Source organism: Gastrolobium bilobum, unplaced genomic scaffold (assembly GCF_033153095.1).
Source record: "Gastrolobium bilobum isolate Gb01-03AN ecotype WA unplaced genomic scaffold, APGP_CSIRO_Gbil_v1 utg11974, whole genome shotgun sequence".
In the NCBI taxonomy this organism is placed as follows: Eukaryota; Viridiplantae; Streptophyta; class Magnoliopsida; order Fabales; family Fabaceae; genus Gastrolobium; species Gastrolobium bilobum.
This window is the reverse complement of record NW_026897182.1, coordinates 135,687-279,865: the sequence shown is the minus strand read 5'-3', so window position 1 is coordinate 279,865 and position 144,179 is coordinate 135,687. Positions and strand designations below refer to the sequence as shown.

The 144,179-nt window shown below is 31.8% G+C and overlaps 12 protein-coding genes, 1 long non-coding RNA gene and 4 other non-coding genes across 19 annotated transcripts in view; 12 read left to right on the top strand and 5 right to left on the bottom strand.

The window, feature by feature from the left end:
- Window positions 1-15,496: 15,496 nt before the first annotated feature.
- Window positions 15,497-18,044, bottom strand: LOC133304728 (cytochrome P450 78A5-like). Its single transcript, XM_061504776.1, has 2 exons — window positions 16,967-18,044; window positions 15,497-16,458 (listed from the first exon to the last, which is right to left on the bottom strand). Exons 1-2 carry the CDS (start codon window positions 17,942-17,944, stop codon window positions 15,865-15,867), a joined length of 1,572 nt encoding a protein of 523 aa, XP_061360760.1. The 5' UTR covers window positions 17,945-18,044; the 3' UTR covers window positions 15,497-15,864.
- Window positions 18,045-36,643: 18,599 nt separating this feature from the next.
- Window positions 36,644-44,706, bottom strand: LOC133304721 (flavonoid 3',5'-methyltransferase-like). The gene is made up of 6 exons (XM_061504770.1): window positions 44,600-44,706; window positions 39,641-39,705; window positions 39,315-39,403; window positions 39,020-39,167; window positions 38,662-38,790; window positions 36,644-37,078 (listed from the first exon to the last, which is right to left on the bottom strand). Exons 1-6 carry the CDS (start codon window positions 44,604-44,606, stop codon window positions 36,788-36,790), a joined length of 729 nt encoding a protein of 242 aa, XP_061360754.1. The 5' UTR covers window positions 44,607-44,706; the 3' UTR covers window positions 36,644-36,787.
- Window positions 44,707-45,459: 753 nt separating this feature from the next.
- On the bottom strand, window positions 45,460-47,949 carry LOC133304720 (probable arabinosyltransferase ARAD1). The gene is made up of 4 exons (XM_061504769.1): window positions 47,305-47,949; window positions 46,725-47,021; window positions 46,536-46,631; window positions 45,460-45,887 (listed from the first exon to the last, which is right to left on the bottom strand). Exons 1-4 carry the CDS (start codon window positions 47,773-47,775, stop codon window positions 45,465-45,467), a joined length of 1,287 nt encoding a protein of 428 aa, XP_061360753.1. The 5' UTR covers window positions 47,776-47,949; the 3' UTR covers window positions 45,460-45,464.
- Window positions 47,950-58,559: 10,610 nt separating this feature from the next.
- Window positions 58,560-68,383, top strand: LOC133304724 (uncharacterized). The gene is made up of 21 exons (XM_061504772.1): window positions 58,560-58,826; window positions 59,040-59,125; window positions 59,319-59,420; window positions 61,090-61,196; window positions 61,309-61,409; window positions 61,994-62,081; window positions 62,214-62,302; window positions 62,421-62,560; window positions 62,658-62,823; window positions 62,947-63,067; window positions 63,226-63,322; window positions 63,832-63,961; window positions 64,990-65,049; window positions 65,151-65,269; window positions 65,516-65,640; window positions 65,963-66,187; window positions 66,407-66,567; window positions 67,077-67,240; window positions 67,743-67,825; window positions 67,911-67,996; window positions 68,077-68,383. The coding sequence occupies exons 1-21, from the start codon at window positions 58,611-58,613 to the stop codon at window positions 68,218-68,220; spliced, it is 2,610 nt and encodes an 869-aa protein (XP_061360756.1). The 5' UTR covers window positions 58,560-58,610; the 3' UTR covers window positions 68,221-68,383.
- Window positions 68,384-73,985: 5,602 nt separating this feature from the next.
- LOC133304727 (large ribosomal subunit protein uL22y) lies at window positions 73,986-76,912 on the top strand. The gene is made up of 7 exons (XM_061504775.1): window positions 73,986-74,065; window positions 74,163-74,199; window positions 74,363-74,403; window positions 75,993-76,223; window positions 76,310-76,412; window positions 76,504-76,571; window positions 76,655-76,912. Exons 1-7 carry the CDS (start codon window positions 74,063-74,065, stop codon window positions 76,718-76,720), a joined length of 549 nt encoding a protein of 182 aa, XP_061360759.1. The 5' UTR covers window positions 73,986-74,062; the 3' UTR covers window positions 76,721-76,912.
- LOC133304752 (small nucleolar RNA snoR74) lies at window positions 74,624-74,753 on the top strand. The gene has a single exon (XR_009750658.1). It is a non-coding gene; the product is annotated as a small nucleolar RNA snoR74 (small nucleolar RNA).
- Window positions 75,030-75,158, top strand: LOC133304751 (small nucleolar RNA snoR74). The gene has a single exon (XR_009750657.1). It is a non-coding gene; the product is annotated as a small nucleolar RNA snoR74 (small nucleolar RNA).
- Window positions 75,453-75,580, top strand: LOC133304753 (small nucleolar RNA snoR74). The gene has a single exon (XR_009750659.1). It is a non-coding gene; the product is annotated as a small nucleolar RNA snoR74 (small nucleolar RNA).
- A 2,876-nt stretch (window positions 76,913-79,788) lies between the features above and the next one.
- LOC133304750 (U4 spliceosomal RNA) lies at window positions 79,789-79,939 on the top strand. Its single transcript, XR_009750656.1, has one exon. It is a non-coding gene; the product is annotated as a U4 spliceosomal RNA (small nuclear RNA).
- LOC133304741 (signal peptidase complex subunit 1-like) lies at window positions 79,807-82,122 on the top strand. 2 transcript variants are annotated; one of them, XM_061504797.1, is made up of 2 exons: window positions 79,807-79,818; window positions 81,708-82,122. In XM_061504797.1, the coding sequence occupies exons 1-2, from the start codon at window positions 79,807-79,809 to the stop codon at window positions 81,987-81,989; spliced, it is 294 nt and encodes a 97-aa protein (XP_061360781.1). In that variant the 3' UTR covers window positions 81,990-82,122. The 2 variants fall into 2 exon arrangements, with proteins under 2 accessions (XP_061360781.1, XP_061360780.1); XM_061504796.1 differs by lacking the exon at window positions 79,807-79,818 and adding an exon at window positions 80,987-81,113.
- A 7,675-nt stretch (window positions 82,123-89,797) lies between these two features.
- LOC133304726 (uncharacterized) lies at window positions 89,798-91,235 on the top strand. The gene is made up of 4 exons (XR_009750655.1): window positions 89,798-89,939; window positions 90,029-90,068; window positions 90,940-91,008; window positions 91,096-91,235. It is a non-coding gene; the product is annotated as an uncharacterized LOC133304726 (long non-coding RNA).
- Window positions 91,236-91,259: 24 nt separating this feature from the next.
- On the top strand, window positions 91,260-93,899 carry LOC133304725 (F-box/kelch-repeat protein At1g67480). The gene is made up of 2 exons (XM_061504773.1): window positions 91,260-91,882; window positions 93,019-93,899. The coding sequence occupies exons 1-2, from the start codon at window positions 91,398-91,400 to the stop codon at window positions 93,644-93,646; spliced, it is 1,113 nt and encodes a 370-aa protein (XP_061360757.1). The 5' UTR covers window positions 91,260-91,397; the 3' UTR covers window positions 93,647-93,899.
- A 2,029-nt stretch (window positions 93,900-95,928) lies between these two features.
- On the top strand, window positions 95,929-100,002 carry LOC133304746 (nuclear pore complex protein NUP54-like). The gene is made up of 9 exons (XM_061504804.1): window positions 95,929-96,297; window positions 96,412-96,465; window positions 96,978-97,037; window positions 97,273-97,383; window positions 98,355-98,420; window positions 98,520-98,606; window positions 99,180-99,281; window positions 99,360-99,509; window positions 99,643-100,002. Exons 1-9 carry the CDS (start codon window positions 95,929-95,931, stop codon window positions 99,766-99,768), a joined length of 1,125 nt encoding a protein of 374 aa, XP_061360788.1. The 3' UTR covers window positions 99,769-100,002.
- A 479-nt stretch (window positions 100,003-100,481) lies between these two features.
- Window positions 100,482-113,641, bottom strand: LOC133304719 (mannosyl-oligosaccharide glucosidase GCS1). 2 transcript variants are annotated; one of them, XM_061504767.1, is made up of 22 exons: window positions 113,246-113,641; window positions 113,071-113,144; window positions 112,426-112,677; window positions 111,431-111,605; window positions 110,950-111,036; window positions 110,746-110,814; window positions 110,505-110,601; window positions 110,017-110,099; window positions 109,726-109,833; window positions 107,037-107,158; window positions 106,736-106,843; window positions 106,567-106,640; window positions 105,201-105,326; window positions 105,035-105,102; window positions 104,254-104,403; window positions 104,072-104,122; window positions 101,781-101,837; window positions 101,520-101,669; window positions 101,307-101,398; window positions 101,099-101,208; window positions 100,953-101,016; window positions 100,482-100,864 (listed from the first exon to the last, which is right to left on the bottom strand). In XM_061504767.1, exons 1-22 carry the CDS (start codon window positions 113,540-113,542, stop codon window positions 100,720-100,722), a joined length of 2,559 nt encoding a protein of 852 aa, XP_061360751.1. In that variant the 5' UTR covers window positions 113,543-113,641; the 3' UTR covers window positions 100,482-100,719. The 2 variants fall into 2 exon arrangements, with proteins under 2 accessions (XP_061360751.1, XP_061360752.1); XM_061504768.1 differs by lacking the exon at window positions 112,426-112,677.
- Window positions 113,642-129,819: 16,178 nt separating this feature from the next.
- Window positions 129,820-134,993, top strand: LOC133304729 (U-box domain-containing protein 45-like). Its single transcript, XM_061504777.1, has 6 exons — window positions 129,820-130,006; window positions 130,874-130,971; window positions 131,329-131,514; window positions 131,683-131,790; window positions 132,052-133,214; window positions 133,913-134,993. The coding sequence occupies exons 2-6, from the start codon at window positions 130,918-130,920 to the stop codon at window positions 134,700-134,702; spliced, it is 2,301 nt and encodes a 766-aa protein (XP_061360761.1). The 5' UTR covers window positions 129,820-130,006; window positions 130,874-130,917; the 3' UTR covers window positions 134,703-134,993.
- Window positions 134,994-139,373: 4,380 nt separating this feature from the next.
- On the bottom strand, window positions 139,374-141,191 carry LOC133304748 (uncharacterized). The gene is made up of 2 exons (XM_061504806.1): window positions 141,166-141,191; window positions 139,374-140,301 (listed from the first exon to the last, which is right to left on the bottom strand). The coding sequence occupies exons 1-2, from the start codon at window positions 141,189-141,191 to the stop codon at window positions 139,374-139,376; spliced, it is 954 nt and encodes a 317-aa protein (XP_061360790.1).
- A 1,138-nt stretch (window positions 141,192-142,329) lies between these two features.
- The window catches only part of LOC133304731 (probable pre-mRNA-splicing factor ATP-dependent RNA helicase DEAH4), an 11,325-nt gene continuing 9,475 nt past the window's right edge, over window positions 142,330-144,179 (top strand). Inside the window, exons 1-4 of the mRNA XM_061504780.1 lie at window positions 142,330-142,543; window positions 142,769-142,861; window positions 142,974-143,078; window positions 143,162-143,379. Coding sequence (XP_061360764.1) covers window positions 142,344-142,543; window positions 142,769-142,861; window positions 142,974-143,078; window positions 143,162-143,379 — 616 coding nt within the window. The 5' untranslated portion in view covers window positions 142,330-142,343. The remainder of the gene's footprint in view (window positions 142,544-142,768; window positions 142,862-142,973; window positions 143,079-143,161; window positions 143,380-144,179) is intronic.

Below are 144,179 nucleotides of genomic sequence, written 5' to 3'. Positions count from 1 at the left end.
TTGCAGATGATCTCATGATTTTCATGGAAGGTAGTGAGGAGCAGTTGGAGGTATTAATGAAGTGCTTATGTTTGTTTGAAGAAATTTTTGGAAAAAAACTTAGTGTAGATAAAACAACTATTTTCTTTTTCAGAAGTACAAGTGATGTGGTGACTGATAGGATATCTCAATGCGGTGGTTTTAGAAGAGTTAAAAATATGGGTCGTTATTTGGGGTCTAGGATGCAACATGGGAGAGCAACTAGAGACTTGTATGAGAGTATTGGGGACAAAGTAAGGTCTAAACTTAATTCTTAGCAGCAACAATGTCTATCACAGGCAGGTCGTATCACTTTGGCTCAATTGGTAATGACAGCAATTCCATTTTTTCAAATGCAAAGCTGTAAAATTCCTCAAGCAATTTGTTTAGAAATTGAAAATATCCATAGAGGCTTCATTTGGGGAGATGGTGAGAATAGTAGGAAGTACCATGGCATCAGTTGGGAATGTATTTTGCGTCCTAATTGTTGTGGTGGGTTGGGGCTGAAGAGACTACAATTATTGAATGATGCTTTTATTGCTAAGAGAGCTTGGAGTTATCACGTTGGATCTAATCAGCTTTGGGTTAAAGTGCTTCATGCTAAATATGAAGCAAGGAGTACCCAGAATGGTCCTCTTGCAGTGAATAATGGTGATTCAAATTTTTGGAAAAACATATGTAGGCTTTGGGAGGAATTGGATTACCGTCTTATCTGGGTTCTTGGAGAAGGAAGGAAAATTAATTTTTGGGATCATAGATGGTTAACGTCTCAATCATCTTTGCAAGAAGTTGCATCTAATTGTGATCAAAATATAGATACAAATAGGAAGGTGGCAGATATGATAACAGTGGAAGGGGAGTGAGACTATGTGGAGTTAAAGCGCTGACTTCTAGAAAATAAAATTAATGTATATAAGAATACTTTGCATCCGAATAGTGTTGATGGCACTGACAGGATGATGTGGGATCTTTTGGGTGAAAGTGTGATATATGTAAAGGCTCTTTATAATACTCTTAGTGAGCTGAGAGGTGTTTGGGGGAGGGGGGAATGAATCAAAAATTTGAAAAAATATCTGGGGATGGAAGGGGCCACATAAAGTTAAATTTTTTATGTGGAAAATGGTTCATCATGGGTTATTAACTATGAATAAAGTTGCTCAATGGTCTGGGGGGAATGATATGTACCCCATTTGTAACTCTGAACGTGAGACAATGTTGCATGCTTTGAGGGACTGATTGCAGACGAAACAACTTCGGTTAAGTCTGGTTTCCATTGATAGAAATTCTGATTTTTATCAGCATTGGATGAGTGGCTTTCAAAAAATATAATTTTGGGAACTGATATTTCTTTGTTTTTCATGACTTGCTGGAAAGTGTGGCAATGGAGAAATGAAAAGATGCATGGCACTGGTATACCTCCTTTCAGGTCGAGAGAGGTTCTAATTCAGAAGCTTGTTCATGATGTTGAGATGGCTGTAGGGAGAGGAAATGAGCATTCAGGTGTACGCAGAAAAATGTATGTTGACATTTCTTGGCAATTTCCTTTTTTGGGATTTGTTAAGGTTAACACAGATGGTGCTGCTCGGGGAGCTCCTAACATAGTTGCTTGTGGTGGGGTTATGAGAGATTCTCAAGGGAGATGGCTGGGTGAATTTCCTTATAGACTTAGGATTTGTAATTCTTTTAGAGCAGAGTTGTGGGATGTGCTTTGGGGGCTGGAATTAGCTTGAAATTTTGGTCACTGTAGTATTATAATTGAAAGTGATTCAACTTCTGTTATCACTGTGCTCACCTCCCAAGGTGCAGCAGCTCGTGAGGGTCAGTTGATTTTTCGGATACGAGCATGGAAGCAAAAAGATTGGTCGGTTAGTTTCAATCACACATTTAGGGAAGGAAATGCTTGTGCGAATTGGATGGCAAATTTTATCTTGGAGCATGATGAGACTGTGCAATATCTTTTTTGTGAAGAACTACCACCTAACATTCACGTTATTTGTCTGACTAATCTTATTGGAGTGGGAAGACCGCGAACTACTGGTGATCCAGTAGCTTATATTTCTGTTTTGGTGTTTTTATCTTTGTTTTGTTTGTTTTTGTTTTTCGGGCTCTGACCCTTTGGCTATCAAAAAACAAATTTCCTGTGCGGTATGCATTTTAACATAGATCGTGTTCAGCATAACATGTGAATACGACTGTTACAATTTACTTTTAAACAATACGATATTTAATCTTAAATTTAATACTATTTATGTAGAAAAAAATGTGTATCATTTTAAAGGATGTAAAGTTGTGTCATTTTAAAAGAGAGAAAGAGATAAATAAAGGTGGATAGAGAGTTGACAAAAAAAAGTAAAGGTGTGGGTCTCACCTCTTTGTGAGAGTGAAATGATATAAGTTGTGTCATTTAAAAGGATAAACATTTTTCCCATATTTGTATATAAGGTAATATGTCTATTCTTTCACACAACAGACAAATTTTCTCCGACAGAGACATCAAAACATGCGTAAGATATTTTTTTATGAACAAATTTAATTTGTCTCTCATGAGAAAGAGCGACATATTACCCATGCATATATTATAGGGTTTTATTAATCTCATATTAAAGGAGATGAGTTATATCTCATGTCATAAAGACAAACTTGTGGGCTCCACCATCTGAAAAAAAAAAAAATGTGGCACAGTTGTCGAAGAGTGTGTAGGAGGAAAAACTTATCTCATGTAGTATGAGAATAGTTTTTTCCTGTATTATATGTAGCTTTTGATTTTGTGATGTCGTGAGACGGATCATACTTATTAAAAATAAAAATTACATGCAAATTAAAATATCATAATATGAGAAAACACTTCTCATGAAATATGAGAATTGTTTTTCTCCTTATATATTGGAGTATTTTTTTTCTAAAGTTATTTTAGCTAAATTATCTACCGCAATCGATTTTTAACTATGTTTTATCGGTAAGATATAATTATAATAATCAAACTTTTTATTTTTTTCTCCTTAAACATTGTCGGCTGACATGATAGGGAAAGAAAAAATAATTTTACTATTATAATTATGTTTTACCGATAAAACATAGTTAAACTTGTGAAATGTAAAAAAATTATCTAAAGTTACTTTGAAAACCTTTTTCTCTTATATATTATGGAAAAAAATATGTCCTTATAAAGAATATAATTTTGTGTTATTTTAAATCATAAATGTTGATTTTCGTCAATTAACGGTTATAATTTATTAGATCAAACTTAATAATTAATTAATAATACGCCATAAATTATAGCCTTTGATGGATGACAATCATCAGTTAAAATATAAAATGACACAAAAATTATATTTTTTAAAGGAATAAATATTTTTTCCATACATTATACATATGAAACTGGAACTCTCATTCATGAAGCGGTGGGGGTGAATACTGAACCTGATTGGTTTTTGTGGTCTCAACTTAACATCTCATCTTACGATCCGAATTTCAAAGAGGCAACTAACACCTTTGGGATCATTTATTTATTTTACCATCTATATAACGTACTTCTTTTTAATTTCTCAACCATTTCATACCCTTCATTTTTAACCAACTTAATTACCCCACCAGGAAATGTAACTAGTCATCTGTAAACAGAAATCTTATCCCAACCGTAAAATCAAACTCTTATTAAAAAAAGATAAAATAATATTTTTTTTTATCAAGGGTCCACACTTTTTTTTGATACATTGAAATAAAGATATAAAGTAAAGAAAAAAATATATAAAAAATATTAGATAAGAAAGTTCCTAGTGAGTCTGCGCATGTTTAGCAGAAATCACAATTCTACTATGAAATGATACCATAGTCTTGGAGGAGAGGGTTAGAGAAGTGAATCTCATCAGGAAACTTCAGATGCACCGATAGATAGTTTGTCAACCAATTTACGTATTGGTTGTCCTCTCGCAAAACATGCATAAACCAAACATTCCATGCTCGTATTCTAGTCACCATATGAGACTCACAAACTTCATTGCCATCATTAAAAAATAATGCAATCACTATTTGATGATCACTTTCAACCGAAATCAGGAGTCACACTAAATTAACAAAAACAAAAACACACAGCAACCATATTTCATTAATAATTAAAAATTCAATAATTTATTCTCGGTGACCGCAAAACATTTTGGGAAAGTAAAATTGATGGTTCACTAGTCGATGTAAGTACCTTTCATTTTCCTATTCTAGAAGACACATTTAATGTTTTGATGTACCAACTCGCGTAGAGCTTTAATTGTTGGAGGACGTAGTTTTTAACCCTACCATCCAGCAATCATAAGAAATTAAAAGGAACAAGTTTCGGGTAGGATTTTATCCCAAATTGTTTTTTTACATGATCCACATTTAGGGGTGCAAAATTTATAATCAAATCGAACTAAATCCTGTTTTTTCTTCCGAATCAATTTTGACAACCGAATGTATTTTATAAATTGGTTTAAAAAATTAAATCAAACCAAAAAAATCGATTCAAAAATTGGTTTGCAATCAGTTTAGAACATATTTGAAACCAATTCAGAATGAATTTGTAAACTGAAACTTTTTTAAACAAGTTCTGAAACATAAATTAATTTTGAATCGGTTCTGAACCATTTCCAAACTAGTTTTGAACTGATTCTGAGTCTGTTGAAAAAATAAAAATAGTTTGATTCGATACCGAATCGGTTTAAATTAATTCAGTTCAATTGGACCAAAAATTCAGTTCAATGCATGACCACTCTTATCCACATGAAGCACGTAATTTTCAAGGAAAAAGTGAGACTCTTGTGGTTTTTTAACACGTAAGACTAAATGATGCGGTTTTATATATTATTGACCGCAACGGAGGGATTATGAGCCCCCTTCAAATTCATATAAACCTTTAGATAATTTTTAATCTTTATTCATCTCTCAAGTTAACTTCAATCACTCATCTAAGTTTAATCTCTCCACTATTAGTTGCTGCTTTTTAACTATGCATTTCTCTTTTTGTGCTTGTCCTTGATTAACTGCATCTGGTCTACGTTACTGTTTTTTACCACTTACAGCTTATGCATATGCACTTGAATTACACGTGATGTGCTAAGTTGAGTAAACTTGTGCATGTATTGCTTGTTGCTTACACTTATCTGTGTACTGCTTAAGTTCTTTTTAGCCTTAAAGTTTTTATTTAGTCTATTGACTAGGATTCTATTACTTCTAATGACAGCTTATTGGTTTAATTCAAAGGTGATTTTATTTCCTGTTCATTTTCTTCTCATAAAGCCTTATTATAAAAATTTGTGGCTGTCCTTTAAGCCTTCTTGGTTCTTAATTTGGTCTCTGATTTGGGCTTAGCAATCTTAGTTTTAATTTGTTGGTTTAATTGCTTTATGCACTTGGTACATCTGCTCAAACCCTTGTGTTGATTTTCCGTTCCAAGTTCTTAATCTGGACTTTGAGTTATTACTACCTTTTTCTAACTTATTTTTTATACAGTTTAATTTATTGGAAGCAATTGCAAAATTCCAATTTAATTAAGTTTTTGTCAATAATCTCCGTGGAATGATACTAGGACTCATGTCCTATACAACTCTGCTCATTCTTGCATAATACATTAGCAAGGCAACAGGTATAAGTTGATGATACCATACCAGTTACAATTGTTAATTCCTGCTCATTATGGGTGTAAGAAAGTGAGACTCAAACTCAAAGAATGCAAATGAAGCTTCTGGAATGCTCCCAACGTGAAGGTGAGAAGAATGAAAGAATGACTCATCATTTTAAAAGGTAACATACATGTAAACAAAAAACCTGTGACTTGGAGAATGATAGACTTTTTGTTGTATTGTTGTTTCTGAACATTGACAAATACAACACATCGAAAGACACGAAACGGTATACCATGCATAACAGGAAAAGATGGAAAGCAGGAGGCCATATATGAGATAAATAGGACTTTAATTGTGAAGGATCCAAGCAGGGTAAACAGTTGATGAAATACATTGTAGTTAACGCAACTTCTTTCCAATAGGAGTTGAGAACATATTTCTAAAAAGGTAATGCTCTTATTACTTCAAGAAGGTAACGAATTTTCCTTTTATCAACCTCATTTGTTTGGGAGTGTGAATACAAGTGAGATCATGAATCATGACATTGTCCTTAATAAATTATGAGAGGGGGTACTGGATGTACTCAGTAATATTATCCAACCATAATCTTGAAATATTTTTGTCAATCTGTGTGTTGAACCATATGACACAGAATTGGATAAACAATTGAGGAATGTCTGGCTTATGTTTCATAAAAAAATTCCCAGGTTACCCGACTACAGTCAGTAATAAAAGAAACAAACCACTCAACACCAAAGACATTATTTATTTTGGAAGATCCCCAAACATCAAGTAAACAAGATCAAACAGTTCAACATTTTTTATCGAGCTAGAAGGGGAAAAAAAAAAAAACACAATGGTGTTTTACAAACTCAAAAAGTATCACAAGGAAAAAACTCAACAGACACATACATAAATAAGGATGAAAATATAGTTGTAAGAAGGACGATTGTATAAGTTTGAGCAAGAAAGAATGTTACAGTGAATATAAGTTTGTGAGTTAAAATAAGATTAGGGGAGAGGTTCAGAACATGAAGAACATTTTTCTGATATGAGGGTTAAATTTAAATGTTACCAAAATCCGCAGCTAATGTATAGGATCCATTACCGACGACTTTAGTATGGATACAATGTTAAGTTGATAAGAGAGAAAAATATAATATTAGAGATACAAGTAATATGGCCCATGATTTTTTAAAATCAAAGTAAGAAGCAAGAAATGATTGATTATGTGTTCTTAATAGTCATAGCAAGAGAACAAGTATCAGAAGTCTTACTAAGAGTGAGCGTTTGTTTCAGGAAATTTTTTTAGAATAGTAGGGAAATTAGATAGATAGAGAAATGATTGGAAAGATAAATAAAGTGAGATAGGTAAAAAAATGTAAAAAAAAGTTGTTTGGTGGGGAAAAACTTTACTTAAAAAATTAGGTAGCTTTATGAAATCAAAAGTGCATTAAAAGCCAGATAACCGGTTTTCCGAAAAATCCCACCATCAAATTGGGTTTCTAAACAGTGCGGATATCTATGTTTCTCATAAATCCAGACAAATTGGATAGATGGGTTTTTGGTGAAAAACGTTGAAACAAACATGGTATTTCTAAAAGTCATACTTGAAAAAGATAGATATCCGCTGAAAAGCTTCCAACCAAACACCACCTATGGGTCCTAAGTTGTGCTAAGTCCTCCGAGCGAAAGAGCAAGAGTATCATTATTCTCATGAGAGGCCTTTTTGCACGACGTTTCGGGCCTTAATTCAAAGATCAGGAGGCATGTGTATAACTTCAGAGGTTTAAAAATTTAAGTTCAAAGTAATAAGTTTTATTTATTTTTTAAATAAAAAATGTTTTAACCAACTATTTCAGTAAATGCAAGAGGGCATAGTTGATACCAAAAATATCAGTAAGAAAAAAACACTAGATATCAATCGACAACTTGAGGGCATTATAGATTAATCCTAATTTAAATCGATCAAGCATGGTCAAAAGTGAAAAAAATAAAATAAATAATAACAAAATCCAATGTCAAATTCAATTTGTTTCAAAGCAAAGAATTCCATCAGCTATTGCTACATCACCACATAACACAAATTATATGCTGGAATAGCGTTAACATATTGCTACATCACCACATAACACATAACACAAATTATAATAAAAATAAATAAATATTGCCGAAATTCGGCAAGTTCTTATATACATTAAACATACTCGCGAGTCGCGAAAAGCAATAATAGATTGGTTGAATAGGCGTGTGTTGTTGTTGTTTGGAGTGTGTGATCACTGATCACGGCTTATATTCGCTATCCTGTAATAGACCGGAAATACAACAATTTGAAAATTTGATAGAGAAGCGTACAATACAACGAAGAAAGGGATTTAAGATAAAAATTACAATTTTCCTGATTCTTTCAGACATGAAAAAAAAAAATATTTACAGAAATTAAAAATATTCAAATAAACATTGGATACGACATTATATTTATACCATCTACTATATAATTACGTCACATAAAATTCACACGATAAAAGATTTATTGAAATCATTAACTTTTTAAATATTAAAAAAAATTGTTCTTTATTTAAAATTTTGATTGATTAACACTTGATTTGGATATCCTATAAAAAAAATTAATTATCCTGATTCAATTCACGTGCCTTTTGTAGATTACTTAAAAAAACCTTGAGCAGTAGCAAATATTGGCCGGCGTCCCCTACATATATTTGAGAAATATAAATAATTCTGATTATGACAGCATATTGGAAATATTTAAATATGAGAAGTGTTAAAATTTCACACCGGTTAAATATGAACCAAGTGATGAGCATATAAGTGCAAAAAAGTCTCATACAACTTGAGCCTTATAGGTTTTGAGTTGAGATATGATGTCGATTCACTTATTGTGATTTCTCGCTTGATCCATCGATAAAAATACCTTTTTGTAAAGGGTTTTGGGGCTCCCGTACCATTCTCATCACACAAACAATGGACCTAAGCTGGTTCTGTTGGAGTAAAATTCAAAATCTTTTAACTCTAATATCTATGACATCTATATTGACAATCTAATTCATAAATTTAGGTTTTATATAGAAATTGCCTGAAGAGCAATCCATATTTCTAAGAGAGATAACACAGGATGAAGATTGTCAAAATAAGTAGCGAAGCTTAATAAGATATTAAGAATTTAATATATATAGGAGGAGTCGCTCCCATATACTTTTTTAAAATTCTGTTTACAAATAATTATATATGAATTTATAATAAAACAAATAAAAGAACATGATTGTTATATTAACACTGCATTATTAGTTTTAGATATATGATTTGGATGTTTGTTTAATGGGATTTATTGTTCTTACGTTACATAAGATGTAATCCATCTTCTACTCATTTTACTTTTTCTCTCTCCCTGTAAAAGTGAACTCTACCTACACAAATGAGTCTGTATTTTGTAGGAGATAATACTTATCTCTTTGTATGAGAAAACTATTACCCTTGTTTAATATTGATATTGCTACAAACGAGAAAAAACATGTGCCCCAGTGCATTTTGATGTCATGTGAGAAAATCCATTTCCTCGTTTATACTTAAAATCTCACTCACTCGGACAACTATAATACATCTAGGATGAAAGTAAAATTAAGCATGTCTATAGTATTTGCAACGCGGATTAACCTATCATCATAGAAAACTTGTACACAAAATTAACATATCACCACAACTCACGGATAGGTTTAAAAGTTTATCAAAGCTCAACAACAAAAGTAAATACAAATTAACTTAACCAAAATATACTCCATAAGATATAACATTCAATTAATCCTAAATTTTAACAATTTAATGTGTGCCTATGCAACATGCGATTATATAATCCAACGGTTACTATCCGCACTTGGACTTGAAAATTGAAATCATTGTACGTACATGTAGATTTCAAAAAGCAACAAAACAAAATTAATCTCAAACGTATAACATTCCCTGTGAAAGGATAACGTAGAATCTTTTATAGTACTTTCGCATATAAAATGATCAATTAATGGTGGTGCATGGACACGCCTGAGAGAATATGTTAACTTTAAGGTGATGCTACGTGGGGACCCAATTCAATAAGACAATAGATTTGTGGAGCATTAACATGATTATTGGAAGTATGAGTATGTATGTAGTTCAGAAGGAATAAAGGGCTTTGCCTTTTATGCTGTAGGAGACTACGAGAAAAGAACATTGATGTGGATTAGGAAAGCCAAAACTTTGGGGACATGACTTAAATATCTTTTAATTACTTTACTAGTTTAAACAACCCGGTTAAATCCAAGACATCTTTATTTTATTTTTTTGGATAACTAAATCCAAGACATCGTATTCTATATAACGATCATTTTGTCAATAGTAAAATATATTGCACCCCACTTAAAAGAATCTTAGACTTGGAAAATACACTTCACATGGATTCCCAAAATTCCACTAACCCGATCGGAGAAGTGGCATGGTTCAAAATCTATTATCGTTCGTTCCACCGAATTGAGTTAGCTTGGCACGTAAAAAGTATCTTATCAGTCACTTTTAATTTTAAAAAACAACTACAGAAAAATAGCATTCGATAATTATATATTAGATTAAGTATTTTCAAAGGTGGTTTCTATTTAGAGCATTAAGACATAATGAGAATCAAGTAGTTTTAAGTCATTCGATATTCAAGAATGGTTATTGAATTAAATATGTGAAGGAATATAACTATGTACTAGCCGTAATACATAGTTAAAAAAAATATGTGACTAGACAAAATCTTATATTCAGTATATATATCATTTTCACACTTATATTTATATCCCCTTATCAATTATAACAACGTACAATATAACTCTAAACTTCTATATAGATGCACATACCGTTAAAAGGGACGTTTCCTAAAATACTAATTAATTGGAGCAATAAAATTTTTGCGTAAACTTGACGTATTCAAGTATACTAAACTAATAAATTATTAACATGTCATTAAATATAATAATAAAGTTTTAAGTAATTATGTTAGTTAATCAGTAATTAATAATATATTATAAATTTATTATCCTAATAATATACCTATATACCTTTAATTTCCTGAGTTTACACAAAGATTTTTCTTTAGATATATCTAGAATTAAAACATTTCTCTTAGGGGACGTTTGGTTCAAGAAATATTTTTGGAATAGTAAGAAAATGAGATAGATAGAGAAATGATTGGAAAGATAGATAAAGTGAGATAGGTAGAAAAATGTAAAAAAAGTTGTTTGGTGGGGAAAAACTTTACTGGAAAAATTAGGTAACTTTATGAAATCAACAGTGCATTAAATGCCAGATAACCGGTTTTTCAAAAAATTCCACCTTCAAATTGGGTTTCTAAACAGTGCGGATATCTATGTTTCTCATAAATCCAGACAAATTGGATAGATGGGTTTTTGGTGAAAAACGTTGAAACAAACATGGTATTTCTAAAAGCCATACTTGAAAAAGATAGATATCCGCTGAAAAACTCCCAACCAAACACCACCTTATAGGTCGTTTTGCTTGGCTTATCATTACATTTTGATACTGTTTATACACTACGTACATGACTATAATATTAAGCTGGTCTCATATGGAAATTTCTAGAATACTCTTGTCTCACCCACTTTTTCATACATCCCTCTAATAAAAACTAAACCCCTAAGCTAATTGATGATATGGAAGAGAGAAATTTTTTATCTTAAATACAGGTGTTAGACTGTGAATGGCAATAATATGTACTATTGTTATACTAAAAATGAGCTCGTCTCACCTGTGACTTGTTGATTGATATTAAAATGATTTGCTGAATTTTATAGTTAAAACATAAAATAAAAAATAATTGTGGTTCATATAGTTGACATAACATATATTTAATGAGCGTTTAAAAAACATATTTAGTGAACCTGATAAAAAAATGTTATTAAATATATGACATTTATCGCACGTACTTTTGAGTAGGGTTATATTGACAATTTTTTTTTTACAAACTACATTATGTCTGACTGGTAATACTCTATTCAAGAGTATATTACCGGTCAAATATAGTGTAATTTGTAAGAGTTTATAAACAAAAAAATTATAAATATAATCTTCTCCGATATTTTTTACTGGGAAGGGAATTGACCAGAGGAAAGAATTTGATATATGGTTGTAATTAGAGATATATAATGAAAGGGACCTATATGAGGCAAATTAATCAATAACTTATATGGGTGACAACTTGGATTGCTACAATACGATACAAATTTATTATAAATGCAAACACATTCAATATGATTACAATATAAATTTGAAAATGAGTCAAAACCTTAAACATGAATATGACTTGTTTATTTTTTGGATGGATATAACACATTACAAATAATTCACCAACCTCAAAGTGTGTTGTTTATTATGTGGGTTGACAGAACATGACACGACATGACACATAACTTGTCAATCTCAAAAAGTGTCATTTATTATGTGGGATGACATAACACATTACATTGGACAATAAGAATACCATGTAAGAATATAAACATAGGTCAATTTCATATTTGCATGTTGACATGCAACACGATATAAATTTTTCGTGTTAATTTTTGCCAACATTATAACATGACACAAATTTGAAAATGGGTTTTCACCCCTAATTTTAAGTATAAAATAATTTTATAGATACAAAATTTTACATAATTATTTAAATAAAAATGGTATATTATTAATTAGTTAATTGAATTTACTCAACCTATATAAATAATTTTTATTAAATAATTTTATCAGGACACGAGTTATAAATTCTACTGAGCTGCTTGGATAATATCAAAATCGAATAAGCTAAATTCCCCACACACAAGAAAAATAAAAAATAAAAAATCGAATAAGCTCATGAAGGAGAAGATGGTCTCACTTTGCACTGGAACACACCACAACCAGGCCTATTAATTCAGTGCTTCAGTGCTTGTTTGGTTTGTATTTTTTAATTTTTAATTTTAATTTTAATTTTTTTATTTTATGACCTAATCAATTTTCTGGGACAAGTTAAGTTCAGTGGTATACCCACGATTGGATGGGAAAAGGGATCCGTGTTGTAAAAAATCAATTCAATCCAATCCAAATATTTAACTTGTTAGGTGAATTATATTAATAGTTTTATATATTTTTAACATATCTCCTTACATTATAGATTCTGATATCATGTAAAGAACTAATTTAACCGAAAAATTTAAACTGTTAGGTGAGGTTAGATTAATAATTTTATATAACTCTAATATATATGTGATTAATCTTGACTCATGTGGTGTGATAATTATCTAGTTTTGACCTAAAAAATCATCTCCAGAATTCAAACCCTTGCTTTTTTTATAATTCGTCCGTACATGAGTTCATATCGCCACTTAATTATATTCTAACACTTAATTTTACTTTGGGATTAAAAACATATTTTATAACTCTTTGAAATAATATTTAAAAAAAACAGAATTATTTATAAAAAAATTCCAAGCTTTTAACTACGTCGCTCAACGTTCAAGGAAAAAGGCAAAATTTTAATATTTACTTTATATTATTACCCTTTAACTTTAATATTATGATTAAGATATATTTTTATTTTTCAAGCGATTGAATATTCATTTTACATTTAAAAATAATTTTCCCTTATACAATTTAAATTAATTTTAAATATAAATCAATCCTGTACAAGCAGAATCAACAGTTAAAACTGAATGGGAAATTTATTATTTTTATATCATTGTAATTAAGTTGATTCTACCTCTATCTATCTATGAATATATATATATATATATATATATATATATATATATATATATATATTCACAGAGAAATTTTTTGTGTAAATAGGACGTTCCCTTGAAATATTTTTTCTCCAGCCGGCCGTTTACGAAATATTCTACTTAATTAAAAGCTCATCACTTGACTTGCTTCGTTAGTTTATTGAATTAATGAGTTATGCCAAAAAAAACATTTTGTGAACACATGCAATAGACTAATTACTGTCTGTTTTCTTCTAAACCATGGAAAAAAAAATGCCAATCACAATGCCTGTTTTTTAAAAAAAATATTAATTTACCTCACTTTAAAAATTATATACCAATCTACTTTTTTTATCAATTAATCATGTGGGCCCGTCAAAAATTCTAATTTTATATATGATGTGATCTCATTTGTTCTTTGATCAAAGTTGACAGAGTGAATCCTGTCAGGGCAAATGAAATCATGTCACGTATACAGTTAGAGTTTCGGGTAATTAAGGCCCGTATGATCAATTTTAGTCAAAATAAAATGGATTGGTAAATAATTTTCAAAGTGGAGTATATTGATACTTTTTTTAAATTATGGACACTTTCATCAATGAGACGTATTTTAGGATGCAATTATCAATAAGCTTAAGCGAAAAAAAATGCAGCATTTTTTTTTTTTTTTGGATATATCATTTGATTCATCAATTCTTTGATTAGTTCGATTTGAACACTGTTATACCCATTATATGGAGCGGCGCCTGTGGTTATGGAAAATAAATTTCTTATCATTTAAAGCAATATTTGTTGGTTAAAAAAAAGTCATAACCGTAAAAAATAAAATAAAAGATGTACACAAATATTAAGGCTCTGTTTGATTCCTGTTTTTAAAAACAGTTTTCTAGTTTTTAAAAAAACAAAAAAACTCATTTGGTAAACCTGTTTTGTAAAAAAAAGTTTTAAAAACTGTAACTGTTTTTTTATTTTTAAAATCAAATTTAGAGAAGTCTGAGTTGTTTTTGTTTTCTGTTTTGGTTTTTAACTTTCAAAACAAAACAAAAAACATAAAAAACAACTGTTTCCATAATTGTTTTACAAAACAATTTTAAGAACAAAAAAGCCAAAACACAATCAAACAGGCGGAAGACTTGCAGGTTGCAATCAAAGTGCAAAAGGAGAGAAAAGGAAAAGTAGAGAGAGGGGGAGAGCGCGCGCTTTATATTTCAGAGTTTGAATTACTGCCAAGATATCCAAACACATATATAGGGTTTCAGAAAAATATAGAACTGAGGTAACTTAAAAAGAGTATTTTAAGTAGTAATAGCAAATAATATTATTTACATATAAAAGGTTGAAATAGAAAAGAAGGATTATTTTTATTTCTTACAAAGATACGGGTTTAAAGTTTGATGCTTTTAGCAGTTACGTACAAATGCATCATAAAAAAGAAATAGACAACTAAAGTTAGTGAGAACCAGTGGTAGTTGCTTTGATTTGAGAAATGATTATCATGAAGGCTTAAGCTTTGGTTAGTGACTTAGTGGTGGGACATCTGCAGCAAAACTAAGCACTAGATCTTGGCTTCTTCTTTTTCTTAATTAAAATTTATCTTGCCAATCCCCAAAGACCCTTTTTATATCCATATATGCGTGGAAAACGATTTTGATGTCATCCCCTTGTATATCTATATCTATATGTTTTATCCCTATGTATAAGTTGTAGTTTTATACCAATCCGCAATATATCGCATATGCCAATATTCTATCATGGTGCAATTGCCCGCGCGCATGTCAAATTTTGAATAACTCAGAATTATATATTAAGTATAACATTATTTGAAATTTATATTGGTATTATGAAATTGTGCAAGCTGGTAATTAAATTTATTTTTGATATTATTCATCGGTTAATCAATTACTAGTTGGAATAAATCGGATAGAAGCATTAATGCGGCTGATAATTAAATTAAGTCTATGGTTTTCCAACGTGTTTGCTATACAGCCTGCGAGTCGGCGACTGATGGTGTAACGTGTAAGTGTTCAACTAAAAGGCATTTGACAAGACGCGAACCTAAAAAAATAAAAATAAAAAGGCAGCAAAAAAGTTTCTTTAGATGAAAGAAGAAGAAAATGCATATCAAAGCAACTTCATTACATTACAATAATTTACGTTTTACAATTCTAAAGAGACATATTTATATCTTCTTAGTTCACTCTCTTCTTACATTCAGTTCTAGTCAACTTGTACTAGATATTTATTTCAACACTAAAGGTTAATTTGACAACCTTAAAAAAACAGAATGAAATAGATAAGTTTCATAATAGTAGGAAAAACTCATCTCTAAATATTTCACTCGTACTCTTTTAAGGGAATACCAAACTTATAAAAAAGGATATAACCGTCACACTCCATCATAAATATTGAGGCCGTTAGACACATCAATATTCTTAATTGCACGTTTCACATAGTTGACGTCAAGGGCTTATGATGTTTTATCTGTGAACCACTAGACATCGAAGAGGTTTCTTCATTTCGAGAGAAAGCCTAAGACATTCTGAAAGATCAACAGGTTGCGCTGGAAGCCATATGAATTGGTGGAGAAGTTGTGCGAGCCAGAGATGAACTGTGGCTAAGCCCAAGGCCCTACCCGGGCATGCCCTACGTCCTGCGCCAAATGGGGCAAGTCTCAAGTCCGATCCCATGATGGATACGTCCTCTTTAAGGAACCGCTCGGGCTTGAAAGCCCATGGGTCCTCCCATATAGTCGAGTCATGGGATATGGCCCACATGTTAACCATTGCTGTTGTGCCAGCTGGCACAAGAACCTTGTCGACGTGGACATCATGGATTGCTAGGCGGGCCCATGATAGTAATGGGCCCGGTGGGTGCAGTCGGAGAACCTCCTTTACTATGGCCTGCAGGTAAGGAAGATTTGGAATATCTGAATCTCGCACGTGACTGTTTTGGCCTATGCACGTGTCAATCTCTTGACGGGCTTTCATTTGTATGTCTTGGTGTAAAACCATCCTGGCCATGATCCATTCTAGTAGTATAGCAACCGTGTCTGTTCCTCGAAATATCATTTCCTGCGCAAAAATCAATAATATGGCTATATGAAGCATAACTCAAATCCAAATATATGCACAAGAAACTACGGCGAGCATTATTTTATGTTAGAATTTCACGTGATTTAACCTTGTCTTTAGGTGATAATTAAAAAAATTACTTTTTTAGTTTGTAGCTTGGAAGATGATATTTTCTTTTATTAAAAAAAGATAAAATTTAGAACTTAATAAAAAATATTAAAAAAAAAAAACATGGATAAAAGAAGAAGAAAAATTCATTTTTAGTAAAAGAAAATATCAAGTTCAGTACTTCCTAATGCATTGAAATTTTTTTCGTACCATGGCATGGAGGTACATATTTAAATGCAAAACGTATATGAAAAAGGACACTTCTATCGTTTTACTTTATTTATATATCCATCGATCAAAGGTCCATTGAGTGCGGTTGTTTTATGCGCAAGGTGCGTGCGTGTGCGTGCAATTAGGTGAGAGAAAAGAAGAAAAGAAGAAGAAGAGATAGAGTACTTACCCACAAAACAGCAATCATATCTGAATCACCCAACCTTTCCTCTTTGGGCAAGGATAACAAAGTGCTAAGAAAATCATTCTCCCCAACGAAATCTTCTGCTCTATTTCTTCGTTCTTCAACAATTTGACCCACCACACTAGTCACCTTGGCCGCCAACTTATGACACCTTCTCTTCACCCCATGAAAGTCCAAAAACTTCAAAGGAAAATAATCCTCCAAGTTAAACTTTGCAATCAACTCATACCCTTCCTTAACCATATTTCCTAACTCCTCATTTTCATAACTCAAAGACCCATAATTAGTACCAAAAACACACTCCAAAATATTGCTAAGAGACCCTTCCTGAAACACACCTCGAACTTCCACCACCCCTTTCTCCTCCATCTGCTTCCATGTTCTCATCACCATTTCATCAACCACACGTTGCCGTAGACTCTCAAAGCCTAGAATCCTCCTAGGAGAAAACATGTGGAACGCTGCGATCCTACGTAGATGGCGCCAATAGGTTCCAGAAGGAGCGAAACCAATGGCACGCTCAAACATGAGCATGCGTGCTGATTCTTTGATTGGACGATCAGAGAACGATGAACCAAATAGAATTTCTCTAGCAGTCTCAGGGTGACTACTAATAACAACGGGTGTGGCACCTAGACTCAGTGCCATTAACCTTTTTGCCTTTAACGAAGTGGCTATAGTAGCGAGTTTTGCGTGAGCAAGAGAACCCATATGAGGCAAAGTCCCTAGTATGGGCCACCCCATATGACCAGTGAGTTTTGTGTTTTGTTTATAGTTTCTCCATGCAAAGCCTCCAGGGACAAGCCAGTAGTTTAGGGAAATAGCGAGGAGGGTGAGGAACGTGGAGATAAAGAGAGTGAAGAGTGAACAAGAGTAACAAGAGAGGGTGCTTTGGAATGTTGCTCCAAGAAGACCAAGGAGCGTTGGGGTTAGGAACGAGAGGAATGTTGCCGTGGGCTTCATGTTTTGGAGAATTATAGTTAAAATAAATAACAATATATAGAGTGAAGATATGGATGGAGAATTGAAGATGATAGTAGTCACCAATGAACTAGCTAGTGATGGACGTGTGTCATGGGGGGTATATACACCATGTGGGGGATCAATCGTATATATAGTGCTTGGAAAGTGGCTAGGTTAAGGATCCTTGGTTTAGAAAGTGACCATGGTTAAGAACTTGCACGCCCAAGTGCTAATTAAGTTATGACGTGTAAATATTCTTATTAAGAAGTTGCACCGTAAAATATCACTTTTTGTCAGAGTCAGATCGACCTCCCTCAGACCGACACCATGCCTTATTTTTCTATTTTAAAAACTAACACCCATTATATTGATTAATTTCGTATATGAGTAACGAATTGTTAATCATATAATGCATACTGTTAATTAGATATTTTTATATAATTAATTGGTATAAAAAATAATGTTAGCACATTTAAAAAAAGTTACGAAGTAACATTTTTACATAGCTTTAGTTTAGCCTTTATTTGCCTTTCATAACGTCTCGTATTTAATACGTTAATAAGACATTGTGGTCAGACTCATGTTTTATATTTGTTTGGACGTTATTAAAAACATCCTCATAGTTTTTAATGGCTAACACTACACTCAACTTCATAATATTTGGTGATTTATGGTTGGTTTTATTAAAGGAGAAATTCTAGATTCCCTTCCTAATGACCCATTTCCAATATATTAGTTGTTAACTATGTAGCACCGATACTGACATGGGATACGTGACACGATACGACACGACACTCCGACACGTTAATTCTAAAAAATATTAGATTTCGACACGTTAGGACACGTTTTGATATTAAATAATATTTTTAATTTATGTAGTATATAATTTTTAATATTCAATAATTAAACAAAAAAATGAATCTAAACTTATAATATTCATAAATTTTGCAAAAAAATATAAGATATCCCAAATATTTATATTAAACTCAATAAAATGGTAATCGTAATCCAACGATCTAATAGTTGGAACTAAAAACTCAACGCAACATAACCTTTGAACCTTTTTTTGAATTTTTATAACGCGTGTTGGAGTGTCGGGAGTGTCGGAGTGTCCGAGAGTGTCGGGAAGTGTCAGACACGACACGTCAAGATTTTTGAAGTGTCGGTGCTTCATAGGTTGTTAATATTGGATTTTTTAACATTCAATCATCTTAATTATTGGAACATAGCTCAATTATTTTCATGAAAATCTAAGGTTTAGTTAACACTCTGAGCTGTCTTTCGTGATTCTATTAAGTGCTTTAAGATTATAATCTTGCTCCTATTGGTAAGACAACAACTTGATATCTTTCACCCCTTTTATGTCTTGGCCCCATTACTCTTACATATGTTATGAGTGAGAAAACAATTTCATAAAGTCATAACCACAAATAGCTTTTCTGGTGCTACGATTTATACTTGGCCACTGTGCTACTCCGTTCAGTTTAAAGGGGATGAAATAGTAGATTTGGAATGAAGATATTTCGGATGCATGATCCTTGGCTCCTTGTTAATCAACAGATTATGTAGCTTTAGTTTAACCTTTGTTCCAAATGTCTTTTATCTTATCTTGTATTTATTTTTGGCATTTATCTTCTACCATATGATGTAAGTTAATATATATTTTTTTTAGGGAAAATGTAAGTTAATAAATTATTATAGTCTAACTCAAGCTTTTGAGTTAAACCGACCTTTATTCAAAATGTTTTTAATAATTACTTAAGGAATCAAACAATGATTTAACATGTCAATACATCATTAAGTAATAGTGGAAAAAACTTTCAATGTTAGTAATACTCAATAATGCATGAAAGGTGCAAAGTTATTCATAATTATGCCATTGTTTTTTTTCTTTTTTAAATAAATCTAAGGAGCTAGCTATATATGATATATGTTGCTCGTCGTTCTTATCAAGAAAACAAGGAACCAAGAGAGGTATTTAGTTGAAAACAGTCCTTTTATTCAAATCTCGATCCATCGTGTATTTTTTTTTTTTTTGGATATTGATCCATCGTGTATTAAACATGCATATATGCTTGCTGCTTTCACGAAGAAGATCAGACATTCGCTCGCAGTGTAGAAGATTGCTTAGTATTGAAGAATAAAGAATATCCCTGGTATTGCTTGCTATAGAAGAATAAAGAATATCCTTGGTGTAAAAGAAATTTCTTATTATAATTAAGATGGGTTGATTAATCATGTGTAAGTGTATAACAGGATTAGGTCGTGGTGGTTGTAGTTAATTATTATTCGTGCTCGAACATGTGAGGAAACATCGAATTGCTTCTTCTTGTTAAAATTCGAAGTGATAATCTTACCTTCGTCAACTCCACCAACTCTAGCTAATTTATTTTTTTGGGTAGGTTATATTTATAAATTTTTTTTATAAATTCTTATAAACTACACTATGTACTCTGGGGAATATACATTTAAGTGTTTGTACTTTCTGGAGTACATAGTATAATTTGTAAAAGTTTGTAAATATATAACCTTATTCTTCTTTTGTAAGCAAAGAATGTTAATGAATTAATCATTTGATATTTTACAAATTATATATGTAAAGAACCAATTCAATCCAAAAGTCTAAGTTATTGGATGAGACTAAATTAATGATTTTATATATCTCTCGCATGTCCCCTCACACGAGAGTTTGCTAGGCTTAAAGGATGGACAATGCACAAATTCACATATCATGTGCTAAGAAACCTCACAAGACTTAATTAATTAAATAAAGGACGACGAGGATTGAATTTATGAAACTGAAGATCTGATATTATATAAAGAATCAATTTAACCCAAATATTTAGGCAGTTAAATGATATGATATTAATAATTTTATATGTATCTAACAATAAGATAAGGATCTGTTTACAATTTTTTTTTTTCAAATTACAATAAGTATGACTAGTCATACACTCTTAATTAAAGTATGATAGATCATAATCAATATAATTTATAAGAATTTATAAATAAAAAAATTTATAAATATATTTTTCTCACTGACAATATATGCAGAGGTACGAAGAACGTATATAGGTTATAATTTATATAGACCGTGTCATATATGCTTGTCGCTTTAGAGGCAGAATAAGCATATACAATCTACGGACTCTGAGACTAAGATTTGCTCAGCCCCCGACATGCTTGTATAAAGTTTCCACTTCCCCGTGTTACCGACGAAGCTATTAGTCAACGGTCAACTCTCAATATTGGAACTCTATACACGGGTCATAAATAGTACAAATGTCATTCATGTTCCATTTTCATTTTATTTAGTGTAAGCACCTTTTTTGGTCTCCGATAATATCTACGAAATTTTTTTTAGTCCCTGGCAATAAAAAAGGATCAAATTGGTGTCTAAAATTATGAAAAAAGGGCCACGTTAGTCCTTATGTCAATTCTTCTGTCACTAACGTGGCCCTTTTTACATACTGTTAGGGACCAATTTATTCCTTTTTTATTGTCAGGACCAAAAATGGTGTTTACTCTTTTATTTATAATATTAACATATACACATAAAAATATATAGAATACATATAAAAATATGTGAGAAAATAAATAAATAAATATGAATCTCGTATTTTTTTATGTATATATAAGAGATTAAATTTATCTCTTATAATATTAAAAATATCATTCCCTTTATTTTTTCATATTGGCTATTTAGAAAAAAAATTCTTACTTTGTACAGTGTATTTTTTCTATATTAACTTATAAATTATTTTTATATAGTTATTTAATTAAACCTTTTAAGAAATGTTTTTTGTATTTATGTTATGATGTTGTATTTGGTTATAATGTTCAATATATGCCTTATAAAATTATAATTAAGTTGTGTTTTATTTTAAAAAAAAAAAGTAAAATACTTTTTTTCTTTATATGAGATTTTCTAATTGAATGATCGGCTAACCCAATAACTGGCGCGTACCTCTAGCTGAATTGACTTCCTATCCAGATTATAGGACTATGCTATCCACATATTTGATATTCATGGAAATGCGATAACTTTATCTTTAAAAATTATGGATTCTTCTTTTATCGCAATCTTTTTTGGGTTACTTTGCTTTCCTTTTTCTTCTCTTTAGTTTATAAAAGGACAATCCTTTACAATAATATGCCTCAAGCCATATTTCTCATCGACATGTGTTACTGAAAATCTTACTGAATGATATTTCCCTGTTTGCAATAATGCAGAATGCAAGCATATCCACAAAGGCCATCACACTTGGAATGAACAAAGTTAACAAAGTTGCATTTGTATTTCACCGTAGCATGTGCTGTAATTACTTTGAAGTTGAATCCGTCACAATCATGTCAGTGACGTTGGCCACCTATGTTAAGTATCTAGCAATATTATATTAAAGGCAAAAGTGTTTTTGTTTTTGTGGCTGAAAAATTTTATCTACTGTAGATATATTATTATTATTTTCAGGATCTGTGGATGAATTTTAATTTTTTTAAATAAAAAAAATCAAAATTCATCTACAGATCCTAGAAAAGATGTGTCTGCAACAGATATTTTTGTCTACCAGTACCACTACTGCAGACTCGAGCGGTCCTATATTAAATTAGAGTTTACAAAATAATTTTCTTACGACAGTTACTTCAATATAACATTGAACTTATAAAAATTTAAATATTAGATAAATTGCAATTTTTTACGTTTACAAAAAATTTAAATAGAAGAGAGAGCATGTCATGTGTTGGATATTAATATAAAATTATTAATGTAATAATCACTTTTTTAACTTGAAATTGTTGTTGTTTGAGTTGGTTATATTATATGGTACAGATCTTGTGATCAAATGGTCACGATTGTCTTGTATTCTAATCAAAAAAAAATTCGAAAAAAAAAGAAGCTTGTGCATTATAAGGGATTGAAGTGTGAGAAAGTGTGTTAGATATATTAATATAAAATTATTAATGTAATAATCATTTATCAGCTTAAGTTTAAATTGTTTTATTGGGTTGAATTGGATACATTAAATCATGAGTATAATACTTTTTTTAAAAAAATAATTCAATTATGTATGTATTTTATAAAAATATTAAAAATATGATATATAATATTTACATAATTTGAATTATAATTCAAGTTTTAAATTAATTCAAGTTTTAAATTAATTAAATTAAATATAAGTATTTTTCTTCTTCTTCTTTTTTGGAAAACAAATATAAGTATTTCTAGTACCTTCTTACAAAAAAATGTTTTTACCAATGTAAGAGCTAAATTATAATTAATTATTGGGCGAGCATGTCATATCAAATTTTAGAAATCTTAAAAAGGAATATATAGGATATTTATCCAGTATATTTTTGTTGTTATTATCAGTATACTCATACGAAGAACAATTGCAGGAATTACTTGTTCAGAATATAAGAAAAATTCAATTTTAATATATTACCAAATAAAAGTTTGACTTTCAGATAATTGTTTTCATAATTAAAATCTTTTATTGGTATAATAACACATGAATAAATAATAGTATTAAAATATTTTATATTAAAAATCAAAATAAAATATATTTATAAGATCAATATATCGTTGATGTTGATATATCAAAATTAAATTATTTAACTACATTACTAAAAATATAAGAAGCAGAGATGAAATTTAAAGATGGAATCATTTCTATTTCTCAATACGGCGTAAGTGGCAACCAAATTTTAGGCAGAGTTTTTGTCTCCAAAATATTTTGTTTCTAAATTCATTAATTATAAATGATTCTATACAATCTGACAATTCAGTCTCAATGGGTGCCAAATAATTCGAATTCGTGCCTGAAATAAGTAGAGATAAAACTGAAACAACCCACTATCAATAGATTCACGTGGTAGAGACGAAATGCATTTAAGCGGTAGCTTGTGGCGAAATCAAAAAATACATCAGTCGTACAAGTAATAAAGTACATGAGTAAGATATCATTTCCACGATAATTAGATTTTAACCACTGGTTCACTATTTTTGCTTAAGTTGGACAATTGATCATGATAATTTTATAAAAACTAAACTAGATAACAAAACAAAAACGCAAAATTCAAGTTACTTGACAAACAAGATGTTAAATAGCAAGAGACGAAAAGAATTGTAAAATATTCAATAATATTGAATTGATACAAAGAGGTACAATATATAGATATACTAATAAGTTTAGCCCAGACCTAACACAAATCCTAATGAAATAAAGACATAGATATTTACAGATATACAAAAGATATTCTTTCTAACACTCCCCCTCAAGCTGGAGCATATAGATCATAAGCACCAAGCTTGTTAATAAACTTTATTCGAGGACCCCTCAAAGACTTTGTAAATATATCTGTTAATTGATCATTAGAGGGTACAAAACTAGTTGTAATTTCACCGACAAGGATCTTTTCTCGAATAAAGTGATAATCTATTTCGATATGCTTGGTTCTTTCATGCTTATCACAAATGAGAGTTGTTTGTCCAGTGTCTCCAAACTTAAGCTCTCTAAGAAGTTGCTTAAGCCAAATGAGCTCGCAAGTAGTAGTAGCCATGGAGCAGTATTCTGCTTCAGCACTTGATCTGACAACTACATTATGTTTCTTACTTTTTTAGGAAATCAAGTTGCCTCCAATGAAGACACAATACCCAGAAGTAGATCTCCTATCAGTAGGATAATTAGCCTAATCAGCATCAGAGTACCCAACAACTATCAAGGAGACTATGCTCTTGATGCTAAGTGTTATCAAGAACTATCAAGGATCGAGTAATTCCTCTGAAAAATAGCTTAAATAGGTGGATGAATCCTTGTTTTAGGTAAAAACCACATAATGGGCCTTAATTGGGTCGCAATCAGGCGTGAAAACGCGTTATTTTGACAGCAAAAATATGATTTAGTATTTTGCCATAACTTGAGTTATACTAATACAATTGATTTGATTTTGGTCTCGTTAGAAAAATAAAAGAGAGATCTACAACTTCTATGAAGAACATAAGATCCAAATCTATCTTCTTGGACACGAAAAATTGACCAGATGACAGCTTCAGGGAAATTTTCACTAAATCGTTGCTCCTCATTTATCACTTTAAGTTCTTCTAACTTAACCATTGCTCTAATGTTACAATTCAACTCAATTGTCCTACAAAACACACAAAAATCATTCATGTAAGTCAATAATTCAAAGTTTATCCTTTTTAGCCAAATCACCCTAAGTTCTAATGCTTTTGACTAAATATGAAGATGATTTTAGTCTTTAAAACATGATAAACTATGAGTTTATTATAACTATTCAACTACTACAACACTTTGAAATTCATGGTTCTACTGACCATAGCTGGTTTAGAATAAGCAACATCAATTTTAGGTATTTAAGCTTTAATCACGTAGATCTACATCAAGATTAGCAGGATGTTCTTTTTTTTAAAAAAATGTACATATTATCATATACCTATATTAAACCAAAAAGTAATGAATTTGGGCTGAAACTTCATTTCAAGTTGGTTAATAATTAAAGTTTTTTGGCAATACCAACTCTCTAGTATCTCATATGGAATTGAAATTGACAGTTGCTTATTTGAATATAATTTGAGATTATGTTTTGTGCATAGACGGAGACTATATCTTGGAAGCCCAAATCCACATGAGTTTGGTTTTCTCCAAAATCCCATCCTCAATCGGGTTGGTAGCAAAATGGTATAACCTTTCCCAAAGAGTTTATACAGCCATCGAACATATGTTCAATCATCATTATGAGATGCAGCTCACTTCCCCTTCAACACTCGATATACTATATTTTATAAAAAAAATTATATACATTCTTTATATATTTTATAATCTTTATTCTTTTTTTTACATATTTTTTCTCTTATTTATTTATTTATTTATTCGCAATCTCTATTTGCATTTTTGAATTCATCGACCGCAGAGCCGATATTCATGTTGATGTTGATTGATTATTTTAAAATTGACTATCAAATTATTAGTATTATTTTCAATCAATTTGCATGTATTTAGGTGAATGAATGTAATACTTTTACATTGAGCCATTAACAGTAGATTAAAGTGGTCGATGGGAAAAGGAATAGAATAAATAAGAAACAATAGATTGCTTAAGTAATGTTTACTTTCTGGTTCAGATCATTAGGGTTTCTTTGATTGTTTACTCATTATTAATAAGCAGTATCATTCAAATTACATTAAATTATTATTATTTTTAATTTTTAATATTTGGTAGAAGCTAAAATTTTGACAACTTAAGGCTTTCGACACCAATCCACATGAATTGAGAAATGATCTAGACCAACCCACTTTAACGTCCCTTTTAATAATAATTAATAATAATAAGATATCATGGATCGACTAAGGATATATTTGGAAATAAAAATTGAAGAAATCAAAAGAAAAATGAAAGAGAACAAAGTGAAGATGGCAGGTAGTCAATGAATTTATACAGAAAAAAATTAATTAAATTTTAATAAAATAAATATAAATAAGAAAGTTTAGTCTTTTTTTCGGCACATAAAATTTGGTATATTAACTATGCAAACGAGAACATAAATTATCAATTAAATGTAAGATTGAATCTTAAACAACACAATAACACTCCAATCGTAGTAATTAGTCTTTGGCAATACTAGATACCATTAAATAAAGCACATCCTTTACTTCTTTTTAATAAAAAAGCATTAAACAATTAGTATTTCTTTTGTCATGCATTCTTGACAAAATATTAACATGTTTCTTTATCTTTAATAAGTAAGCAGTGTTAGTATTTTATCCCATTCATCTTACCCTAACATCTAACTCTATTTAATTTCTAGGTAATTTCTGTATATGGCATTACCCTTTTCGATGATATAGCTATATATATACAGCTATGGCCTATCCGTGTGGGTCAATAGATGATTTTTTGGCCATATCGTTGGTGATCATAGATGATCTTCTGGCCATGTTCATTGGTGAGTAAGTCATAAATTTCTTGCACCCTTATGCATTATCCATATAATACAAATTTCCGTACATCCAAGGAACTTGGGAAGAACCTCGTTTGCTCTTCAGATTTAAGGCTTTTGAAACTTGTTGAAGCTGCAATTGGCTCCTAATTCTGAAACGGGAATTCTTGAATTATTTATTCCTATTGGCCAAAATTGAGAATCCACTCGCAAATGATAGGATCTGCTTTAAACTCTATGCTGTATCACTATAAATTATATTTAGTAGGCTTTCCATATTAGTTGCCTGCAAATCATATAATATAAAATCATACTTGGACCACTAAGGAATATTTGTTACATTAAAGTAGTCAAAATACTACGTGTCACGGGTAAATTAAATCTATAAAATTTTGAATAGTAAAATATACAAGATCATGATCTTAAAAAAAGCAAGGAAGATTATATTTTAGCTGACGAAGGAGTTCAAAAAATATTCCGCATTAATACATATCTTTAATGTAATTTTTTATTCATTTGTTAATTTTGTGCTCTGTCCTATATTTCAGCAATGCTTGTATAAATTATATTTTATTCTAAAGTTGAAGAAGCTGCGTGGCTACCTCCACGCCCAGTAAATCTATTTACTCTTGCTATTTTAGTATATCGAGGTCTCCACTTTTGTGAAAGCATGAAATCAGCGATCCAAAATATTAGAATCCCCATTAACTTAAACATCATTATACAGTGGAGTAAAGTGATCATTAATTGGATGAAAGGACCAAATTAATGGCCCGTGGAGAGTGATGACAAATTATTGTATCTGGATCTTCTCATGTCAAAATTCACATGACATGATCATGTGAAGAATCATAATCATACAAAGGTGAATTAATAATAATAAAGAAGGAGAGAAAAAATATATTAAAATAGGTAATTATAAAATCATAACTGTTAATTTATTTTTTATGGTTGTGATCTACGTGAGAATCCATTTCTCAAATTATTATTTCTTAGGCTCACTGGAATAAGCATTGATGACTCAGGCTAGCACAACCAGCAGGATGGTTTTTTAAATACAAATACAGAAAAGGTAGGTTGTCTTTGCAGCTGAGAAAAACAAAGGTCTAGCTGTAGTAGATTCTTCGGGAGAAACCCCCTGGAAGACAACTTAAGAGAAAGTTTAATTAGGTGAATCCTTTGCCCAACTTTTGATATTTTAACATTATCATATGTGCATTCTATAGACTCATATTCAATGATCCACCCCAAATATTAAAAATATAATATATAAAACTATTCATGTCTCTTTCCATTTAAGTTTTTGGAAGAATTAAGAGTCTTTATACACAAAGTGGTTTTGGTTATTAGTTCGATCTTTGGCGTCTCATTCTTTTAATAAAAAGTGAAATTTCATTGATTGTGCATTATCCTTTATTTAAGTTCAAATAAATTTTTCCATTAAAAAATATAATATGAAATTATTCACATGTCTTTATAAAATTCCCCTATATAATTCCTCAAATGTTTAGAGGAGTTAGCTTATAACATAATGTTAAATATTAATGGCCAACCAACAAAGCTACAATTGATAGATAATTGAATTTCGTAAGCACGCTGATAAGAGTTTCATTCCTAATTGAGTGTACGAAAAATGCTTTATTGAGAGAGATTTACTCACTTAATGTGATCTCTCGCCTCAAAAAAATTAATCTTCAGCTGTCGACAGAAGAATATATCGAGAAATAAAAAAATATATTAATGGCCATGTAAATCATGGATTTTTTTAATATGATTCAAAACCAAATGAATTTGGTGATCCTTTACCAAAAAATAAAATATTTTCTTCCATTTATACTCCTATTTTCTTTCTAAATTTCTTCTCAATCTTTTTTTCTCCTATTTTTAAAAAGGAGCAGAAACTCCCTTCCACCAAAAACAAACTCGTAAATCACCTTCTCGTATGAGGAAAGTGATTGAATGCATCGCCGACTCAAAAGTAGTGGGCCTTCGACCATGAAAAGCAGGGCAATCTTGAGACTAGAGTTCACAATTTACCCTAAGTTGAATGAATGTTATTAAACTCGATCCGGGCATCGATTCAGTTAGGGTACTGGGTCACTGGTCGGACCGGAGGATTATTGGTCGAACCAGTTGACCCGAATATATATAAATATATTAGAAAAATATAAATATAAACATATAAATCTAATTATATTTTTCATATCTAAAATGAATTATACAAGGTTCACTAAATAAGCTCAAAAACATAAAGTATAAATAAATAAAATTACATGCTATTATTATGTCAATTTAAATTGCAACTCAGAATTTCAATAAATATATCTCTCAATAACATTGAACTCATATTTTTCAAATTCAACTACATTAAAATAACATATGTCACATTCTCTTAATTATTATTCCGCAAATTGCTTCAGTATTGGAAACTGAAATTTGAGGTCATTGTAGAAGACTATATTAACAAATAAAATTATAAAAAGATTTTACAATGACTTCTACATTTTTTTTTTGATAAGATGTAATAATTTTAGTTTTTTTTTATAAAAAAAAATACATGATCCGACCGGATCACCGGATTTTGACTGGATTTGACCGAGTCGATGCATGACCAGTCCAATGCTTGACCCGGACCAATCTAATGACCGGGTCACCGGGTTCCGAGTCGAGCCGGATTTTACAACAATGAGTCGAATACATAGTGTATTCTAGAGAGTAACAAAAGAAGAAGAAAAAACACAGATATATTCTACTAACGATCGAGTGCACTTTCCTTTTGTTTATTTAATCGCTTAGATTCTTAGAACCATATTAATATTCACGTTTCAAGGTTATATGCAGAAAAACCACAGATACTACCAAGAAATGTTCCAAGAATCATAAAGTTTTTGGTAGAAATTAATATTAATTGATAATTTTATATTTTAAATTAACTAGGTTAATGAATATTCTAATTTAATTAATTATATGATGAATCTATTGTGATAATGATGAATTTAACTTCTTCTTCTTTTTTGAAATATTTCATCGGTTCATCGTTTTGCAACTAATCCAATTCAGAGCGGATTCAGAATTAAAATTTTAAACTCCTCCATAAGATAATATTAAAGAGGATCGAACACATACTCTTACCCCTACCTGTTCAACTTCAATTACCACCATTTGGTTGAATTTAACTTTTTTGGCATATACGAGTATAGGGTTTAATTGGACATTATAATATAGGTATTGATATCTGATTGAATTTCATAATGGGCACATCAGTAGACATATTATTAATTACCATTTTGTTAGGTATCACCTGATCTAGCCTATATATGAGAGGATTAAATCCTATAAGTTGTTAAACTCTCGTAGCATAAAGATTGTTAATTTTCGAATATGTCATAAAGAGAAAGATTTTAATAATCATATTAAAGATCTTTGCTCAATAAATAAGAAAGTCCAATTACATATATAATTTTTTATTTATTTAATTAATATGTGATATTTTATTATCATATATGTCTTGATATTTATTGTTTTGAATTGTTTGAGAGATATAATATAAAAATATTTATGAACCTTCACTTCAAATCTTAAATTGTTGAGTTAAATTAGTTGTTTCTCATGGTACAAGAATCAAGGTGACCATAGGGTCACGAGTTCGATCCTCATCACTCCCACTTTATAATGAAATTTAAGTCAGCACAAGATATAACTAAAAAATGAGTCTGTGTAATATCCACGCTTCAAGTCCGAAAGACTATTACGTGCGAGAATATGTTAAAGAGATATAATATAAAATCCCATCAAACTTAAACTTTTAGGTGAAATGATTAGAACCAAAAAATAAATCTATGCAATATTTACACTTCAAACCCGAAAGACTATTGACGAGTGTCGAGTCAGATGGACCGATCCATTTTGTCAAGTACTTGTTGCTTTGAATTGGTACATTGTAATATTCGGAACCATATTCAAAATGATATTTTTCACTCTCTTGTACGATTTGTAAGATATAATACAAGTCGTAATTCACTACAACTACAAGCATGAATATGATACAGATATCTACTAAGGAAAAATGTAAGTATTGTGAGCCCCAATGATAAAACAGAATTGAAGGAAATCATCATAAATTAAGGGTGTGTTTTGATAAAATAAAAAATATATTTTATGCTATAGGTTTTTAAATTTTTTTCAAAATTTAATTTTTTAACTTTTGATAAAATACTAAAATAGTTTTTTTGGTATTTTTTTTCAAAAATTTATTTAATATCATAATTTTATAAAACAATTTTTAAAAAAATTAATAAAACGTATTATATTATATTCAATGTTATATTTTTTTAAATTTAAGTTATGAAGTAAAATGAACTTAATATTACTAAGTCTTTTACCATTTTATTCACTTCCGAATTGAGATTTATTAATTTTCGTTGAAGTCGGTGAAAATAGGAGAAAATGACATGCGATGGGCTATATGACTTCAGGGATAGGCAGGACTAACAAATCAGAAAATACAGGATAGAAGGCCCATTACGTGTTAGGTTCCTTATAGTTATACCTGCCCATTTTGTTTGTATTTAAGCAACCGTTATTTAAAAGTTTTGGAAACTCATGTGACTTGGTCTAACTTATAATTTGCACGTTACTTGTTGTCAATCATGTACTCTCAATTCGACTCCAAATTAGGATCGTGACACTGTTCTCATGTAACAAAGAATTTTACAAGAGCTTGAGTAAATCGTATGATTCGTATCCCTTGTCAATTGTGGAATCAACTGTAAAACTAAATAAGATATATGCGAACCATCAATTTAATTTAAAAGATTAAACTGTTAAGTAAAGTTTATATTAATTTTATATTTTTTTAACATGTCCCTTACCCAAATGTTTATTGAGTTTGAAAGGTAAACAGTACAGGATTGATGATGATCCAACTCGTGACTAGCTATGGTAAATAAAACTTTTATATTATACTAAATAATTAATTAAACCCAAAAATTTAAAATCTTAATTGAAGGTCGCGTAAATTCTTCTATATTTCTCTAATATATATTTTCAGTTTTTTCTAGCATTAATAATGCAACTACGAATCTAACACAACACTGGATTAGAATTAGGGGTGTGCAAAAAAATTGATTCATTTGCCCTGCCTTTGATCTAATCTTGATCTGATCTTGATCTGATTCATAAATATTTATTTTTTTTGAACTGGATTTAAATACTGACCCACTTTTATTTGGGTCAGTTTTAAACCTAACTTATTTAATATTTGACCCATTGATCCAAAACTTGACCCATATTCATTATGTGGAAAAAAAAATCACAATCTCAGTTCCTGTTTAAACTATATTTTATTTTTGAAAAACACTATATTTTATGTATACACACACAACACACGAGATGAGTGGATATTATATGACATAAACATCACGATAATGTTCTAAAGTTTCAAATTATGTGATGATATCCACACGAGATGACCAAAGGCAATGAAAAAAATTGTTACACTAGTGTGAATAAAATACACTCATTAATGTGAAAGAATTAATTGATGACTATATTTATTTATTATCTAACAATGATTTATACCTCTGATTAATTTACATAAAAAAATGTGTATTAGTATATGAGAAGAAATTTTGAACTTGTAGTTTTACTTTATGATGGTGAAAGAGGAATTGTTAAGAACTCAGAACCAACTTGTTCAGAATGCTGAAAATATCCACGAGGAAAAAGATTGTTCTGATTAGTGGGTGGATTAATTGTTGCTGTTAGAGGGCTAAACAACTAATTTGAAAGTGGTGGAGAAGCAGAATTAGTATTTAGACTTTTATCATGTAAATCATCCATCCATTTACTTGTACTTCCTGCTAACTCCTTCTTCTCTCTCTTCTATTTCCTTGAGAAGAAAATCAACCCACAGATTTGCAAAGCATTGAAAGGAGAATAAGAACTTATTCAAATCTAAATTCGTGATATGGGAAACTCGTCAAAGTTGATTGAGTTAAATGTGACAAGACCAATATGCAATGCAGCATTTGTAAACAACATATGGATAAATAAATAAATTACATGAGTTTAAAAATTAAACCAATAACTATAAAAAAAAAAATCAAATTAAAAATATGTTTTGAAACCAAGTCAGAAATGGGTCAGGTCGAATTTGACCCGATTTTGAAACCAAGTCAGACTCACTTTAGAAATCAAGTCAGGTCAGATCCGACTCAGTTTTGAACTAGTTCAAAAAAATTCAAATCAAGTCAGATCTGACTTGGATCAATTTAAAACGGGTCGGGTCAAATACCCGATCTATAAAAACTAAGTTGAGTCGGATCGGCACAAAAATCTAACTCGACCTAACCCATGTACAGCCCTAGTCAGAATAGCTACTAGTTATGCTTGTTGGAAATAATCAAGTATGAGTTGTAAAGAAGTACCACATAGATTAGATATAGACCAAGTGATGACCATATAAGTGTGAAAGACCCATAAACCTACAGCTTTAAGGTTTTGGGCTCCCTCGTTCAGTTCCCAACAGTGGTATCAGAGTCAACAATCTGGGCCAAGTGTTTGGAATGCCTCTGCAGAAGGCTAGTGTGACCCTAATATTTGAAAGAGAAAAAAAAAAGACTTCCGCAGAAGTTGCCCTTAGAGTAAGAATGATATTGGGCCTCACACTTAATGGAGGATGTTGGAAATAATCAAGTATGAGTTGTAAAGAAGTACCATATAAACTAGATATAGACCAAGTGATGACCATATAAGTGTGAAAGACCTATAAACCTACAGCCTTAAGGTTTTCGGTTGAGATGTGGTGTCGGTCCACTTATTATGATTTGTCATTTGGCCCATTGTAGGGGTGTCAATATGGGTTGACACGACACGAATTCGACACGACACGAATTCGACACGACACGAATACATCAACACGAACACGACACGAATTTTCATTCGTGTCAAAATCTTCAACACTGACACGACACGAATATTTTGCGGGTTGACACGACACGACACGAATAACACGCAAAATAGAGGACAAAACGGTAATTGGCAAAAAAAAATTAAAAAAATAGATCAAAAATAAATAAAAAGTAAAAAAAAATTAAAAAATAAAAATAATACAGGTCGACACGAACACGAATTCATAAACACGAACACGACACGAATTTTTTTACAGGTCAACCCGAACACGAATTTCCGTGTCGTGTCGCGGGTTGACTCGCGTGTCAAAACCCATATTGACACCCCTAGCTCATTGGTAGATGTACCCTTTGCAAAGAGTTTTGGGCTCCCTCGTTCAATTCCCAATAATGCTCGAAGGGAAAATTATAACGGAGTTAGTAAATGAAAATACTTAATGTAGTTGGTACTAAAATCAATAAAATTATTTTAGGTGAACTAAGGACCTGCTTTAAAGTTTTTGTCCTCTCCTAAACTCACTCAACCCAAATCAATCGCTCTTGGTCTGTTCCCCCAACGTAATTCATTTGGTTTTTATTGAGCCAATGCAATACGACATTACGACCCCCTGTTTCCTTAACTAAAGCAAAATGGAACCTACCTCCTCTATTCTTCTAGGTACTAGTAGTTCTTTATCTCTGATTTTCGCTACTCCTCTTGTATTTGGATCACTACTTGCGCTTTCCTCTTTTGAAATATTGAAACCTAGATCATGCTTTGTTTGATCGTAAAAATCATTTATTTGTTTTTCAAATTTTACAATTACGGCACTGAAGTTTTGGAAAGTTTAAAAGAAGAGTAAATACCCTTTTTGTACTCAGCAAATTTTAAATTTCACGACGCCCGCTTTAGTCCCTAGCAAATAAAAAGGCCCATTGTGGTCCCTAAGAAATTCAAAATGGATTCATTTAGTTGAAATCGTGGTCCCTCACAAATTCAAAAAAGACCCATGTTAGTCCCTAAAAGGACTAAAATGGGTCCATTTTAAATTTCTTAGGGACCACGATAGGCCTTTTTATTTGCTAGGGACTAAAGCGAAATCGTGAAATTTGCTGAGGACCAAAAATGGTATTTACTCTTAAAAGAAGAGTAAATACCCTTTTTGGTCCCTAATAAAAAACACGGTCTCCACTTTACTCCCTTACAAAAATAAATTAATCAGTTAGTCCCTAACAAATTCAAAGTGGACCCATTTAGTTGAAATTGTGGTCCCTCACAAATTCAAAAAAGATCCATATTAGTCCCTCAAAAGGACTAAAATGGGTCCACTTTGAATTTGTTAGAGACTTACTGACTAATTTATTTTTGTAAGGGACTAAAGTGGGGACCGTGTTTTTTGTTAGGGACCCAAAAAAGTATTTACTCTTAAAATAATGATAAATTTTCTCAATCAATAGAAAAAAAAGAGTAAATATCATTTTTGATCCCTAACAAAAAACACAATCCTCACTTTAGCCCCTTACAAAAATAAATTAGTCAGTTACTCTCTAAGAAATTCAAGGTGGACTCATTTTAGTCCTTTTGAGGGACTAATATGGATCTTTTTTAAATTTGTGAGGGACCACGATTTCAACTAAATAGGTTCACTTTGAATTTGTTAGGGACTAACTGACTAATTTATTTTTGTAAGGGACTAAAATGAGAACCGTATTTTTTGTTAAGGACTAAAAAAAGTATTTACTCAAAAAAAAAAAAAAAGAATGATAAATTTTACAATCAAATTAAGCCAAGACTAGCATTGTACTCATTCAACTATACTCTCTTCCGATACAAATGAGTGTGATTTTGGGGTGTGTTTATTGGAGAAGATGAATGATAATAGAAATTGGAATGATTAATCATCTTATTATTTTTTGGAGATATTCCAATCGATTCATCGTTTCGCGACTAGTTCGATTTGGGGCGAATTTCGAAATCAAGATTTTAAACCCCTCTCAAAAATGATGATTAATCATATTTGATATAAGTATGTTTCCCATTAAGGTTTTTTTGTGTGTTTAATCTATTTTTGTTATTTGCCAAAATTAAAAACAGTTTGCTCCATTCCTAATTATTAGGATAGAGTTTGTTTATATACATTGTGTAGACTACATTAATTAATAATCCATACATCATTATTTTATAATAATTAATAAATCAATATGATTGGACAGAAGAAAAATAAATTAAAAAAAAAGGTGGTCAAAATGGACCAGTTTCTCTCAAAGGGTATAAAGTATGCGTCTCCACACGAAAAAAATTTATATACGAATATCGAATTTGGTACTCCTTTTTTCTCAATTTGAAAAAACTTAGTTCTATTTCAATACTTTCTTTTTTTTATATTTCCCATTAAATTTTGAAGTTTTTCTTTTTTTAGAAACATCGGTAATACCAAAAAAGTGCTAGTCTCCACACTCCTTTTTCCTGCCTATAGTTTTTATTTTTTAATTGTCTATTGTAACGATAGAAAAATCTATTGGAAACTCCAGAAAAAAATGGCTTAAAAACAAAACACTGTGAAAAGGATATAAAAGTAACAACAATACTAAATTAAAAACATCCTTTTATTATAGGGTTTAATAAGAGTTATGTTGTAGGAAAAATGATTGTGTTATGTTATAGAGATTCGTTTTGCGTGCCAGAGTTTTTTTTTTTTTTTTGGTTTCAAAAATTATGGGTCCCACAAAATGTTATGTGTGTAGGAAAGTTGTTGTGGTCATGTTAAATTATAGATACAAAACCCTTTATTATAACATAACAATACAAGACATACACCCACGTACATACATATCACCTCATAATATATTACATTGAAAGTGATGCTTTATTAGTATATATTTTTCTTTCTTATATCAGAGACAACAAACTATAAATTTATTTATTATAATTTTTATCTTTTTAATTGTCCTTATTGATTATAATACTATTTATCATTCTTCCCTCTGAAGAGGTTAGACACACCTACAAAGGGTTACGCCATCCCCAACAGAAAGAAGAGCTGATTCGATGCGAGAATCGTTGGCTATAAAAGCATTGAATTCAAGCAAAGGCTTTCGTTTCTTCCTTATGATATCATCTATGTCATCGTCCTCAGACATGACCACTGAACCATACCATAAGGTGTTGTCGTATGCAATTATCCCACCCTTCTTCACCAATTTTAACAGCAGATCGTGATACTTCATGTATTCTTCCTTGTCAGCGTCCACAAATATATAATCAAATGATTCTTCTTGTTTGCCCTGCATTTTTTGGCTTTTTTATTTTTGTTTTTCACTAGACTAGATCTCTAATTGCAATTCAAGGACAACAAGGTATATTATATAAAAAGGATGTTAAATAAACTACAACAATGACTTCGAATAGAAATACTATCAAGAAAATCCATAATTGTAATTAATTAATTAAAATTTGAATCTCTTACCATAAATTCTTACCATAACAGTTAGTGATGGGTCTCCTTTTAGCCTTTAGGTATTGGAAATTTGGAAATAATAAGTCAAAACACCAAACGCCAACCAAAAAATTTATGATTAAATTATTTTAAATATTCAATTTCTCAAGTAAACATCCAGTAACCTCTTAAATTCAATTTATAGTGAATTTACAATTTAGAATTTAATTTATATTATTTTTATTAGAAAAAGAGTAAGGACGACCATGAACTTTGTTATGAATAAATGCCTCAATAAAAAAAAATAAAAAAAATTGAACCCTTAAGAATGAATTAGTAACGAACGAATTTGATAGTTTACATTAGAATTTTAATTACTTTTAAAAAATTTGCTCAAACTATGATTATTCGAAAGCTTTTAAATGTCCAAAGAAACATGCTAATAATTATATTACAAAAGTCATTACTAAATCAAAGAACAATTAATCATCTAGTAAGTTCTCTCATTTCCTTACTTACAAAAAGAAAAGGTAAAGCGAGTTTAAAATCAATAGTGGTTGAGTTTAATTTTGATTTGTTAAAAATCACGTATCATTAAAAAGCTTTAACTATAATTATACCATTCGAAACTTTGAATAATACCAAATAATAAAACAAATAATATTTTGACACACCTTATTAAGTAATATAAAAAAATTTAAATCAAATTAAACTCATAAAAAGTATATATCATTCAGCGAAAGAGTTCAGCACTTCAACTGATGACAAAACTACAAAGGCAGATTCGAGTTTAGTTAAAACATAGCCTCTTTTCTCTTATAATCACTCTAGTTATTATTAGATTAAAATTAAATCAACGGCTCTCACGTGATGGTATTTTGTAACCGTTGATTTGATCTTTATCTAATGATGAAAAAATTAATATCACGTCCAAGAGGAGAGAGTTTGTGGTAGGGCAGAAGTATGGTGGCCCCCTCCAAAAAAAAAAAGGAATTGAAAGGAAAAAAACAAAAAAATAAGAGATAAAAATGAAAAAAAAAATATTTATGAAAAAGGAACTACCGAGAAAATGGTGAGGCAGGAGCATAAGTTTTTCTGTCCAAGAGTAAGAGGTGATTGTATAACATACATTCCCCTTCTTTATATTATTCTTCTTTTTATCAATTTATTTTAAAAATTGTCAGTCCACAACACAAGTATCAGTGACGAATACTGTGACAGTAATTTTGTTTAGTGAATCCAAAATTGAGGTGTATAATATAATTTACAATTTATTAACTAAAAGAAGAACATTCGGGGTTTGGTTATAATTTTTTATGAGGAACTATATATACTCTTATTATTTTAATTTTTTGTAATATTTACTCATATTTGCAAAGGCAGGGAAAATATATCAAAAGTTATTTAAAAAAAAAAAAAAAAAAAACTTACATCAATAAGATCATTGAGGGCTGATAATCCATCCCCAAGGATAAAGTCAATTTTGTGCTCCACTCCTGCCTTCTGAATGAAGGGCAATCCAAGCTCGTATGCTTCTCTATCCACATCAATTGCTGTTACCTGGAACGCACGACAAAATCTTTTTTGTTTTATTAGCATATGAATGTTTATCATATTCTTAAGATGAAGAACTAAACTCTTTTAGTGGCAGAACGTCAAATGATTAAATGATATCATATAAAAAAAATATATATATATCGAATAGTTGATTTGTGCTGCTAGTTGTGGCCTACATAATCACATAAAGAAATGGTTTAACGAGGGATGCTAAGATTGAATGAGATACAACCTTTCCATCAGGAGGCAGAGCAAGAGCTGTAGCAAGAAGAGAATAACCAGTGAAGACTCCAATTTCTAGTGTTTTCTTCGCGTTCATGATTTTTAGAAGAATAGATATGAACTGGGCTTCATCCACTGGCACATTCATCATATGATCCCTGCCAAACATATATATCATCCCTTTTATGAAAAATATACTTCAGCACAAATTACTATCCTATCATTATGTTCTTCATTAGAATATTCAAAAAGAAGGAAACAGAAAAAGAAGGAGGAAAAAAAAATGTAAGATCCAATTAACTTACTGTGTTCTCTCGTACTTCTTAAAGGTGTTCTCTCGGATTAGCTTCAATTGCTCGTGTTCTTTTGGATAGCCACTCGTTTCAAGGATATACTGTTCAATATGTGCGCAAAAGTTATTATTTCTATTTTGTATACTTTAGTAAAGACACGGCCAATGGGTGAAAGAACATTTAGATTTATTAATAGATTTGAAGTTATTATATATTTAGATGTGAAATTTGAAACAGCCTCCTACATTCTCCCATATCAAATTAAAGATTGCATTACATATATGGAATGGAATATGTAGTATATACATAGATGAATTAATTGGCTTAATATAAATTACCTTAAGAAGTGCGGGACTTTGGAGGATGTTCTTATTCATGGTTGAAGTACAGTGCAAACTGCAGACTGTAGAGTAGCTGTAGATGAGTGACTGAGTTCTTATTCTCAGTTCACTAGCTTTATATAGAAGTGTAAACCAAAGTTGAGATTCGGGTAGGGTAGAAACAACCCTTCCAACTGTCACGGTTGGAATACATTTTTCTGACCACGTGAATGTTTTTCAATGACGGTCATCAAAAGGAAGTATTGTCTAATCTTCTTTCCAATGAGTTGACGTCACCACTTACGACGTAGATTGCGTCGATATTCTCTAGTTATGAGTCTAGGTTAAAAATTTCAATATCTCGTGATTAATATTTTATTAACTGCACTGCAGATCAACTCCGGTGGTTTTTTAATCACGGTCAAAGTTGAATTATTAATTTCCTTCGCCCCAAAGTATTATTATGATTATATATTATTTGGACATTGAAACATAATAACAATTCTTTAATTGGGAACATGGGGAATGGGAAGTTGAATTCAGGGGCATTTGATTGAGAATAATTTTTTTTTTCTTGGGAATCACATTTATCAAAAATATGATGTGAAAATAATTTTTTTGAAAATATGATCAAAAAATTATTTGATAAACTAAAATATTAACTCAAGTTTACTGATTCAATGTTTGGTTAATTATTAAATATTACTGAATATTTTGGGTGATTTTATAAAAATAACCTCAAAACTACATTGTTATGTTAAATTCAAAGTAAATGCGCACAAAGTATCTATACTTTTACTTTACAACAAGCTCAACAGTTTATCAAAACCGCTGAAGTAGGAAAGCACATGTTTATTAGAGATGAGAAGCAATAGTTGTAAATAAAATCAACGCTGATAAAAGATGAAAGAGTTTTTAGACTTACGTAAATAATCATTCTCGATTACGAATTCAAAATTAAACTTGATTAATATTCCAAAGCGTCCCCTAAGATAGTAAAGGATGAGAAGATATCAATCTTGAACATAAGGAATGAGTGTTGTGGGCCAAACAGAACCTTCATCAACAAATATGCAAGTTGGTGGGCTTAAAAGGATAGGAAAAACTTATAGGTCCTATGTAGCCACTAAATCACATACAAAATGGTAGTCACTAGCAAAATGCATCATGCGGGAGTGAAAAACGGCATTGGCACGAAGGATACATCACGCCAATGTTGTTGAAGTAGAAGGTATGTGGCCCGGTTGATGTTATGCCCAGTTCCTAGATACGTCGTTTTATCCCATATAAGCTCAGCTCTTGTACGGTTCGATATTCCACTTTAGTTGATGAATGAGTAACAATTTTGTGCTTTCGACATACCCATGAGGAATAAATCTTTAGTGCATCTGCCCAATCATTTTGTGACACATGGACAAAAAAAATCATGCCATCTGCTTTTTTTAGATGACGTCATTTTTTTGTCCACGTGTTATAAAATGAATGGACAGATGTATCGAAACATCTGATACACTAAATTTATTCGTCCATGAGATTGCATCACTGCCAAAGTATACAATGTAACACGTGGTGGATTTGCAGTTATCTTGGTCACCGGCATAATATTCACAACAAAATCCATCGAGTTGCAATGTTAGGTCTTTTATCAAGTGCAATCCAAGGTGGACATAAGTAGCACTAAAGGTTTTGAGTTTGACATAATTGGGAACTGACTTGAAGAGGATTCTAATATAGACTTTTCATTTTTAAAACAGGAGTTGAAGTAAATTAATAAGGTATGCAACAACCATTACAGCATAACTTCAAAAGGTGTGTGGTAAAGAAGCATATTTAAGAGTATAATGGAATGGAAAGGGTGCGAATTAACTTATGACTGTTATTGGATAGATAATCAACATAACCATTATTGGGAGTAAACACGGGTAGATTGCAATGACATATTTATTGGTGAAGCCAACATCCTACTTTGACAAGACTCGATGTGGGTCTCGAATCGAAACATGACGTTTGGATTTATAAGGGTAAGTAGAAAAGGTTATGCCATGCTATAGTTTTTGAACCAATGATAAGTGCTCAATACAACATTTATGATCAAAGCAGAGGTCATGGATTCAATTCCCCGATATGATACTTTGCGGAAAGCAAGTTTTGGGGGATTGATGGCCAATACCCTACCTTGACAAGGCCCAATGTGAGTTAGAATCCAGTCAAACCATACGCTTGGGCTGATAAGAATAAATAGAAAGATATCATTATTCAAAGCCTTCTCCGTAAATGGAAAATATTCAATAGAAACATCACTGATTAGTTTGACAAAATCGAGAAACAGAAAGCAAGTTATTAGTAACAGAGGGAACACATATAATACTTGAAAGAAGGTGGGAATGCTGAAGGAACCTATGTGCAATAGGAAAACCCTTAGGGGGCTTTTGGTAGAGGAAATTTTTTTGGAATAGTAGGGAAATGTAATAGATAGAGAAATGATTGGAAAGATAGATAAAGTGAGATAGGTAGAAAAATGTAAAAAAAAGTTGTTTGGTGGGAAAAAACTTTACTGGGAAAATTAGGTAACTTTATGAAATCAACAATGCATTAAAAGCCAGATAACTGGTTTTCCGAAAAATCCCACCTTCAAATTGGGTTTCTAAACAGTGCGGATATCTATGTTTCTCATAAATCCATACAAATTGGATATCTGAATTTTTGGTGAAAATACGTTGAAATAAACATGGTGTTTCTAAAAGCCATACTTGAGAAACATAGATATTCACTGAAAAGCTCCCAACCAAATACCACCTTATTCTTTGCTACCAAGAGTCAATTAGAGTGTGTATAGTTGACTTAATGGGCAAATCGTTTACCTCATTATTGAAGTGATAAGAGGCTCCAAAGTTTACGAGCAATGTAGGAGCAGAGCTCGAGGTACTAATGGCCATATTAATGGCAGGAGCAATGGGATTTGGTGAATGTCTATGAATTTTGAATTAAGTTTTGGAAATATAACCTTTTTTTACTGGCACACAACAAGAAAGCTAAGCAAACCATTCTTCTCTAAATTTGGAGATTGAAAATAAGCAGAAGAGATATCAGATTTTGGAATGTAGAGAGTAGTACAACACACAAACCTGACATAATTTATTTATTTGCGTGTGGTTATTACTAACGCTCTCTCGTGTAGTTAGAATCACAGTTTTGTTTTGCAGCTCAGGAAATAGTTTAGGTTTCTGCACGTTTGTAAGCTTTAAGCACGCACTGCACTAATACTTACCTCATCCTCTTATTTTGGTGCTGTTCCTGAATTTGGAACACCACAAGGCTAAAAGAGATTTTAGTAATGTTAATGTGAGGCTTACAGGTGTTGATTATGACACACAAATTGTAACTAGTGCCTGTTTGGATCCTCTTATTTTTAAGCTATAAGCTACTTATAAGCATAAACTAGGCCAAACGGATTTTGAAAAAAGCTCTTATAACGAAAAACTCTTTTTTTTATAATGAAGAAAAAAACTGAAAATTAAAAACTCCTAGGAGGAGCTTTTTTTTAAGCTCTTTTCTGTTTTTTTGAATTGTGTGCTTTTTTTGAAAATGAAGAGTGATAAAAATAGAGAGAGAAATAATTTTCTTGAAATGTGTGCTTTTAACTAATTTTTAAACTAAAATTCTTATGTAATTTTCAAACAGTTTTTAGCTTCTTTTTTTTAACTTTAGCTTATAAATAGTTTCTAACTTAAAAATAAGAGAATCCAAACAAGCTCTGGATTTTCAAATTGTGACTTATTTGTTGGTTAGGCTCATGGAACTGTTTCTTAATCTTATGGACGAGGATAAAGGTAATTTTGTCTTATTTATTAAAAAATAAGAAATTTCGATCTTCTGCATTACATGTATTAATAAAGTATTTGGGCTTGTTTACCAAAAAAAAAAGTATTTGGGCTTGAAAAAAAAAATAGTTAACCAACTAATATGCAAAAATAAACATGAAAATCTTTTTAAAAACTCTTCTTTATCCATAAGAAAATTAGCTTTAATAAAATAAATAATAAAACCATTATTAGTATACGGGGGTCACTAAAAAAAATTCTTTCATTAAATAAAGAGAATTTGATGTGGCATTGGACACATTTGCATGAGAACTAAAAAAAAAATCATAAAAAAATTACATCCTATTCTAGCATTAACTTTCTGGTTTAAAAAAAAAAAAAAAAAAGACACATTTTTTTTTTTTTTTTTTTTTTGGAAATAACATTTTTTTTCTTTTCGGTGGGTAGTCAACACTCAACAGGATTTTTTCTAGTTTGAAGATTCTTTTTTCTTTTAGTTGGTCCTTCTAACTTCATTAGTTCAGGAAAAATATTTCCTCTTCCATCGGTAACATCCTTCTCAACTTCAATCATATGATGGCTTAATTTAAAGAAGTTATTCCCTAATATTATTACAGCTTATTTGATCATTTGTATGAATATGAATCATCATTGGTCATCTTTTTTTCTTTCAGTCGAAGCCTTTTTCCTCCATTAATTGATATATGTTTTCACTTCCACTAATCAATACATAATAGTTAGAAAATGAAAGCATCAAATCCATCAAGACCAGGGACAACTTCTTGAGTTTCTCCAATTATATTGACTAAATTTCTTTGTTCCTCTTCTATTTCTTCAACCATGTCCAGCAATTTGGTCCTAAGTGTGAGCATTTCCCTTCTAAGCTTCCCCACTCCTTGTAAATGTAAGTGCCTTGACTAACTGAATGCCCCACTAATAAATTTGTTCACAATATCAGAGTTATCAAAAACCAAATTGTCGATATACTTAAGTTATTATTTAATGTTGCAGGGATACCACTGTTTTATATTTTGAAAATGATCACAAATCAGGATTGCCCCACTCGTAAAGTACATTCATTCACCACATTTCACATGAACTACTTAAGATTCCAAGGGAAGAGATTTTGGAAGGTAGAGAACTATAACACACAAACCTGGCATAATTTAATTATTTGCGGGTAGTTATTACCAACTGCTCTCTCGTGTAACAAAGAAACTTAAAAAGCTCCACGCATTCAACTCCCAAATTGAATCCCTTGCCAATCACAGAGTCAACTGTAAAACAGAAGTAATAAGGTTAGTTACATATTTGTCAAGCATTTATACAAGAGCAATACTCAAAATCAAGAATCTAGAATGTAAAAGTTCCATCCTACATGAAAATCATATTTGCAGAAGTTCCAAAAATATGAGGATGATGTCTTTACCTTATTTATATTGCACCAACGGGAATTGCAAACAACCGCCATCACAGGGAAACTGGATAAAAAATGTAAATTCAACTCCTTCGAATATTTGACAACCAAATCATACATTCAAAATACATAAAAGTAAATGAATTCAAATGAATTTTATGATTAACTTCAATTCTATATCATGAATGGAGATATAGAGATTAAATTGGGTGAACTGGAGAACGACAAAGTGAAAATTGAAATCCCTTTCTCCCATATCTTTCCCCCATCCTGAGACCATATCTTCATTTGCACAACTAGAAAGTCCATATCAAACAAAAATGACAAAGAGAAACAACAATTTCACATTAGGAAGTGACAGAATATCACTGAATTGCCATTGGCACAGGGAATGTTCATAAAGATAATGCTCCCAAGTGAGATGTAACGTAACTGTCACCCAAATCAGAGACCAAAACAAATCAACTGATAAAAACTTCTACAAAAATCACTATTTTAAAATGCTGAGATAAGAGGACATGTCAATGATATTCTTCCCTTTCAGGGATTGTCACTGTAACTGAAGAAAGTGAATGTACAAGATCAACATCGAAAGCTTCAAAAATCATCTCTTCTGCCACCAATCTGGAATTTTTAACCTCCGGCTTCTATGAACCGAAAGTCTGACCCCTGGAAGCTTGTGCTTGACCTGTCTCCACAGCATATTAACAGCATCTTCTCTTTTCGGAGGGTACTGGAATTCATAATGATGTGAGATGTTTTTAAGCTCCCTCCACATTTCAGTCCATTTCTCCTTTGGAAATTTACGAAGCTGATTGATCATGTAGCCAGGCTGTAAAGCTTCTTTGAAAGAGAAGAACACTGAGAACTGGGAGTAGTCAATCTCATCCTCAAATGGGAGTTCAATTTGATCACTCACAATGACAGGAACACAGTGACTGACAATGGCATCAAAAAGACGACAGGATGATGGTGTGTCTCCTGCTGGATGCAAACAAAACTTTGAGGAACGCATCCCCTTAGATGACTGTTGCAACAGAAGCAGTGGATAAAGGAATACTATAGTTAATGATCTTAGCATGATAAGAAAAGGGGGAACAAAAGGAAAGAAAAAATAAAATAAAATCAATTGACTATATTTCCTCTCCCCCAGTAAAGATAGTAACTTAACTTGATTATATTGAAAAGGAAGTTTCAAGGACTCTGCACCCTCAAAATAGAGGATTTTTGATTCAGGGTATCATACGAATGTTTTCGAGAGAGGAAAAAAAAATCTTAAACTAGTAGTCTTTCACCAATAAGAGATTTTTTTTCACATTAGTGATTGTATTCTGTATCTAACACGTGAAAATAAAAAAAATTCCCCTCTATACAAGTAATTCATGTTGTCCACAAAAGCATCTTGCATCTCAACATTCAAATTCTCAGAGTTGGAATGTATGGGGAAAGCATTACGTAGAGAAGAGCAATACACAATTGATCAGTCCCTATTGTGTAAGTTATCCAAAATATCTTTTCCTTTTTTAAAGGGATCCTCGCCTTTGACTGACAATGATGAAGAAGAAAAATAATTGTAAAATCAATCTTTTAACTTTAAGAAATGGTCAACCATCCAACTAAAGGTAAGCAAAAAAACAGCACGAGTAAAGATCAATTACATAACTACTCTGCATACCGCTTTTATGTTTTCTTCTGAAGCAACACTTCGCTCATAGTGAACATCATCATAACCATCCAATATCTTAGCTAGTTTAGCTCGGATAATGCCTTCCTGCAAACATCGCAGACCCCACATAATCAATTTTCATGGAATTTTAATAAATACGGATTATTATTCTTTCAAATAACTCTCAACCAGACATACATCCTTCCTGAAAGTCCTCCCACGGAAGAAAAGCAGCGTGGAGCGAGAGCTGTACGCATCTTGAGCCTCATCATCAGTAAAAGAATCCACAACATGCACATACGGGGACACCACATCTTTGTTCAAATTAGACATGCCTTTGGGGTAGCGGCCAAAATCCACAACAACCTGAATAGATTCATTCAGTTGATTTCGCAGGAACCTAAAGGCATTGGGGTGTGTCATAGGAAATACATGGTCTCTACCTCTAGACCTCTGCCAGTATTTGGATTTCCTTAAGAATTCTATTACATCAACCTGACACCAGAAACAAGACCCGCTTAACATTAACCATGTAACATATACATCAAAAATGACATTTATCATCTTATAAAACATTTGAAAAAACATAAAATGATTATAACAAATCATAAGCAAAGGATAATTGCAAACATAAGTAAAATAAGTGTAGCAGTAAAACTAATGGCATTTCAATTAAATGATTCATCAATCAATTTCCAAAAGAAACAAACCATAAATAATTAGTTTATGCCTCCAACAATTAGGAACGGTGAAACATAGCCATGAATCGATGACGCACCTGCAATTGGCGATCAATCTCATTGGCCGGATCCGTCATAGTGTGGCCGTGCGTGTTGAAACTCAGCGAAGAGAAAAATGGCACGAAGAACGCGTCAGCGAGTTCCGGATCCGAAACCCTAATCGCTTCTCTGCGCTCACCGTCGTCGCCACCGTGGAGGAGCGAGCCCATCATCCAGTACTCCACGCTGTGCTGCTTCTTCAGCCCCGAGTTACCCGGCCACGGCGGCCAGTCCAGGACTGTGACAGGAGCTTCCTCCGTGCTACGGCGATTAATCATGCCTACGTTGAAGCGGCGTGGGAGATCGTACATGTAGACCCGGAGAGGCGGGTCGGGTCCGCATGGAGCGGGCGTGGGTGATTTTAAGAGAGGGAAGAAATAAGATCGAATGTCGAGAGTGCCTATGAAAATTGAGTAAGAAAGGACGAGCAAGAGCACGAAAATGAATGAAAGAACCACTTTTCCATACATGATTTCCTTTTTTAAAAAATTTCGGGAATTATAATCACCCTGATGTTACGTTTTTCTTCTTCTGCTACTGCTGCTTCTGATAGGAGTTGCTTTCTTGTGCTCATTTTCATTCTCATCAGCAAATAGCATTCACCGTGTATCTAAATCTACCTCTGAAGCGTCGCCGAGGCAAAGGTGGAGTGCACGAAGATGCATTTCTTCACGAGTGAGCTTACGTCGTTTCAAGTATTTTAATGGAGCGTTTAATTTTTTTAATGTTTCAACGCATACAAATGTGGATGTGGATGAGATCTATTTTTTTGTTTTCTCTCTTTTTTTAGTAGATCTTATTGTGTTGCATGAGATAATTTATTTCATGTAACATGAAAAAAAATGAAATCATTTAATTAAATAATATGGTAGTAATATTAATGTTACTCCATATTATTATTTTTACAAATTAAATTTAATAATTAATTATTGAATCACAATAAATAATAATCGTTAATTGACAAAATTTGACCATTAAGATATGATAGTAACATTATTTGGTAATAATAATATCTTTTATATATATATATATATATATATATATATATTGGATGACTCTTATTAATTAATGATGACTTTTTACCACCAATTAAGTTTATAATTTTTTATTATGAAATCTTAACTGTTGATTTTCGTTAATCTGACATTTATAATTTATTGGATGACATTTATTAATTAATTATTAATTTTCAATAAATTATAAATGTCAAATTAACGGAACATTAAAATTTAGTAGTAAGAAGTGATAAACTTAATTGTTTGTAAGTATATCTATCCTCTCTCTTTATATATAAATGCGACCAAATAATTTCTAATAAATAATAACCGTTAGATTGACGGAAATCAACGGTGATTATGTTGGTTGTAAAGGTTGTAAACTTTTTTGGTGGTAAGGGGATCCGTTCCCTATATATATACACAGGAAAGATATACTTACCACCAAAAAAGTTTACAACATTTACAACTAACCTAATCAACATTGATTTCCGTCAATCTAACGGTTATAATTTATAGAAATTATTGGGTCATTTATTAATTATTATTAATTTCCAATAAATTATAACCGTTGGATCACGGGGTCAATGGTGATTAGGTTGGTTGTAAACTCTTTTGGTGATAAGTATATCATTTCCTATATATGTGTGTGTGAAAAATTATTTCTGTTTTTATTGCAAATACAGATTTTCTATCACGCTCACATAAAAGTGAGTGGATCTCACAAGCTTTTTCTTTCACTTCTCTTTATAATAATAGGACTCGTTTACTTTTATGTGAGTGTAAACATAAACATTAAACTCATACATATATGAATATAATTATTTATTATTCACTTCATTATGTATCATTGATCCCAATTTCATTAAATATTTGTTCAATTGATTAACTAGTCACAAGAAATAATATAATTACCTTAAAACACTGTATCGTTTAAGATATAAATACACTTTAAGGAAGCTTATAATCTCTTTAACTCAAATAATAAAAATTCTGCCAACTTCCTTGTAGCTCAATTAATACAGTTATTTAAGATTAATTAAGCATAATGATCATTACTTTTTACTAGTTCACTTGAATTTGTCCTTTGTTCATGTTTTTCACTTTTCACAGGTTCAATCTGAATGGATTGTTAAATATTAGATTCCTTTCTTGGAAATTTTTATATATACGATAATTATTAATTAATTAATATTGTATTCTAAAATTGATTGGATTACTTGGTATTTTAATTTTAATTAATACGATGAGCCATTGTGATCATGATTGATTAGTCTTTTGACATCTATTAATAGTGGGCCTAATTTAGTAGTATAGTGTAGGCATTGGTGTCTAGTTGGACTCTGTGATGAGTGGACATAATAAACATATTATTGACTAGGGTTATGCTAGGTCATCTATCTAACCTATTTATATTATGGTTAAGCACTATGAGCTGTCATTCTCCCATTGAACGAAGACTGTCATTTTCAAAGTAGGTTGTAAAAAGAAAGATTCTAGTTGTCAAAACAAAATTCTTCGCTCAGTGGATAAAATATTTCAATTAGGTAAGCAAATTCCTCTATAAAAGTATTTGATACGTGGTATTTTATCTATCAAGCATGCTTCGATCTTTATGATATTTTTATTTCAAAAAATTCTTACATCATTGGCCAACGATCAATTATGAAGAAGGTGATAATCGATTATGATATATCATTGGATGCAAGGATGTTAGAGTTTGAAACTAAGGTGTGGTGGTTTATGTGCAGTTCGTATAAGAGATTATGGTTTCATAGTTATGTATATACAGGTGTACCCATGTATTTGCAAAAATAAGTTACCTTAGAGTGTGACTTGGAATGAAAATCTTTCTTCTAAACTTAATATCATTTTTATGCAATGTTATTCAACTCGAACCGATCATCGACTCGGTCATGGTACCGAGTCAGTAGGTCACTGGTTGAACCACATGACCCTAATAGATGTATATAATTTTATACTCAAAATTATATAATAATATTTTAAATGGTGCAATTCAACTAATAACTCAATGTAGCCTATTGATAAGTACCATGTAAGTTAAAAATGGATTGCGGCCTGTTGCGGTCAATCCTGAAAAATGCTATAAGCGCTATAGCAGGTTGCAATTGCGAACATAGCGGAATGGATTAATAAAACCTAGATATACCACACATATATATGCTAAAAAATAAAAACAATCAATAATAATAAAGAAATGCTCCAAAACAAATAGAAATTTCAAGTAGTCAATTAAAAGATCTAAATATTGTCAATATCCAAAACATATTCCATTCCATTTTCATGTTTAAATATAAAAAAAAAACTAATCAGAATCTTGAATTCCACCATCACCAAAGTCTGCTTCAGCCTCACTGTCACTAGTATCTATATTGTACAGTTGTTCTGGCACATCTTCAAGTCCTTCCGTTTCTTTAATTCTCTTTCCCTTAGAGCTTGAAGGCAAAGCAATGGACTTTGTGTGCTCTCTGGTGTAAACTAAAGGCTCATAAGCATTAGTTACATCTGCAATGTCACCCCAGGTAATGGTATCACCCTACAGTACAAGTTCATTCTCATTATGTTCCTCATCTCCACTCATTTCTCCGACCAACTATTCATTGCTTTCATCAATACCATTTAGCAGAATCGGATCAATCAGATCATGATTGTCAAATCGATATTTAAGAGTCTGGTTATTTTTAATATAAATCGAGTCCTCCAACTTCTGATGCTCAAGTCTACTTCGCCTCTTGGAATGAATCTGTTTGATAATTAACAATAAAAAATATTAGTTTCATAATCTGTTATGAAGCTTTATAAATAAAACCATAAAATATTCCATTTGCGCTCACATCTCGAAGAGCTGCAAGTCAAACTCAATACTTTAATGGCAATTTTTTCCAGTGCTCTTGTTTGTGTTTCTTACGTCCCACCATTTCACTGTAATACAAAATATAATAACTCAATAATATGACTAGTTAAATAAATTGTAATAATAAAAGCTTAAAGGGATCAAATACTTATGAGGAGACACTTTATCCCTTTGTCTTTTGGCTGAGTCCATGCCAATAAGACCCCGAGCTTTCTTATATAGCTCCAATACATCCATAACCTGGTCCATCTCATCCGCATTTGCAGTTAGCCTCTTGAAGCATTTTAAATCATCATTAACCACTTCTAAGTGATCATCCAGCCTTAGATTAGAATAAAAAAATCGAGGGTTAAGATAATGCCCATTTGCATGCAAAGGATAATGAAGTTGACAATCTCATCTTCTATCAATGGTACCTAAAATATCTTTATACTTATATTCTTTTCCAGTTCCACGAAATGCATCTTGAATTGCTTCTTTGGCCTTAACCATTGCTTCATAAATGTAACTCACTGCTGACTTTTTTTATTATCAACCATCCTCAGCACACCCACAAGAGGCCTCATAAAAAATGACATCATTCCAAAAAGATGTACTGAGTACAATATCAGATGTCCTTTTCCCCTCAGAATCTTTGGCAGTCTTAGACTTTGACCACTCATCAGAAGTGAACATCCTTTGGAGGTTTTTTTTTTTTACTTATACAACCTCTGCAATATCAGGAATGTGGTAGCAAACCTTGTTACTCCATGTCTCACCAATTCTGTTTTGCTTGTGAACTGTCGCATTGTTCAATGCCAACGAATGATTATAAATGAAACCTACTAGACTGATGCCTCTTTTTATTGTCCTCTTTACTTTATCAAGCTTTCCAAAGCATCAAGTCCAAGCAATGTGCAGCACATAGAGTCCAAAACATGACGTGTAAAAATTTCCCTAACGTCACAAGCATAAAATTAAATTATAAAACGAGTTACAAACAAATTGAAATATTAACAATTAAATGAGTTTGTTGTCTCTTACCGGCCAAAAAATAATTGCTTCCATCACCGGTCATCACTTGAGCAACATTTTGTTCACCAATCTCCATCACAAAAGTGTCCAGAAGTTGACATAATTTCTCACCAGTCTTTACATAAGAAGAAGCATCAACACTCTTGCCAAACATAGTTCCTGATAGACAATTCACCAAGAAATTGATCAAAGTTCTACCCTTCTTTTTTTACCATCCATCAAACATAATAGAACATCCACAATTTACTCTCTCTATCTCGTGCTCTTTCAGTAATTCCTTCATGTACTCTAACTCCTGTTGAAGGAGTGTAACTCTACATTCTTGATAAGATGGAACCTTCAAATGAGGACCATAGTTCCCTGTTGCTTCAACCATTAACTCGAAACTTCTAGAACGTATAACATTGAAAGGTATCTCATTTGTTGCCAAAAACCTCTTAATATATTGAATTGTTATTGCTCTAGCTTTTTTATCACAAGCATCATTGATGCTTGTTTGCCTTTTTCCCAACTTGATGTTGTTTTTTGGTTTTTTTAAGAGAAGTGGGTCCATGAGACCTTTCACGGCCTTACCTTTCTTGGCAGGAACAACAAAGGAATAAATGCCGGATGTTACTCCCTTTTTTCTGGTTTAAAGATTATGGATTTCTCCCACCTCTTCGAGTTCATCATCAGCTTCTTGTAGCTCATTTAGGGAAGCATTTTTATCAGCTAGCTTCCTCTCATATGCTTCCTTGAAAGCACTTATCACTTCTAGAGGGGTTTTCTTACATGGCTCTATATCTCTCTTTATCCCCATTTGGTGGTATTTAGCCATGGTAATTCCACCTGTTGTTATCTTCTGACATAAGTCGCATGTCATATTCCTTCTGTTATTGATATCTTTCAAGGAAGTCCATTGCCATGTCATATCACGATTTGGATCTGAGGGTTTAACTAAAGCACAAGAAGCAGGAGACTCTTGTATACTGTCATTGGTTGCCATCACTAACAACATTTATTATTATAGAGGGGGGAAATTAGTTAAGGGGTGATGTGACTCGTGGTGCAATTACAGCCAAAAAAAGAAATTTAAGTCTGCTTAGCAAAATCAATTGTTTTATAAATGATGACTCAGTTAAAGGAAGTGTTGTGAAACTAGGATCAGAACTGAATGATTCAACCCAGAAACCGGTAAATTGGTCATGTGACCGGTTCGGCTACCTCAATGGATCGAAGATGCATTTCAACCGGTATGACCCATGAAACTTGGCAGGATTTTGTTAAAATCGGTGACCCGCCGATTCACCGAGTTAGACCATTTTGATAGAAATGGAGATAAAAAAAGGAGGGGATCGTGAGCGAGCAATGAATCAAGCATGAGAGTCCTTGGAATGTTGAATGGTATGGTCTCGTTTCATTCCTATGTATAAAGGAACTCATTGGCATGATTCAAAGCTCACTCTTCTTTTGCTTTGGATATTCGATAACTGGAGCATGGGTCAGAGAAAGAGAAAAGAAGGGTCAGAGAAAGAGAAAAGAAGTGCAGAAATGAAAAGGTAACAGAGAAAGAGAGCTGATATAATCTCCGGTACTTGAAGCATGGGTTAGAAAAAAAAGAAATGAATAAAGCGAAGTTATGTAAAAAAGTACAAATCCTAAACCCAATCGCAAAGTCATATAAAAAGAGGATACCAAAATTTTCTAGTATCAACTTACTACCTATCTAATCACCATTAGATTAACATTTTATCTTTCTTAAAAGTTTTTTTAACATTCTCTCTTTAATCCAATGGTAATGTGATGGATAGTAAATTAGTAGTGAGAATTTTTGGTAGTTAGAATATCCCCACTCATAAAAAAAAGTACAAATCCTAAACCCAAGACCTCGTAACGACACATAGTCATTTTGTATCTTTTATCCATTTGCAACGTCCACCTCATTCGCTTGAGGATTTGACCGTCAAAATCTTTGTTGGTCCATCTCCCCATTTCATCGAAGAGTACAAAAATAATGTCAACCAGTTTAAATATCAGAACAATTTGTTCCCGGAGTCATATATATAACGAGATTCTGATGGTCCTAAAATAAATAATAAATAAAATAATTTTAACTTGTTTATTTATAATCACTCATCATTTAAGATGAAAAAAAAAATAGAATTCTAGTCAAATAAGTTGCTTATTCATATATACAGGCTTCCATAACTCCAATCCGAAAAATGATGCAGGTGATAGATGCTCTTTTTTTTTGGGAATTTGTCATCGGGGTCTGCGGGTGATAGTTGCTAACCTAAGGGACAACAACCGTTTTGGTACTTTGTGGCAAAGTTTATATCAAAATGTCACATTTGAGAAACATTTTCTCAAATAGCCATAGCCAAAGTCCCATCTTTGGATTCAACAGGACACGTTTTGCCACATGTCACAATGTGAGAGTCTGATTGTCCGAAAATTTTATGATACTACCGCACCATTTATTTAGTGCGACCCAAAAAAATAAAATCGAAGTGGGGGCATTTGGTAGAAGAGAATTTTTTTTTTATCCGAAAATTTCAATTTTCAGAAATATAATTTTGATATCTAGTTTACGATAATATCTGAAAATTAAAAATTTAGAAAAATTTAATTTCTTGAGAATTTCCAAGAATCCCGCATACCAAAGGGCCCTAAGATAATGTAAATCATAGTTATTAAAACCGGACCGACCCGGCCGGGTTGACCTGGGAACCGGTAAACCGGTCATATAATCGGTCCAGTTGAAGTAACGGACCGACCATGCATCAGAACCGGTGCTACCCGGCCGGTTTTCATGAAAACCGGTGACCCAGTCGGTTAACCGGTGATCCGGCTCGGTCCTAAAAAAAAATCCAAAAAAAAATCATAATGGATATATTTGAATATTTTTTTGCTTATTGACTGACATAAGTTATGTACCTACAACACTAATATTATCTCAATTATTCAGAAAATTTTGATTTGATTTATAGTTAGAAATGTCATTTTTTGAATTTAAAGCCCCGTATCACGATCATTATATTTTTATTTGATCCTTTATTGGATAATAATATGTGATTTATTATTTTTTATATTAAAGTATTTGAAATTTTTATTTTTTTTAGATATTTGAGTGTTCATAATTTTTTAATATAAATTATAAAATTACATATAATTACCGGGTCATACGGTTGAATCAGTGACTCACTGGTTAAACCAGTGATCCACTGATCCAGTAATAATCGAGTCGGTTTTACTAACATTGATGTAAATTGTACGGATAAGAAATTAAAAAAATAAAATAATTGAAGTGTTAAAAAGGTGAATGGAAGTCGTATGTTTGTACTTTGTACTGAAAAAGCGCTCCTGGTGGTCAGACCCAATAGCACTAGTGGACCAATCCCATTAATATTCCCACTTTTTTTTTTTGTTGGGTACTCAACTATATTCCCACCTTTTAATGTTGTATTCAATGTATTTGCGGATAATGTGCCCATTAATAATTGGTTGATTAAAAAGAAATCAAAAGATTCTCTTCAATACAGATTGTGAATTCAAGAATTAGAAATTTCTTAACAATTGTATCTAGGGTGAGGTGGCGTAAGGGGGTGTCAAATCTGGCCTAATATATTTAAAAAATTAAAATAGGTTTAGAGCTTAAAAAATTTTGTTTAGAAAACAAATCATAGCTTTATTTTTATAAGATTTTATGTTTATCATGTAACATAACATAACTTCATTTTTCTACACACACATTAAAAAGGTGGGGTCCACATGTTTTTCTTTCTCTTTCATCATTTCACTTTCTCTCTCCTTTTTGTTGTGTGTGTTGGAAACAAAACTTAAGTTATGTAACATAACATTAATAAAACTTATTTTTATAAGGCCTGCTTACAAGTCAATTTAAATAGTTTTAATTAATAAAATAATATTCTTTTATTTATTTTTTGTAATTTTTTATTTGCATTGAAATTTGATAGATTTAAATAGGTTAAAGGGCCTAGGGCAGACTCTTTGATTTTTAAATATAAGCTAAGCTGAGTCTATAATTTGATTTACATTAGACTAATTGGTTATGTTAGATTTAAATTTTTTTACATACCTATTTAATTAAAGTCTAGGCTAATCAACTTATTTACACTAGTCACTTTATACCCATCAATACATTTGTTAATTTAATTTTTTTTTAATATTCCCTTTAAGGTAATTAAAAATCCACTTACAAAATTCAATTTTTTTTAACGATTTGTTCAACAAATTGTGTCTGCAAATATTTAATTCTTTTATTGACAATTACAATAAATATTTTTAAATTTAAAAACTTAATTTATTATCATAATACATTGATGTAAATTCTTTTATTGACCCCCAATTTTTTTTTAAGAATTTGCTTAAGTCAAGGTTTGAACTCATGACCCAAACAAACCCTTGAGAGCTCAATTGCCAGTTGAGCTACCTGGGTTGGGGGTTTTAATTGTCAATCTTTAACTAAATAAAGTGGAACAAGTTAGTAATTTTATTTTAATTTTTATTTTACATTCGTATCCTTTTGATTTGCACGTCACTCAGAATATTTGTAACGTCAAATTGTAAACCGTGAAATTTTATTGTTTCAAACTCATATTTCTATCTTTTTTCTAAAAGTATATTTCCATATCTATTGCAGTAAGAAACAACAAGATAATTATCTAAAAAAAAAAAAAAAGCAAGATATGTTTATAAAAAAAAAAAAGAAGAAAAAAAGTAACAAGATATTTTTAAATTGAGGCGACAATTTTTAACACAGACTCATATGATATCAGAAACTCATGTTTGAGTCGACCTATTCTTAAGTTTGTGTAGGTAAATATTGACAAAAATAAATAAATTAGTTGCATGTTAATTCACAACCATGAACTGACACACATTAATTTATTGCAGTTATTCGTATCGTATTGGATTATCCTGTGTCATTACATAATAAATGATATATTCTGAGATTAATAGATTATTTGTTCGTGTCAACCTGCATTATAAATAACAATTTTTTGGAATTGATGAGTTATATGTGTTGTCTGAAAAGCTTTGATCAATTTAAACTTTATGTGTGCCATCTTGAATCGAGACCTTTATTTTTAATATCGTGGGCTCCATGATAATAATGTAAAATAAAAAAATGAATTGCAACTTATTCTACCTTATTTAATTTAAAATTAAGAGGTTGAATAAGGGAAATAAAAAAATGTATTACGATAGTCAGAAATTGATTTTTTAATTAAGAAATAATTATTATAATTGTCAATAAAAAAATAAATATTTGTAAACACAATAGGTTGAAAAATCGTTAAAAAAGCGTTGAATCTTGTAATCAAATCAGCTAATAATTTTTAATTACCTTAAATTGAATATTAAATATTTTTTGTTTTCGCATGGCGCAGTTGTTATAAAGTTTTCAATTCTTGAATTCACAATTAATATTAAAGTAAACTTTTTTGAAAATTTTAAAATACACGGTCAATGGTATTAATCAACCAATACTGTTGGGCCTGACAGCGTACGCAATAATAAGTAATAATTTGAAAATTATTTCTGAAATATGATATTTTAATATTTTTTTTTTTTCAAAAAGTGACAAAACAGTAGTTGTTGTTGTCCCGCTAACCTTAAACCCAATCAATGTTATAATTTTGAAGGCCTAATAAAGTCAATATAGCCCAAATTGAATGAAATAAAAAATAAAAAATCTAGTGGAGTAGGTTCTTTTATGTTAATTAATTTTTCATATAACCTCCAGGGTATTTCATTTAATCAGTCACTTTGTTTTTTTTGGAGTACGGCTCAAAGATTATCACTCGTTAAAGCAATGGTTGTATTGAACTTCGTTATAGGAAGAATGATAAGATTAATTTCCTTCGAAGAAAGAGACACGTCCTCTAACCTCCAATTTTTTTTAAAAAATTTGTTTGGATCAGGTGTTCAAATCAAACAAATCCTTGAAAATTCAGTTGTCAACTAAGCTACTCTTCAAAATTCTTTTATGTTAAAATTTTACATACTCTATTAGTCTGCTTATATATATAAAATTTTTGTGTGTATTTTTGATTTTATAGGAATCCATTTATCAATAATAAACAAATAGATTCAAAAATTTCATTTCTTCGATTAAGCTAAGTATCCATTCAGTCTAGCACATCCAATGTCACCAATCACGAGTTAGTCAAAAACAAAATTGGAAGATTCCCTCTTAGCAGCTGTTGCCTTCACCAAGTGCTGCCGTTTATGGCACACTCGAGACACAAATACCAGTAGACACATCCCAATTGACCACTCTCTCTAACTTCTACTCGAATTGCAACTATAAACTATAAATAAATAAATTGAACGCACACAAACACAAACCACATTCAATCGATCTTCTGCTTTCTTATTCTGCGTGCTGTTTCCCAAGAAAAAAAAAAATTCCGACATGGCTCTCGGGTTCGGGTCATCCGAGGATGTTTCGGGTTTCAAACTCATGTTCCTCCTCGCGGTCATGTACGGCATCATGTCGATGCTGTCCTACTCCGTCCTCCACATGAAGTTCATTAAACCCCTCGAAAACGACGCGCCTCTCGATCGTTTTTCCGAAGCCAGAGCAATCGAACATGTTCGAATGTTGTCCCAAGAGATCGACGGTCGGCAAGTGAGAAATTTGATCACTCTTATTTTATTTTAATAAATTGGGGTTTTGGAGAGTACTGTTTGATATGATATGAATAGCTTTTGAAGGGTAAAAGAAAAACAATGTAGGATGTGAGATATAAAACTAGAGTCTATTAGTTTTCTCATGTTTCTCATAAATGATGTGAATTTGACTTGAATAAGCGGATGCTGACTTTTGATGCATAATTGACAGGAAGGACGTCCTGGATTGAAAAAAGCTGCCCAATATATTAAGGGTCAGCTGGAAGTAATAAAGGAGCGAGCTAACTCCAATATCAGGTTGTAACACTATTTTTTTGATATTCAGATTCTGATTATTATTATTCTTATTATTATTATTATTATTATTTGTCACCCCCTTCTTTTTCCCAACCAATTTTTTATTTGTAATACACATACTTTTTAATACACGATTCTTTCTTTTCATAGCCTGACTGCTTGATTTTATTTCCATTTTTTTTTTTTTTTGCAGAATTGAGATTGAAGAGACTACTGTAAGTGGTTCCTTCAATATGCTCTTTTTGGGCTTCAACATTGCTCTGGGATACAGAAACCATACAAATATTCTTATGAGGTACCTTGGCAGTTGAAAATAGTCTTTTGTATTAGACTTTGTTATATGTATCGGGATTCATGAGTAGAAACTTAACTTTAGTTATTCTTGCGTAATAGTTTACCCCCTATACTTAAAGCAAATTTCACATTTGCAAGCTTAATCACCACTATCTAAATTCAGCCTATACATGAAGGGTCACTGGTTTGTTATCCAAACTAACCAGCAAAGTTTATAAACTCTGATTGCCTGAGTGATACAAACTCCAAAACAACATATTTGTCCCTCTAAGCTGCTAGTATTCAACTACTAAAATGAGTATAAACCAGGCAAAGAAAACAAAAATGTGGATACCCTGTCAAGATCAATGTATGCAGCTTAATTTCCTCAGTAGTAGGGCATACTGGAGTGGCCAGAACTCATGCTAGAACTACAGCGCAACTTCATTGGAAAGAGATAAGGAAAGATGTTCCACAATTTGCAAGCAAATGCTCCACATTCCAGCTAGCTAAATCCAGTAACATGAAGCCAGCAATGTTATTTCAACATTTACCAATACCCAGTAACATCTAGGAAGACATAGCCATGGATTTTAACTGGCTTACCACTATCATAGGATGCACAATCATATTAATGGTTATTGATCTTTTGTCTAACAGTCTAAGTAAGGTCACTTTGCAACCATGAAAGCTAATTATTCTTGTTTTCTAGTTGCTGAATGTTGAGATATATAGTTCCACATTGATTGTATGGGCAACTAGTATGGCCTTTATAAGGCCTTGGGCACTCTCACCCCTTGAGCTAGCTTTTGGGGTGGTGTATCCCAAGGTTCTTTACATGGTATCAGACCCTCACCGTCCCCCACTTTAAAGTGGAATTAAAATAAAAAGCACAAAAAGGTAAACCAAAAATTGAGCCTGTGCAATTCCACGCTTCTAGCTCAAAGGGCTCTTGCGTGAGGGGGCGTGTTGAGATATATAGTTCCACATTGATTAGATGGGCAACTAGTATGGCCTTTATAAGGCCTTGGACACTCCCACCCCTTGAGCTAGCTTTTGGGGTGGTGTATCCCAAGGTTCTTTACACTGAACAGTTCATTCACACTGATATTTTATTGAATCATTTTCATTTTGCTTGTAGCTTACTGAGCATTTATGACATTGCTGCTATTCTTGTTATTTGCACTGTGCTGAGTACTATCTTACTCTACATTTTCTCATACTGGTGTAACTTTTACTGAGGAAAACTGTTAGAGAAATATAAAACCATTAATGTGTCATCACTCAATAGTTTAAGCTTTTTGGTTGAATTGGTTCTTTGCATGGTATCAGAGCCTCTGTGACCAAGTGATCACGAGTTCGATCCTCACCGCCCTCATTTAGTTAATAAATAATTACCTATTGTGGAATTTCTTAGCACAGGTAGGTTGGGTCTGATGCATCATCCACCCTTCAAGACCAATGAGCTATTGTGTGAGAGAGCGTGTTAGAGAAATATAAAACCATTAATGTAGCCTCACCCAATAGCTTAAGCTTTTTGGTTGAATTTGTTCTTTACAAAATCTATACTTATTCATCCGGCAAATCAAAGATATGTTGGTATTATTCCATATACCCAGTTAGGAGTGTCACACTGTACCTGTCTTAGTTTGAGGAATGTTGACACAGATCTCATTTCTTTTTTACTACAGGATATCGACTATAGATTCCAAAGATACTGATCCATCAGTTTTAGTGAATGGGCATTATGATAGTACTCTTGGTTCCCCTGGAGCTGGGGATTGTGGTTCGTGTGTTGGTGGGTAGTGGCTATATTGAAGTCTTCTTTGAATTTGAAAGATTATATTTGGCAAATCTACACCTTGAGCATACTAAATCTTATTGTTTATCTAATTTTCCTCCCTTTTCAGCATCAATGCTTGAAATTGCAAGACTAATTGTGGACTCTGGTTGGGCTCCCTACCGCCCTATTATTTTCCTTTTTAATGGTGCTGAGGAGCTTTTCATGTTGGTAGGATGTCTTGTTCGATGAATGTTTCGAGCTACAATTACATTTGACCGTCATTCATTTATGTTTTGAGATTTTTTTAATGATATGTTGATTTTGTCTTGTGCTTTAGAGATGTGGAACCTTGTATGTAATATTTAGGAGTTACATGCTAATGACTTTTTAACATGACCTCAAACTATAGCCTCAGCCTATAAAGTGATGATATTGTGATCAGTTAACTATGTATCTAATCTTTGCTAATTGGATAATTTAAAATGTTTCAGAAAATTATTTTGGCTGCTGAACGGAAACTGATTTGTGTATCAAAGATGTTTTATTGAAGGTTGCACATCTTCTATAATTATCTCAGATTATTTTTTATTTGGTTTACATCTGATTCGCTTCCAAATGATTGTGTTTAAATTAAATAGTAAAGCTCATGTATTCCTCTCCAACCCTCTGTGCCTTTTTTCCATTCACTTTAAAGAACACACCACACCAGCACTCCTATCATGACAGTATTTTCTGTAGATGATGAATGCTTATTTATAATTGGATTCTACATTGTTAAACTAATGAGGTGTTATTTACTTTTGATGCTTAAGGGTGCACATGGGTTCATGAAGACACATGAATGGCGTGACACAATAGGAGCTGTTATAAATGTGGAGGCATCTGGGACTGGAGGGCCTGGTAAATATGATGCAAAATTTCTGTTATGATTAGTAGGATAATAAGCTACATCTTCAACTTCTCTGTCCATGAACTTATGATTTATGTGCTATGTAGGACATCTTCATTGAATAATGTTGTTAAAATTAACAGATTTAGTTTGCCAATCTGGACCTAGTGCTTGGCCTTCTAATGTTTATGCGGAAGCAGCAATATACCCTATGGCTAATAGTGCAGCTCAGGTTATCTTTCTCTTCTAACCGTCCTATATCTATTTAATACTCAATTGTTCTGTTGAGCAATTGTTTTCCTCTTTTGTATTTACCAATTCAAGCATGAATTTTCTATTTTAACATGCAGGATGTTTTTCCTGTTATTCCTGGAGACACTGATTACCGAATATTTTCCCAAGACTATGGGAATATTCCTGGGCTTGACATCATCTTCCTCCTTGGTGGTTATTTTTACCATACCTCCTCTGATACAGTAGATAGAATATTGTATGTATCTTACCTACTTTTTTTGGTACAGATATTTAATTGAAATTTTATATTTTTTTCCCTCAAGCATGTATTTGATGTATTACTATGTGTCCAGACCTGGAAGCATGCAAGCACGCGGAGAGAATTTGTTCAGCATAATCAAGACTTTTACTAATTCTTCTAAGCTACAAAACACCTATCAAACAAATTTTAGTGAAGTTACTGCTAGCATATTTAAGGATGAGCGTGCTGTTTTCTTTGATTATTTCTCATGGTTTATGGTATGCAGTAAAGTTTGTAGATTCCAGCATTTGCTTATGAAGTGCTGATACTCCCAGCAATATGATCTCAGAATTGGTACTTCTTGCTCTATTATTCTCTCATATCTATGTTTTGGTTTTCAGATATTTTATTCCAGAAGAGTAGCTCAAATTCTTCACAGTATTCCTATCTTCGTCTTCCTTGTTATGTACTTTATGCATGTCAGGCGTTCTTGGTCAGCAACTCTGTGTGATTTTATGAAAGGTAAATCGATAGATTTTTACTGCTGGTTACTTCTTTATATGATGTATTCTAATTGGTCTCTTTGTTGATTGCTTAAAAGTTTTTTATATCTATTCTAGAATTTAAATGATTAAATGTTGACACTTTGAATAACATTTTGAAATTTGTTGGATTTGCAGGATTTCTATTCCATGCAGTTGGGATTATATTGGCAATTGTTGTGCCAATTGTGTTTTCTTTGCTGAGATTACTGTTCTCTTCTCAGACAATGAATTGGTAGGTTCATTTGAAGCGATTTTAACTTTAAATGAGACGGGGGATAACTTGTGCAACTTTTGACCTCTTGTAGTTAATGCTAGAATTTTACTTTGTTAGTGAAATTATATAGTGGAGGGCGAGCTTTGATATAGTGGTAAGGTTGTTCCTTGTGATTAGAAAGTCACAGGTTTGAGTTTGGAAACAGCCTCTTTGTAAAAAATGTAAAGGTAATACTGCGTACAATCGACCCTCACCCCATCCTCGCAAGTCAAGGAGTCTTGTGCACTAGGATTTACCCTTTAATCAAATTATATAGTGGGAGAACAAGCGACTCCATCTTGTTTATGATAGAGCTGCTCCAAGCATTTGATTATAGCCACATTGAATCTAAATTATTTGGAGTACTTTATTATTTCCAATCGTTTATACATGGTTAGTAGAGTATGAATCACTATCTAAGGTGTACTAATATAAATACGTTCATGCATTTCATGTGTTAATGTGTTAATATAATGGATGAAACACAGGTTTGCTCATCCTTACTTGGCTTTCATGATGTTTATACCCTGCTCACTTGTTGGTCTTTTAATTCCAAGAATTATGTGGAGAAGCTTTCCTCTTTCTCAGGATGTATCAATTGCCAAGACATCAAAAGAGGTATTCCAGCTTACTGAAATAAGTCTACTGTGATAAAAGTTTCATAATTTATTTAATAAAACTATTTTGTAATAAAACTGTAAACTGTGTAGTAGACTTTGTTTTGTTCTACTCATGCCCTTTATTGTTGCAATTTTCCTGTTTTTCCTTAGGGATTAATGTCAATACACAAAGAGAAATTGGCTAAACAATCAAATTGGGATAGGTAAAAGAAAAACCCTTGGTTCTCAAAATAGGATAATCAATATTCGGAAATTCAACAACCTTCAATAGTAGTCCTAAACACCCTTTTATAAGATGTCAAATAACCCTAAAACGTAAATAAAATATGGCTAAAAAGGAAATGTTTAAATATAACAATTCAATCAGCATTAAACACATATAAAATAAGGAAACAATTAAAATAAAACCAACCTAATAATTAAAAGATTACGAAAAAGAACCCAAATCATATTTCAAATCTCTGTCTTCTAAGTGCATCAGGGATGCCAAAGTCATTTGTATTTATCTTTTTTAATGAGCCTAACGAAAGTGACATATTCAATAATTAAAGCATATCAATGCTTCCAGAAAAGTGATGTAGTAGATGGGTTTGAGTAGTCAAATCCCCCATAATCAACGTTCTGAACATTTATATATCTTCAAGAACTTTTTACCTGAATAACTACAAATGTGTTTAAAATTGGTTGTTTCTTTTCAATATCAAAAATAAATATGGGCTAGTCATCTATTTTATCCTTTGGGTCTCAGGCTTTCCTCAGCAAGTCTTAAGTTGCTTTTTTAATAGTGTCAGTTTTGTATCATTGTTCTGTTATCGAATGAAATATATTCGCCATCCAAGTTCCAATGAACAGTGTCTTCAGAATTGGCATATATACTCTGGCTTGTGCTAACTTTGTTTATGGTCATTATAAATATTATTTTGTGGGGTCTTCTGCATTTGGCCATATTCTTGATAAGTAATTTCAGTTTGTCTTGGTGATGCAAGTCCAAGGTACCTAACGTTTGATTTGACACATAAATTGCAGGCACTATCTGATGAAGCAAGGTTCTGGGGAGCATTTGGGTTCTATGCCGTATTAACTTTGGTGTGTAGATTGAATATATAGTCAAACAATTTAATCTTTGCAGCATGATATAATGTATTCTCTTTAATTTTTGTATGGCTAAACAAGTTTAGTAAAAGCAGGCTTATCTTGTAGCTGGGTTGAGTGGAGGTTTCCTGACATTTTTTGTGTCTGCTTCCATGCTTCCTGCATGGATATCGTTCTGCTTATCAGTCAAATCCTTTGGACGACACTCACTCAGGTTGATTGTGAATGCTTATGTAATTTGTAACTACTGTGTTTGCTTTTTCTGCACATATAAACTCCAATGTCGCTTCATGTTTGGTCTTACAAGTATCCTTTATCTCCCTTCACATTACAATAGATTTGACTTGCATCTCTGCTGCATTTATATGAATGCTATTTATCTGATCTTATTTCTTTTTATATCTGTTATTCATATTTGGCAATAATCTTTTTCTTTCACTTCATTTTTTTCCCTCTACAGGTCAACAATGTTTTACATATTACCTCTAGTTCCATGCCTTGCATATGCTGTTTATTTTGGTGGCTTTCTTGCCCAGTTTCTTATAGAGAAGATGGGCATGATGGGTTCTCTTCCTCTACCATATGGTTAGTTTTTTCTTTATGAATAAAGTATTTATATGACCCTAGTAATTAAAATAATGTAGAATAGATAGCCCTTCTTGAGGCCTGGGATGATAATTAGACCATTGTGATTGAATCACCAGTCTTCATGCTCCGTCATTTCTGTATGTATAAATACATTTATCAGTATGATTAAAATCAAATGAAATGTATATATGGGATTACTTGCTTGAGGTGTCCTTTATTGTAACTCATCACTTAGAAATTATCTAGATAAATCTGTTATATAAAATAGTTAGCAATTTCACATGTCAAAATGCTTGCTGCTGAACATAATTTATTGCAGGGCACTATGTTCCTGATGCTATTGTGGCAGCATTAATTGGAATTGTAACTGGTTGGTGCATGGGTCCTCTAATGCCCATTTGCAGTCATTGGTTAGCCAGGTCATCAATCTTGCAATTTTTGCTGCAACTTAGTGTGTTTGCTTTGGCGTTATCATCTCAGTTCTTTCCTTACACCATGTCTGCACCTAAGAGGGTTGTTTTTCAGCATACTTTCCATACTGCAGGTATTGACACCCAGTAATGTTATGTGAAATGACAGTTTGGTGGGCTATTATACTTTTGTTGATGCCCTCTAAAACAACGAGGTGTTAATCTAGTGTCTATAATGTGCTTATATTAGTTTATCTATTAGTTTTCCTTTCCATTATCATTTTAGTACTCAAGTGTCTTTTTTATTTTCTCTTTTTTAAGTAATTTCTAACAATTTTCCTGTGGTTTGGCAGGCTCAAGTCAGATTGTGGAATCTACTTATGATTTGTCTGTAACTGATTCCAATTCTTTAATTTTCCTTTTCAAATACTCACCTGAAGTGGCAAAGGAGTTGAATGTTTCTCCGGAGTTTTCCTTTGAATCTGCATCCCTATCTAAACGCCAAGATTGGATGGTAAGAGTGAAAGCGGTTTTTAATTCTCACTTTCAATTGAAAATGGAAAGAGTGAAAGAAGAATATTAAAGTCGTTTATTTTAACACTTAACTGATTGTCCTTTGATTAATGAAGTTGGAGGTTAAGTCAGACTATTCCTTCATTAGTTGTGAAGTCTTGAATTGGTCCCAGGTGCTGAAATTGCAGATGTTAGCTTTTAAGAATACGTCAGCATATATTAAAACTACCATTTCCTCTCATTCTTTGCATTTTAACAAACATTTGATGGCTTAGATTACTAATAGAATTCTTAAAATCTCTCTTCACTACCTTGTTGATTAGTCCAGTAGCTGTCATTTGAACCTTCACTTGTTTAAATTACTGGGATAAACTACTTTTACAGCTATACTGTTGTTATCATATATTTTCCTTGGTACACAAAAAACTGCTATTTTTTTATTTAGTAATGGTTTTATATTCCCAGGCTTGTGAATTTAAGAAATTAATGTGAATGCATTTCTCTTTGCAGGCAATTTTTCCAGTTTCTTTTCTGTTTTCAAATAGTCTGAAGTTCCCTGTAAAAGGGGATGATATTTTGAAGCAGTACGAATTCTTTCCCAAATTGTCTGTCCAAAGTCCATATTTAGATTTCGAAAAGGGACCGAGGAGAGTTCACTTGGAGCTTTATTTAGGGTGAGTGTATCAGCATAGTTAATCAACATAGTCAAACATACAATTTATGTTCTATGTGGTAGCCTAGCGTGGAAAGCTTGGTTATTCTAATTGTCTAGTTGCATACGAAATTTTTTCATGTTAGTGTCGTGCAATAGTAGTCAATGCCTGAGAATTGTTTCAAGGGATTAGTGGTCTCATTTTTTTCAAGTTGGTTGATTCTTTTATGTACTGGTGCTTGTCTCCTCAGGATGTACTAACAGGGAAATATGCTGTGATATACTGACATTTGAATTCCATAAAGTATTTTGTGATTATTGCAATCATTATGTGACTTTGTATATATATAAAAAAAAATCTTTTGTCTGATTGTTTTTTTGGCTGCAACTTGTTTTGCATAGTCTTAAATCTGTTCTCTATACCACCTTGTGTGAACGGGAAGAAGTTGAAGGAAAGTTTAATATTACAGTACCTAAATTTTTACCTTCTTGTTTTCATGTATAAGTATTTATCTTGCTTTCAGTTCCTTAGAAGAAGTCTGGGTTGCAGTTCTTAACATCACTGGTCCTTTATCCAGTTGGTCATTTGCAGATAATATGCTACCAGGTATGAGAGTTGTTTCCTCCACTTAGTTTTTCTTTAGGGTTGATAATATTATTTCATTGCCTAATGTAGCTTGCAATATGCACAGGAACTGAAACTTATGGTGGTGGTCCAGAATCATATATATGTCGTCTTAGTGGACCCAGTGATGGGAATTGGACCTTCTGGTTAGAGGTAAAATTTGAGGCTGTATTAACTTTCCTTTACTATGTCAAAAACCATAGCTGAACTTTTATTTTGTTTGATAATATCAGGCTAACAGCTCTGAAGCATTAAGAGTGGACCTCGCCGTTTTAGACCAAAAGTTGGTTGATCCAGCAAAGAGAATGAAGGATCTTTTCCCGGACTGGGTTGATGTCATTGCCTATTCTAGTTTTATGTCCAGCTATATCTTTTAATTCTTAATAAGCAAGCCTTGTAATTGTAAGGTCATCTCACTTGTTTGGAAATCAAATTTGTATAGGATAACCTCAGGAATTGATACAATAATACCACAAATAATTTGACAGTTTTTGGGGGAAATACTGGTGTGTGAGAACAATTTTGTTCTCTGACTTGCTTTTGGGGAATATATATATATATATATATATATATATATATATAAAATAGTTTTGAAAAGTTTTTCACCCAAAACTTGAAGATATTTGTTGGTGTAATTAGATTGCTCAATAAGATTTTTAAAATCCATTGGAGAGATTTGTTCATTTTCATCTTTTAATTTAAAAGGTGAAGCAAGAACAGACCTACTTTTGTTATCACAAACTTTTGGGAGATAGAAAGAAGTTGTGGGAGGAAATTCAGACTTGATAATCTCTCCTTCTTTCAGGTGCCAATCAGTGATGACATTAGCAGATTGAGGAGTCTTGAATGGATAATCAATGTCCTGTTGGACAGAATAAACTTGAAACCAATCAAAGAAAGGAATATTTAACTCTACCTTGTCAAGAAAGTTGATTGTTTTGGAATCAACTTAGCAGAAGACTGTTGAAGAAAACCACTGTAGTGACGCTGATGGCAAAATGACATGAGCATGATGTCAGCATAAGGTGACGCATACAGTGACGTAATCAAAGTGTCGGCAGAAACTGTAGCATCACGAGTCAGTTACTGTTCACTTAACCTACACTGTTTTCAATCTGCTCTTTCAAGGAGATCTTTCTCTACAATCTCTGAACCTAGTAGGTTCAATCTCCATCTCCAAGGTTTGGACACTTCTTCTTCTATTCCTAAACCTTCATATACCCAAAAAGAAGAAGAAAATGAACAAAGTATCATCCAATCCCCAAAATCTATTCAATCTCCAACCTATTCCTCTATGCATAATTCTTATGATGTTATATAAGTTCATTATAGATAAGGAAACCCTTAGGAAAGACTTTAATTCTGAGGAACGGTCTCCTCAAAAAGAATGGTTCTTCCAAAATTATAAGGGAATTAAAAGACAACTAATTCAAGAAGAATTTTATAACTTTCTTGACAAGGTAGAGTTAAATATTCCTTTCTTTGATTGGTTTCAAGCTTATTCTGTCCAACAGGACATTGATTATCCATTCAAGACTCCTCAATCTGCTAATGTCATCACTGATTGGCACCAGAAAGAAGGAGAGATTATCAAGTCTGAATTTCCTCCCACAACTTCTTTCTATCTCCCTATATATATATATATATATATATATATATATATATATATATATATATATATATATATCCGGAGTTGAAGAAGCTGAAAGAACTTAATTCTTTTTCCCTCTTTAATTTTTGTTTCTGGCCTACTGGTTCATTTTCAGAAACAAAAACATAAATTGATTTTATTAAACGTAATTTGTAATCAATTCTGTTCCCTAGGTTAAAAATAGACCAAAAAAAAAATCCCCATATGTTATCATACACACTTTATATCTCTGAAAAATAAAAATCAGGCCTTTAAGGAAAATTATAGTCCTGTTTGAATACTGTTTCTAAAAACAGTTTTTTGGTTTTTAGAACAAAAAAAAAAAAAAAAAACTCACTTGATAAGTCTTGTTTTGTAAAAAATATATATTAAAATTGTAACTCTTTTTCTATTTTTGTTTTTAGAGTTGTTTTTGTTTTGTGTTTTGACTTTTAACTTTAAAAACAAAAACAAAAAACAAAAAAAGCACATATTTCCGTAACTATTCTACAAAATAATTTTAAGAACAAAAAAAAATCAAAACACAATCAAACAAACTCATATCTCTTTAATTTTCTTTTCTATCTCATTTAATTTTAAGTTTCCAAGCAATAGAATTTAAGGAAAAGTTCACCAATACCCTTAGGATCACTTATGTCCCTGTGGGTTTTTTTATCACGTATGCCTCCATGGTTTGCAAAATAATATGTTTTTTATAACATATACCCCTGTGGTTTTTTATTTTTTTACAAAGCACAAGGGTATATGTGATAAAAAAATCACAAGAACATAGATAGTTCTGAAGCAAACCACATGGGCTGGGCATTGATGAACTTTTCCCTACAATTTATTACCGTTCTCTATATTAGCTTTTCATTTTATTTCTTAATATTGGGCACCAAAACATTGTGTAAGGATATAAAGCCCGTTTAAATTTTGTTTTTCAAAAATAAAACTACTTCTCACTCTTTTTTTTGTTTTTTTAATTTCTTCATCGGTTCATAGATTAATTAACTAATTTGGTAGTTAGGTAGGACCATATAGGCGTCAAAACTCTCCCTAAGTATCCATAACTCAAACTCGAGACCACTAGATAAGTTGAAATCTCTTATTAGTTGATCCACGTGCTTGGTGATAAGATACTTCTTACTTAAAAAAATATTTAGATGTGAAACACCCGGCCACTTGCAAGATCAATGATTGTCCCCATAAATCAACACAAGACTTTTCAACTTGCTTTGTCCTCATTCACACATTTCCTATGAAACTTCTCAGGAGGTCACTTATCTCAGACTTGCTCCAAAGTTAAACACGCTTAACCATAGAATTCTTAAGTTATGAACTACTGAAAAGTAGATGCATCTTGTTAGTATATGTAGTAACTGTTAATTCCTTTAAGTTATCCTAAATTATACAGTTTCATACATGCACAACCTCTAGATCTTTCTCGTTCAGGTATTGATTCGAGTCATTCATGTACACCTCTAGCTGTAAGCTTGACAGGAGGCGCTCCTTATTCATGCCTCATCTCTTTTGCATCGGCGATCACTTCCCACCTTCGTCAGCTCCCGGGATGTTACATGCCCACCAACTTTCGCTTGGTTTGTCCTCGAACCACACCGTATTGGGAAAGAGGCCATGCTCTGATACCGCTTGTAATGCCTGGCCACTTGCATGATCAACGAACGATTGTCCCCACAACCAACACAAGACTTTTCAGCGTACCACTTGTAATGCCCGGTCACTTGCAGGATCAACGATTGTCCCCACAAACCAAAACAAGACTTTTCAGCGTACCACTTGTAATGCCCGATCACTTGCAGGATCAATAACTGTACCCACAAACTAAAATAAGATTTTTCAGCGTGCTTTGTCCTTACTCACACACTTTGTGAAAAACTTCCCGAGAGGTCACCCATCCTAAAATTACTCCAAAAGTCAAGCACGCTTAACTATAGAGTTCTTAAGTTATAGGCTGCCAAAAAGTATATGCATTTTGTTAGTACAGATAATACTTAATAATTCTTTTAAGCTATCTTCAATTGTACAATCCCATACCTACACAGCCTCTGGATCCCTCTCATTTAGGTATTGATTTGATTCATTCATGTATCCCTCCAACTGGAAGCCTGATAGGAACCGTTCTTTGTCTGTGCCTCATCTCTTTTGCACCGGCGATCACTCTCGCCCTCGTTGCTCATGGGATATTACAAGATGCCACATTGCCACCTTTATAAAATGGCAAAAAAAGTCAAAATTATATATATATATATATATATATATATATATATATATATATATATATAATGATACACTTACCACAAAAAAGTTTACAACCTTTACAACCAACCTAATCACCGATGATTTCCGTCAATATAACGATTATCATTTATTAAAAATTATTGGGTCGCATATATTAATTAATTGTTAATTCCAATAAATGATAATCGTTAGATTAACAGAAATCAACAGTGATTAAATTAGTTGTAAAGGTGATAAACTTTTTTGGTTGTAAGTATATCTTGTCGCTATATATATAGGGTCAAGATCATTTTATACCGGTGTAAATTACACTCTCAATCTTGAACATTGATCCCACTTATATCTAAGGGCTCTAATTTTTTAGTAATGTGAGCCATTGGATATAAGTGGATCAATGATCAAGATTAAATGTAAGACTTCTAACTCTTATACTAGTGTAAGAATATCTTGCCCCATATATATATATATATATATATATATATATATATATATATATATATATATATGAGGTAGGATCCTTTGACACCGGTGTCAAATTTGAAATTTGACACCTCACTTGAGAGCCATTAGATCAAAAAAGATCAACGACTCTGATTTGTAAGCATGTGACACCATTGATCTTTTTTTATCTAACGGCTCTCAGATGAGGTGTCAAATTTCAAATTTGACACCGGTGTCAAAGGATCCTGCCTCTCTATATATATATATATATATATATATATATATATATATATATATATATAAGGTAAGATCTTTTGACACTAATGTCAAATTTCAAATTTCAAATTTGACACCTCATATGAGAGCCGTTAGATCAAAAAAGATCAATGGTGTCATATGCTTACAAATCAGAGCCATTAATCTTTTTGTATCCAATGACTCTCAGATGAGGTGTCAAACTTCAATTTGACACCGGTGTCAACGGATCCTGTCTATATATATATATATATATATATATATATATATATATATATATAAGTGAAATATTTTACTTTTAAAAAAAAGAAGAAGTTAAATGTTAAATATTTTTCTCAAAATTTAAATTAGTCTTTACCCTAACCTTAACGAGGGCACTACTTTCACTTCCATTACTACTATTGCCATCATTATACGTAAAAAAAAAAAACATATTTTCATTTATTACAGGGCAGAGAATTAATAATTTCATACTATATTCACATCTCAATTAAAAATTGTTTATTCTTTACTTACTTAGTAGGATCAAGCATTGTCTATTAAAAGTTTAAGTTAAAATATTCATTAGTAAGTTAGTTGTAGAATACTAAAGTTAGTTGTAGAATAATACTATTACAAACCCTAGAATAATACGATTAACCAACGACAGACACCGATTAAAATTTTGATCTTTTTTCTCCATGCATCGCACGAGTACTGCAATATATAAAGCAGATTATTCTTAAATCAGTGTAAAAATAAAAAATCTTATACTAAATTTTAGTCATTGATTTGTTTTCATCAAACAGCTCACATATCTAATAAATCACAATTATTATATATAAATAAGATTAATGATCAAAATTAATAATATAACTTATATTGATATAAAATGATCATGAACTTATAGACAACCCTTGTCTCTTGAATCTTCTTGTAGTAGTCACATTTAAACTGGAAAGGTAGACATTTGAACATAAGATCAGCAAGCGTGGTAAAAGCTTTAATCAAGTAACCAGTAACTTTCTTGAGTTGTTATCTAACCTGAATTTTATAACATTGGTAAAATGGAATACGAATGAATTTAAAAATTAGTTTTTGATAGAACTCAATAACATATTTTGATTCGGCCAACACATAAACACATCATTAAAAAATAGTTTTAAATTCATATAGAATATTAAAAAATATTTCAAGCCAATTTTTCAAATTACAAAAAATATTTTGAATTAATTCAAATAAATATAAAAGTATAAATTAAAAATATTTAAAATTATGAATAACCTATGCATTCTTAATTAAAGGAATTTGAATTTAATATTTAAAATAATATAAATGAAATACATAATAATTTATACAAAAATACATTAATAAATTTATTTTAATATTTAAGAGTAAATTTCAGCCGTTAACAATTTTAATTTGGATTTGGTTCGTAACAAAAGAGAATATATAATACTTTTTCATGGCTACTTCTATTGGTCATGCATAAAAAAAGGCCCGTGGGCCGGTTTACAAGTTGCGCACCTTACAATAGCCCAATGCCATGAGAGTTAGGGTTTTAAAACCCTAAATATAGCCTTATTCATTCCTTCAACCGTTGTTGCCGAGAGCCATCTATAGTTACTGTGAAGGTACCTGAGTAAGCCATCATGGTACGATTCTGCTTCTACTCTCTATAATTTGTTATTGCGATGATCTCGTATTAGATCTCTGGAGTGTTTTCATATTTATCCTTTTTCTGATTCTTAGGTGAAGTACTCAAGAGAGCCTGACAATCCTACCAAGTGTAAGTTCTATTTTACTTTTATAACTTGTGTAATGGTTTGGTTTTCTCGCTTTTGGAATAGATGCGATTTGTTCTGTGTTTTTCGTAAATTCGATGTTTATATTTTTCGTCACTACTTTTGAGCTTTCAGTTTGATTTATTTTTATTTTTTTTTCATTTGCAGCCTGCAAGGCTAGAGGCGCTGACCTTAGAGTTCACTTCAAGGTACCGAGTTTTGTTATTTTGGTTATTCTCTGTTTATTTTTATTTTATTTATTTTAGAATTTAAAGAATAAGTTTCATATGCGCTTGTATAACGATATAACGAATAACGATGCCATCAAGAGATCAATGTGTCAACTGCCGTCAATTTGTCTTCTTGACTCAGCTATGATTTGGTTGATTAATATAAATAAACATGGATTTACGCTGATTAATCATGCTGAAAAAAGCTGGGGCCTGTTTATCCTGTGTGAGCATGTCTCTTGTAAAACTTCAGGGACAACATGGCCATTGTTGTTGGATGAAGCTCTGTCTTTTAACTGACTAAAGGTTCAGTAAATGATGGAACATGTTGCACTTTTGTTGCACCATGCATTTTTTATTCATGTAGTGCTTATTTGTGTTGCCATTTTCTTGTTCTCTATTAGTTGATTATATCATGTCCTGCTATTGGGTCTAAGGGAAATGTGATTTGATTGTCGATTTCATCATTTTAGTTGCCCCTGACTCACATTAAATACAAAATATGTTTTTGATGAAGTTGTGGTTTTATTTCACACTAGTTTTCTTTATTTAGGATCATATATGGAAAACTTTGGTAATCGAATGGAGTCTGATAAAACCTGATGAAAAAAGCAGGGGCCTCTTGCCTGTGTGAATGGGCCTCTCGTTACCTTCAGGGATATAATAACCTCTGTTATTGGGTGAACCTCTGTTCCTTGTTTGTGACTGAAGGTTCAGTAAACGATGGAACATGTAGTGCTTTTGCAGCATGATAAATTTGATTCATATTGAACTTGTTTTTGTTGCCTTGTTTTTAATCTTTATTATTTACTTAGTATCTGAGATAATATGTTTTCTGCACTTTTTAACGGCGAAACTATCTGGTTAAGTTCCTCATGAAATGATATAGTTGCTCCTGATTGACCTCATTACTTTAAAATATGTGAAGTTGATTGAGTTCATGTATTGCTATTTGCATTTATTTTCCTCAGTTATGATATAGACAGAACTCCGTTATTATAAGAAATGGAGTCAGAGAAAACATGATTTGAAAAGCAGGGTCTGTTGCCTGTGTGAGCAAGCCTCTTGATACCTTCAGGGATACTATAACTATTGTTATTGCGTGAGCCTATTTTCCTTGTTTGTTACCGAAGGTCCGGTAAATGACCTTTCAGGTTGTATGCATGCTAGAATCATTATTAACTTTGATTTATTGTCATGGTATTTTTTGTTGTTGTTGAGGATATTATAATAATCATCATCTGGCATAGTGGCTATAGTAGATTTCATTAATAAGTAAGAAACTATATTGCAAAGGCAATGCCTTGTTCTTTTTCTTTTTTGATTTAAAACTTTGTAGAACAGCTATAATTTTTACCCACAATGGGCAGTATCTGATGTCTTTCTGGGCACAGCTCCCTTGTAATTATCAGCGACATGGGCATTATTATTATTGGCCGAGTATATTTCTCTTTTGTTAATGAAGTTTTATTAATGATAGTGTAATACAAGTATTACACCTAATTTGTTCAATTTATTTATATTATTTTCCTACCCTTGAGACTTTGGCCTTTAAATTGCACTTACAGAACACTAGGGAAACTGCCCATGCCATTAGGAAGTTGCCCTTGGCAAAGGCTAAAAGGTACTTGGAGGATGTTCTCGCTCACAAACAGGCCATTCCATTCAGACGTTTCTGCAGGGGTGTTGGGAGGACAGCCCAGGCAAAAAATAGACACTCTAATGGACAGGGAAGGTGGCCTGTCAAATCAGCTAAATTCATCTTAGATTTACTCAAGAATGCTGAGAGTAATGCTGAAGTATGCTCTATATCATCATTTGCTTTGCTATATGACCGTTTTATGTCAACTGTCTCGAAACTAAATTGGTAATTACTTCCTTTCAGGTTAAAGGTTTGGATGTTGATGCTCTTTTTGTTTCACATGTCCAAGTCAATCAAGCACAGAAGCAAAGACGCAGAACATACCGAGCCCATGGAAGAATCAACCGTATGTTTGTAATCTTGAGTTTTTTTTTTTTACTTATTTAGTGGATTGTTTATTTGTTACATGGTTTTATTGATGGAGACTGTTTTGGCAGCCTACATGTCATCTCCCTGCCACATAGAGTTGATATTATCTGAAAAGGAAGAGCCTGTCAAGAAGGAGGTATTTGATTCATCTGGTGGTGGTTTTTCATTTCCTTTTTTCTTCATTGATTATCTAATGCTTATTTTTTGTTGTTCTTGTAGCCCGAGACCCAGTTGGCAACAAGCAAGAAGAAGTCCCAAGCTCTTCGAAGCGGTGCTTCATCTTAAATTGCAATTTAACTAAATTGTTTCAGGCCCAATATTTCTATTTTGTGTCACGAGGAGAGTTTTGTTGCTTGTTTTATTTTGCTTTTAGTATTTGGTATGAGTTAATGCTATAAGAGGCATGAACACCAGGTTTTGTTTCGTACTGTTCCAAATTAATTTGACCTAATTTGAAAACTTATGCTCTTTACGATTTGCGGTTTTGTTTGTCTTACTTTATGTATGGTTTTAATATCATTTCTCCTTTGTAAACAACCGAATAAAAAAAGTAAGGGTAATTTTTTAAACGAGCAAAATGTGTTAAGTGATAGTTCGATGTAATTATGCCTTTAGAAGGATAAAATTAAAGGTTTTTATATGATTTTTTTAATAAAATACTTTTTGATGAGGTGTACGATGTCTAAGAAATTAGATAATAGTCTTCTATTATTATTTAATTGTTGTTACTAATATTTACTAGGGTTAAAGGATGTGGTACCATGTATAAACACTCATTGAGAGGTTATGGGGCAGCCGGTGTTAATCTTGATGGATGGTGTGATATATAAGGTCTGATAATATAAGTTTGTATTATATATTAAGATCATCATATATCTCTTATATCATCATACAATTTAATCAGGCTTAGGAGGATAGGATTAAGCCTGATAAGAGGTTAATATATTAATTAATGCAATTCTCAAGAATTAATATATTATTTAACTGTTACCATATTAAAATAATAATTTTAAAAATATTGAAGATTTTTATTTTTATAAAAATTAATATATTTTTTGGACACAATGATTCACATATTTTTATAAAAAAATAATATCATCTAATATATTCGGAAGAATTATGTAAATTCATTATTAAAAGGTCTTTTTGACAAAAATATTTATTTTTAACCTATATAGTATTATACAGTGTATTATTAAACATTGAATGATATTATCTTATATGGCTTGGGGAGGGATTTTTTATTGTTTAATTGTAGAATTTAATTCAAAAACAAATTATCTACTCCATCCAATATTATGCTAAACGCAGGATAATATTAAAATTTACAATTATATTTTATATTATCAGTTCTTATACTATCAAGTCTTATCTCATACTATGTACCAAACATACCCTGTGAATCACCAAATTTCGTTGAGTTGGTCATGGTTGAGATCTCGCATATCCATTTACTGTCTTTACCAATAAAATGTAACTAGTATGTTTACCAAAAATTAAAAAATAAATAAATGTAACTAGTACGGCTACAATTCGTCAAAGTTTCGAATGAAAACAAAATGATCGAAGCACAATAAGATTGTAGCATGTTGATAATATGGTAGCACGATAAAATTCAATTTATATTTTCCAAGCGTAAGAAAATTGTGGCATTTTGATAATATAATATTGATTAAAACCCAAGGGCCGTTTGATTTAGGAATTTTTTTTTGGAATAGTAGGGAAATGAGATAGATAGAGAAATGATTGGAAAGATAGATAAAGTGAGATAGGTAGAAAAAAGTAAAAAAAAGTTGTTTGGTGGGGAAAAACTTTACTGGGAAAATTAGGTAACTTTATGAAATAAACGGTGCATTAAAAGCCAGATAACCGGTTTTCCGAAAAATCTCACCTTCAAATTGAGTTTATAAACAGTTCGGATATCTATGTTTCTCATAAATCCAGACAAATTGGGTAGATGGGTTTTTGGTGATGGTATTTTTAAAAGCCATATTTGAGAAAGATAGATATCCGCTGAAAAGCTCCCAACCAAACACCGGATAAAGAAAATTGCTTGTGATTAATACACCAGCAGCGCAACGATAATCTTGCCCCAGCAGCACCTCATCTCTACAGGCATGCAAGAGAATCAACTAAAACGCAAAGTAGTTTCACCGAAAAATAGAGTTAGATCCAGAAGTGATTGATGCAGAAAGATGCTAAAAAATCATAGGATGATGTGCAATTTCAAAATAAAACAGCAAAGCATTCGTTCACAAGAAAGGGATATAAATCTAGAGATTCCAAAATGCAATCAATCAGTGCTATGAATTTTGAAATTGAAGTGCAATAACATCACGCGCAACAACACTACAGACAGGCTCGTGAAATCAAGACTCAAATGATAATCCTCAAGAGCCACCCAACAACCAATATTATTATCACTCATCTTGCAACAAAGTTTTACAAAATAGGACTTATCCGAAACAGATCATAAGCAATCAACTTAGCACCACACCTAAAACTAAAGAGCTCACTGCATTTGGTGTCTTAAGAATTTCAACGTTCTTCGATAAAACACCAAAAATAATTGGAATTTTGAACTTCAAATTTTCGCTCTACATAACTAAAAAGCATTAGGTATAGCTTCAAATGGGAATCGAACAATAACAACACCTTAACAGGATGTTATGCAGGAAATGACTTCACTTTATATGGGAGAAACACATGAATCTAAGCACCTTTTCTGAAAAATATGAAAAGGTGCAAATTGATTACTCAAGACTTAAAACGACCCAGAAACATGAAAACAAGAGTCAACAGCAGCATGTGCATACTTAAGTGAATTTACCTAGTTCCTATCTTGACTTTCATAGTAGTTTTCCGGGAGAAAGTAACAATTTTATACAGTTCCTCCTTTGACAGAGCAATTTAGTTTGTCATAGTTATAAGGTTCGACAGATTATATCCCCTATCAATTAATCAATGGCTCAATATCTGGTACCAACAGTTCAATCATCCTTTCGATTAGTTTCATAATTCTACTGTTCTAATAGTCATCATACTCCGTCAAATTTGGTAGTGGCGGAATCAGACTGTGTTTGAAGCAGCAAATCCATCTGCAATAACCACTAAGCTATCAAAGCTCCTAGTTGGATTGCTGTGGCGAAATTGCTGTTTGAATAATGATTTTTGTTATGCTCAGACAAGAAGGACTCTGTGATACGAGACGATAATACAACTATCACTTCGTAGAAGTTAGAACAGAATAAACGCGAGTTGCGAGCCTTTGCATCAGTACCACATCGTTAGAAAGCATGCTAGCATACATGAACCTGTGCTATATAATAAGACCCATTAGAATTGAGGTTTTCATCTTTGCGCTTGGGGCAATGACGCAGCTAGTGAGGTTCTAACCGAGGCGCGTCAATTGCTGGTTGAAAACTATTTCCAAACCCCCTCTTAGGCCTGGGTTTGGCCCAGGCCTTCGAGAATTTCTGGAAGGGCTCCCTTCGGGGTAAAGCTCTGCAATTTTAGTTCCAAATATTTACAGGGTTACTCAATTATAAAAGAAAACAAAAAAGAAAACTAAAATTATATATTTACTGTACTTTTTAGTGAAATTATGCTATGTTCCACATAATTAAATTGCTTTTTTTTTCTGGAAATTAGATTGAAATGTGATTAAATCTTATTAAATTGTGACATATCAAAGAATTTGTATTATATTATTTATCATTTTGTAGGCACTTTTATACCGTTATTGTAACATTTAGACTTTTTTTATCATATTCAATTTTTTAAATGATATAAAATATATTATTATTATAAAAAACTTTTATACTACTTATAATTTAAAATTAATTTTGGTGTAATATTTTGAGTATTTTTTTATTTTGTGAACTTTAATTCGTGTCATTGTGTTTAACTGTAATGCTGATACTTTGTGTTAAATTATTTATGAGGTTTTAGTTTGTTTTTTAATATGATCAGAATTTTTTTTTACACACAACATTTTGTGGAGTTTATATTTTTTAAAGCAAAAAAAAATTATAGCACGCAAAACGAATCTTTATAATATTACATAATCACTTTTCTTACAGGAATAAAAGAAATTAATAATACTGTTGAATGGATAGAGTGGAAGTATTATTAAAAATATTAAGTAAAATGAAAATGATAACGTCTGATATAGAATTTTTTTCATATTCTATTTATTTTAGGTTTAAAATTTATTGTTTAGAAATATATTTGTAACGTAATTAATGTAAACCAACAATTAAACTAATTTTTTAAAAATGTTAAAAAGTATTATAAAGAAAAACATTAAATAAAAGTAATAACGCAACAAAACAAAATCTTAAATTTAAATTTAGAGAAAAATATTTATTCTTTTTAAAGAATAGTTATTTGATTTTAATTAAAAATTAATATTTATTATTTATTATATATAAAAAACCTTAATAATTTTTATTTCTTTTATCATAAAATACAATAATTTAAAATAAAATAATACAATTTTATATCTTTTAAAACGTAAAACAAACACCCCTTCAATTTATTACTAAAAAGAAAAGAAACACAAAGGGGAGAGAACCTTGACGTTAAAATTCAGACATATAGTCAAACTCTACTCTGAGAGTGCCTCAGTGCGTGCAGCTTCTTCCCGATCCTGGCTTTTCTTCTGTCTTCGAATTAGGTATCTCTCTCTCTCTCTTCGTTTCCCCCTTAGAATTCACTCTCATGCTAAACCCCTTTCGCTAGATTCTATTTGAGGTTTTATTTCATTAACTATTGCGATGCTAATAAGAATTGTCTTTTTTTTTTTTTTGTCTGGTTAACCGGTGTTTATATGTATATACATATATGTATCCATTTTCCATTGTAATTTCCCGTTGGGTGTGCTTTTACAATGAGCTTTGTTGGACACTTTAATTGTCAATTAATTGTTAATTTTATAAGATTTTCTGAAACCAGAACGAAAACCCCCATTTTTTGATCCAGATCTGATCCAAGGTAGTTGTGTGAGACCTTATGTTTGACTCCAGAAATTTATCTTATTACAGAGAAACATAGATAACCCCTTGGAAGACTTCAATTTTCCGTTGTAGTTTCTTTAAGTAATGATTTCGGAAATCTAATCTAAGGTCGTAGCTTATGGTATGATATTAATTATCATGTTTCTTACATAGCTTTTGATGTTGGTTTAGATATATATATTTATTTTTTTGGATTCAAAGGGTTGCTGAGTGTTTTCCCTTTATTTTTTTTATTTTTTTTTCTGCTTTGTTAGATGGATTGGCAGGGGCAAAAACTGGCGGAGCAGCTGATGCAGATAATGCTGCTTGCATTTGCTGTGATTGCATTTTCAACTGGATATCTCATGGCTTCTTTCCAAATGATGATCCTCACATACGCTGGTGGTGTGGTTCTCACCACATTGGTTACTGTCCCTAATTGGCCCTTCTTCAACCGCCATCCTCTTAAGTGGTTGGATCCATGTGAGATAGAAAAGCATCCCAAGCCACAACCATCCACAAATGTAACTCCAAAGAAGAAACCCAATAAAAAGTAGGCTTTTTCTTTTTCCTTTTTTTGTTTTTTCTAGTTATGTTGGTCATAACTTTTATATAGGCCCTAACTAATTTGGGGTGAAGGTGATTTGAATATTTTGAAAGTACTTATGTTGGTAATAGTATTTCTTTGAAGTTGATGCTTTGACAGTAATTTGCATTTCTTATTCTGTTTCCCTCCCTTTCCCCTTCTGTGGATATTACAGAGTACTTAACTTCTTCAACAACAACAATATATGTTTTTTTCTTTTTGACATTGCTTAGCCATTTACCTTTTTGCCTGTTTTCTAGTTTATAATCTCTTTTAGATATTTGATAATATAATGGGGACAGAGGAACATTTGTCTTTAGACGGTTGATGGGGTAAGTGTACAATTTTAATCATTCTCATTACAAGATAGCCAAGTGATTTCCTAAGCTATTCTATCTGGAATCATGAATTAATTTGTTGCGTGTTAGACTTTTGATGTTTAACAGACCTAGTTAAATTGGTGATGGGTCATTCCATTGTTATGGAATTCGCATATATATTGGAAATCATTATCTCATTTTACATGAAATAATTATCTCATATTATTCTTACATCAAAAATTGTGTCACTATTTTTTTTTAATAGGTGTTGGGCTCCACCACATCATGTTTCTATAGTAGAAGATAGTTATCTCCAACAACATGAGAAAATAGAATCCCTATATGTATATATTTGAAGATGAAGTTATACTTAGAATCTCTTACAACCATTTCCATTATCATTAGATCAAAATCAAATTCATGGTAACGAAATGGCATCAACATTTTATCTAATGATAATAAAATGGTGGTATGTTAGGGTATGAACCCTAAGGAGAAAGTGAAAGAGAGGGATTTGCAAGGAAAAATCAAGTTTGTTCATTAATTTTTCAATACAATGTTACATCCTTCGTTTTATTCAACCCATTCCTACTACAGTAAGTAACTACTTACCCAAACGTCCCACGTGAGTAGAACTAACGACACAAATACTTCACTAATGACTCAGCAGTACAACATTTACACACGTGGCCATTAAGTAGCATAGTCAACTAGCCACTCTGGCTTCCTATATGTATGCGACCAGACTTCCCACACATTGTAACATTGTAAGGTAAAATAGGTTGCAAGTATAACATGTCTATATTTTGAATCCATTACTAATGATTGTTCACTTACTTTTTTAATCCATTACTAAGGATTGTTCTCTCTAATTGTGTCTTACTTTTCTTTTTCTTTTAGTGGAACTTTCCTTAGTTCAGGTGGCATATATATGCAGTACAACATATATATCTTAATCTAAAGGATTTTTGTAGCTTTAGTTACATGCAGTTACAAACTGAAACATTTTTTGTTGTAGTCTTGGTTGGTAATGTATTCCTCATGTTTTGTTGTCATTCCGGGTAACCCCGAATAGACAATGATGCAGTGTTCGTTACAGTCTACAAAATGATTCAATACTACTGAGTACTGATAGCTTGGCGACGTCTGCCTGAAATATTAGACTACAATTTTGTCTCCTGAATCCTGATGTTCAACTAGGGTCATCTAAAGGAACTAAACTCGTTGTGGCTATTCGTAAAATTTAGGTCGATTGGGCTTGAAAAATATTAACCCATTTAAACTTTAATATTTTCAGCTTGATTTAATCTGTATGAATTTTATTTATTATTATTTTTTTACAATAATGTGCAACAGTAACATATCAATTGTATAATTTTCAAAGAGGAGGAGGAGGGGTCTTGTAACTCTTGTTTAGTTTTGGGGATTTTCCTTAAATGGGTAGGCTAGTAAAATTTAAGCCGGTTTAATACTTAAATCTTTTTAGTTTCGTCACTCATTGACCGTAAGGCCCCTCTGGAGGTGCTTAATCAAGGTTGTCAAAACGAGTTGACATGACATGAATTTAACACGATACGAATATGCCAATACGAACACAATACATATTTTTATTCGTGTCAAAATTTTCAACATAAATACGACACGATTTTTTTACAGATTGATACGACACGAATAACGCGCAAAATTAGGGATCGGAATGATAATTGACAAAAAAAATTAAAAAAATGTGTCAAAATTAAAAAAATTTAAAAAAATAGTAAAAAATAAATATCGGTCGACACGAATTTGACATGCGACGCAACACTACACGATTTTTTGCTAATCATTTTTCTCAACACGAACACGACACGAATTTTTTTACAGGTCAATTTGAACACAAAATTTTTCGTGTTGTGTCGCGAATCGACCCGCGTGTCATAACCTGTTTTGACATTCCTATATTTAATTGGACTAATAGGATCTTAAGTGGTATGCTTGATAATTAATTGACCCACAAGAGATCTTCAAATGTCAATAAGGCCAAGCCCAGTCCTATATATCTGCTGATTGTTATGAAGATCCAGCACTAGTGTACTGCATGGATGAAGGAAGACGAGATGCTAGGAAATGGTCTTTTTTGGGCTGTGTAAGGACAAGGAGCTAACTTTTATTATTTTTTAGTTGGTAGTTTGTCATAACTAGAATGCACAACGAAGTACTTAAATCTATCATCCCAATTCCAAGCTTGCATAAGTAAGAAATGAGGACTTAGAGCCGAGTGTGTTGATGTGTCATAAAATTGTGGATATTCATAAACCGAAGAGATGACTATCAAGCAAGGGAAAATTAAAACCCATATATCACTAGTTAGGTGCTACGTTGGACTAGACCAATTATTGAGCTATATCAAGTGTATGTTGAACCTTACCTCTAGCTTAGATCCTAGCCCGTTACCAAATCCCTTTTAAAGTCCCCTTGGAATGGTTGGAATATTTATTCTCTCATTAATGTTGCCGTAAAAAATGGGAAAATGATCCTCTCACGCAAAGAATTGTGCACGGTTTAACAAATTTAAATATTTGGTACCTATTGACTAGTTTGAAACTAGATGTTTCAATTGTAACCAGGTAAATTGAATGTACCCGTTTTCGATGTATATTGAGAATTGAAAATAGAGTAAATATTTTTTTTTGGTCCTCAGCAAATTTTATTATGTCCGCTTTAGTCTCTAACAAATAAAAAGGCTATTCGTGATCTCTAAAAAATTCAAAATGGACTCACTTAGTTGAAATCGTGATCCCTCACAAATTAGAAAAAGACCTATATTAGTCCCTCAAGAGGACTAAAATGAGTCCACTTTAAATTTTTTAGGGACCACGAATAGCCTTTTTATTTGCTAGAGATTAAAGCGGCCATCGTAAAATTTGTTGGGGACCGGAAATGATATTTACTCTTGAAAGTATTAAGGTAGAAGAGGAAGGCAGGTGACACGGTAAAAAACCAAACTTAAGTCGATATAAAACTTTAGCCAATGCAAACAAAATTACTAGCTCGTCGTTGTCTATGCTTTACTCTCCATGTGAGTGGAAATTTAGACCATTATTGAGCTAAAGTTCTTATGGCAATAACTTGATTTCGATTGTTCAATTTTTTTTTACAAGTTTTAACATAAGAAGAAGTGTTTATCTTTTTACATGACACAATTTATATCTTTTCACTCTCACAGAGAGATGAGATCCACACTTTTTTTTTTGTCAACTCTTTTTTCTCCTTTATCTATCTCTTTTTGTCAACTTTATATCTTTTAAAATGAGATACACTTTTTCCTTTGACATATTTAGAGTAGTGTTTTATTTCTAAAAATTAATTATGCTATTTCTTTTTTATGGTACAAAACGCGTTCTGAGATGAATCCACAAATGAAGTTTTGAATTTTCCAATCGACCTCACAAACTTCGGTGAAGTGGATTATTCACCTTCTTGCTGAAGCTTGATAATCCACAAATAAGAAAGAGAAATGTCACTAATAATTTACTGTACTCATTCTACGGGTACAGTAAATGGAGATATTTTTCTCGAGATAAATTATTTTTGGTGAGTCTAAAACAATGTTACTTTGGAATAGAAATTAAGGTATTTTTGTAATTCTAATTTATTGCATGGTTATATTAATCTTTATCATTATAATTTTTTAATCTTACAACTTCAAAATGACATCGTTTTGGATTTATCGGAGATAACTTTATTTACCGTGACTGAAGAAATATTTTTTCCTAATTTTAAATATTTAATTTATTCTTAAACAAAATTTAATATTGATATCACTAATGGATAGTAAAGTCATGTTATTTAATGCAAATCAAACGTAAAATTTTATCCAATAAAAATGCTAAAAAGAAATATCAAAAAATCAATTATTAATATTTTTAAATGAGTAATAACACATCTCTACGGTGTACAAGAGTGAAAATATAAGTATTTATAACACTCTTTGAAAAAAAAAAAAATTTAATAGATTGATAATATTTTATAATAATGAGTAACTTAATTTTTTATAAAAAACTATGTATATAACATTATATACTTGTAATTTGTAGATAAAATTTAAAATAATATGTTTTTAAAAAAAATTCGGAAATAAATAAATAAATAAATATATATATATATATGAGGTAGGATCCTTTGACACAAGTGTCAAATTTCAAATTTGACACCTCATCTGAGAGCCGTTAGATCAAAAAAGATCAACGACTCTGATTTGTAAGCATGTGATACATTTGATCTTTTTTATGTAATGGTTATCAAATGAGATGTCAAATTTAAAATTTGAAACTGGTGTCAAAGGATCCTACCTCTATATATATATATATATTGGGTTCCACTAACTTTTGTGTGTGTTGCATGAAACAAGGCAAATTATCTCATGCAACACGAAAAATAATATTCACATAGAATGTATATAAATATAAGGAGTTTTTAAAAATTCAGAAATACTCTCAGCCATTGAAATTTAACTTAAAAATTAAAAATTATCAAATTAGTCAATAAATATATAATTTAATTTAATATAAAAAAGTATGATTAAAATATTATTAAATATAATTAATATGTGACTAATTTTTGACAACTTCTTTTAGATATCAGTATTCTTTAAAAAATGATACTTAAATAATTCATTGTATTTAATAAAAAATATTACTTCTGTTTCAAATTATCAGTTGAATTTTTTACAAAGGATAAGAAAGTAATTAAATATATCTAATTTCAGATAAGTATAACCACATTTAAAGTTATCGTGGCTATAGTTATCATTTCATCAAGTGAAAAAATTAAAGATAAAAAATAAAATATCTTTATTAATTTTCTAAATTAATAAATAAATACATTATTAAAAAATAACTTATATGTTGAAATAAAAAAATAATAATGACCAACGTAGCTATAAAAGTACATATTAAATAATATATGAGCAAAACAACCACCACTTTGGTTGAGATTGTGACAGTACTAGCCTGCAATCTACATCAATAAACGTAGCTATAAATAGCCTCATCCACGAGAGTAGTTGTTGATAAATTGATAATTGAACACAAGAGTTCAACGCCCAATAAACTTGAAACGATGGTTCACATACGCATGGACTTGCAACATTATCGCATTAACATCAAAGTTAAACCACACTCTGAGTCTGAATAAATAAATAAATAATGATGTTGCTATCAGCGCATAACATATCAATTGGAATCTCAAATCTGTGGTGAACTCTATATCTTCAGCTGATTGGCCCACGTGTCACAAATATTCCACACCCCTTGCTTGCAAATAAGTGGTAAGATTATTCTGATTCTTGGAGCGACTGGTTTTAATTAATTGGCGCGTCCTAATAGCTACAGAATCAAAATCAAAGATTCTAGCAAGACAACGTAATGTATCATAATACGTTTTCTCCTATGCAAAAATAAAATAAAAAAAATTGTCATAATTTTCTTGGGTTTTATTTGAGGAATGTGTGAAACGTTTACACGTGTAATATATTTTTTTTGGCATGTTTACGCTTATAATGTAAATGGTGAAAAATCAGAGTCAAGAGCTATGTCATTTCAAGGAGACACTAGCTCATCACAACATGACTCAATCAAGATATCCATGATCATTGATGGTAATGAAATTCAAAGTATTTAACTCTTTACACTGGTAATTACTTAAAAAGAAAGAATATTAACTGTAAATATAAAATTTTGATAGAGAAACACTGAAGTGACTATTGAGATTATGAGGAAACAATTTTTTTTTTAACTTTTTTTTGTTTTGATAGCCAACATTTTTTTAACTTGACATATGTGAGTGAATGTAAATTTTTTTATCCGTGCAATTAATATTTCTTGTAAAAATATCTATCCCTGAAATTAATCAATGATCGCCATAATTTGATTATATAATAATAATATTTAAAAAGTCCGAAAATACGAATAATAGTGTTAATACATATTTCACTTCATATTGGAAACACAACTATAATGTCAGAAATTATAAATAATAATATTTTTTATACTATACATATTCTTCTTTTTTTTTTCATAACTGACACTTTAAGAATTATAATGTTTTAAATAAACTCAATGGGTGCAGCTCTGTTGGTAACTTGGCGCTGAGTTAGTGGGGTTGGACATGTGTTCGATTCCTGCTGAATGCATTCTTGGGGAGGGGGCTGAACCTTTAGCCATCACTGATCCCCCGCACTCCGGATTAGTCTCATAGCCGGCTCAAAGAGTCGAAGCTCGTGGAGATACCGGAGGGAGCCAACTCGCCTCAAAGAGATAATTAGGGTTGGGTAACTCCAAAAAAAAAAAATGTTTTAAATAATTTATCACTTTAGAAAACGAAGAAAGCATTAATTATTTTTGAATTTTTAAATGAAATAAGAAAATATTGATAAAGCGAGAAAATAAAGAGTGTGTTTGTTTGTGTTTTTATAAAAGAAAAAAAAAAGTTAAAACAAACGGCATGCCTGTTCGTTAATGAAATATAAGGTATTTCCTATGTACTAAAAAAATAAAATAAGGTATTTCCCATATATTATATCATTAATTGTGTTTCTCGCTAATTATGACAGTTTTATTATTATCTCTAATTTTCACTTCAAAATTTAGTATTTTTTACGGCATAGGTTGATTATTGGCGTATTACTACAGCCTACAGGAGGCGTCCTACCTGAGATTTAAGAATTTCCAATTCCAAACAGTCTTTTCTTTTTGCTAATCTTCCAAACACGGTCTTTACTTTCATTATTAAAGGGATAAGATATTGTTACTATCAAATAATGTTATTATCATATCTTAATCGTTAATTTCTGACAATCAATTATTATTATTTTCACAAATCAAACTAATTAATTAATTATTAATTCATAATAAATGATAACCGCCGATTAACAGAAATCAACAGTTAAGATATTATAATAATTGTTATAAAAAAAAAAAGATATTATAATAATATTAATAGTAACAATATCCTATCCCTTGTTAGAATACTTAAAAACATATTGGTTATACCTCAAAAAATAATTTAGGGAGTGTTTTATTTTAAAGTTAGTTTATATATATTTTTATATTTTATAAAAAAATTTCTTATTTTAAAAATCTATTATTATTATTATTATATTTATCTCATTTTATATGAGAGAAAAATTTATCCTACACACATAAAAAAAGAATAGATGGCACTATTTTTCTTTCTCTCTTCTCTCACTTATGAATCTCATTTATAATTTTATTTTTATATAAAATAATTATTTTTCTACAATATAAAAAACTATTTTCCTTGTTATAAATATAGATTAGTACCCATTTTTTCTCAATATTCATTGTTCAATGTTATCTCTTTATGTGTATTCCAATAATTTCACGTGGAGTGAAAAATGAGTTCTGAGGTGGACACGGTTGTGTCAGTATTATCCACTGTTTTATCTCCAATGTCTAAATCTTCATAATCCTATAAATACCCCCCTTTTCTTTTCTTCTTGCAGCGCCTCCATCTCCTATCCTCTTAACATATCTATTTCTTTCTTAACATCTCTTTCTCATTCTCCTTTCCCCTTCAGATTTCATTCTTCTTGTAGCTTTGTAAGTTCCTCTTTTTTTCTTTATTGTTTTTTCTTATGTTGCATTCTTGTTTTCTTAAGTATTAAAAGTTCCTATTTCTCTTGTTACAGATCCACCGATCACTATTTATAAATCTACGAGGATCCTTTGGTAAAGTCTCATTACAAAAAAATATCTCATTTTTGACTTTCATGCTTCTTCTTTTAAATCGGTTTAAGTGGTTTTATTATGACTTCATCCATACCATTTGGTTCAGCAGGCTATAGGGGCAAAATTTTATTCTTATCAAAATTACTCGCTTAGTTCTTCTCTTTCATTTCCGACTCGTTTTATATTGAGATCACAAGCGTGTATGCACTTTCTGGAAACACTGGAAGGTGGTCCTTTACCTGAATGATGTTTTATTTTATTTTAAATTTACATCACGTGTATATATATATATATATATATATATATATATATATATATATATATATATATGGGGGATATATATATACGGGGGAAAGGATACACTGACAACCAATTAATGTTAGATCGATTATGTTCAGATATATCTATTTATATGGTTATGATTTTTCATATTTAATATTTTATATTTATTTTTACCTTTTTATGGTTGTGATTTTCTATATTTAATGCTTTCATATTAAATTCGGGGAATCATAACCATACAAAGATGAAATAAATATAACTTTTGGATCAACATAATCGATCTAACGGTAAAATTAATTGATAGTAACACTAATTGGTTGTTACAATATCATATCCCATATATATATATATATATATATTATATATATATCAAGGAATCCTAATAAACAATTTTAGCCTTAATTCAATTCCACAATTATAGCGTCCCAAATTACAACATTCCATAATTACATCCTAATTTACTGCTCAATTCCAGAGTTTCTTTCAAATAAATAGTGGTTTGCTTTTGTTAAGAAAGAATGTATATATTCACTCTTAATTTTTCTAAATCTTGTGCTACTCTTTTTGTTTCTCTTTTTTATTATTTCAGCTGATATGAACTTGAAGAGAATGGAAGTTACAGGTGGCTAAGTCTTGCCAAGTTCTATGGCCTACTCTGGTAGGACTTAACAATTTTGCTAATAAAAATTGATTAGTTTGTATATTTTACTTTGACACAAAAGCAACTTTTTGCTATAATTTCTAGATACCCGGCCAATGTGTAAGGGAAGATTCAACTCTGGCAGCATAAGGTATAATTGGCAGAAAACAATTGAGAGGGATTACAGTAGGAGCAGAACTTCTTTTATGGAATTTGAATCAGACTGGACAAAGAACAGAAAGTCATCTGCTTATACTGCTCACGTGATTCGTTCTGCAACTTCTTTTATGCCTTGGTCTTGTAGAATCCCAATAGGTGAAGGATATTATGAATTTCTTTATGTGTAATTGCTGATTTGAAAAACGCCTGGTTTCATTGCTGGAAAGAAGAGATTTACAGAGCCAAATATGTGTTATCCAAATATGGCCAATCAGGATAAACCAAATCATTCTAAAAGCAATCATTTTGTGAAGTCTGAGGTTCTGGATGATGATCATAACCCCATTCTACATGGGTTGCCTGATGATGTTTCAAAGTACTGCCTTGCACTTGTGCCTCGTTCTAACTTCCCAGCTATGGGTGGTGTCTGTAAGAGATGGAGGTGCTTTATTCAAAGCAAAGAATTTGTAACTGTGCGAAAGTTGGCTGGGGTGCTTGAAGAATGGCTTTATATCTTAACAACAGATAGTGAAGGAAAAGGAAGCCACTGGCAGGTTATGGATTGTCATGGTCATAATCGCCGATCTCTTCCACCAATGCCTGGTTCAGGAAAGGCTGAGTTTGGGGTAGTGGTTCTTAATGGAAAGCTTCTTGTCATGGCTGGCTATTCATCAATTGATGGAACTGCCTCTGCCTCAGCAGAGGTTTACCAATATGATTCTGGCGTCAACAGGTATGCTTTTCTGCTGCAATTTACCTGGGAAGTTATTACATATGATATGATAATTACTGCTATGTAGTTGAGTTAATGGAAGACCTACTCATAATTTATGAAACTTTATTTAAGTGTCTGGTGTGCTTATGAAACTCTAATATAGTAAACCTTCGAGTATTTGTAATTTGTATTAAGAGACAAATCTGAAATATATTTTTTGAGCCTGTAATTTTGTTCTCAAAATCAATATGTTTTCAGTTGTTTATGTCCCGATCATTGCAATACTCATGATGAGCAAGGATTTATAAGCAAATTGTATGCATTAGGAATCTATAGCATCTTTGACTCAAAATTATACTCCCCCTTCACGAGATCAATTATTTTGGACCAAATAGAGTAGAAATTTTTCATTTGATATAGAACTCTGTTGTATAACAATTATTGTATTACTCAATTCCAGAACTGCATCAACTTAGAAGTCAAATAAATCCTTATGTCTTGTTACTTGGTTTATCAGGAGACTGCAATTTTCTCCTATGTAGATGGAGCTTCAGCTTGGTTTCACATGTCATAATGGACTTACTCCATTTTTAATATAGGGAGAGAAAAATCCTAGTTGGTCCTTCCAGTTATCAAAATTTATCCATTTCAGGGATGTGTTGGTTTTAGAAATTGCTTGTTTGTTCATGCTTAAAAGTTTCTTTTCTTTTTTTTTGGTGCAAGAAGGTTTTAACTTTTGGAATAAGTGCTTTTTTCTATGAGAATTGTTTTACTCGAATACAAGAAAGTAGAAAGTCGACTAGGAATCTTAGAATGGGTTTATAGATTGACAAATTGACTTCTTGTGTGATTTTAATTTCCCAATTATGTAAAGGCTTAAAATGGTTAGTTATTTTTTTCTTTTCAAAATAAATAAATAAATTATTGGCAACATTGTTACATGAATTCTGAAATGCGAAATTAACTTAATCATACATCAGCCTCGCTTTTATAGTGTGCTGACTACTGTGCTCTACATCTGTATTTATTTCCTTATGCTCTTTCTTATAGATAAATACATGTGTAATTATTGAAGTTTTAGGACTGTCTATCACCTTTTGGGAAGGTACTATCTTTGCACATTGCAATATTAAAGTTTGTAATTGCATTTACAGCTGGAGCAGATTATCAAACATGAATGTGGCTCGGTATAACTTTGCTTGTGCTGAAGTCAATGGCTTGGTTTATGCTGTTGGAGGCAACGGGTTAAATGGTGACAATCTCTCCAGTGCTGAAGTGTATGACCCAGATACTGACAAGTGGACACTGATAGAGAGCCTTCGTCGCCCAAGATGGGGTTGCTTTGCCTGTGGATTTGAGGGGAAGCTCTATGTCATGGGTGGAAGGTCAAGCTTTACAATTGGAAATTCCAAGTTTGTTGATGTTTACAACCCTGAGAAGCATGGCTGGTGTGAGATGAAAAATGGCTGTGTCATGGTCACTGCTCATGCAGTACTTGGTAAGAAGTTGTTCTGCATGGAGTGGAAGAACCAAAGGAAGTTAGCAATATTTAGTCCAGAGGACAATTCATGGAAAATGGTACCAGTCCCTTTGACAGGGAGTTCAAGTATTGGTTTTCGATTTGGGATACTGGATGGTAAGCTTTTGCTATTCTCACTAAAGGAAGAATCTGCATACAGGACTTTGTTATATGATCCAAATGCAGCACCAGGGTCTGAGTGGCAGACTTCAGAGATAAGACCATCTGGTTTGTGCTTGTGCAGTGTAACTATCAAGGCCTAAAAGGTTGTCTGCCTCTGAATTTGTGAGACCTTAAGAGAGTTTTGGAATAGAGTTACGGACATTTTTTGTTTTCCTAGGAATTAGGATAGTAGTGATGATGTGGTTATAAAATTTTAATATAGTGCTTTAGTTTGCTTGTTCCTGTTAATTTTATCTTGTCATGCCTTTTATGTGTCTTGTGTATGGTGGATTATTTTCATTCTTTTTGTTGTTCTCTTTTGGTAATATTAGAAAGTGATAAAACATTAGAATTTGAGACCTACTTGAATCTTAATGAGCACAATCTCTCGAGTTTGGGCGCACGTGGTCAAATTTTATGTGGGCGTAATTTGCATGAAAAATGTCTGGTTAAATAGAATCAAGTTAGGAGAATTTGAAGCATGTTAATTTTTATTTTTTTATTTTTTTTATCTTTATTTTTATTTTTGTGTAGTCTTGAAGACACGAAGGTAGATAATTGTAAAAAATTATATGCAAGTACACCATTCAGTTGTTGTGTGATATTGAATTTTAAGTGTGGACCATTTTATATTATCATTCTTTCATATATTATCATAAGATTAAGATAGTTTCCTTCTTTTAATAATTTCTTTAGAAATTAAACCCTTTTAATAATATGGCAATGAAAATTTATAATTGAATGACATAATATATTATAGTTTTGCACTGAAATTTAATCAAAAATAAATTTTAGTATACTTTTAGGCTTGCTAAAAATAATTACTATTGAATGATCTACTGTTAACTCCCTATTTCTTTTTTTCTTTTTTTCTACTTCTAAGTATTAGTACAGAACTCCCCATTTGTAAATCAAGGTTAATTATATTACATGAATATATCATGTCTAAGTTATGTTACTTGCTGATGTAACCCTATTAAAAAGGAAGGGAAAAAAACCATGTGTAAATTATGTTTGCTTTTAAAGTAAATAAGTGAGGGTGTATTCAAATATTGATTTAATTAAGTGCATCATGATGTTAATTAATTAAAGATTAGTAATGAATATACTTTTTGAGTAGAACTCAGGGTATCCTCCGGTCGGAGGTTGAAGACGAATCCTTTCGGGGTGTAGAGATAATCAAAATGAATTTTGTCATACCAATAAAGTCTTTTTCATACTTTTATTTATTCTTTTTAGAGACAAATTCACTTTAAGAGAATCTTATCGATAAAAAAAAGATATTTTAGCTTTACACTGAAATTAAATCAAAATTAAACTTTATTATAATCTTAAACTTACTAAAAGATAATAACAATTGAATGATATACTTTTAACTATCTAGTTACTTACTCATTTTAGAAACAAGTTCACTTTTAAAAAGTCTTATCTCATAAAAAAAATATTTATATGTTGTTTCTTATATTAATAAAGATTAGTATAAAATGCTTACCAAAAAAAAAAAATTAGTATAAAATGTTCACATAACTAGTCTCCTACCTTGCTAGGTATCATAATGTACTAAGCTTGATATATAAAATATTTAAATATATAAGAGTTATTCATTCAAACGTCAACATAATCTTTGCTATAATATATGGAAAAATTGTTTGTCATTTTAAATGACAGAAAATTATGTCATTTTAAGAGCGATACAGATACAGAAAATTAAAAAAAATCACTCACTTTCTCTCTCCCATGATTTCTGTTTTTCTGTGTCTATCTTTCTCCTAAAATGACATAACTTATATCATTTAAAATGACAAACACCAAACTCATAATATATATGCTACAAGGGAAAAAAACAATTTTTATAACTTATTGGCAGCTTGGCGCCATTGGGGCACGTTTAAATCACATACAACTTATTTGATATTTGAAGAAGTTGTTGCATCAGTTAGAAGTGGTTATTGTTAGTTAGGAAGTTGTTAGCATTTACTATTAGAGCATGTTGCTGTTAAAATTATGTTATAGTAGTAATTTTTTTGGATCTGGATCTTCTAATGTTAAAAATCACATGACCATGACATGTGAAAAATTATAATCATATAAAGGTAGATCAATCGTAATAAAAGAAGAAAGAGAAAATATATTAAAATAGGTAATTACAAAATCATAACCGTTGATTTATTTTTGTATGGCTGTGATCTTTCTCACGTTACCGTATCATGATCCATTTCCAATTTTTTTTTCTGTTGGGTATAAAGGATGGCACTGTAAAAACGGCACCTTGCAAGTAAAATTTTCATTCACTAGTCAAATCAAATCTCACAAAGTTCCATTCGTTTCTCTTCTTCTTCGAAGGTGTAGGAGTTCTGCTCCTAACACAACACAACACAACACAATGTCTGGTGGTGAAGCATTCGGAAGTCGTTCTAAGCGTTCCCTCTTCTCCAAGCCGACGCCGACGCCGTCTTCTTCCTCTGGTTTCAGATTTCAGACACCACAACGAAAAGTTCAATTCACTACACCGTCATCTTCTCACACTGGTTTGGGATTTCAGTCACCACAACCAAAACCTAAATTCACTACACAGCCTTCTTCTTCCTCTGGTTTGGGATTTCAGTCACCACAACCAAAACCTCAATTCACTACACCGTCTTCTTCTCCCACTGGTTTGGGATTTCAGGTACTAGAACCAGAACCTCAATTCACAACCCGGAGGGCCAATGTAGCTCCCGCTCCTTTCTCCGCCGTCGATCTTGATATTCGAGTAACATAACCACCCCTTATCCTACCACTTCGCTTTTCCTTTCTTTCTTTCTTTCTTTCTTTTTCAATTTTTTTGTGTTTTTCGTTTTGTTTATTTTCAATGTTCTTCCATTAGGCAATCGTGGATGCATACAAGGATCAGCCTCGAAACCTTAAGTACGCTTTTAAGGTATTTTCTTTAGGCATTGTTCGGATTCATGGAAATGATGAAATTCAGCGCAATTGAATAATGGAATTAGTTTAAAATAGGATAAAATGTATTTTATTTCATTGCATCCAATACTTCTGTTTTTTCTTTTCCATAATTTGAGAGTATGGGATAGAATTACTCTATATTCTACATAACTATAACAACTCTCTTTATTCTCTTTACTTCTCGAATAATACAATGAAAATTTTAATTCATTCCTCATAAGGTACCCAAACAATTATACGGTAATTTTATTTCATTTCTCATTTTACACCACTCCATCTCATTTCACCTATCATTATATTTCCAATTTCTTTTTAATTTATACGTTTAAGAATTTCACAGCGTTTCTTTATTTTATTTTTTTTAAAAAAAAAAATTAGGGAGTTTTTGGGTTTTGATCGTTAAATTTTGCATCTAAATGTATGGTATCCGTGTCAAGTTGCTGCACTTGTTCATCTTAAGTTTGCTCTGATGTGTGTGTTCTGCAGCATTTGTTGTTTAGTGTAACAGAACCAAAGTTTAGGGTGAAGCCTGATGGTGTTTCAGAAGTAAGTTCCTTCTCTCAGTTTATATTTTCAACCAAATTCTCTAGGGTGTAGTTTGGTGTCCCGTTAAAAATGAAAGAGAAAAATTTATGGATGGATTTTATGTGAAAATTGAAAATTTCATTCCAAATTTTAAGGGGATACTAAACTTACTGTAATTGTTAGGTTTTGGTATGTAAAATGCTTTTACTTTTGTCCTACCACTTGAATAACTATGGGAAAAAGTTTATATTGCCAGATAATGTGGGCGGAGGCCATGGGTAAGCTTGAGGGTATGGAAAGTGCTCATAGAGATCGTCTTTGGCCTCAACTTGTTCAGGGTTTTAAGCATCTTTCACAACGCATTAAGGTAAACTTTATTATTTTTAAGCTTCTCGTAATTGTGTGTTATTACCATGTATTCATCTTAAGGGGTTATAGCAATAGGAGTTGGCTTACATCGTCGACCTTCTTCCCATGTCAATTGCATGACTTGAGTTCGAATCCAAGGGTCCCCCTCGGGTTCCTCATTAGGTTTGGTGGTTGGTCTTGGCATTGGAACAATGCACATCGACATTAGAACTTAATTTTACATGTGAAAGTTGCTTCTTGCTTGAATGATATACCTTCAAACGAAAAAAAAATTTGAGTAAAAAGTATGGGTCTATGGCAAAAGAAATTGATAACGGGAAGTTTATAAGGAGGATTAAGCAGATATGTGGATTTCTTTTTGTGGTATTTAGGATAAGTTTAAGTTAGGCTAGGTGAAATTAGGAAAACTACTTCTCCAAATAAAATAAATTTGGATGTTAGTCATTGAATTTCACAGTGATATTTAATGTTCTATTGAACTGTATCCACTAGTCAATTGATAGAAAGAAAGGTGAACGTACCAACTTCTGATGTTATAGTAAATTCTTGAAATAATGCACGACAAATAATGCAAGCCTTGAGGAAGTGCAAATTATGAGTACAGTTACTCCTAATTCTTGAAATAATGTAAGCCTCGAGGTGGTGGAAATTATGAGTTCAGAACAGTTAATCTAATACTGGAAATACAGGAACATAGTCTCACAAGGAGCGCTTTTAGTGCATAATAGCTTAGCGGCACCGAGATTAATGAAGTCTTAAACTGTCTGATGGAGAGTAGCAGCCATATAGATAAAGGGGAATAGAATATGTAGATCCATATCCACCCACGAGTAGATGAAGTCATGCATTTTAGGCTTTACTTGAATACTCCCTAGAGCATGTCTTCGAATCAGTTGGTGAAAGAGCTGAAAGAGCAGATACACAAGGCTATGGTCAATTTATACGTGCCTCATTCACATTGTCCTACAGATCCAAGACGAAGTCATTGTTTCAGATTCAGAGAGATTACGTATAACGCAAAGTAATATCAAAATGGTATTGCTCTTCCCTTTGCTTTCCCAAGTTCACTGTTAGTGAGTTATTTTCGTCATTCATTGCTGAATTGTCTTTTGAATTGTCTAATGCCTTTTGCAGCTCCAAAGACATTTTCAAGCTGATACTCTTCCTTGGATTCAAAGAATGAAGAAGAAAGAACAAATTCTCCACCTACGTCTATTAAGAGTAGGAACTCATGTTTGAGAAAGAAACTGTGCTGTCAATTGTAGAATGAATTGATTTATTTCTTATGGAAATTTTCCAGCATGACTAATGTTTAATATATATATATATATATATATATATATATATATATATATGTGTGGGAAAAATATTTCCGCAGCTAATGCAGAGAAGTTATCTGCATTTATTTTCAAAACGACGTCGTTTTGGTATTAAAATCTAAAAAAATTATAAATATAAAGACTATTATAACCCTAAAATAAATTAAAATTACGAAAACACCATGATTTCTGTCCCAAAACGACGTCGTATTGACTTACTGCAGATGACTTATCTGCAAGAAAAAACGAACTCTATATATATATATATATAATTATTGTGAGCAGTTGAGATAAAATGTTACATTTGTTGTTTTGGCTTGTGTTTCCCTCCTCCCCAACCCTCTGCCCCCTGTAGGCACTCCTCTTAATTAGTTGGAATTCTGGTAGTCATATTGATACATTGTAACATCTGGCATTGAATTTTTTACATTCTTGCAATTTCATGAGTTTAACTTGTCATGTGCTATGATTGAAGGTAATGAGAATAGTGGAGGTGTTGCAGGGAAAAGGCTGCTGTATACCCTTAACTACAGGGGAAGCTGAACTCGCTGAGAAATTAGCCACAATAACTCGACAGGTAAAGTTCTTGTCCTATACAATCTTATACCTCCTGCTTTGTTACTGAGGTGGAACTAATTTGCAAATATCTTTTCAGCTGAAAGGTTCTGGAACAGATCTACGTACAAGGCTACGAAAGCTACTAACGGTATCTCGTATTCAGACAAATACTATGGGCTTTGGTTGCTCCGTCTATCTTCCAGGATCAACCAAAATTCATGAACAGAGTCTTGCTAACCTGCAGATGGTAAGATGGGACCATTTGATTTCCTTTGTTTTTCGAAAAAAATAAAAAAAAATAAAGGAAGTTGATACTTGTTATGTGATACATATACATTCAAAGAATACAATGTAATAGTGCCCTACTTTTCTCCGGGCAGGTCTTACAACATCAGACAGAGGCCATAGCAAGACTTGGCAGTGTTTTGAAGCGATATATACGGGATATGGAAATTATGATGGCTGAGGACGCAGGAACAACAACTAAAAATGGGAATTCAATCTGAACTTCCTCACATATTTTTTGAAGAACGCATATATGCACTGAACACATATGAGTGAATATCATGTCAAAATCACTAAATAAATAGTGGGATAAAGTCATTTAGTGAGAACATACGAAATTTACACAATAAAAGGAGAAGTATAAAACCTAGAAGGGCATTTGACCTCATGATGGAGAAGAAAATTTTTCTCTCGCTGACCCTTCGATTCTCGCACTAGCCTTTTTTTTTATATAACATGGGCTTCACATTTTTTTTTTCCCTCTGTAGCATAAGACAATACTTCTCCTATTAAATGGGGTGCATAAAAGAAAATATGTCCTTAGTATTTTTCATAAACATACCATTTTTTAGTGATTTTGGGTTTGCTTCTCTCTCTCTCTCTCTTTTCTTTTTCCTGTTTTTAAAATAAAATTAACATGATTTGGCGTGGTATGGGGTAAAAATGGTAGCAGCTAGGGTTAGAGAAACAAAAACAAGCAAAAATAGGAAGGAAAAAAAAAAAAACCAAACCGTCATTACGAAAACAGCATTATAACGGTATAAAAATTAGCTTTGAGAGTAACATATTTGAGGATATAAAAAATGCCGGGGAAGGAATGTTGGTGCTTAGTAGTACAGGTTATAAAACAACAGCAGTATGAATTATTCGTAACGTAACGTTTATCAAATAAGGGATGGGATGCGTTCCACATTCAACGTTCCGGTACTCTAGCTAGGATGGAATTTGATTAGAGAATTTTGAAATTTCTACCAAGCACATATGATCTGTTCCTCATCCATCATAATAGGATTTGGGAGGCTTCAGAAACTAAAACATTAACTAGAATCTATAAAATTTAATATTTTCACTACAACGTTGAACGCCAGTTTCTCCTTTAGTTGGTACTCACGGATGAAGGACGAGAAGGGAGCAAGAGGGATATGTCATATGGTCTCCATGCTGTTTTTATCCTAAATTTTGTCATATGCTTCCGCCATGATTAATACTACAAGCGACGTCCAACCTGTAAATGGATGTGTCCCTTTTCCTTTACCCTTAATCTGATCGTACTGTTCCCACAAAAATCCAGTCTGTTGATAATTGCGTACTATATTTCTGCAGTAAGATGGGAAAATATTGTTCAAGAAACCAACCAATATCTTTCAACAAGATTGCAACAGTACCAAACAAAATCAAACAATACCTAATTAAATTGCTTCTCAATTCTTCGTAGATAACTTTAGCTCTATCCTGATATGGCCCATTCTCTGGAACATTCAACCCAAATATTAGTTTGCAGAAGGTATGAATAAAATGGAATATTATTTATTCAACCCATTCCCTGGCTACCTTTGGAGTAATGGTGGAGAGCTGAAAGAATTCTGTAATTCATGTTTATCCAAATTGGACCTCTCCAATATGGAGGGTCATGCTCTGTGTTGCGTTTCATGTACAAGGAACTGAGGAATAAAAAATATTATTTTTGGTTCACTATTATGTCGAATAAGGTCACTCGAATTAAATCCATTAAAAATGCATTTGAACATAGGTTGCAGACCTTGTTTTGGCAAGAGAACGTAGTCCATAGTCAGTCCATAAGAGGCTGCGATTTGAAATGAGTTCAAGCTGCTTTTCCAGAATCCATGATCCCTGGATGAGACAGTAATATTAAAATATGCATCTAATTGTGAAATCATTCAAACAAGGAATAACAACTTTGTATTTCTTAACATAAAAATCATGAAATTCAGAATTAACGTATATTACTTACAGATGGAATGATCCTCCCCATGAACGGGAACAAACTCACATAACCAATGTGAGGAACCAATCTCAACACAGGCCTCTCCAAAACATCCCGGACAAGCTGGCGAGCATCATAATTTTGTCCTACCTCCATTTCTTTCCACTTAAGTTGAACCTATCAAGGTTAAGCATGTAAAGAAAATCTCATTCTCAGACTTGTACCTTTTCTGTTAATCTTGCAACAATTTGCATACTAATACTAAACATAAATAACTAGACTGTATACCTTTTCTGTATGATTTCCAAAATCAAAGTAGGCACCATATGCATCATCAAAATGCATCTGTAAAGACATCAAGCACAAATTAGGCACGGATAAAATTATAGTAGCAACGAATTGACTCTCTAGTATCACCATGCAAACAAAGGGCAGCTTGGTGCTACAAAGCTCTCATTATCCGCACGATCTAGAGAAGGCAGCAGCCTTACCTTGCATTTGCAAGAGGCTATTAGAGATACGTTTTATCCTTCTGATATGTTAGCTAAACTTTCTCTTAGGGGCTGATTACATGAATCGAACTTGTAACCTCTGGGTTATATGGCGGCAACACCAATCATTGTGCCAAGGTTCCCCTTATAGTGTCACCATGCTAACATTTGATAAAAATGCATGAACATGATTATGGAAGCACCGGTTGACTCTAGTTTCACCAAGCAAACATTTGATGAAAGTCATCTGCATGGTTTGCTTTCAATTTTCTTTTATAAAAAACCATGTAAAAAGAAAAGGAAAATCATATAATCATCTCCATATCAAACTGCATCAAATATCCATGATAAACACACAGAATCTTCCTTAGACTACTATATACAGGAAGCACGGTTGGAAATTTCAATTGCCAAGAGAAAGCATTCGAAAAATAATCCATGTGCATGCAATGCAATGCGTTCATAATAAAAGGTTTCATATATGTGCAGGGGCTGCTTAAGAAATTCGCATTCCTCAATAATTTCATAATAGTGAACATGGAGAAGGCCTAGATTAGGTTCTCCAGTTCTGCAATGTTAAAGAAAGAGAAAGAACGAGAGTGAATGAGAAGAATTAAAACAGAAATGAGATAAAGAAAATGTGAATCACAAGAGGGCTGGTCCTCTAACAAGGGGGTATCCCCTTCCTCCAATGAGAATATCTCAATTTGTTAATTTTATCCAAATTGATCCTATCTACAGTTTGTTTCCCCCTATTTAGCTACCTAACTCCTAACTAGGGGTGAAACTGGATCGGGCCGGCCTACAGGGGCCTACGGCTCGGCCTACGTCAGGCCAGATCTGACCTAGTATATTTCGTAAGATGGGTCGGGCTTGAGCCTTGAAAAAGCTTGTTTAATAAAAAGGCCGTAGGCCCATTTTCACAAGGTCTGGCCTATAAGCCTACAGGCCGGCCTATATTGTACTACTTATTTTAAATAAAATAAAATAGAGTAAGTATGCCTTGAAGAAAAAACAAAAGATATAAATTTAATCAATTGCAATTATTTATAACTTAATTATATTCGATTATATTTTAATAGAAGTCTAACTTTATTTCTTATATAAGAGGAACCAACATCTCAACATGTTAGATTGTGTATATGAATATATTAAAATATTTTTGGGAGAGGTTATACTTACTACAAGCATCGTGATGTGTTTGTTGGATTCATGTAGTTATTTTAATTTACATAGTATGGATTTGTTTGTTGGATCTCATGAAATATAAGTTATTTAGTTTTAGCATTTTGCTTTTGAAAATGACTTAAATGCAGATTCTATGAGTTTTTTTGTGATTCATGATTCTGTATGGACGTTGAAATTATGATTTTTGGTTTAGCAACAGAATTTGAGTATTTTGTAAAGTTGATTCATGGTTCTACTTGGAAGTTAGAAATTAACAGGCTAACGGGCTAGGCCAGACCATTTTTTTATTTTTTTTTATAAACGGCCAAGGCAGGCTAACAGTTAGACTCGTACTAGGTTTGGGCCGGGCCAAATTGAAATTTTTTGGCGTAGGCTTGGACTTTTCGGGGCAAAGCTTGGCCCAGCCCACTTTCACCCCTACTCCTAACCACCCAAAGTAGCTCTTATAACAAACTAACTACAGTTTATTCCTCCTGAAATATGCCCTCCAAATTCTCCTATCCTTATTCTTATTGGGCCTAACAGCTCCACTCAGGTGAGACTCATTTTTGTTATCTATGATTCTATGTTGTACGAAAAAAAGTAGGCAAAATATTGTTTTCCAAATTGGAAAACTAACAAAATAAATAAATAAGTTATGACATAGTCTTCTTAACAAGGATATCAAAAAGTTTTCTTTTCCAGAAAATAGTAATTCGTTTTTCATGTTATCTCTAATTCTGTAACTGTATGTGCTAAGTTTTCTTTTCTCTTTCTTCCTCCCTTTTTCCTCTATCCTCTTTATCTTCACTGACTTATGCTCCTGTACCAGTGCTGCATCACCAACAGCAGAGATGCATAATGAAATATCAAGGTTTACAACAGCTCCGAAGAAAGGGAGAAGGGAGCAAAGGTAAATACCTGGTTCAGTAACTCATGATCTGATAGCAATTTAGCAGTATAACCATAATTCTGCATCATTTCATTCAATTTGTCAATTAAATTCAGTAATTTAACTTTCTGCTGCCTACATTTCCCTACTTGGTATCTAAAATTTATAATGCATAACTACAATACTGTCGAATTTATTTTTCAAAATTTACCCTGCCAGGTTTGGTTTCCTTATCCAACAGTTCTTCAATGGAATGCATACAATCTGCTGCAAACAACATCCAACATCTAAGATCCAAGTGACGTTCATCTGCACTTGGGTGTGAAGCACGTGGATAATCATCCAACCCAGAGGACAGTGTCTGAAAATGCCAGAAATAATGTTAGCTTGGAGCATGTGTCTTCATTTATAAGGAAAGCTGTGTCATAATCGACCAACATAAAACTGAAGGCTGCATTATGTGATATTTGGATGTAATACATCAAAAAACAATAACTGCAAGTCAGAATTCAGGTTCTAGACTCATCCAGGGCCAATTTTTATGACTGCCTAGTTTCTAGTTCTAGTTTCTAGTAACAACAGAGAAAACCATCCAATAGGCTCAATTTTTCTCAAAGAAAAAGTCCTGTTGTATTCTGTTGGTACCACCAAGAAACATATTGATCACCAATAGCCAAAAGTGAAAAGAAATATAGAACAAGTGTTTGCAGATCTACTGGCTAGCTGTAATAGCAATCTATCAATAAATCTCAATCGTGGTTGCCTTAACATTAGCTTCTGTTTGAAGATGCCCAAGGTTGTTGTTAAAAACAATATAATATAAAACCATAATTGTGGCCTTCGCCTAAAAGCTTAAATTTATGGATTAAATTGGTTCCTTAAAGGTGTTTTGGTCAAGTTAATCTTCTGAGCTACCTACATTGTTTAGATTGAAATTGTAGATAACTACAGAAGGAAATTAAAATAAATGTACTAAGAATGCATATTAGAACCTTGGGATTTAACTCACGCATTGTCCTATTGTCCCGTCCATGCCAATAGTAGCTGCTCATCTGATTCCCTGTGTTAAAAAGTCATGATAAAAAAAATAGGTCAGATAGGAACACAATCTATTTCCAGCACTAAAGGCGGACCCCATCCATGCATTATAGCACATACCTGACTGAGTTGTATTGAACCATTGGAACCATGCTTCCAATCGAACAAAGGCACGCTCCAGGAACAGAGAGATCTCACTTCTTTCTATTGAAGTAAATTCTTTATTCTTCAAGCCATTAATTATATCTAGAAAAACAGATTTTTAACCACTTTGATTAGGACATAAAAGAAAAGGATGGGGAGAGGGGGGGGGGAAGAGGCCAAGGAATATACAGAAATAAAAGAATGTACGTTACTACAACATAGCTGTGTAAAACAGGGGCCAATAACTTTTATATGCTTTATAGAATTTTCATGTCCTATATGATCAAAGAGAGGTAGAGGTAGACCGAAACTTACTTGGAAGAAGGTAGTAAAACAAGACTTGATGGATTGGGATATAGATTGGCGAACGATGTGTATAAGGACAAAATGGAAAAAAGCTATAAGAATGGTGGAGGGTTAAACCCGTTGTTATTCTTATGTTCCATATAGTCCCTTTTTAGTGTTTTTCTCTTCATCTCTCTCCCTATCCTTATTTTCCCCTTCTTTTCCTTTCTCTCTTTTCCCCTTCCCCATCTATTTTTTTTTTTTGGTCTTACTTTCTTACTCTCTTTTTTCCTTCCTATATATCTCTATCTTTAGTTTACCTTAATATACTTTCTCTTTTAATTGTTTACCTCTTTATATATATATACACAAATTTATTTTTATTTTTATTTTTATTTTTATTTTTTTTTCAATTTCTTCTTATCTTTCATTTGGTCTCATCTACCACCGACCCGATTTAGTTTGGGATAAATGTATTGTTGATGTTGATGTTGATATGATCATATAAATCTACCTTCATTCTCAAGTTATTTTACGCATTAAATAATTTCTAAAACAATTCAAGTAACGAAAATAGCATCAAAGCTAAATGATTGCCTTCCAGCAGCCCCAAGATATTTCAACATGTATTCAACATCACCGTTAAACGTGCTTCTGTTTTAAATTCATATTTATAGATATAATGTATATAAAGTGTCAAACTGTCTCCATAAATTTATTACTCAGAAACATCTCAAGTATCATCAAATCTAGGTCAATTATGCATGATTTCAAAGTTAAATCAAGAATATGCAAAGAGAGTTTACAAGGATACATTAACACAGAAGAGACAAAAAAATAAACAGGCAGGAAGTTGCTCATTATCGTCCCTCAACGAAGAGGAAAACCTAACACATACAGCCTAACCTTAAGGCTTAAGCTATGGCTTGCTTGAACTCAATAATTGGAACATATTTGTTGCCTTCTTTTCGAAATAATGATTCTCGTAACTAACAAAATATATAAATAAAAAGGAGAATATAAAAGGACAAAATAGAAAAGGAACATTAACATATACCATTTAATGCTAAAAACAGAGTTGGAGGATTTCCATTTGTTGGATACTGAGGAACAAATTCCTCTGGAACCCTACTGCAAGTTGCAAGTACAGAAGAATTTATGTCAATAGGACTGCTAAAAATTTTAAATTTACTGCAACCATTTGAATAAAATGTTTTGTAGCAAACCTCAGTGCTTCAGCCCCTAGAACTTGTTCACGTGGTATCCATCCATCAATATTCATCAAATCTAACCAGTGTCCAATGATATCCAATGAAATATGAATGTCCCAACGCCTGGTTCATGTGCATAAGGGCAAATAGAGCATATTTACAGACCAGACGATTTTTTTGTTAAATAATACCAGTAAGTCTTGTGCAGTCAAGAAAATACAACACTTATCTGCACTTAAATTTCAAACAAGACCAATAATAACGATGATGGTGGTGGTAGTAGTTGTGAAGGATATTATTAGTACAGGAAACTAACCAGATTAGAAGTTGATGAAAACCTTCATCCCATAAAAATCCTCTTGGAAAGAAAGATCGACTTGGTACAGCTGTGTAAAGCTCAGCAGGCCAATATGATATATAATTAAGATGTTCTCTAAGCTGCAAAGGAAAACAACCCACTGCATATTTGTCCGAGTTCTAAGTTGCTGACAGCTAATTAAAAGAACAGAGGATAGCAATAGGACGGTGTAAAAAGGAAAACTAAAGCCACTGACAGCAATTAATTAAGGAATATCAAAACCAAACTGTTAGGATGAGAAGTTAATGAGTAATAAAGCATACATCTGCAAATTAATATAGATCTAGCAACTGACACCAGATCTCTTTTCCGGCCTAAAACTCATCTTTCTGACAAAGAAAAATCCGAGTTTTCAGCAAAGAGATTAATTAAATGATAGATAAATGTCTCACGGCATCTCATCTAATTAGACTTCTATCAGAAGAAATTTTACAAAAATAGATCTATACAAAGGCAACAGTTGTGTCTGAGAACATTACCTTCCTACCAAATGGTTGTGGCGGTTTCTTTTGGAATCAGAATCTCTATGGCACCAGGTAATTTGGCGCAAGTGTGGAATTCAACAGAATGGGGCGATGTGAGGGGTACAGTCCATGCAACTCACTTTAGTCCTCAGATATCTATGTCACAAAGGTTTGCTTCTTTCACTCCTTGGTTTTTTTTTTGTTTGTTTTTTTTCAGGTTTGGGGATTGTTCTTGCTTCAGATTTTGCGAAAACTTGGAGGCTGGGGATCAGCCTTTTTCTTTTTTTATTTGTGACATGAAACCTTTTCCTACTTCTTACCCCTGCCATAAAACCCGACTGATACATGCTTTCAATTGGTTTGATTGATTCTATATATCCCTATTCATTAATAGATACAAAAATTTGGACTTCAGAGTTCAGACTCCTTGGGAGTGAAGCCTTGTAAATTATATTCTGTTTGTGCAGCCAATATCCGGCCTTGGCAGCCCGGAGTGGGTTGGAGCGAGATCGAATCATGGCGCTTGGGCTAGTTATTGGTAAAGGTAAGTAGGAAAAGTTGCATCCTGAATATTAGCTATAGCTTTTGACCTAGTGGTAAGCACTCGATCCAACACTTGGTATTATAGTCGAAGTGATGTGTTCAATTCCCAAGATAACACTTTGCAGAAGGCAGGCGTTTAGGGGGGAGGGGGGGTTGTTGGTGCAGCCAACATCCTACTTTGGCAAGGCCTGATGTGAGTCAGAGTCAGATTGAACCATGGCACTTGACCTAGTCAGGGTAAGTAGAAAGAGTTGTGCTCCGACTAACAATTATAGCTTTTGACCTATTGGTAAGCGCTCGATCCAACAATTTCCAGGACCTCTCCTATTCTCCTGTTTAAGAAGGGGGAATTTTCTTCTTGCTATTCACTTTGGAAGTCGAAGGTTTCCTAAGTTGAAATCTTTCATCAAAACTTTTATTTGGACTGAAGTAATGATGAAATTAGAGTAAACCCTTAAATTGGTCCTCCAAATATTAGTTTGTCACCATATTAGTCCAGCAAACATTCCAGCACCAAATTAGTTCCTCAATAATACAAAACATTACCAAATTCTTTCTTCTGTCTCACCACTTCAGTCCTCCCTAAGGAGAATGTAATGTTTTAGATCTTTGAAGGACAAATTTGGTAACAAAAATCTTTGGAGAACTGATGGGGTGACACTATGGTCTTTGGAAGACCAATTTATGGGTTTCCTCATAAAATTAATACAAATGATATATTGCAAGTTCACATGCACGATTAAAATCCCACTCCTAATATGTGTTACATGTCCAATAGCTAGATACTTGTGGTGTAAGCTTTGGCACTTTTGGCGAATCTTGAATTTGTACAACGAGCTTGGAACATTTTCTGATATGTTGATTCTAATTTGAGGGTACTAAGAGAAAAAGCTCAAGGCACATTGGCAGTGTGCAATATTTGATGTTATGATGCTATTTGGTGCTTTTGGTTAGAGATATATGCCACAATTTTAAAGGATAATTTTTTTACGCTGGTTGTGGGATAAAATAGTCTTTTTCTCTTTAGTAATTTTATGGAGTTCAGATAATAGCTATTTCAAAGTGGTTTCTTTGTTGATCTTGTAAGAGATGTAATATAAAACTATTCATGTGTCTTTACCAAACCGTTTAAGCTTTCGGAATAGTTGGTTCATGACAATGTATCAAAGCCTCTATAACCAAGTGGTCCAAAGCTCAATCCTTGCCACCCCCATTCTTCTACTATAAAAGCGGAATTTCAGCACAAAATAGGTAGGCTTGTGCATTATCCACGTTTCAAACCCAAAAGGTTCTTGCGTGAGGGGCATTTTAAAGATATAATATAAAACTATTCATGCGTCACCTAACAATTTAAGATTTTGGAATAGTTGGTTCATGACACGTCCAAAGCATGATTTCTAGTTAATTAGCTTGTCTTGGGTTTTTTTATTCTCTTTTCATTTTAATATCTGTTGGAAAATCATCTGTTCTTGTACCTTTTTTTTCTCTCTAATCTCTAAAATTTCTTCTTTAGCAACAGAAGAATAAAGCATATTTAAGATTACTTTCATATTTATGATAATAACATGTCAAGTTATATGCTAATAAGGAGTGACATACTCTTCAATAAGGACTAAAAATAACAAACTGAAGTAACTTACATTAGGGATTCTCGAAACAGCAATTTTTGACTGGCCATAGAAGTAGCCAATGCCACCCAATAAGTTTCCAACGGCAGCCTTTCCAACAGATATGGATTCTGAATCCACCTGGAAATACACTACTATGATAAAGAATTTATTTCTATCAAGCATAAACCTATAAATTAATTTACTCAAACAAATGAAACTTGAGATTAGAACACATTGAAAGATCAAAGATGAAAAATAAATCATTGAATATGAGAAAGTGAAACAAAAAGTAAACAAGTCCAAGGATAATAAAAATAGTACCTTCTCAGCCAAATTGAAAATTTTCTCAAACTTTTCATCAAATGCTTGTTCTTTATATGTCAGTTGATTAGACAGTGAGGTGCCTAACATTGAGCAGAAGAACAAACAAACAATTACACACTGACTTAGCAAGCACAGGTCAATTAAAATAAAATATTCTACAAAATGCAGTAAAGAGTAGCCTAGTTCTCTTAAAAATATATAATATTTAAACACAAAATCTTCCAAAGAGACAATCCAAAAGCCGAAAGAAATGTATTTAAAATCAAAGTATCCAAATTTCAGCCATAACATTAATTAACCCAAATGAGCAACACAATTGTATAAGCCCCTATAATGTACATCAACATGAGAAGCAGCTTTTCAGAGCAATGACCAACTCTTACAACAAAGAAAAGAACTAAATTTGTTCTCCTTTTTCATGAAAGTGCATAAAGATACATGCCATATTTTGGTCAAACTCTATGTATAAGTGGGAAAAAAAAAACCTGTAAGATTACTGACACGCTCTTCTACTCTTGAGCTTTCTGAACCAGTTCCAGAGATAAGTACAATATCTGTTGTGAAAGGAAATCCGCCAATAATCTACAACATGAATATAAAAATATGAGAAGCACAGGAGATAGCAAAACCATAAGGGAAAAGGTTCTTTGAAGAGTAGTTGGAGAGATATTTTCATATACATTAATATTGTTAAATGGATCTCAGAAAGTGTATATGCTCTATTACCTGAAAAACGAACACATTTGGAGAATCATCTGATGAGTCAGATAGCTGCAGTCGAGCATGCTTTCTTATCTACTAAGACGTGCACATAAGCAGAGATGTCAAGACAAAATCCAAAAAATAAAAAAAATTCATAACCATAGACTCTTGCATTGCATTAAAATTACATCATCAGATAAATTCAATTGAAATACCCCCCTAACATACTTGCGATGCAAGATTTTCCTCAACAAGATCAGACAAATTGTGAAAGTGAGGAGTGTTAAATCCAGAATAATGCAGTTCCAAATCATCCTGAAAAAGAAAAAAAAAAGAAAAAATAACTACCAGACATAAGATTACAGATAATCAAAAGTGACAATTACTATATTAGGGCAAGAGAGGAAATGGTTTGTATGGGTTAATTAAAGGTGAAAGAAAAAAGGAGGTCTGGAAATTTTCATTTAGGTAGTTAAAATACTAAATAAGGGCATGTTACATGTTTGCTTCAAAATGTGTAGATTCATAGGTTTATAATAATCTTAAACTGTTTCACAGAAGGAATCAGGAATCGTGGATGCTTGTGAAGGGAAGTGTAAGCCAATGACCAGCAACTAACCATAAACTCTATAAGAGTGTCCAGTGGTACTGCGACTACAAGTAACAGAATCTTGAATATTCAACCATAACACTATTTCTCTAGCATTACCGTTGATTTTAAATGTAGTTGCCAATCTCCAATGTCCGGTCGAGAGCCAGATGCGAGCAAAGAATCCTCATGAATGTTGAGGTTCTCTCTACTTACATCTAGAACATTACTACCTTCATCAGCCAAGTAGAAAAAGAGCTGGGCACCACTCCCAAATTCCTCATTCCACTTAGACCTGAGGTTGGACCACCAGAACAGTGCCAGACAACAGATAAAAGTCACTAAATAGAGCATTAATAAGAGATGAAGAGACTCATACAGGGAAACAATAAGAAACTTCAGCTGGAAAATTAAGATCAATGTTGTTAGATTACATGTAATCAACTTATCATTAATTCAGGAAAAGCGAAAGTGATTTAAATTAACAAGGGTGGTATGAGTAACAGACCAGCTATTATCCACTAAGGAAAAGCTGCAAAAGAAAATTGTTCTTCCCCAATACTTATATGAAAGTTGTTAGAGATGTAATATAAAATCATTTATGTGTCTTCTTTTGCGATAATTGGTTCACGACATGGGTATCAAAGCCTATCCTAGTCCTGATGTTGAGCTAATTGCAAATGTCTGGTCTTGGGCTTGAGGGGTGTGTGTTACTATTCCACATCAGGTAGGTATATGCCAAAGTACTCCTCATAATGTCTTAAGCAAACCCCCCCACCCTCCCAAAAAAAAAAAACTAACTTTGGGGTGGAATTAGGCCATGTTCGTTCTAAATTCTAATATGGTATCAAAGCCTCTTGACTAGGTAGTCTAGAGTTCGATACTTGCCACCCTTATTCTTCTAGTAAGAAGTCGAATTTCAGCACAAGGAAGGTGGGCTTGTGCATTGTCAGAGGCTTTTGAGTGAGAGGGCATTTTAGAAATGTAGTATAAAATAATTCACATGTCTTTACCTAACAACTTAATTCATGTGCCTTCACCTTAATGCTCAAGCTCTTGGGATAATTGACTTGTGACAAAAGTGATTCAAAGTTAATAACATTAACATCACTTACTTATCAATTTGCACATCGATTCGAACTGCCCAATCGCCTCCATAACCACTAACGTCCCCCTTTGATTTTAAAAACCCAGTAGCCAAGGTCATGCCATGGTCAACTAGTACTTGATGCCCAAAATCACGTCCATTATGCTTTGTCCAACCATAAGTACTTAGGCCATCCTCATGTTTGCAAACATGTCGCAAGTGATATCTTCCATCCTTCACACCAATCCACATCAATCCAGCAATCAAAGATTTTGGAGTCCTGACATAACAGCCCCCGTCCCCCAAACAAACAAAAAAATTGTGAGAATGCTTGCAGAGTCAAATGTTGTTGAAATTGATATCCTGAACACAAAATCAAAGCCAGACATGGCACACAAATTTTCTATGTGATGCACAATTTGCAGGCATAAATCAGTCAAATTTTAACCAACTGAAAATATATTCAGATTTTACATCATCAACAGTATATAGTATAAGACATAACCACCAAAACAGTCTCCGCTTCCATTTCAGCGCAAACAAATAAATTGAAGATAGTGTGGACACCTCATGGTTTTATCAATAAATTATCGAAATACACCTCATGCATCTAAATACTCCAAATAAAGAAAAAAAAAATATCAGTTCCATTTCAGTGACGATAAAATCATACCTGGCACGAATTCCGAGATAGACATGGGGGCGATAAGTTCCCCAATACAAACTCTCCTTGTGCTGACCTTGAAACTGCGACAACACCAATACCAATTCATTCACGCACGCCAAAATCAACTAATTCTCAAAAAGGATAAAAAGAAAAACAATAACGGAGGAACTTGAAAGTTGACCTGAGGAAGGTCCATTATCTTCGGCGCAGGAAAGGGCGTCACAGCGCGAGGCAGCTGAGATTCTACGGCGGAATTGACGACGTGACGGATCAGAAACACGATGATGAAAAATGCTAAGAAGCTGACACCGAGCACGACTTTGAGATTAGCATTATTGAATATCGGAATGGAGCTTCCGTATTTGCTCCTAACTCTGTGGCGCTTCAACCTATCTCTCCTTTCGCGAAGAGAATCGTCGTCAGCATCGGAGGATGATCTCACTCTATTCCGAACGGTTCTTCTTCCACTTCCGGTCATTTTTCGCCGATGAGAAATTCACAGTGCCGCATGGGTTTAAGTGAAGGAAGTGTTTGCGTAGTGAATGAGTCGGAAGTGCTATTGGAGCTTTCACTGTGAATAGTAGAGAACCCGAAGGAAGGAGACGAGTGACTTCACCAATAACGGGCAATGCATGACCATGGAAATTATACTTGGGCCGAAGTTTGAGCTAACGTATTATTGAATTGGGCCGAATTAATACTAATTTGTCTTAGCCAGAGGCCCAAGTGTGGCTGGCTTCTAAATTCAAATTTCTGAACCGAACTGGGTAATTTAATCATTTAATCTTCGTGCGGAGGGGTTTGTAACTTCAGTAAACTATATATTTAATATAATGGGGGCTAGTTTTTAAAATACAAAGCATTTCGTAATTATTTAATTTTAAAAAAAAATCATTTTTTATGAAAATTAATTTTAGATTTTTAAATTGATTCCTACAAAATTTGTTTTACAATTATTTTTTAGTTTGAGCTTTTTCATGTAATCTTTTTCTTTTTCTTTTTCTTTTTTCTTTTTTTGGTGAATGTAAACAGTAGGGATTACTTATTCATCAAGTGTTAACCAAATTAAAACAAGTTATTAAGTAACTTGTATTCATTTGACTTGTTGAATGTAAATGTAACGTGGCGAGTTTTTAAAAATAGTGTTCAATAACTATATAAATTTTTAAAAATGATTCTTATGGAATTTTTTTAATTTTATTTTTTTTGGAGTTACCCAACCCTAATTATCTCTTTGAGACGAGTTGGCTCCCTCCGGTATCCCCACCAGCTTCGACTCTTTGAGCCGGCTATGAGACTACTTATGGAAATTAATTTTAAAATAAAACTGCATTTTCATGAAAACAATTTTTAAATTAATTATTTTTCTAGTCTATTTTTTTTTTTTGCCATTCTTTATCTTCTTTTTCATTTTCTCTCCATCTAATAGTAATTATTGGTTACGGTAGAATTGTAAAACATGTTAAGATAATTTTAGTTAAAAATATTTAGTCATTTTATACTCAGTCCTTAATCACAAACACGCTTATTTTAGAGAATATGAGCTTTTGATGAAATTGTTAATTACCTGTAAATATGGCAGTGCAAACAGTGGACACCAGTGATAGAGACTAGATATGGAGCACTTAAAAAGGCCGCTACAACGCCCAAATCAATGTTTGTACCAAGTGACTATGGTGTTTACTTAAAGAGAAACATACTTGGAAAATTATTTGAGGCCACTTTATTTATAGGGTGCAAAGAAGATACTTTGCCCAAAAACCCTATGCACCCTTCCTCTTAATTTGCAATAATTTAAGTAAAATTTTCTGTTACAGCATAACTTATTTGGCAGGTGCTATATGTCTTTTCCGTTATGAAAAAAATATTCCAAAAGGTCATTTACTTTGGAGGGAGTTTCTTTTTTTTTGGAGGGAGTTTCTAATTGCTTTAAGGAGTGTAAACAACCAAACATTATAGTTTAAACTTTATGGTGGTCGTGGATTTGTAGTTGGCTGCATTCTTTTTCCAGTGGTGTAATAGCTTTCATGCAAGGAACGTGGTCTCTGTTACCTCTGTTATAGGAGACAATCACGTGCAATCCATGGTCCCATCATTAACTCCATTCTACAAAGTAGGTCATGCTATTTGTCTTTTTAATTGGTTTTTATCAATCAAATAAGGGAAATAATATCAACTGATTTTTACAAATTCTGTATACCTTTCATCTAAATAAATAAAAAAAAGGAATGTTTACTTGCTTTTTAATAATAATTATGATAATATTCCTCCATCCAGTTTTTTTTTTTTTTTTTTTTTTGGTAAACTCTCCATCCAGTTTTTAAATGTTCATTAAATAACTAAAAACTACTTAATTTTTTTAAACAACTTAAGTTTTACACGAATCCTTCACAATCACACAAACAATTTTTAAAATGTAATGGAAAACAAAGTTTAAATTCTACCAATTTATTATTTATTATTATTATACAATATTTTTTTTCGGAAAAATTCGCACTCTTTCATTACACGTGTCACAATTTTACCAACTAAAACTATTTTAAGTGAATTATTTTAATAAACGTTAATTTAATCAAACATAATTATATTTTTAGAAAATAAAAAAACTATTTAATAGTTTTTAATTCTTGTACAATAATGGTTTTAGTTACACATCAAACACGATATTTCAATCATTAAATTAAATTTATTTAATGTTTAAAAAATCAAACTTTAGTATGTGTTACCATATAACATTGTTTTAAAAATTAGACTAGGTGCGGCTGGTGGATCGAAAATTTGGTTAGATTACCAGTAAGGCAACTCAGAAAATCAGATGATCTAATAATCGGCTGAGTCCATCCAAAATCAATAAAAACAATTATTTGTTATCGTAAAGAACCATATAATATTTAAATATTTTTATTAATAGAATGGGGTTGTGAAGATTAAATTCATGACAACTTAGTCATGTCTCGACTCTGATATCATGTAAAGAATAATTTCAATTCAAAAACTTAAGTTGTTGGTTGAAACTATATTAATGATTAATAGTTATTTTTTGTTTTTATTTGTATAAAATTAAATATATATTTTTAGATAAATAAAGACTCACATATCAATAATTATTATTATTTAATCTTTTAATACTGATTTTCATCCTGCATGACATAAAATATGACCTTTTATGTTATCAAAAAAAAAAAATGACCTTTTATATTAATTTAAAATTTTACTTGATTTAATTTTTAAAATTTATATAATTTATTACTTAATATATTACATAATATTAAATATTATATTTAATTATCATCTGCTAATCAGCATTCAACCACAGTTGGATTCGTAAACTTAAAAAGTTAAATTATTGCTTATATTCACCATTTTTTTAATCAATCAGTTTTAATTCGTTAATTATATAAGCCGTACAAATGTGATAAAAAAAAACTAAATTAACACATATATGTTAGATAGTTGGGCTCCCATGAGCCGTGAAAATTTAAAAACAATAATCCGGCTTCGAATGGTTGAAAGGAGTCCCTAACACACATGTGATAGTTATAATGGTAACTATAAAGTGGGTTTGGTTATGAATTGTATAAATAAAAATATTTATATAATTAAGTTTTAGTTTTTGAGGTTATAATACAATTTAAATTAAATTAAAGATAAACATACTTTTATTTATATTTTTTACATTAAAATAATAATAATGAAGGATATACCGTTATAGTCGTAACAAATAGGTACCGTACTACTACCAACCACTTTTTCCAACTTAAAGCAAGAAGCATAGTCAACACGAGATCAACTTAGATAAGATCCACACTTCCATGATGACGTGCTTGAAATGGAAGGTTGTGGTGGTAACTGTCGCATGCGTATGAAACCATGATGATTACTAAGCTTTTCAACTCTCACTTTTCCATTTATATATAATAATTGGATTATTTTTATCTTATCTTATAAGAAAATGATTGTGTCATATTATAGAAATAAAATTATAAGTGAGATTCACATTTAAGATGAGAAAATAAAAATAAATGAGGAACCCACCTTCATTTTGTGTATGTAGAAAGCTTGTTTATCTTATGCAACATAAGATAAATATAACTCACAATAATTAAAGGAAAATATATTAGGTCCAGTTAAAGTTTGGCTTAAATAGGTTAAGTTTGTATAGAAATTTAAGGATTGTCCTGGTCTATTAGTCTATGTAAGACGAAATTATAAGTATGATTTAACTTATATTTAAAAAATAAAAGTTGTTGTCTTTTTTTTTTTGAGTTACCCAATCCTAATTTTCTCTTTGAGATGAGTTGGCTCCCTCCGGTATCCCCACGAGCTTCGACTCTTTGAGCCGGCTATGGGACTAATCCAGAGTGCGGGGGAACAGTGATGGCTAAAGGTTCAGCCCCCTCCCCAAGAATGCATTCAGCGGGAATCGAACACATATCCAACCCCACTTAAAAGTTTTTGTCTAAGTCTATTAAACATTCAATAATTAAAAAAATATAAAAAAATATTAATTTATTATTCAAAATTATTGAAATAATGATTCATTTATTGAATTTAAAATAAATAATATAGTATAGGTCGGCATGTAAGCTTGTAGACCCGTCATATAAAAGAAAGTCTTTGGTCTATTTTCTAAATAGGATTTTTGTAAGGTCTGAGTCTATTCTATTTAACTATATGTAATAGGTTGAGTTGTAGGGGCCGGCTGACCCATTTACAATCTTAAACATTATATACTTACACTAAAATCGTACTTTTGTTTTTTCTTTTTCTTTTAAAAACAATGACCCCACCATTTATGGGACAACGATCAAATTGTCACTGTTTATCTAAAATATTACCAATATTACCAAAATGCCATGCTCCAGAAATTTTTTACCAAAGTGTCACGTCATTAATCTCGCTATGCCACATGGCGAGTTAGGATTGGCCACGTGGCAGCACCTGGTTGGCCACGTAACTAGCTGCGCAGTGCAGATAGATTACGTGGCAGACAAACCCCGCCACCGTCTGCCACGTGGCCTAAAGCGCTGGGCTAAGTGACGTCTTAAATGAATTGAATTAACAACACTAAAAATAATTAATTCATTATTTTACTGTCAATAATTTAAATTAATATACACCAAATTAAACTAAAATTATTAACAAACATTAATTTAGTTTAACTTATTAACACTACAAAATTTAAAAAAAAAAATTAAGCGTTACAAATAATTTAACTTACAATAAATTAAATTAAATTAAATAACAATAATTTAATACTACTAAATTTAATTACTTAATATTTACAAATAACTTAACTTAACATATTGTTAATTAAAATAAAATAATTAACAATCCAAAAAATAAGTAATTAACAGTTATAACACAAATAATTAATCGTTATGATCAATTTAAATTAATATAGATTAAATTAAAGTATTTCAATTAACAAACATAAAATATTTTACATTAATTAACAACCCTTGATTAAATTAAGCAACGTAACAGTTTACAATTTGTTAACATAACATAAACTACATTAAATTATTTTAGTTAACAACCCTAAAAATAACTAATTAATTATTCTAAAATAATTAAAATTAATATACACTGATTAAACTAAAATAATCAAAATTAATTTAATTTAGTTTAATTCTTTAACACTTCTCAATTATATTAAATTTTTTAACCGTTACAAACAATTTCAATTAGAATAAATTAAATTAAATAAATTTAATCTGATGACACGTGTCACGCATGCACGTAACCAGCTGCTCGGCCCAGCAAGTTTACCACAGTGTGACATGTGTCACACATGCGTTGAGTGTTTCAACAGGCATCACGTAAACATCTACACAGTCCAGCGATTTTGGCCACATAAGACGCCACGTAGCCCAGTGTTTTAGGCCACGTGGCAGGGGTTGTTTGCCACATAATCTAGCTGCACTGCGCAACTAGTTACGTGGCCAGCAAGGTGTTGTCACGTGGCCAATCCTAACTCGTCACGTGGCACAGTGAGATTGATGACGTGAAACGTTGTTAAAAAAATTCTGGGGCGTGACATTCTGGTAACATTTTATGTAAACTGTGGCAATTTTGTCGTTGTCCCAATTCTGTGAAAGGCTCTCGTATAACAAAAGAGTCATAAAAAGCCCAATAATTATTTATTGGTTTAGGGTGGTAAATGCATAGCTGTAAATTTAAATTTAAATTATATTAATTAGTTGACGATATGTTATAAAAAAAATCTTATAAATCTTTTAATCCTAGCATAGATAAGCATTTTTATTATATTCAAGAGTTAGATTAATCAATGTATACACAAATTATTGTGTTTATGATAGAGAATAGAAACAATAATAAAATGAAAATAAAATTTAAAAAAAAAAATTTCTTTTTATTGCAGAATTTTTTTTCCTGTCACACTCATATAAAAGTTAGTAGGTCTCATTTAAAAGATAAGAGAAAAAAATTAGTGTAACACAATTATTTTTATATGAATGTTGTAGAAAAAAAAATTCACAGCAAAAATAGAAACATTAAACCTATTAAAAATTATATTATAAACACAATAAAACAAAAGCGATAAACACATAAATAAATAAATGCAATAGATATAAAATTAAGAGAAATAATTGTTTTATGTCACATAAGACAACTATCTTATGGTGTACACTCATAGAATCTTGTATCCATTTTTTCTTTTCTTTTTATATTTTTTTTATAATTACGGGCCCACAACTTTGTTTCACTCACATAAGATATTTATCTTATGCAACATAAGATTAATAACTCCGTAAAATTAATCAAACATTTAATTTGTAATTTTAAATGGTCCAAAACAAAATTGGATGTACAATTCTTATGGAAAAACTTGCAAATCATAATTAGTGTTACCTTTATGGACAAAACTATAGATGTTATGCTTGTATAGCCTTTAGTACTAAACTAATTTACAAATCCTTTCTTTTTTGGTTAGTTACAATTCCTTTCATATAATATTAAGCACGAGTTCGTCTCTATCATTTTTATAAAATGATATATATATATATATATGTGTGTGTGTGTATCACAAAAATTTAACTAACAACCGATTTCCTTATCATGATAAGATTTTTCATGTTATCAGATAATTAGTGTCTTTAGGGCACTTGTCAACAATTTTTATTACTTTATATTATAATGTTATTTTTTAGTTTTGATCCTTCATCTCTCTTTTTTATGGAATTTTTCAGAGGAATATTGTATAATTTTTTTATCGTATTTAAGTAATAAATAAAATTAACAATTAAAAAATAAAGCAAATTGACGAAGGAACAAATTTGTTTATAATCTATATTTCATTTTAATAGTAAAAGTAAATTAAACAATAAACCGCCAAATTAAACATATTAGTGGTGTAACGACACTACTAAATTTAATATTTTTTTCATATTTTTTGACTGAAGTATTATTTAAACTAATTTTCGTATATCTTAACTAATTTACTCGTAGTTAAGAAACTAAGTAATTGACATAATATAAAATTTTAACCATTTTTTTTTATAAACAAAATTTTAACCATTTAAGTCTGTAATTATGTGTTTATTAATATATATATATATATATTAAATATTTAACAATTGTATCAATAGTCATTGATAAAAATGATAAGCAGTTTATTTTTCTTTAATTCGAATTTTAAAATTAAGAAAAAATTATTGGTTACCCAATATTTAAATAATGACGTAATACTTAGATGATGAATATTTTAATACAAGAATTACTTTACAAATAAAAAATTGATGGGCATTATACAGAAGCAGAGCCTTATCCATATATTTACACGTGGCTTCCTTCTTTGAACTCACGATGATTAATTATTCAAAAAGGTGGCATGGTACACGGTCATTTTCATTGTTCGCGGCATTTATTTATCGAGGACAAATGCGTAGTGATCAGTGTTTACTTTAGTTTTGCTTCTCCCTATCGCAAGACCCCTATGTGCTCCACCTTGCAGGGAGACATGCAATATATATAGATAATGATAGGATTCTCTGATATCTATAAGTGTGAAATTTAAAATTTGACATCTTGTTTGATAGTTATTAGATAAAAAAAGGTTAATAATGTCACATGTTTACAAATTAGAGTCGTTGATCTTTTTTGATCTAACGGCTCTCAGATGAGGTGTCAAATTTTAAATTTGATACTGATGTCAAAGGATCCTATATATATATATATATATGGGCTTATCGTTTCTCAAGCTGCCGGAGATAATTTTATCCCCGTCTAATTAATCATAACCGTACAAAGATGGATCAATGATAATGAAGGAAGAGAGAAAAAAAATGAATCATAACCATTCAAAGGTGAATAAATTAATATAAGGAAATTAATAAACAAAACGACGTAGTTTTAGGGTGACCGAAGATAAAATTATCACAAGTTGCCGGAGAAATATTTTTCTATATATATATATATATGGGTTTAAATTGTCTCCTTTTGTCAGAGACAATTATCTTATGCCAACGAGACATAAAAAACTGTGCCATTTTTTTTTTTTTAAATGATGGGACTCACATAATTGTTTCTATGACATGATATAAGCTATCTTCTATTAAAGAGGATTAATGAATCCCTATATATATGTGTGTATATATATATAGCCGTAATATTTCTGCAGCTGCTGCAAAGAACTGCCATATGCAGCTGATACAGAAAAATGGACCCACTGCTTTTCTTAAAAAAAGAAAAGAAAAAAACCAGAATACAGATCTGTATCTTGGCTTGTTGTATGTGCACTGTGCAGTGAGTGAGTACATAAATGATTTTGTGTATATATATATATAAGTAAGAATTATTTTACACCGATATAAGTTATATTTTTCTTCTATGGATTTTATTTATATCTAATAATTTATCAAATATGTGAGTCATTATATATAAGCAAATTAATGACTAAGATTTAATATAAATTTTTTATTATTATATTAGTCTAAGAATAATAAATCTTACACCAAATCGTAACCGTTAATTTTTGTCCATCTAATAGTTGTAATTTATTGGATCACACTCATTAATGAATTATTAATACTAAATAATTTATGACTATTAGATGCATGAAAATCAACAGTTAAGATTTTGTGTAAGTTTTATTATTTTAACATTTGTGTAAGTTGATAATATCCCATATATATATATATATATATATATATATATATATATGGCAGATTATTATTACACTGGCGTAAGAATTATAACTGTTACACTTGTCCGTTGATTTCAGTAACGTTTAAGATTTATTGCATAATATTAATATGACGCAATAAATCTTAACCGCTGGATGCACTGAAATAACGATCAATATGTGGTGTAAGAGTTATTATTCTTACACCAGTATAAGTTGATCCTATCATTATATATATATATATATCAAAAAAATATTTATGCAGTTAATGCAAATAAGTTATTTGCGTTTACTTCAAAAATGTCTTTTTGGGATTAAAAGACTAGAAAATTATAATTATAAAGACTATAATAACCCTAAAATAAATTAAAATTATAAAAACACCATGATTTTCGTCCTAAAATGACGTCGTATTGGGCTTACTGCATATAAGTTATCTACAGTAACTGCAGAAAACGCGAACCCTATATATAAATAGGTAAAGGATTTCTCCAGTCAATGGAGATAAGTTGTCTCAAGTGAGCTAAAAAGTTCAAAACGACGTCGTTTGTGGCAGAAATTAAGGTATTTTTATAATTATAATATATTGCAGGGTTATATCAGTCTTTATCATTATAATTTTTTAATTTTATAACCCTAAAACGACGTCGTTTTGAGCTCACTGGAGATAACTTTATCTCCGATGACTCGAGAAATACTTTGCCCATATATATATGGGTTTGGTGTTTGTCATTTTAAATGACATAAGTTATGTCATTTTAAGAAAGAGATAAACACAAGGAATGAAAATCATGGGAGAGAAAGTGAGTGATTTTGTTATTCAAAAAAAAAAAAAAAGTGAGTGATTTTTTTTTAATTTAAATTTTAAATACAAAATATTTTCTTGTGTCTATCTTTCTCTTAAAATGACAAAATTTTATGTCATTTAAAATGATAAACATTTTTTCACACACACACACATATATATAGGGTTTAGCGGATGTAAAGTGACTGCACCTAAGGATTGGTGCAGTCATATAAAACTACGTCGTTTTATAATGTAAAAGCATTAAATATGAGGAATAATAACCATACAAATATGAAAATAAATATAAAACATTAAATATGAAGAATCATAACCATACAAAAGTGAAAATAAATATAATATTTTTATTTTTTATAATTAATTTTAAACGTAAACTTCCTTTATCCCACCCAAAATGATGTAGTTTTAATGTGACTGCACCAATATTTATATGCAGTCATATTACAAATCATTTTGCTTATATATATATATATATATATATATATATATATATATATATATTAAATACATATAGATACACATACACTAGGCGCGCATGAATCTGCATTGGAGTTTGGCATTTGCTGCCACTTGGTGTTAGTTGGATATTGGCAACTAAATTTTAAATTATATTTGCATACATACATTGCTTTTGATATATGAATGCTTGAATTATGCATTTCCTAATAAATGCATACACATACATTATATTTCTTATCTATTGGACGAGAGAATTTACTGTGGTGTCGGATCACCATTTTTTAGGTGATCCTGAAATATATTAAATATTTTCCTATTGTACCGCATGCATTGACTTAAATGTATATTTTATTGAGAAAAGTTTAAGTTACATCCGTAACTTTATCTTTAAATCTTATTTTCCTCTCATATAATATTTTATCTTCAACACACAAAATTTGTTTGACAAAGTAACTCAGTTAAAAGTATCAATAAAGTCTGTTGACATATGACATCTTATGTGAACAGGAATATACGCTTAACATTGTATTCTATCAAAGCAGTTTTTTATTTTTAATTAATTGGGATTTAATTAGATTAATTTTAAATATCTTGAGAAGAAAATGAATAAAATAATTAATAATAAAATTTAGGTAACACAAATTCACAATCTAACTATATATATATGGTTCGCTTTTTCTACAGTCAATGTAGATAACTAGTCTACATTGAACTCAAAACGACGTTGTTTTGAGGCGAAAATCAAGGTATTTTTGTAATTATAATTTATTTTAGGGAAAAAAGTTTCCGATGTTACTTTAGATAATTTTATCTAATGTTCATCGAAACGACGTCGTTTTGGGGTTGAAAAATTAAAAAATTAAAGTGATAAAGACTATTATAACCCGACGTCGTTTTGGGGTTGAAAAATTAAAAAATTAAAGTGATAAAAACTATTATAACCCTGAAATAAATTAAAATTACAAAAATACCATGATTTCCGTCCCAAAACGACGTCGTTTTGATGAACATTAGATAAAATTATCTAAAGTAACATCAGAAAAAACAAACCCTTTATTTAAGGGTTATAATAGTCTTTTCATTATAATTTTTTAACTCAAAACGACGTCGTTTTGAGAGCGAATGTAGATAATTTATCTACATTCTCTTTAGAAATATTAAAGCCATATATATATAAGGAAAGTTATATTTATAATTTTTTTGTTTACAAACTATACTATGTACTATTTGAAATACATTAGGTTACACTATGTACTTCCGTGAGTACATAGTGTAATTTGTAAAAATTTGTATAAATTTTTTTTGTAAACGAATCATTCTCCTGTATATATATGAGGTAGGATCCTTTGACATTAGTGTTAAAATTAAAATTTGACACCTCATATGAGAGCTGTTAGATCAAAAAAGAAAAACGACTCTAATTTGTAAGCATGTGACACCATTGCTCTTTTTTGATCTAACGGCTATCAGATAAGGTGTCAAATTTCAAATTTGACACCAGTGTCAAAGAATCTTATCTATATATATATATATATATATATATATATATATATATATATTGCCAATATTGAAGATTTTGCCGAGTCATTAAAATGTAAAAAATCTATTATTTTATTTTTTTTATAAATTAATATTTCTCATATTATAGGAGATAATATTAGTTTATATATATATATATATATATAAAAGCGTACGAGGTCTACGCTTGTTTTTTTTTCTTCCTTTACACAACATTATATGACCCTACATATTTTTTTGTGTATGCGAGAGATAAAACTATCTCTTAGATTCCTATAACATGAGAAACATTATTATCATTATTTTTGTTAAGTTAACTTGTACTCTTCAGGTTCGTATTATTAAAACATAAATATATGTTAAAAATTTTGAGTTTTAAAATAATGAAAAAAATAAGAAATATTATTTTTATTTTTAACATGTGTTAAGTCACGTTAACAAAGTCCATTTTTATTATGTATAAAAAAAGTCCTTTTTTATTATCAGTCACATTTTTTAAACAAATATTATCAGTCACATTTTTTAAACAAATATTATCAGTCACATCCAATCCAACTATTGTCCTTGTAAGTTGTAACGTAAAATTGTTTGTAATAAGATTGATTTAATATGATTATTAATTAGTGATATATATATGTATAGAAAAGAAAGGAGTGCTCTTTTTATATCCAGCTCAATTGACGATCTGTTTCTTTTTTCCGTCTTTCTCTCTTCTGTATTGTGGCTGACACCTACTCCTTCCCAGTAATCCACTATAGTCGAAGCCTCCACCAACACTATGGCTCGTCACTGACATTACCACTGATCGATCAAGCTCCTCGTTGTTGCTCTTCCACAGTACCTTTTAAGAATATTCCCTAATACTCCCATGACCCATCTCCGTCCCATTAATGATTAAAAATTATATATTCCCATAAAATATTGTAATACTTTACCTTCTGAAATATCTAAAATACCTAACTTCTATTGTGCATTCTCATCATTAATCAACGCTACATTCCGTTTTCTCATTTTATATTGACACAACACATCAAGCACTATGATAGTATAATAATGATTAAAAAATAGGTTTTTATAAGATATTGAATAATCGGATCATTCATTTGTTAGAAAAGTTTCTTAATTAAGTATGTAATAACCGGGACTTAGATTATTATATTTTACACAATGCAAATTTGAGTTATTTTTTACTTAAAAGAATCTGTATTTAATATACGAGGAAAGATATATTTTCAATTTCTAACTACTATTTTTACTATCATTTGATTAAAATTAAATCAATTATATCGAATGAGAGTCGTTAATTTAATTTTGATCAAACGGTAATAAAATAGTTGAAAAATTTATAAGGAAAAATATTATAAATATAATATATTTCTAAGTAAATTATCTAATCTCTCTTCCTAATAAAATTTTTCATTATTAAAATAGTTTATATTTAAGATTATGGGGAAGGATCCGTTTACAAACTTATTTTACAAATTTATGTAAATTGCACTATATTCTTCCGGGAGAAGATATTGTAGTTCAATGTTATAAAAACCGGACCGACCCGGCCGGGTCGACCCGAAAACCAGTGAACCGGTCATGCAACCGGTGCGGTTTTCATATTGGACCGGCCATGTTACAGAACCGGTGTGACCCGGCCGATTTTCATAAAAACCGGTGACCCGGCCCGGTCTATACAAAAAAAAACTAATTTATTTTCATAAATTAATGTCTTTTTTTTTTTTTACTCTCAAACACAAATGATTTGTTTTCTTTTGAAATATTTGAGTGATTTGTAGCTTATTAACTTACATAGATTATGTATCTACAACATTAATATTATCTTGATTATGGAATATGCAGGAAATTTTGATTTGATTTATAGTTAGAGATGTCGTTTACCGAACCTGAAACACCAGTATCACAAATATTATATGTTTGATTGATCTTTTGTTGGACAATGATGTGTAATTTATTATTTTCATATTAAAATATTTGAAATTGGTATTTTTTTTACAAGTATTTAAGTATATTTGTAGTTTTTTAATATAAACTGTAGATTTACATATACTTACCGGGTCATGCGGTTGAACCAGTGATCCAGTACCTCAATCAGGTCAATAACCGAGCCAGATTTAATAACATTGGTGTAGTTTGTAAGAATTTGTAAATAAAAAAGTTTATAAATATAACATATCCTAAGATTATTTCCATATTATATAATTTCTAATATCTAAAGTACTTAATTCGACTTGTTTGAAAGGAAATATCAGTCGACCAAGTCCTTACAAGGCGCAAGCTTTAGCCTGTTAGTTAGGGATTGATGATTACTTTTTCTGTCACGGATAAGGACTGGTTCTCTTCGTATTTAGGTTTTTTAGCCACGAGAAAAAGATTTGCTTGTTCGATATATACTTGTATTGGGTAAATGTAGAATGAGGAGGATGAGTCTATTGGTTTGCGATCTGAAAATTAGTGAGACCAGATTGTGATTGTTGATTGATAGAACAAGTCATGAACGTGATTATTTTGGACAGGTGGAATTTGTTGTGAAGCAATGCTTAGGAATTCTTGTGACTTTGTAAAGCCTAGTTCAAATATCTCACATCTTACAAGTTCTAACTTTATATAAGACATAGACATGAAAATCTTAATTCAGTTGTGCTATTATTTCAGTGCTTAAATATAATTTATGCATTATGTGTATTGCAATGTTTATAACATGAATTTGATTTTAATAATCATTTTTGTGCAAGAGTTAGAATACCATTGAGGAAATAATGAGGGGAAAGCTGTGTTATAGTCATAATTGTTGCTATTTTTTACTTTTATTTTTTTTTACAGAAAGCTATGTTAGGATACCATTTTATCCGATAGGCAAATTTTACATAAACATTTACTTTTGTTATCATATGACCAAAAAAGGAGCTAGCCGGGCACCATTACGCAAAGGAATGATAATAAAAATAAATAGAAGCAGCGTAATTAGGATTAAACAACTTTTGCACCAATATAGCATTATAATTATTAAGCGTTACATCAATTTAGTTTAGCAATCTTCTCCATTGTTATATATATATATATATATATATATATATATATATATATATACACGAGTTACCTACTATAAAAATTTGGACACGATTCACAAATTGACTACTTTAATTTCTTCTATATATATATATATATATACACGAGTTACCTACTATAAAAATTTAGACACCATTCACAAATTGACTACTTTAGTTTCTTCCCATATGCCTCTTTATGTGGAGAGCATTTGTAATAGTCCTGACACACCTACTCCTTCTATTGAGGAGCTGCCACTTGTAGAAAAAAAATAAAATTTTTCTCTTTTCACACAAGTAAATCAAAAAATACTTAATTTTCATTAGTTTGGACCACTGAATCATAGATGAGCCGGAAGCATATTAAATATTTTCCTCCATGTGAAAGAACATTGAGTATTAAGATTCACATTCAAAAATTACTTGGGAAATATTTTACTTCGATAATCCTCATAACTAAGTAATATGAATAACTAACAATTTGCTACTATTGTTTTAGAAGCATACCATATAAAAGAAGATTGATATCCGTCAACTAATTAAGCATTTTAGCGAGCTAAGTTTCTATCAAATGATCAAATGAATCTTCTTCACAAGATTAGTCTGGTGACCTTACTAATGAATCTTCTAATTACCCCATTTGATATATATATATATATATATATATATAGTTAAGATCATTTTTTACCAGTGTAAGTTACACTCTCAATCTTGTTCATTGATCTCACTTATATCTAAGGGCTCTAATTTTTTTAGTAATGTGAACCATTGAATACAAGTGAATCAATAATCAAGATTAAGTGTAAGACTTCTAACTCTTACACTAGTGTAAGAATATCCTGCCCCACACATACATATATATATATATATATATATATATATATATATATATATATATATTGTTTTAACCACTGGTCCTCTTCCATATTTATTCTTTAAAGATTAAAAAGAGTAGTTCTTTAATCTTCCAACTATTTTGGGGAATCTAAGGTTTTTTTTTTTTTTTTTTTTGTAAATAATCTAAGGTATTTTTGTCAGTACGCCATCGTTTAAATATTTTGGGAGTGTAGGATATTTTATATTGTCAGAGAATAAAATAAAAGTATTAAAAACGAACTTAACACTTTAAGATTTTGGATTGAAATGATTATTTACATGATATCAGAGTTTTAGTAATTATAAGATTGAATCCTTATTTGTACCATATCCATAATTAAAAAGATCATAACCTAACATCTTAAGATTTTAAGTTAAAGTAATTTTCTACATATATATACAGAGTTAAATCTAACAGTGGTTCTGGCAAGCCGTTAATCCATACGTTGTTACAAAAATAAATGTTAGAAGCAATTCAGCAAGAGTATACCTGAATTTGAATTTGAATTTTAATAAAAGAAAAAATAAAATAAACAGTCTATAGATTTTCGAAACTTCATAATAATGATGAGAGAACAGAGAAGGACAAAATTGTAATTGGGCAAGAATTATGACAGGTTTGCTAGGCGACAAACGAGGAGGTCGGCGATTGTCGGCCGGTGAAGCAGGGGAGACAAAAGCGGCGGAAATTCTAACTTCCAAAACATATTTCAAAAGAAAACCAAAAAATAAAAAAATAAAAAAATAAAAAAAAGGAAAAAGGACACTTCAATTAAATTTCCACTTAACTAAACCTAAGATTAATTAAACAATTTCCATAATTTAACTCCAGAATAAGCAAATCTTTTATCTCCCTCCTTCTCTCTCATTTGCTCTTTCTCTTTCTCCCTCTACACTGCGTGTGAGTACTCCACGAAACTCGCATGCTCTCTGATTCGGACCTCAATACCTATTTACCTGGTTGCAAGAAAGCTATAGATCTTCCCAACCCTGACTCTGCGATTCTACAAGTGTCTCATTTTTTTATTTATGAAGCCTCCGTGGCCGTGATTTGCATTTTTTTCTTTAACTTTTTGCTTGGTATGTCGTTTTGCTTTCAAACCCTAATCCTTCCTCTTAACCTCTCCTTCTCTTGTTTTCAACGATTTTCTCTCGCTTCTCGTTAATCTCTCTGTTTTATGCTTGGTTTCTGAAATCAGATTTTTAATTCGGTTAATGGTTTTGCTGCCTGTTTTCATTTTCTAATCTCTCTTCTGGTTTTGAATTTGTTCGAGTGAAGATCTTAGCTTGCAAATTATGTTTCCAAAATTTTCTACTGTTTTGTATTTTGTTGGAATCGTGAAGGAATTAAGCAAAAACGTGTTATCAATGTTCCGCCTCAAATGGATTATTCGATAATGTTATCTCTTGTTTTGAATGTCACATATCCATTGCATATTTTGGTTTAATCTTTGCTCACAAAGCCTATTTTGAATTTAGCAACATGTATCATCTGTCGTTTTTCTTATGGTCTATTCGGTTGGACAGAAAAATGTTGCAAACAATTAAAAAGATAGTTGGAAAAAAAAAATCAAGAACATAACAAATCTGCTGCCTAGTTGGCTTTTTCTTGATTTCATTGAATTGTACTTGCTCTTTGTTTGTTTTCACTGCCTAAATGGAATATTCATGCATAAGATGACATGAAATCTTAGACTTTGCATGTAAAACAAGATTAAATTTGTTGTTTTCTGCTTCCTGCTTCTTTCAAAATTCACTGAATTTTGGTTAATATGTTTGGCCTTTAGTGTTTTACTCTGCTTACTTTATCTGCTTTTTAAAACTGGGTGTGAAAACTTTAGTTGGATGCAGCTGTTGGGACTGATGCTGTTTTGATTCTAAATTGATAATTTCCCCCCCTTTGCTAACTCCCTTTCTTTCCCCGTTTTGATCCTGTGGCTTAAACAGTTGAGATCATTTTCTACCTGAGCTTACAAGGACAGTGAATGTGAATGATGGATGTTTCTGAGGTTGAAGAAAATCTATTTGCTGCAAGTGACGCCAAGGTATAAAATAGGACTCAATTTTATTTTATTTTATTTTTTTATATATAGTTTCTTTACGTTCTTCATTCAATTAGGCAGGTAACGGAAAAAGTATATATTTCTTTTATTTTTTTCACAAGTTATATTCAACCAACTAAGAGAAATAGTTGAATCTATCTACCTTTTAAGGCACACTTGAATTTTTTTTTTACATGATTATCACAACTGCTATCGAAGTTAATGTTTTTTATTGCTGGCCGAATGAAAAAGAAAGAGAGTAAATGTTTTGTGTTCTTATTATTGTTTCCCTTTCTCTTTCTATTTTTTTAAATTCTATGTAATGTAGTCTAACCAATATCTATGTGGAAACTTGTGCAGTTACATGGAGAAATGTGCAAGGCTTTTTCTATAATATATTGCAAAGTACTGTCAATATTTCCTTCTTTGGAAGCAGCTAGGCCTAGGAGTAAATGCGGAATCCAGGCATTATGTTCTTTGCATGTAGCCTTGGAGAAAGCCAAGAATGTTCTTCAGCACTGCTCAGAGTGTAGTAAACTTTACTTGGTATTATTTATTTCTTCTATTGGTTTTTTTGCTGATTATATCTCCCAGTATGCAAGGTTTTTATTTTACCTTAGCCCATTAAACAAGTATCTGTGGGTGGTTGGTGAGTTATTTGAATTGAAATACATTTTATGGAATATCTTACATATGTCATAACTTATGATGCAGGCTATAACTGGGGATTCTGTTCTTCTAAAATTTGAGAAGGCTAAAGGTGCTCTCGAAGATAGTCTTAGACGGGTGGAAGATATTGTTCCCCAGTCTATTGGGTGTCAGGTAATAAACTTCAACAATATGGCTGTGTAGTTCTTCTTTTTATTTTTTTGGTTAATTTCAGTTCATGATCCTAGTATATTACATGGAGGTACTTACTTAACATGGCTGATTTTTGTTTTGAGAGTATGAATGAGTGGGGCCATATTTTAAGATGTTTGAATTTGTTATTCCAAAATGATTGAATGCCACCTTATTTGCAATATTCTGGTTTTGGTTGTCAATGTTTGACTCGGTACGAGGTTTGACTCATTATCCGTTCAGGTTCAGGAGATTGTGAATGAACTTGCAAGTATGGCTTTTGCGCTTGACCCATCAGAGAAGCAAGTTGGCGATGATTTAATTTCATTGCTCCAGCAGGGGAGAAAGTTTAACGACTCTAATGACAGTAATGAGCTTGAATCTTTTCACCAGGCTGCTATTAGAGTTGGAATCACATCTTCAAGAGCAGCTCTAACCGAAAGAAGAGCTCTCAAGAAACTCATAGAGAGGGCTCAAGCTGAGGAAGACAAGCGGAAGGAATCAATTGTTGCTTATCTTTTATATCTTATGAGGAAGTACTCCAAGTTATTTAGAAGTGAGTTCTCAGATGACAATGATTCTCAGGGTTCTGCACCTTGTTCTCCCACTGTTCAGGGATCTATTGAGGACGGCGTTCCTGGTGGTCATTGTCAAGCTTTTGACAGACAGCTTTCAAAATTTAGTACCTTTAATTTCAAGGCAAATAATAATAGGAAATCAGAGCAGATGCCTCTTCCTCCCGAAGAGTTAAGGTGTCCTATGTCTCTTCAACTTATGTATGATCCGGTTATCATTGCTTCTGGGCAAACATATGAAAGGGTTTGCATAGAGAAATGGTTCGGTGATGGGCACAATAACTGCCCAAAGACCCAACAGAAACTTTCACATCTTTGTTTGACTCCGAATTACTGTGTTAAGGGTCTTGTTGCTAGTTGGTGTGAACAGAATGGAGTTCCTATTCCTGAAGGCCCTCCTGAATCTCTTGAACTTAATTATTGGAGATTTGCATTAGCAGAGTCTGAAACTACAAATTCAAGATCTGTAAATAGTGTCAGCTCTTGCAAGTTGAAGGGCATTGAAGTGGTTCCTTTAGAAGAGAGTGGTATCTCAGAGGAATCTGAAGGAAATGGAACTGAAGGTGCGTATGCAGAAGAGGAAGATACTGAGCAGTATTTAAGTTTTCTGAAAGTCTTGACTGAGGGGAACAATTGGAAGAGGAAATGTAAAGTGGTAGAAAAATTAAGGCTGTTGCTGAAGGATGATGAGGAAGCCAGGATTTTTATGGGGGCTAATGGGTTTGTTGAAGCACTTGTGCAGTTTGTGCAATCAGCTGTGCATGAAGGGAATTTGATGGCTCAGGAAAGTGGAGCAATGGCTCTCTTCAACCTGGCTGTGAATAACAACAGGTCTGCATTTATCTTTTTCTAGTTTTTATAATTTTGAATCATTAAGTAAAACTGCTTTTCATATGATTACCTTCATATGAATCAACAGTTCTTGGTATTTGATAAATGAGACCTTGCATTTTAGCCACAGCCCACAGCCTTACCTTCATTATCTTTTATTTTAAAAAAATAATCTTTAAATAAAAAAAAGCATCTTTATAATAGTGATCTGGTCATGCTCTAGCTTTTCAAGATCGTTGATGTATGCCAGCTTTTATTGTTTTTGTCCTCCCTCATTTTAGAAAAGGACAGCAGTATTACTCCTGCAAATTCTTTTACATTTCATTATAATAAAATAAATTGCACATTGTATGTAAGGTTTTATGGAAGCATATGTTGCAATAATGCCTCCACCTTTCAACATTCACCCAGGAGGGAAAAATAAAAATAAAAAAGAGATGTGTGTAGTGCAAGTGGATGTTGAAAACTGATGACTGCCTACGTTGAATGCGATGCAACAACTTCATGATATCCATTATTTCTTCAGTATTTAGGCTCTGATTCTTTTTTGGCATATTTAACTAGAAAATGAATGATCTTGCTTGTTCAGTTAATCTGTTCCAATAATAAATGTGGCTGAAGTTTCCCAAGATGTTAATGTTTATTAACTCTTTCTGCACGTCATTAACTTGAATTTGGTCTTTTTTACTTTTCAACAGAAATAAGGAAAATATGTTATCGGCTGGAATATTATCATTGTTGGAGGAAATGGTTTCTAATACTAGTTCTTATGGTTGTGCAACCGCTCTATATCTGAATCTCTCTTGTCTTGAAGAAGCCAAGCCTGTGATTGGCATGAGTCAGGCTGTCCAGTTCCTAATCCAGCTTCTTCAATCTGACTCTGGTGTTCAATGCAAGCAAGATTCTCTCCATGCTCTCTATAATATTTCTACTGTAACCTCCAATATTCATTACCTCCTTTCAACCGGCATCATTAATGGCCTACTATCCCTTCTTGTAGGTCAGGGTGATTGCATGTGGACAGAAAAATGCATAGCTGTTTTGATAAATTTGGCTAATTCCAAAGTCGGAAGCGAGGAAATGGTATTATCTCCTGGACTCATTAGTGCATTGGCTTCAATATTGGACACTGGTGAGCTCCTAGAGCAGGAGCAAGCCGTTTCTTGTCTCCTAATTTTGTGTAACAAAAGTGAGAAATGTAGCGAGATGGTTCTGCAAGAAGGGGTTATACCTGCATTGGTTTCACTATCAGTGAATGGGACCCCAAGAGGGAGAGAAAAAGCTCAGAAACTCTTGATGCTGTTCCGAGAGCAGCGACAACGAGACCATTCACAATTTAAGACACATCAGTGCCCACCTGAAACTAGTGATTTGTCTATGCCACCTGCTGAAATGAAACCGCTATGCAAGTCGATGTCTAGAACAAAGACAGGGAAAGCTCTTAGCTTTTTCTGGAAAAGCAAGAGCTATTCTGTTCACCAGTGTTAAGTTCCATGAATTGTAAATCTCTCTGTTAGTATGTTTACTTTTCTGGCCCTGCTTTTATCCACCTCTGCTTGTTCCCACGGTGCTGCTTATTTTTTGGTTTCGGAAGCGAAGAAGAGATGTACAGGCCTGTGTAATTTATGGATTTTGTTTTCTTCTTTCGCTTTCCTCTTTGTAATATCAATCTCTCCAAGTGTTAGATTTTTTTTTTTTTTTTGGAGGGGGGTCTCTATTTCACCGGGGCTTCAAGTGTTAGAATTACATTTTTGAAGTTAAGGTAAATGTGAATTATGTCCCAAGGTGTTTTCTCTGTGAAAAGAAGCTAAATAGTTCTTCAGCCGAGTTCTGATAAAAGCTAGCGCATGTAGCTTTAGCCGTTCAAGTTTCAAATTTTACTAGGCATGCGTTGTCTTTGGCCCGCGGCACTTGATTACTGGTACGCAAGTTAATCTGTAGCTTTTGATAATTTTCTAGATCGATACGCATTGATCGTTGTTTCGGTAAATACAATGATAGGGGCTTTTTGACCTTCTAGGTGCAAATTAGGGGGCAAAAAGTTGGGAATTGATATATGTGGAAAAGAAATCATTAAAGTGGGATATTATTTTCCAGAGTCTTCTACGAAAGGAAATCTGCCTTTTTCATGTTGTGAAAACTCGTTACTATGTTTACTACTCGGTTTTTACTTTTTATGCTGTTATTACTGTTAAGAGAGGTGATAAACTCTCTTTCTCTTGCGAGTTCGTAAATATGACTAAGAAGACAATTATTGACGTGTGTGATGATTTTTAAATGCTTATTTCCATTTCTTTATTTTTTTTTTTTTATAAAAAAATAGATTCTGGCTCAAATTCTCTAGAGAAGTGTAATGGGAATCCAAAAAATAAAATAAAATAATAATAGACAATTAATCTTCGCTTGCCAATTTTGATTCATAATTCTCTATAGCAGTATTCTGAATTTATTTTCTTACCGGAGATGAAAAGATTACAAAAATGTATAGAAAACTGTATTTTATTTTTACATACTGACCACTTTATTTGTTTCCCGAAATTTATTGTTAGTTCATCAAGCCTGCTTGAACGAAGGTAAAAGTAAAAAGGAACTTGGGAAGCACTATCTAAAAATTCAGGAACATCATGATGGATGAGAGATCTTGGTGGTTTGGCATAATTAGTCAAACTCGGGATCCACATATCAACCAAAATTCAAAAATATTTTCTTCTTTGTTGAGTGTTAACTTTGTTATTGCGTCATTTTTGAGCCCATTATTGGAACACATGCGCACACAAAGACATAATTAGTCAAACTCAGGGTCCATATAGCAATCAAAATTCAAATAGATTTTCTTCTCCGTTGAGTGTTGGCTTTGTTATTGCCTCAATTTTTGAGTCCACTTACTCGAGCACTTGCACACAAAACATTATTGGTCCATCGTTTTTTTGTGTTTAGAGATCCGTAATATATATATATATATATATATATATATATATATATATATATATAACATGATCGCATACAGAATCATAACCATATAAAATAATAAAAGAATAAAAAGAAAAAATATATTAAAATAAATAGTTACAAAATTATAATCATTGATTTATTATTATATAATTGTGATCTTTACACCATTATCATATCATATTTTTTTTCCACATCCATTTACTCAGAAGACTTCGATACTCTTCCTTTTTCGTATTCCCAACTGAAAAGTCTAGGTATTATTACCTACACTTGTTCATTGGAAACAGTTATATACTTTTCACATTTTGCGGAGGGACAGGCTAAGTCCCCATTTGCTTAGACTAATTAATACACGGATTTTTTTGGATGTTTTTGTTTTTTAATTAACAGAAGCAACATGGTGTTAGCTTTTTCGGCCAACAAAATTAATTGGGCAAATCATTTTCTAAAACAAAATAAATAAATTTACCAACCCCAACTTTTTAAAAAACAATTTATAAATTTAAGTCCAATTTTATTTAATGATACTGAAGCACTCAAAACTTTTAAATCAATTGTTTTGGTTTAAATATATTTTTTACTCTATCTAGACAAAATGATTTTAGGTTTTGGATTTTTATTTTTAAAACTTCATGAATGAATCATCCAATTTTTTTTAATGATCTTTTTTAACATTTTCATTATAAGTTGTCGTTACCATCCTACTTGAAATCCAACGTGGAGCGCAAGCATCCTACCAGTTGCGGAGCCGCCCCAAAAATTTAGGTGGTGCAAAAAATTTGACATATTAAATTATCAAAATATTTATCGTAATTACACAAATTTATCATAAAAAAATTTACTAGGAATTCTAACATAATTATCTAAATTATATACTAAATAATGTCATATAATATTGAAAATTCAAATGAACAATTGTCGTTGATTATATATCAAAATAAATATATAAAAATACATTAACCTTTTCGGTAAACATTTAAAACATAAGAATTTCACTTTCCTCCCACAACATAATAAGTAATGAACCAAATATTATCCTAAAGATATGAAAACACACCAATATAATAATTATATGTATAATAAGCATTGTCCTTCGTCTCCTATTTCATTATCTCTATTCCTTAAATTTTCAATGTCTCATGTTAGAGAACATCGTCCTTATTTGCAACAGCCATAAGCACGATGGAAAGTTCTCACATTTGGAAATAAGGTTTTTGACTATTCTTTATGTGTGCAATAACCACAACACAATAGTTCAATGGACCTTCATATTCCATAATTATAATCCTGTTATTCATTTGGTTTCAAGATTGTTACTTTCAAGGGTTAAGTGTTTGTCCTTTTAAAAAATACAAATTGTATCCTTTTAGTTTTTTTTTTTTTTTGGTGTCCTTGTATCCTTTTAGTTTTTAACACTATGTCTTACAGGTAAGACATAGTTATAACATGATTTTTTTTTTTCTCTTCAGGTCAGCTGAAGTGATTGAGGAAATAAATAAAAAAAAGTAATTTTTCATATTATAACTATGTTTTATCGATAAGATATAGTGTCAAAAACTAAAAGGATACAACCTGGTGTCCTTTAAAAGTATAAACCCTTTTTCCTACTTTTAAATGGATTTATTTGGTTTAGTTGAGCCCAAATATTAAAATAGGTCAACTAATTATTTTTGTAATTAAGTTTAAAAGTCTTTCTTTTTTTAAATAATAGGAGTAAGAATAACTAACATAACTGATTAGAATAAATCAGAAAGAAAAATACAAGATAAAAAATAAAAAAAAGGTAAAACACAAAAATAACCATACTATACATGTTTCTTATTATTTGTTTGCAGTTAAATGATTTGTTGTTATTTTGTATTGAGTATTTGATTTTCTATTTAGGTGGTGTCAAATTATAATTTTTTACCTTAGTTAATCATAATTAATTATATAATATATATAATAATAATAATAAAAAACAAACAGGTACGAAGGCAATTTGGATGTGGCTACGCCAGTGCATCCTATATCAACTATTGATGTTGATGTCGGCAAAAGGAAAGGGTGAAAATAAAACAATCTGTATGAGGAAATAACTATTTATTTAATTTAAGACTTCTTCATGATAACGCAACTTGTAATGAGTCATAAATTTGAATTTAAAGACTTCACCCCTAAACACAATCTTTTGTTATAAAAAAAAAAAAAAAAAAAAAACTTTTCTTTAATCCTTAAGTAATTGATAAGGAAGGAGTTATATTTCTCAACACTCTGTGTATGTACATAAATTTCATATTTCTGATTTCTGATTTCTGAACAGGTATAGTATTGTCGCACCATGTTGTGCAGCATTGCTGACGCAGCGAAAACGGTGAAGTAATAATGCTCAATTTGAATTATTTATACATAGACTGGGGAATGATACAACTACAATTTGTAGTCAGAGGGTATATTATTAAATCCAATTTGTAGTATATTATTAAATCCGGACCGGTCTTTGATTTGGTCAATGTATCACGTCAGTGGGTCACTGGTTCAACTGTATGATTTGAATATGTATATAAAATAATATTTTATACTTAATTATATAATAAATATTTTAAATGGTACAAGTGAACTAAGAACCAAATGTAATCAAGTGATAGATACTATGATTTATATCTTCCTAACAAGGGTTCGATCCCATTAGATGCAGCTTTTGAAACATTTCTATTAAATATTATGATAATTATACTAAACGGTGCATATTAACCAACAAGCGAACGTCGCCCACTAGACACAAGATCGAACCTCAGCGGCGGCAATATAGGAAATATTTTTTCCAAAACCAGTTTGAGCAAAGCAAAAAAGGGATACCGGTTGAACATCGGTTCACCACCAGGTCATCGAGTTGATACCGGATCAATGACATATCCGATCCATTGCTAAAATCATACTGGTTGATGGGCCGGTTTTCAGGAGAATCGGTTAGACCGTCCAGGCCGATCCGATTTTAGTAACACTTAGAGGCAAATGGACTATACAGAAAGAAGAAAAAAATATGAAGCTGGCAAATAGAAAGAGCTAGATTTGATTGCTTTGTTGCATAAAAAAAAGGGACTCAATTAATTAACAAGTTCCTTTCAAGATTTCAGGTAATAATTGAAGAACAAACTGCAAAAGAAAACAATAACAAAAAAGGGACACAGACATTCAAGTTAATTATATTCTGTGTGCCTCTTGGTTCTAGTAACGGCCAGGTTTCATGAGCCATGCAGACTCGAACAATTCCAAAAGAGAATCATTTTTGATGCTTTCGTTCGTTCCAACTTGGTTTGTCATAATACTTTCGTACTCTCCTTCTTTATTATTTCTATCATTCTTCTCACTTCCTTCATCCATATCAATCTTTTCCTCACTACTCTTCCACTCTTTCTCCATCTTCTCTTCCTTCCCTTTCTCTAATGCTTCCTTGTATGACCCTTTTATGTTACTCGGCACAGCCTCTAATGCTTCCTTATATGTCCCTTTCATGTGACTCGACACTGCCATGTCATGAACCTCTTTAATCTCAGCGTCTGATATAGGAGGAAAGCTTTCCATATCCACACTACTGTTAATAACATCTGAAGAATCCATTTGTAGGTACCCTTCTAGCTGTTCATTGCAATTGCTATCAACACCTATTGTTTTCTCATTTATCCTTGAATTTTCATGCCCCCAATTGTTTAACATAGAAACCAAACTATTCAAACTGGAGATGATGACATGGGTCAGAGCCCATTCTAAGAATGGGACTTTGTGGATTATTGTAGGAAACTCGTTCACTACACCATCAAAATTTTCAGGCAGGGACAGTATCATTAGCACAATTTCATCAACTTTGTCAAACACATATGTTGAAGGTGGAAACAATTTCTCGGTCATGTTTTCAACTGCTAGAATGCGATCATCAATGAAAGAGAGAATGGCTAGCCATTGGTATTGTATGGCGTAGATGAGGGGGGTGAAGAATTTGGCTAACTTTGCTACCCTTCTCAAAGTTGAACCTATTGGTCCATTCATATCTTGTGTTTTTCCAAATGCAATGTCAGCAATTGCAAAGATAGAGACTCCACATGCATGTAATGGACGATGCCTTGAACTCATTCTTGCGCTATCCTTTGGCTTCTCAGAAATCATAATAAAAAAAAATTAACACATGAAAGAGACAATTTTTTTTTATCATTAGTATTATATTAGGAAAAAAGAAATATCCTTTTGAATGAGACAAGCTTGTATCATTTTAAGTGTTTTACACAAAGTACGACCGGTCGTACTTTGTGTAAAACTGAAAAGTTTTTTTTTTTTCTTTCTCCCTAGTCACATCGCTGACGTGTAAAGTGAAAAAAAAGTAACTTTTCAAAATTACACAGAGTACGACCGGTCATACTCTGTAAATCACTAAAAGGACACAACTTGTATATTTTTAAATGACACACTAAACCCATTATATTATGGCAAAAGTATTTCTGCCATCGCTACAGAAATACTTTCTCTGTCACAAACACATTTTTATCATAATCTACTGGTGTAATGACGTTTTTTTTTTTAAAAAGAAATTTGCTGGTGAATATATATATGTGGCAGATAAACTTTTATGCCAGGGTTAGAGTCATATATGCATAGACTTCAAAGTAATCATGGAAATGTTGTTTTCACTATTTTATAACGAAATTGTTTCTGATAGACTTCAATGAAGCCCTTTCATCCGTATCACATAGCAGATCTGATATGCGTTGTTGTATTCTATAACAAATCTACCAGTTCATGACGAATCATGAAAGAAAAACGTATATGGCCTATTTGGTGTCTGACAAATCTGATGTAAAACAATGGGAATGTAACATTTTAAATAACAATTCCAAACTAATAACAATAGTAATGCAGTTAATCAATTAAACCGTGTTTCCTGATTTAAAAATAAAAATAAAAATAAAAATCAACATTACATGAAAAAATGATAAAAAAAAGCATCAAGGAAATTTTCAAACTCACTTGGGAAAAGAAAATGGTGGGTGGCATAATCGTGGTATTGGTGAAGATGCTAAGAGTAAATTAATCTGCAGGTAACTTGTCCCTTTAGAATTTATAGATCTATTGTTTTGCTCATGAGGCCAACAACTTAAAGATATAAAAAGAAAAAAAAAGGTCTGCATCGAACAATTTAACTTGCCCCGTAACAGAAAATTGCTCCTGGCAGCTAGGAATCAAGGGAGACCGTTAGATTGACCAGGCCTTTGATTTGTCTGTATATACATATAAAAAATTTAATCATATTTATAAAAGATGACTAATACAATAATAATAGTAATAATAATTTTTATTATTGATAAAATATAGCATATTTATTTCCATGGGTTGGGTTGACTACTTTAACTAAAAAAATATTTTTTTTTTTAAAAATACCAAGAGATGAATCCTTAATTAAAAGTATTATTTTAAAATAATTGAGCTTTCAGATAAGTAATAGTAAAATAAGCTAAGGCCAGAAATTATAAAAAAGTTGCTGAGCAATTAATTACTTGAACAATCAATCACTTGAATAATTAGTTTTTTAAATTTAAAATTAATATCAACATCAACAACATCTTTAACTCCGTCCATGTGTGATTGCATCTATGGCCTATTTCAAATTAGATCATAGAGAGGAAATAATATTTAGACGACCTTCATGGTCCTTCCAAAGAAAATAGGGTGGAGAGAGCAGAGAGCAGAGAGGAAAGAGGAGAGAGAGGAAGAAGAAAGAGGAGAGGCGGATCAGGGAATAAATTTCCCACAAAGAGGAGGGTTAGTGTAGGTGCCTGATACTGATAGTAAAAATTAGTTATATATATAGGAGAAAATTATGTTTATAAATTTTTTATTTATAAATTCTTATAAATTACATTATGTATTACGGATAATACGTCATTCCAAACAAAAAAAAAGTGTCCTGTCCTATATATAATTTGTAAACAACATTTTTGTTAATATAACTTATCCCATATTTATAAGATAAACTATCTTAAATTAAAAATATTTTAATTAAAAATGGCGGCAAGCTAGTTAATTGCTAATTGCTACATTTTATTTAATCTGGGGGTAAAAAAAAAAAATGCATACAAATTCCATATAGTTTAAGAGAAGTTCTAATCTTAACCCATTCCCGTTTTCGAATTGGGGTTGTGCGCGAGGATGGCGACCCTTCCCATAGTTCAATATGAAGAAAAGATCATTGAAACCATTGAGCAAAACCCCGTTGTGGTAATCATCGGAGAGACCGGTTCCGGCAAGAGCACTCAACTCTCTCAGATGCTTCACCGACGCGGTTACTCCGATTCCGGTAAAATCGCCGTCACTCAGCCCCGTCGAGTTGCCGCTGTCACCGTCGCCAGGTAGAGCTACTCAGTTCAATTTGAACTCTAGGGCATTCCTGATTTCTCATGATTTTGGATAACGAATTAATACAGAAGCATGCTGAACTGTGAGAAAACAATGCCTACGCCTACCTGAGATTTTGTGGAACATTGAATCGTATAGGACTTGCTTAATGTTTTCTTTACCCTGTGTCTGTGTTTGTGTTTTCGTTCTCACTAATACGTTGTTTTTGACTTCCAAAGACGAGTTGCACATGAGCTTGGTGTTCATCTTGGAGAGGAAGTGGGATACGCCATTCGATTTGAGGATAGGACTTCACACCACACGCGAATTAAGTAATGGTCCATTGGTGGCTTTCTTGTTTTAGTTTTGTATTACTCGAGTCACTTGGTTTTATTTTCAATTTGTCTCTGATTGTAAGGTAGTCATTGTCATTGATTTGTTTAGATACCTTACTGATGGGGTCCTCCTCCGCGAAAGTCTAGCTAATCCCGAGCTAAATGAGTATTCTGTAATCATATTGGATGAAGCTCATGAACGGAGTTTAAACACGTAAGATAGTATTCTCAAGTGTTAGGTTTATGCATTCAGATGTTGTTGTTTGTGCTATTTGTGATTGATGTCTTTATTATCAGGGATATATTGATGGGGCTGATGAAACGCTTGGTTAAACTTCGTTCCTCCCATCTTAAAGTTTTGATCACGTCGGCAACTCTTGATGGTGATAAAGTATCTAAGTTCTTTACAGATTGTCCTGTATTGACCATCCCAGGAAAATTGTATCCAGTTGAGATTCTTTATAGCAAGGAGCGTCCCTCAAGCTATCTTGAATCTTCTCTTAAAACAGCTCTTGGTATGAATATTAAATTTTAACCTCATTTTCACGCCAAGACACATGGTTTTAATAGTACCAGTAATAATTATTTAGCCTGTATGTTTGTTTAAATAAATTTTCCTTGGCAGGCATCATGTAGTTAGACAGAATTTGTGTAAAAATGCTATATGTTTGCCTTGCCCATTGCATTTTAATTAAAACTTGTATATTACATGTATATTTTCCATCTATTAAGATTTAATATAACTTCTCCTGAAAACTGGTCTTGACTCTTAAAAAAAAGATGATCATGGTTAAAATCATAATAAGCTGCTAAGGGGGGGATGCATTTTAAATCTGAATTGTGAAATCTACCATAGTAGTTAATTGCGCCGCAAGCCGCGCCGTAAGGGCATAGCGGTGCCTCTCCGCAAGAAATCGTGTTGCGCCGCACCAGAACGCAATAGCGGCCATTGCGATCGCATTTGCGGCCATATTGCTGTCATAAGGCAAAATGTCAATTTTGTCCTAAATTTAAATGTGTAACAGAAAAAATTTAAGGGTTTTTTAGTCTATTCGCGTCTCTCTCTGTCACTTCTGCTATCTCTGCCTTTAAAAAATGTTTCCTTTTGTCATTATTTCTGTCATATATCTATTCCGCTATTTCCGCAACCGCAACCTGCTATAACGCTATAGCGTTTTTCGCGTTGGCCGCGACATGCCGCAATCCGCACTTGATAACTATGAAATCTACCTGTTAATGTTGATATAAAAAATCACGTTTACTTCCTTTTGCTCCTTTGCTGATTGAATGGCTGGTAACTTTTCAAGTAGAAAGT

Excerpts from the sequence above, each read along its gene's own strand:
- LOC133304728 (XM_061504776.1), bottom strand. The coding sequence starts at position 17,944 with ATGAAGCCCACGGCAACATTCCTCTCGTTCCTAACCCCAACGCTCCTT. Across the intron at positions 16,459-16,966 it reads ATATGATTGCTGTTTTGTGG|GAAATGATATTTCGAGGAAC; the intron begins GTAAGTACTCTA and ends ATTTTTGCGCAG.
- LOC133304721 (XM_061504770.1), bottom strand. Across the intron at positions 39,404-39,640 it reads AAAGTCCCGCACTTCTTAAG|TATATCCTTGAAACGAGTGG; the intron begins GTAATTTATATT and ends CATATTGAACAG. Across the intron at positions 37,079-38,661 it reads CCCTCAATGATCTTATTGAT|GGCAAACAAGAAGAATCATT; the intron begins GTAAGTTTTTTT and ends CAAAAAATGCAG.
- LOC133304720 (XM_061504769.1), bottom strand. The coding sequence starts at position 47,775 with ATGTATGGAAAAGTGGTTCTTTCATTCATTTTCGTGCTCTTGCTCGTC. Across the intron at positions 47,022-47,304 it reads AGATTGATCGCCAATTGCAG|GTTGATGTAATAGAATTCTT; the intron begins GTGCGTCATCGA and ends TTCTGGTGTCAG. Across the intron at positions 45,888-46,535 it reads CAGAAGAAAACATAAAAGCG|TCATCTAAGGGGATGCGTTC; the intron begins GTATGCAGAGTA and ends CTGTTGCAACAG.
- LOC133304724 (XM_061504772.1), top strand. The coding sequence starts at position 58,611 with ATGGCTCTCGGGTTCGGGTCATCCGAGGATGTTTCGGGTTTCAAACTC. Across the intron at positions 58,827-59,039 it reads AAGAGATCGACGGTCGGCAA|GAAGGACGTCCTGGATTGAA; the intron begins GTGAGAAATTTG and ends CATAATTGACAG. Across the intron at positions 61,410-61,993 it reads CTGAGGAGCTTTTCATGTTG|GGTGCACATGGGTTCATGAA; the intron begins GTAGGATGTCTT and ends TTGATGCTTAAG.
- LOC133304727 (XM_061504775.1), top strand. Across the intron at positions 74,404-75,992 it reads ACCTTAGAGTTCACTTCAAG|AACACTAGGGAAACTGCCCA; the intron begins GTACCGAGTTTT and ends TTGCACTTACAG. Across the intron at positions 76,413-76,503 it reads AGCCCATGGAAGAATCAACC|CCTACATGTCATCTCCCTGC; the intron begins GTATGTTTGTAA and ends CTGTTTTGGCAG.
- LOC133304725 (XM_061504773.1), top strand. The coding sequence starts at position 91,398 with ATGTGTTATCCAAATATGGCCAATCAGGATAAACCAAATCATTCTAAA. Across the intron at positions 91,883-93,018 it reads TATGATTCTGGCGTCAACAG|CTGGAGCAGATTATCAAACA; the intron begins GTATGCTTTTCT and ends TTGCATTTACAG.
- LOC133304746 (XM_061504804.1), top strand. The coding sequence starts at position 95,929 with ATGTCTGGTGGTGAAGCATTCGGAAGTCGTTCTAAGCGTTCCCTCTTC. Across the intron at positions 97,384-98,354 it reads ATCTTTCACAACGCATTAAG|ATCCAAGACGAAGTCATTGT; the intron begins GTAAACTTTATT and ends ATTGTCCTACAG. Across the intron at positions 99,510-99,642 it reads GTCTTGCTAACCTGCAGATG|GTCTTACAACATCAGACAGA; the intron begins GTAAGATGGGAC and ends TTCTCCGGGCAG.
- LOC133304719 (XM_061504767.1), bottom strand. The coding sequence starts at position 113,542 with ATGACCGGAAGTGGAAGAAGAACCGTTCGGAATAGAGTGAGATCATCC. Across the intron at positions 110,100-110,504 it reads GCGTGTCAGTAATCTTACAG|GCACCTCACTGTCTAATCAA; the intron begins GTTTTTTTTTTC and ends GCTCAATGTTAG. Across the intron at positions 101,670-101,780 it reads TTGGAAATCATACAGAAAAG|GTTCAACTTAAGTGGAAAGA; the intron begins GTATACAGTCTA and ends TAACCTTGATAG.
- LOC133304729 (XM_061504777.1), top strand. The coding sequence starts at position 130,918 with ATGATGGATGTTTCTGAGGTTGAAGAAAATCTATTTGCTGCAAGTGAC. Across the intron at positions 130,972-131,328 it reads TTGCTGCAAGTGACGCCAAG|TTACATGGAGAAATGTGCAA; the intron begins GTATAAAATAGG and ends AAACTTGTGCAG. Across the intron at positions 133,215-133,912 it reads CTGGCTGTGAATAACAACAG|AAATAAGGAAAATATGTTAT; the intron begins GTCTGCATTTAT and ends ACTTTTCAACAG.
- LOC133304748 (XM_061504806.1), bottom strand. The coding sequence starts at position 141,191 with ATGCCACCCACCATTTTCTTTTCCCA. Across the intron at positions 140,302-141,165 it reads CCCACCATTTTCTTTTCCCA|TGAGAAGCCAAAGGATAGCG; the intron begins AGTGAGTTTGAA and ends TATTATGATTTC.